At 41.5% G+C, this 106,802-nt stretch overlaps 3 protein-coding genes across 6 annotated transcripts; all 3 read left to right on the top strand.

Moving 5' to 3' along the window:
- Nucleotides 1-18,719: 18,719 nt before the first annotated feature.
- Nucleotides 18,720-43,636, top strand: ccdc9 (coiled-coil domain containing 9). Its single transcript, XM_085430831.1, has 16 exons — nt 18,720-18,833; nt 19,443-19,488; nt 20,193-20,297; nt 21,395-21,529; nt 24,343-24,762; nt 25,515-25,598; nt 26,045-26,209; nt 26,317-26,498; nt 27,316-27,374; nt 27,897-27,941; nt 30,264-30,384; nt 30,641-30,803; nt 31,048-31,570; nt 32,711-32,875; nt 34,403-34,558; nt 42,471-43,636. Exons 2-16 carry the CDS (start codon nt 19,486-19,488, stop codon nt 42,473-42,475), a joined length of 2,331 nt encoding a protein of 776 aa, XP_085286957.1. The 5' UTR covers nt 18,720-18,833; nt 19,443-19,485; the 3' UTR covers nt 42,476-43,636.
- Nucleotides 43,637-47,411: 3,775 nt separating this feature from the next.
- Nucleotides 47,412-50,081, top strand: LOC146694582 (putative transmembrane protein INAFM1). Its single transcript, XM_085430832.1, has one exon. The coding sequence runs from the start codon at nt 47,645-47,647 to the stop codon at nt 47,927-47,929; it is 285 nt and encodes a 94-aa protein (XP_085286958.1). The 5' UTR covers nt 47,412-47,644; the 3' UTR covers nt 47,930-50,081.
- A 10,671-nt stretch (nt 50,082-60,752) lies between these two features.
- pak4 (p21 protein (Cdc42/Rac)-activated kinase 4) lies at nt 60,753-106,529 on the top strand. 4 transcript variants are annotated; one of them, XM_085430834.1, is made up of 12 exons: nt 60,753-60,951; nt 68,065-68,146; nt 85,079-85,306; nt 85,487-85,692; nt 86,933-87,137; nt 87,698-87,931; nt 88,157-88,615; nt 89,511-89,644; nt 91,157-91,283; nt 97,274-97,399; nt 97,486-97,620; nt 98,808-106,529. In XM_085430834.1, the coding sequence occupies exons 3-12, from the start codon at nt 85,106-85,108 to the stop codon at nt 98,961-98,963; spliced, it is 1,983 nt and encodes a 660-aa protein (XP_085286960.1). In that variant the 5' UTR covers nt 60,753-60,951; nt 68,065-68,146; nt 85,079-85,105; the 3' UTR covers nt 98,964-106,529. The 4 variants fall into 4 exon arrangements, with proteins under 4 accessions (XP_085286960.1, XP_085286961.1, XP_085286959.1 ...); XM_085430835.1 differs by lacking the exon at nt 68,065-68,146 and adding an exon at nt 78,673-78,727; XM_085430833.1 differs by lacking the exon at nt 68,065-68,146.
- Nucleotides 106,530-106,802: the final 273 nt, after the last annotated feature.

Consider the following 106,802-nt stretch of genomic DNA (forward strand, 5'->3'; position numbering starts at 1 on the left):
ATCAAACACTCCTTCATATTTAACAGTTAATGCCCTTCTTGTGCTCTGTTTTTCTTCCCTTCCCCCTTATCTTTAACTTTTTTCATGCCACAGCCCCACACAGCGATCAACAAAACACCCCCCACCTACACACACCTCCTTTCACTCACAACCCCCCCCCCAGCTTTTTCAGACACATCCTCAGCAGCTGTAAACAAACAGGCTGTCTTCCTGTTTGGAGTGGAGCTGAGTCAGCCTTTAGCATACAGTAGTGCTGCTAACAACACATTCATTGCATAATCAGTGTGTGTGTGACCAAGACATTAGTGCTTCTGACTGTGGTGAGTTCAGGGTGCATGTGATTCATGCAAAAAAGGAACATATCTTCCGCACTGAGGTCACAACCCTGGGAATTCTGTTTGTTGCATGGGTTATCTGGCAGGCTAATCCGAGTTTAGATCCAGGAGCGTCACTGGTGCACCCATGGCTTTGTTCTGACTCAGCTCAACACCGTCAGCAATAAATTCCACCTTATCCATATCTGGATATGTCTTTGAAATGCAAAGCGAGTGTGTTGAAAGCTTCATTAAAAGTAATTTAATGGCATTCATCAGGAATTTCCTGCAGCTAAACACTAGAAATTATAATCCTGTATACTCGTGTTTCTCATACCTACAGTGCTTCCTTTATCTTGACAGATGTCTCAAATGTTTTAATGTTGTTAATTATAGTTTTCTACAAAATCAGCAAAAAAACCAACTGACATCACTTTTCATCGAAATCTTTATGCCATACTTGGCTGGTTTAGAAGGGATGTGTTGCCTGAAGCTGCACCTGCTTCTGAAAGCTACCAACTGTTCATCCACAGAGAGATCAGTAGGAGGGAGAGAGAGGGGGAGTATTTTGGTAAACGGGCTCCAAACATGGTCTAAAAATCCCTGGAAACAGCAAGTTTGTCCATGGCCTGCCTGTGTGCTCCGGTTACTTGTGTGTTAAACCTGCATGTACTTCAGGATATCTCTAAATCTGCTCTGTCAGCCATGGCTCGCTGCAGAACATTGACAGCATACAGAGATTAGAAGTGGAAACTTACAATGTCCCCTATCCTCGTGGCACAAATAGGCTAATTCCTATAAAAAATTATGAAAAGCTGAAGAAGAATTAGACTGAAACATTCTTCTGAATATTAACACGACTGAAGGTTCGCAGTTAAAGGTTATTATTCTTTTACTACCACATAGTTACCCGAGCTGAACCCTTCACCTCACAGCAATGCTCATATTTAACATATTGACATAAACCTGCAGTAAAGTTTAAAGTCACAACAACAACTCAGCTGTGCAAGCTTTTGTTCCCCCAAGTCTGAGAGCTCTGCATAACATTAGCATCCTAAATGACACCAGAAACTCCGTCATCTCGACCCCTGACCCTCAGATCATTGTTTTTTGGATGCACCCCTCAGCTGCAGGGCATGTGACAAGGGGGCTGCTCAGCTGAGCAGCGGGGTTGGAGGTTGGTTAATCGGCTGGAAATGGCAGCTCGAGTGAGGAACGCTTTCCAACTCTTCCAGCAGCAGATTGCTGCACATGCCTTTGTTTTGGTGCAGGGGGTGGGTCTCCTGTCAGGTACATGCCCGGGCGAACACCCTCTGCCAGCTTTGACACGGGCAGACTTTGCATGACATGTGGTCAACAGTTAGCTTGTAGGGGCGAGATAATGAATGGTAATCTGAGTCAAGACCATCAGGCTGCGTCTGTTACTGGTTTGATTATGAATACGATGAATTATTTTAAATATAATCAACTTTCTAATATTTGTCAGAAGAGTCTGAAATAACTGGATTATCACTGAAGGAGAATTTCCTTCAGCTTTGTCTCCCTCTTTGTTCTTCTTCTGTCGTCTTCGACCTTTCTTCTCAGGAGCAGCACATTCGGATGCACTTCTGCTTTCACCCATGCAAATTTTGTAGGAGTTTTACTGTCACACTCATAGCTTGATCACAAACAGGGTTATGAGTGGGGCTGAGGCCTGGATCACATTCAGGAAAACAGATGCTGTTTACAGACTTTCCATGTAGAAATTTATCCCGGTCATTGTTTTGGATTTTTATATTTGTGTTTGTTGTACACCTGTAGTGCATCTGAAAGCTGTGAACACACCTGTGTGGTTACTTTTCAAGGCAGTGTGATAAGCTGATTAGACTGAGTAAATCTAATCGAAATAAATGTATTTAAACATCCAGACGTTTGCACTTGTGTTTGTTCATGAATGCAAGTCCAATGTTTCCTCTTTTGTGGTCTCTACCAACTCTTGCGGATGATATCAGGCTCTGGCTGTTAAATGTTGTTGGTCTTTCTGTATAAGCAGGTCAACTATCAGAAAATAGTGCACTACTGTAGTTTTAATGGAATAACAGCCTCTCACTGCATAATATCCTCTGAGGTACTGCTGTTGTGTCCTTGACAGGGGGCTTGTGTCTTACATAAACTAGACTTGAGCCTCTGGTAAAGATTTTGTACCTTAACGCAGCATTTTATTTTTTATCCATTTATATATATGTGAAACCCATCTGCACATGTGCAGGAAGAAAAACAGCAGGTTTAAACTTAAATTCGTACTTGCCGTGAGGTGATATTGCTAACCTGTGCAGTTAAAAATCTTTCTGTTTTTTTTCCTCCTGATATCAAACCTTAAATTATAGAAGAAACGGTGCAAGCATGTTCCTTTAACAGCTCGAAAACAAAGACATACCTTTATGTTCCTTGGAAGGTTCACATAGTCACACTGAGGCCGAATAATTAGTCCCAGAAGGTTTGTGGAGATTATACCAGCTGGAAAATAGACTTTTACGACATTCCTGTTTCTAAAAGTACACAGCTGCATTTTAGACCCCTTTCTGCTTGAAGCTGCCTACTTTCTCCAAACATGAGGATGTTAGAGCAGTTAGAATAAAGGAAGTTGGAGGCAAATTGAAGGATAATGCTCTTCTGAGTCTTTATTGCCAGACCTTTGACTGATACATAACCTTTCTGATTCATAAAAAATGACTGGTTATAATATTGAGATTCCTGCAGCAGGAGAACAAGTGCAAACTGCACGGTTCAGACCCAATGCAGGGCTCCCCAAACACCTGCTGATGCCACCTGTGATCGAGTCACCTGCCAGGTTTTTGGTTCCAAACTGCATCACCAACCTTGTTTTCTGTCCTGCAAAGCATGTCTCTGTGTTGGAGGTGTTATTCGCTGTAACCCGAGGGCACTGGTGCAACAGAGAGACGGTATGACGGCACCAGATCAGGTGTACGCAAACACACTCTCTTCGCTCTCTCTGACAGGTAATCGATACCTCTGTAGCTGTGATAAGAATGTAAATGAGATCTATCACCTCGAGTCTCATCTCGTTCTTCAGTCCAACTGAAAACCTCAACCTCAACCTTCATAACGTTGCTGAATTTGGTAAGGTTTCATCTAAGGGTTATGCAGCTGATGGATCTGACCTGAAAGTTAAGAGTTTAGCTTAAATGTGTTTATTTTGTTATGTAAGTGCCAAATTTAAATGTGCTTTGTGTTTTAGATTTTAATCAAGAAAACCTTTTTGTTTACCTTTCACCTGGATGCTTTTCAAATTTCATGTAAAACGCTTTGTTTTGTTGAAGTGAGCTGAACAGACAAATCTGCTTCTTTTTCATTGGTTGTACGTTTGTTAGGAGACGTGATGAGAGCCTTTAGACAGGTCAGAGGAATCCCCATTGTGTGTGTGTGTGTGTGAGTGTGTGCATGTGCGTGTGGCTGCTGTTTGTCCTGCAGTAACCAAAGCAGAAAGCCTCAGCTTTTGTCCCCACAGCTGAAAGCTGAGCCACTGTTTGGGTTGTTACAATGACATCATCGTTTTAACCCTCACCCACTCCGCCCTTCATCCCACACCTCCTCCTCTTTCCTGCATCCAGGGCTGAGTTTGCACTCGGACACAACATTGAAAGAAAGGACGTGTTTGTAAAATGTAAAAAGACTCGATAGTGATCTTATAGTGAATTATCGGTGAATTATAAGTAAAAGGACTATTTAGATTTAACAGAGAAAGTCATGTGACTGACACTTATTATGACAGCTTACTGTTAATAAATTTCATCCTGTAGGCAGCAGGAGGTCTGACTTAAATGTTTTGGCAATAATAATTGTTATGGTATGTTTCTAAAAAAATATGTCACCCTGTTATTGACATCATCCACAGAAAAGGTCAGGAAATCACCGCCAGCATCAGAAAAGCCAGTCTGGGTATACTCATATACACATTCATCACAAACATGCACAAAATTTGATGGAAATTCATCCAAAGAGTCAGAAACACATCCATATATACTCAGCCATACCAACACATGAAGCAGGGATTAAACTCTCTGAGGTCATCCTTTCTTTCCTGATCTGCACTTCTTTCAGCCTATTTACTTTACTTTTCCTTAGTCATCCTTCAGCCCTTCCTATGTTTTCATTACCTCTGAGTCTGGGTGGCCAGTTGGCAACAAACTAATGTACTTGAACTTCAAGTGTTTCTTACACAGCATGAATGGAGAAACCCAAATGTAGGAGAAAAGCAGACAAGAAGAGTAAAAAGGTATTGAGTTTTTAATTTGAGACAGACATCCGTTAACACTCACATTCACACCTATGGGTAATTTAGAATCCCTGGTTAGCCAAAAAAAATAAAAATAAAATAAAAACATCCATCTACTTTCTGGCTTTACTTACGTAAGTTTTATTTACGTTTTTCAAAATAAAAAAATAAAAAATAAAAATCACAATAATGATGCAAAGGGCTCCAAAACCCACAAAAACTCCTGTACCAAATTTGATACTCTTGGAATTTCAAGGTGAACGTCTTAGTTATGCATCGTTATTTTAACTTTTAATTAATCCCCAGCTCCAAAATTAAAGTGATGAACAGATTAAATGTGCATATATGATTCTGCACAGTGACTACTTAAGTAGGCTCATTTCAACTTGTGCCAGCATGTTCTGTCAAGTCTGTGTGCAGCAGGGGTTAATGGTGGACCCAAAGTGCAGACTCACGGAGATGAAAATACACACTCAACACAGCTTTATTGCTAAACACGACAAAACAACTAAGCAGGATGGCGGCCAGCCCACACAGTGTTGCATGAGGGTGATCGTGACACAGACCAAGGAAAACACACGGCTTAAATACACAGAGCAGCAATCAGGGAATGCGAGACAGAAGGGAAACACAGCTGGGAAAAATCAGACCTAACGAGACAAGGAAAGCAAAATTAGAAACACTGAAGTGAGACACGGACTTTCAAAGTAAAACTGGAAACATAACACAGAGACACGGACTAGACAAGGGGATACAGCTCTAACATATAAACCAAAAGACTAGAAATTATAAATAATGACAAAATCAAAGTTTAATAAAAATGCAAAACTCAAAACACTGGGTTAACGACCCAGGCACCCTAACAGGTTTAAATAATGCTTGAAATCATGGTATATTGTACATGTTTACTTCCGTTTTAATACCACAATCACTGTTAAAACTGTTAACCCTCATTCCTGATGTTCACCTGTCTGGCAATCACCCTTTCAAATGTTTATTTTGAGGCTCCCATTGCTAACTTTTGTAAATTTGATCAGTCAAATAATCTCAAAACAATCTCAAAATGTGGAATGATGCTGTGGTCCTGCTCACAGTACTTACAGAAGGTGCAGGTTTTGAATTTTCTGTTATTCAAAACCAGGTTCTTATCTCAGTCCCCCTTATACTGTCCTTTATTATCTTCTACTCTCTTCATCTCTTGTCTTCATTTAACAAATTAGCCCTCATTGCTGTGGTGACTATCAGCTAAAGAGCCAGCAGCAGCGGGAGAAGCAGGGACCTCATCAGGTGAGCTGCAGAAAGCTACCTGTTAACAGGTAAATGTAAAGCTATCTGAACGCACTGTGGCAGACCAGAGCTCGCTGTTATCAGATGTGAGTTGTAATGTTAGCAGAGTGTGGATGGCATGATAACGATGCTTTGTGCTGGGTGTTAGCAACTGTAGATAAAATGAAAAGAAGCTCTGCTGGACCTCACATTTAAAATCTATGCTGCCCTGTGAACAACTAATGATCCAGTGGGTTGTAGAACTCCTTTTGCATGATCCCACTTCAGGCGAGCTTTAGCTGAGGGACATCTAACGATACTTTGGTTTACAGAGGAGTCCACGATCGACTCAGTGACTGCAAAGTGCCCAGGTCCTGTGGCTGCAAAACAACCCAAATCATCACCCCTCCACCACTGTGCTGACAATTGGTATGAGATCTTTGTGCTGATGTGCTGTGTTTGTTTTTTCCAAACGGTGCATTATCTTCAAACATCTCCACTTTGGTCTCATCTGTTGCTGCCAGGCTGTCTCCTGGCAACCCTTCCAAACAAGCATTGCATGAGCATTGCATAGTCCGACCTTGGGGTGGATTTACTGGAACGTCTCCCCTGAGAAGATCGTGACTGAATGCTCCAGAATGCAAACTGTCAAAACATCTGCTTTTACAGAGATGTTCACAGTTACTGATCATCAGTTAATCTTGATTATCAGCAGCCTAACTCCTATATATGGACCACATAAAGTTAATTCAATTTCACATGACTGTAAAACCTTAGAGAGGGATACGGTAAATGTCCTCTTCTGTCCCTGCAGCTACATTCTGCATAAATTGACCCATTATTGCAGATGACATGACATGATGACTGCTTAATGGTTCTGCCTCATGATGGAGCAAAACATTACCTGTTTGTCCAACGACTACCTTAACTCAGTCGACTCAGGTGCGACATCACTCGTGGCTCCACCATCAGACTGCTCGACAGCAGTCAGTAAAATTAGGAAGACAACATTACATCATTACAAGTATAATTAAAACAGACTCAAACTGAAAAGATTAGTTCTTAGTTTAGATTTGAAAACTGTGAGGCACATGAACCAGAGGGTGAGGCTGCCTCAGAGCTGCGACAGACCAATCAGCAGGAAGAGCCTGTCTGGTGTCTTAAAGTACTAACAGCTGCCAGTCAACCGCCCCAAGCATTCAGCGTGGGGTATAAAACTATAACCCGTCTAATAGAGCCTTAGTGGCAAGCCAATACAAGAACTTATAAGTGAATAAACAAATCATGAACTGTACAGGTAGCCAGTGTAACGATGCCAGCATGGGTGAAATGTTTCCATCCACTCGTCAGGAGTCTGTTTACAAGCAGCATTTTGGAGCGAGTGCATAAAAGGGATAAAAGTGCCTCGCCCAGTCTGATGTATAAAGAACTGCAGTAATCTAATCTGGAGGTGATAAAAGCATGAATCACCTTCTCAAGGTTATTTAAAAAAGCTAAAAGTGAAAAGCTTTTCTTTTTCCAAGCTAAACTCTGCAAATCCAATTTCAGAGAGTAAACCTGAGGTTCTTCACAATATGAAACCAGAGATCTGACAAATATCTCCCTCGGGATGAGTACTGCACCTGATACACCTGCGTACACATATATGTTTCATATTTCATACATATTTTGTCATTTTTGTACATTTTAGGATTAATATCAGGATAAGTAAAATGGAAAAATGCATTTTGTAAAATTTAAATCTTACATTTTTAGGTTTATTGATTAAAAAAGCCAAATAAACAGCATCTGATACATTTTGACAAGTTTCAGTCTGTATCTGTCTTTAGCGTGGTGGTGCACAGCATCTGACTTCAAACCTTCCTTTGTTCTCGAGGTCCACCTGTAGGTACAGATTTAAACCACATCTGTGAAAACAAGGATCCCTATTAAAGGTCCTACAGCAGTGTGTTAGAACTGCCACCGTGACAAGCTGTGGTACCATAAAGGTAGAATAAAGCACCTTATTTTCTCAAAGTGTGCACAATCAAATACCTCAAACTAAATCTGTGGCCACAATGAAATTTGTAACCTCTCTTAACATATTATTGTCTTCTTCTTCAGTTTGGTTTTGTTTGTTCAGATTAACAAAAAGCTCCATTAAGAACTTTTCCAGATTGCATCCATGCACAGTAAATCAGAAATATGTGTTTATGTGTCGAAACAACAGACACCCAGTGTTGTGCTTTAGGTTGTTTTTGTCCAGGGGCTGGTTTCACAAAGATACTTTAAACGGGTCTGCAGGCTTAAACCAGGCTTTGCTCATACATTCATCTAATGGAAGTTAGATTGTTTGCTACCAATGTTATGGAGAGAGTACTGAGGAGGGAAAGAGCTGTTAGAGACTGCAGTAACAGCAGGGAGGACATCGTCAGCCACTATCCAGAGGAATTCACAGAATTCATACAGGCTGAACAGGAAGTTTCCTGCACATTTTATTACCATCTTTGTCTCTTGACTGACCTTTCCAAGTAAAATCTCTTTATAACTGATGAATTTCTCCAAAAGAGAACCATTTTTATTCTTTTGGATCTAAATGGTGGGCTATTTTTTTTTCTTTGAAAAATTTGTCTTCTGCGTTTAAGTAGATAATTGATGCAGGAGGACAGGCGGCTGCTCAGATCAGCTTTTGTCACGTCTATAAGTTTTTTCTGACGTCTGAATAACTGTGAAGTTGTAACTGGGCAAGAAGGAAACTGCTCCCGTGCACTGACATGTCAAACCACTGTTTGATTTTGACAAAGACACGCGTCGTTAGCAGTAGCGGTTTCTGCATTAACAGGTAGTGACACCTACCTGTTAATGTCGTTAGTTGCATTAACAGGTAGGTGTCACTGTGTCTGAAATGCTTGTTTAAAACAGGTGTTTTAAACATGGACATTTTTTACTTTGCATGTGTTGATAAGGGAGAGGATTCCTTGTAGATTGAGAGAAATACAACCCCTTTCAGCTGAGCAGCACGGTCTGATGCCAACATGGTGTAAGTTTACAGAGATTACAGAAGGAAACAAAGAAAACAATACAGAGAGAAAAAAAAGTGCTGCTGCGTATCAGGAAGAAATCTGAGAAATCTGACAGGTTTATGAAACAAGAGAGCAGGAGGGGGGTGTCAGGCTTCTGAAGAGCAACAGCATTACATCATCCGTTTCACCTCAAACAGAGTCGGACAGATGGACCTGGTGTGTGTGCATAAGCACGTAAATGTGTGCCTGCGAGTGTCAGCCAACCAAATCCTTGTTATAATAAGTCGAACCAACACAGTGTGGAGGAATGTGCATCTGCAGCACATCATGTCTGTTCACTCATGGATTTATTTCTCCCGAAGCAACGAGGCAGAATATGAGGTTGGGGGAGATTTGAAATCATTTAAATAATGACAGACTTAAATTCAGCAAGGTCCAAAAAAGGCATCAAAAATCCGTCGTATTTTCACGTAAACCTGGAAATAATCAAAACATTTAGAAGCTGAGAATTAAAAAAACAAAACAGGGACAGTATGAATGACAAAGAAATGCTCCTGCATTGTTTTCAGGTCAGAAATCAAATGTAGGTTGATTATTGCCACTCGCTGAGTTAATGTGTTTATACAGAAGGTCAGATTTCCTTCATTTGTATCCCGTCCACTGAAGCAGGTGTTGATTGTCTGGCTCATGGCAGGTCGTGTCAAGTCGAGCTTATTAATAGAGCGCAAAACAACAAATGTCAGTTAATGTGCTGTACAACTGTTAGGGAAACACCGCGAGGTTAAAAGCAGAAAATAGACACACATATGTACACACGGCAGACACATGTTAAATGTAATAATAAGAAACCCATTGTGGCATAGTTTTGAATCTTATTAATTTTGTTTCTTGTTTTGTTTCGCTTTATTTAGACTCAGACTTTGTTTTTGGTTTCAGATTATATTGTATATCCTCAGTTTCTTTGTAGTCCCGCTTCTCTTTCTGTCCCCATGGTTGTCTGGTTTTCCTATTTGGTTGCGTCAAGTTAGTCTTGTTTTCCCAGTCAGTCATGTCCCATTGTTTAACTTTTTGTCTGTGTCAGCTTCATGTGTCTAATTCCTGGTCTTGGTGTTTGTTACTCCCAGTCTTATTTTGATAGTATCTTGTCTCGTGTACATATGTTTGCATTTGGTTCCCCTCTCTCATTAGATTCTGTTTCACCAGGTGTGTCTGCTAGTGTCCTTTGTCAAGTCCTCTCTCTCGGTTGTGTGTTTTCCTGTTCTGTGGTTTTGCCTCTAGAGTGATAGTTTCCCCCACTTATTTTTTATTTTTACTTTCACTTCCACCCACTGGTTAGAGTTACACACCTAAGACTACTATGGCTAAAAGAAGCACAGCTCTTTCACAAACTGAGTGACCAATCATCCTCAGTTAGACCCTAACCCGGTGCATCAGGGCACGCACGCCAATGGACACCTTGCTTGTAAATTAGCCACACCCAGCGACTTTGGCAAAGCGGTACTAACTCATGCACTGGGGTGAAAACAGGTTGACGAACTACATGCAGCACTTCGCCCTAAAAAGCATTTCAAAAGACATTTATTATGCACGTATGAAAATTCTGCAATGCGTGTGCACAATTTCACAACATTAGAGCGTCATTAACAGAATAATCCAAAGTGCTGACGTTACCTCACACATCTGACACGGTGGTTAACTTCTACTGTATGCGTGCATCAGAGCAACCTGGTTGGCTAATGTATGACATGTATTTTGTTGGACTTTACCACAGTCTTTAGGGAGTCTGTTAAGGACTCTTTAAGTGCTCATTACATAATGTCCATGCTGAAAGTGAACACACTATCAGACTGCAATCTGTCACAAGACGGGCTGAGGTGTCTGTTGAACCAGGACTGACTTCCAAACTCACAGCTACAAGAGTTAATACTGACACACACACACACACACACACACACACACACACACACACACCTGGTCATCGACATCAGCAAGTTTCAAGGATACACCAGAGTTCATCAGATTAGCACGCGAGCTGCTTGTGAAGCCCTCACGTCTCATAAAACCATGTTATCCCATCTGATCTGATAATGTTCCACAGAGCTCCATCTGATATCAGGCTGTTTGTGTTTCTCTGCGTTTTGGTGCACTTCTAAACAATGGAGAAGTACACTTCATTGGCAAGATGGAGCCGTGGCGGTGCAGGTGTCCAACTCCATCACTGTGGGTTTGATACACCACAGTCTCTCTGTCTCTTTCCAGTTCTTCTCCTTACGTTCACCCATCTGTTACTGCCAGAAATCTCAGATCAGCTGATAAACGCTGGCCTTTTTTTTTTCCACCCTGAGAAGTCGTTTGGAGACACTGTTCTCGTTCTCTGACACCACATCCAGTAAGTAATCCATTCTTTCTCACACAAAGCTTTAACAGTTTTCTACATGAGGAACATTACGAAATAGATTTTTATTAAAAACTTGTTAAAAATTTTAACTTTAAACAAGATGTTCGAACTCTCAGTTCTTCTGACTTTAAAATCTGATGTTGAAATATAAATGAAACTATTATAAAATGGGTATATTAATGAGTATTTCGAGCCATCACCCCAGCTCACACCCAGCATAGAGTCCAGCATAGTAGTTGATAAACTGTTTGAGTCTAAGATCATTTTCATCCCATCTCAGGATGTAATGCAGTATCAGTAACTTCCTTCCAAGCACTTTTAAACACACATCCTTATCAGTTTGTTTTTTTTATGTTGTAGCATGTTTTATTGTCATTTTTTTTATTGTTTTTTTAATAGTTTGTGCATCATTTTCAGTGTTCTTGTAATTTGTATTTTGCATTTTTGGGAAAAACACAACTTTAACTTTGTCTTGTTTTGTTTTCAGTGCCTGGCCTACTGTTTGCATTTAGGTCCCTGTTTTTGTTTCTTTGTCAAAACCTTTTCAAAACAGCTATATCAATTACATTTGTACTATTATCATCATTATGGTGAACCAGTGTCAGGCTAATTTGAGATAGTAAAGACCTCTTGTGTCATTTTGAGGTCTTTTTGACAGGGTGAGGTTTCAGTGCAAAGAGAACGAGACAAATATTATGTTTAGTGTTGCATTGCTCTGAGGACAACTGCAGGCATTTTCTAAATTTCCCAGAGGAAAGTTAACGAAAGTTAACTTCAGCAGTAACCTCTGCTTGAGTCACTGACATTGCCGTGTAAACCCCCGAGTGCCGGGTGTTTATATCAACACTAGAAACCGTCGTCACTTTCCTCTGTCCGTGATCAGAGCCTCGAGGGAGCTCGTGTTATCCCCGGGGAGGCTGTTGTTTGGCTCTCACAACAATGAGCTCATCGCTGACATTCCCCCTCCCCTCACTTGATCCATGCTCAAAGTGAAAGGGGATCCACGTCTCTGCACCGGGCCACCAGTTCAAAGATGGAGCACTTTTTAAGCTTAGATGGGTTGACACTGACCTATATGACAGGGAAATATAGCATAATGATTCCAGTTAATCAGCCAGGAACAATCAAGACTGTGTAGCATGTGTGAGCATGTGAGGTCTGATCTCCCCGGGTTATTTGGTAACACTATGGTAACACTTTAAAATACAAACAGCTGATACATGTAGATCTGAGCTATTAAAGTTTAAACTCATATTAGTTGCAATAATAAAATAATTGTCCTGACATCAGCAGACATAACACTTTCTATACTGAGTTATAGCTTAGCTATTCTTGTTTTGTAATAACACCAGCAAGCCTGTCCTCGGTCTCGGGGCCTCAGTGTTGTGAAGCATACACTTGTGTCAGGTGGGCAGGACCAGTAAAACAATTGCACAATAACCTATAATTCATAATTGCATAACAACCTGGAAAAAACACCTCCACCTTTTCCACTTCTGTTTAATGTAAAGAAGAAGTCTATTTTGAAAATGTTCACATCTAATGAGCAATATATTCATTAAACAGATGCTAAACAACAAGTTGAAATGGCTTTAAAATTTAAATTTCTGCAATATTTCCCCTTTTTTTTAACATTTAGTCAGTTTGCTGAAGGTACGAGGAAGCATTAGTGCCATGAAGCAAAGACAAGTGTCAGTATGATGTTATAGCAGGCCATAGAAAAATTGCTGTCAGTCACCTGGACCAGACAAAATTAGAGATTTGGATTTAACTCCTCTGATGATCTGATGACTTGCAGCACAATGTTTCATGGAGCAAAACACAGCACAAACACCAGAAATGGTGCCCTCCTTCTCTGCATGCGTTCAGCCTTTAAATAGCCATCCAGTGTGCCAGCTTTGGACCTTTTAACAGCTTTGGCATGAAACAGTGCAGCACAATTTCCTTTACTGCTCAAGCTGTGACATATGCTTTGGAACACTTCTAACTTAAACTTCCAACTTTAACCACAGTCTTTTCCCAAACCTCAACCAAGTATTTCTGGTGACTAAAGCGAGCCAAAGAGCTGGTAAAATACAGTAAAAATCCAGAGCAAACAAAACTAAAGAGTTCCCAGTCTTATGATTCACGCCGCCACCACTCGACCTGCCTGTTTATACCTTTTTAAAACAATCAGATACAATTTTACAGAAGTGATCCAAAACGTTTCCAGATCATCAGCTGTTTTCTGTTTCTGTCGCAACTTTCAGATAATCACAACGCTCATAAATGTTTTACCAAACAATTATTAACCAATTTGTAAACAGGTTTAATGATTTTATTGTAAAGTAGCCTCCAGATTAGATTATGTCACCTGTCAAACGACATATTTCCACACTGTATGTGCTGTCATGTGACATCATGTTACATAAAAATTGATTACACCACATCACATTGAGCTCTATCACAGGTTTGTCACAGCACATTATGTTCCATCATAACCATGATTATATAACCTGATGTTGTGTTACAGTCTCTGCTCCTCTGGGCACTTATTTATGTACCTAATGTGAAGTACTATCTAAATTAACTCCGTGGGCACTGGGTCATAAAAACTGTGCAGCGTCAGAAATTAGATATAATAAAAGCAGCTTAAAATCTTTTGTGACTTTAGTTTTGTTGGAAGGTTTTGTTGAGGCAGACTTCTTTGACTGCTCTCATAATATCTCATCTTACAGTCCACTAAGACCACTGATTCTTCTGGGGCTCTTATTGTGTAACTGATGCTGCTTGTCTGGTGTTTCCCTCCACCTGTCTCTTAGTTTGGCAGCAGGTCTCATCTGTATGTGTTCCAGGGATGGCTAGATACACTTGGTCTGGTTGCAAGATCTTATCAGGTGATTAACAAATCCTGTGTGGTCATTACTCACTCAGCCTTCTGCCTAACAACAGAGGAGCTGTTTGTTTTGACTTCATGCGCTGAAACTGGGCCACGGCAGGATACTCTGTCATATTTGTGCTCGCTAGACAGAGCGTGTGAGACGGCACATGCTTTAAACGTGTACTGCTCATATTAAATGATCTCTTTTCAAAATCCTTGAAAAATAAAGCACATAAACATGCCTGTGGTCTCCTGGGGAAACATTAAACGTAACCAACTCAGCCTTATCTCACCTGCGTTATTCTGCCCAGACTAACGAGACACAAAACAGTACGTCATCCGGGCTGGAGATCTCTGAATGTGCTTAGTCACTGTAAAGCTGGTTGATCCCATTACCTTGTGTATTATATCCAGTTGCATGCTACAGCAACTACATTGAAAATCCTGCTTTAAAAGCTCAACAAAATTTACAACATTAGAAAGGACAGTTAACCCCAAATTCAGATCCTCTGGATTTTTGCATCAGAAAATCCTCACCTTTGATAAACTGCAGGAGTGTCTCTTTAAGAAATTATGTAACTACAAAAAGTAAATAGATAAATAAATCCACAAAGCTTGTTTTGGGAAGCTTTATGGAGGAACTATTTTCTGTCTACTTTCTCCATCCACCAACCAAAACAAGGGTGCAGGTAGCCAACATCAGGGTCCTGACATCAGCTCATCAAAGGGTTAACTCTTTCATTCTCCTTCATATTCCCCACGGGTGAGAGGAAGAGCTTCTGTAGGGGTTGTCTACAGAAAAGAGTGTATTCCTGTTTAAACATTATTAATAGTTTTGGTAAATAGGTTCTTGTAGTTGGTGTCAACACATAAAATCATTAATGGGCAAAGTCAAAAAGTACTGTCCGGGTACATTCTGTAGAATTACAGGAAGTGAAAAAAACATTTCCCCGAGACTCCACATACACTTGCAGCTCCGCTGAGGGTGGATGGTATTAATGTTTACACCCTCATCACAGGTCCATGTGATGTTCTTTTGGTGGGTGTTGTTCATTATAAAGAAAACTGTTTTTACAAAAAGCTGTTTTTAAAGTAGCCTTGCAGTCACGGCTTCATGAATAAGAAGTGGCTGTTGAGTTATTTTTTCTTCAAGATATTTTTTTGGCACTTTGAGGACCACGAGATGATTTCATTCTATTATATTCAAGAGAAAAGCTGGCCCTTTTCTACAGCTGATATTTCCAAATGTGGGCAAAGCAGACCAAAATAAAACTATATGTTTAAATAGAGCTGTGGGAGAGAGGAAGAGGAGGTCAACTTGATTTTGGGGTGTACTGTCCCTTTAAGAGCTACACCTTTATCAGGACCTGTAAAGCAAATTTAAAAGGCAGATAAAGGGTGTCATTAATTTAATGTGCTTGCTGTCTGACATATTCTTGCTGATAACTGTTGTGAATGTGTGACACTGGGCTGAAACAAATACCAGATGTTTAAAAAATAAATAAATAAAAATAAAAGTGTAAAATATAAATCTTGTATCCTTTTTGTTTCACGTGATGTAATTCTATTCTCTAAGTGGTATTTGGAGATGATTAGAGTGACCATAAACTTGTGTTTTTATATTTAAAACTGCGTCTAAAATGTGTTTATTGTAGTTCTTTTAGCTCACTTCTTTTACTTTATTTTTCATATTCAGTTAAGCTTTTAGTTTTCTATTTTTTTACAACAGTAGTTTTGTTTGATATATCTGATTTTTCTGTGACGCAGAAAAATAAAGGAGATCTTATCTATTTCATCTAATTATATTTAAGAGAAATCTGAATCTGTGAAAAATAATTAGTAAGTAGAAAAAGAGTAAATGTGTAATCTTTTCTGTACAGCTGTGAGGAAAGAGCAGTCACCTTTATGCTTGAAGTAGGCAGTGCACTTTGTTCTCGGTTATTTTCCATGGATAGATCTCCTCAGGTTCAAGGTTTAATGACAAATTTTTGTGTGTTCAGGTCAGCTTACCGCTGGTTTATCAGGTCACGTTAGCTGGCTGGCTGCTGGTGCCATCTCATGGCCGGTTTATGAATTACATTTGCCAAAATTTAAGAAGGAATTACATATATATATATTGTACTTTGGAGTATGGATCAACAACAGAGAATATATTTTAAGATTATTATTGGAAAAACTAAACTGATGGTCGAGTCAGGTTTGATATAACAGAAGATTAATTCATTATTGCCCACAGTAGTCATATGTGATGAGTAATTATAATGAGTAATTATTTACACATATTAGTAAGATTGATAGTTATGCTTAACAGACTATTCACTTTAATATATGGCTCAAAAATCTTTGATTGGTCCATTTATTTATTTATTTATTGTCTATAATATAATAGATACCAGAGATGGGCAGTAACGCATTACTGTAATCTGATTACTTTTTCAAGTAACGAGTAAAGGGATTACTATTGCAAAAACGGTAATTAGATTACCGTTACTTTCCCATAGGAACGCTGCGTTACTAAAACCGTGATTTTTTGCGAGAATGTCTCACGACAGTGACGTAAGCGAGTGCACCGTTAGTGACAACAGCTGTGTGCAGATCAACAATGGATCACATATCGATTGTGGGAGAGAGTATGAGTGTGCAGCGTTTAAAGCGTGGAAGTACTGACCTTACTTTGAGTTTGATTCCATAAAAAGTGACAAAAACATTAGCGTCCATCGTGCGTGGGAAGAAAACTTCTTTTTACAGCGAAAAAAAACCCTAAACTTCCGAGCAAGCACCGAGTGCCCAACGACGTAATGGGAAATTCACAGAGAAACTCGCGGATTCTTCAACTGACCGCGGCACACCTGCACCAGGGTAAACCTCCGCCTACCCTTGTCCTGCTTTACAGGTGAAAATAGAGCAACAGGACCGCTGAGTCTTTGACTTTATTTATTTTCTGCTGTGTTTTACTTGCATCTATTTGAAAGACTGAGTGTAAACACAAAAAATATTTTATTTTATGTGCTGGAATGTGTAGAAAAAAGGTTTAAATGGTAAACTCATTTATTCAATAATTCAATTTTTGCTTGATGCATAAAGTTAAAAGATTAAAACTGATAAAGCAAGTTAAAAAAAGAGAGACTTTTCCATTTGATTACATTTTGTATGATGGATTATGTAGAAAATGTAGAATTGGGCTGAAAGATCTATCGCTTTCTCACCTCTTCAGGTTGTAAATCGTGTTTTTAAAAAGTAACTAAGTAACTAAGTAATTAATTACTTTTGAAAATAAGTAATCAGTAAAGTAACGGGATTACTTTTTTGGGGAAGTAATCAGTAATTAGTTACTGATTACTTTTTTCAAGTAACTTGACCAACACTGATAGATACTAAAGGTTGCAGATTCCTGATATGCCTGGTTCAGAACGAACAATTAGATTATGGATCTAATTGTTTGTTCTGAACCAATACAACATAAGTATTGCACTTTTGGTTCTGAAGACCACCACCACAGTGGATTATGTGGGACTTACAGTCATTTTTAAATATAATTCTTCATTTTCGGAAGCTCAATAATAATAACTGGACTGTGACATAATTTTATTTTATGAAAAGCCTTTGCAGTGACCGCCTGATTGAAGTCTGGAATCTATGGACAAAATACCGTTTCCTCCATTTAGATGCTCTGCCAGGTGTTTTGTATCTAATAGCTGAAAAGCTGTTCTGTTGCGGTGACATCAGTGCCATGGAATCTATTTGCCTTAAAAAAGCCCTCTTGTGTTGCTTTTTGTCCACTTCAGAAATCATCACACAACCATTAAACACTGGTGACCTGCTTCACCTGGCAGCCATGTGTGCCCATGCTGTTTGATTGGCTCCATGTTTGACATATAATGTGGCCTGCTTCGGACCATGTTTCTCTCCTTCTCCATACTTTTGTCTTCTGCCTCCCTGGGAGTGTTCTCATCTTGGTTAGATGTTGTCAAATTGTTTTCCTTAGCCATGAAAATAAATCTGTGATCATGCACTTTTTCAGTCTTCTGTAGTCTTTTAGACCTTTTATTCATTTTTTAAATGTCTGATTGCTGATTTGGCCACTCCTACAGTTTTTGCTCCCTCTCTCTCTATGCTGAGAGTTTTTATTTATGTTATTGTTTTGTTGTTGTTGGTTTTTTTGTTTGTTTGTTTTTTTAGCTTAATGGCAGCCTTCCTCACTTACACTGCCATCTCTTCTTCTCTCACATTTAAAAATGCAGCGAAAAGCCATAAAATACAAGTTGAACTTCAGAATATTAGGTGTGCTTGAAATAATAATAAATGGACAGGTGTCACAAATTAATTTTCAGTCAATTGTCCAATTATCTTTAAGCCTCTAAAGTTGGGGGCTCTGTATAAAAAAAATGTCTTGTTCCCAGACATTTTTTTTGTAAAGCCCGCTAAGCTAAAGCTGGAAGTCTGTACTTCAGTCACATCCTGATGGTTTGGTTTAAGATCCACTGTGGTGGTGCGCAGAGGCAGACTTTTCCAGCGAAAATCTGCTGGGATCGTTTTGAGCCGTCAGAAAGTGTACTGTCTTTTTAAGAACCGGGAGGCGGGATTTATTTGGCAGGAAGTTAGCCGCTGCTAACAGGAAGTGGAATAATGAGGACGGATTGAGGCGCAGGAATTGGCGAACAGCAGCGAGTTCAAACATTGGCCCTTATTGCCGTTGCAACAGTTCCCTCTGAAACAGGTAACGTGAACGGACTGTAACTTTAGTGCGTGTGAACGTTCATCCAGGTGTTCTTCTGCACGTCGTCTCTGTTTGCGGTGGTCTGTTTCCACGTCTCGTGGGCTCCTCGCGGCTTTGTATCGGCTCAGACAGCTCAGACATGGCTCAGTGTGCTTACATTACTGAACAGCATACCAGGGACAGACAAAAACACCAAACCAGTACTTTATTGCAGCTCAGTTGAGGCTGGATGTGCTAAAATAGCCTCAGGTATGTGTGCTGTGGTACTGTTCCTCGGGTGTCATATATACGTCTTGTCTGCAGCTCTGAGACTTTTACAGAAGCTTTTGAAATGGGTTTCACCACACACCTGGCTGTAAACTCACCTGCGATTACCTTCAATAGTGTAATCAATAGTGAGGAAGGGTGAAACAGCAGAAGGGAAAAGAGGGCGGTACCCAGTCACCGCTCAATATCTGTTACTGTGTAATCTAGGGTTTCTATTCATCCTTCTTGTTCCTGTGCTCACGGGTTAACGCAAAGAAACTCACCTTACTGAAGGTGTAGTATCTGTATAGTGGAGGTAAAGAAACGGTAGGATGCTCCTCATCCTCCTAATCTTCTTTACAGGTGGAGCCAGCCACCAGTGTGTGAAGAAGAGCCGAAGGCAGCTATGGTGAGTAAAAACACTGCAGACAGTGTCTTGATCTTCTGTGTAGGTTACCCAAAACTTTCAGGAGGACCAAAGTCTGTCTAGAAGGAAGTCTAATCATCTCACAGCCACCCTGGTAACGGTTTCAGGCTCGTATTTTGGAGAGTCATTTCAATTGCTGTTATTTTTAAGGCTGTTCTTGGTTCCTAACATCCTATATTTAAATTAAATTCATCCGAAAAGTATGCAAAGTTGTTGCCTTCTGTCTGTTGTTAAACTTGGACACAGGGCGTTCATATTTGCATCTCCCGCCTCCCGGAGAAGTCACTAAATGTTTCCCTTACCTTTAAACTATCGTTTATCGTTACGACAGAAACAATTCATGAGCATTTAAAAACATAAAGTTGAATAATAAAGTGGTAACATGAGACAGAAGTACAAAGATGAGACAAGTGTATAAAAGTATGTTCTGCTACTACTACTGCCATCTTTATTCTCGTTGATTTCAGTTTTGCGTTCTTTGAGCGCAATCTCTCGCTCTTTCTCTCTCATAGAATATTTGTATATGGGTGTCTTATGTCTTTCTCCTCTTTAATAAAAGCAAAACAATTATTTAATTAAGCTGGGACAGCTGATGTATCTTCATTGTGCTTAGTTTAGCGCTGCACATTAAAGTATTACAGGCCAAACCGGTCTTGTCACTTCTGCTTTCCTCCTCTTTGCTTCAGTCTTCAACGGTGGATCTCAAGACAAAGGAGGAGAAGGATGCAGAGCTGGACAAGCGAATTGAAGCTCTGAGGAAGAAGAATGAAGCTCTGATGAAGAGGTACCAGGTACGGAAAGATTTTACACGCTAAATGTATCTTTAATACTACCATCTTGATGTTGATAACTGTCCTCACCGAAGAATGATGACATCCCCAGAATGTCTCAAAACACAACGATTCACTTCTACATAAAAGCAGCTTGTTTTACCACATTAGTCAAAGATTATACTGCATACTTGAGACAAAAGCCAAGACAAATTAGGACTGTGGTTAAAAGATATTTCAACAACTTCTTTTTTTTCTTTTTTTTTACAAGTTTGCTTTAATGAACTCAAGCTTGAAATACCTTAAAATCTTAAGTGGCCTTTATAAACATTCAGTGGAGCCACTCATGCTGTGTGCGCCCCCAAAAGCCCTGTTTTGAATCAGGAAACCCTGAATAACTGTTTTTGTTTGTTTGTTTCAAACCATTTCTCTTCTGAATTTATTTATTCACGGCAAGCAGCCAACACTTTCAAGTTGAATTTGAACTCGCTGCGTTTTGATCTTATTTGCTGGGATGTTGAGGCGAGCTGATGTTTCAGGATTTACTGCTACTCGTTTCTATTTTTTAAGGAATTCTTCACTTCATGAAGCTGAATGAGCAACATGGTCTCATCAATAGATTTGGGAGCTGTTTAATAAGTTAAATAGTTGTCATATGTCTTATTTCATTAGACTTGTAGCCACTGAAATATGATGAGAAACGTTTAGAAAACCAAATTTTTCTTTTCAGGTCTCAGATAAGATACAACCACAGCTTCTCTTGAGCTTCACATGTACAGACTGAGAAATTTAAAAAAAAAAAAGTGTCTGAAGGATGAAACACAATATCATCAGTTCAGAGCGATTAAAATAATTTTCTTTTTAATTGGAAAATAGACACTCTTTTCCCATAAACAAACAGTTTTTGGTTTTCCCGATATTAGTGGCTGTCCTATTCCCTTTGCGCATTGCATTGTGGGAGAAAAGTGTCCATCAGCTGCACACGGATGACTACTTGACTTAATCTTCTTACTTTTGTCGTATGAACACAGAACACACCCCAGACCTGTTTGTCTTTGGTGCGTTTCTTATTAAGCATTAGTCTCACTGGGCTCCTGCATTTATTTATTTTTTAACAGGAAATAGAGGAAGATAAGAAGAAAGCAGAGCAAGAGGGCATTGCGGTGACTACACCTCGTAAGCCCCGCCCCCACGAGCCAAAGACGGAGAAAGAAAACTTCACTGTCACAGTCGACCTTTCTAAAGCAACAGGGGTGAGAAATCAAGTCGAACTGAACATCCTTTGTGTGGTGGTGCCGGTTCAGATTATGTTGTACTTCCATCACTATCATTTATTCACTTAATTTATGAAGCATTTTTAACCTACAACAACAGGGCCGACCCAAGTGCTGTACAGTCAAACAGAGTAAGAGATAAAAGCATCTGAAATAGGATATGTGCGTGAAGCATTTCAGACAGATAAAATGGAAAATAAAGGATTTTAAAATTAATCCGTAAACTGGAAGCCAGCAAAGAGAAGCGAGCTGCTTTCGCCCGCTCGCACTAGATAAAAATCAAAACAAAGTGTACTGGTGCAGATCTGGCGTCAGAACAGAAGTGTTGTGGGCAGGTGCCAGACTCTAACTGGGCCACATATGTGGGAACTTCAGTCACCATTGCACACAGCTATTTTTCTTTTTTATTGGATTTTCTGGGATTAAAAATGATTAAATATATATTTCACTTCTTTGACACAAAGTAGTGATGGGAGACGTTTATCTGTTTTTACAAATCGTGGCAGGGATTCCTACTGATTACAAATCTGTAAAGGTAATTGTCCTCTAACACTCTTCTGCTGGCACTTTGCTTTCAAAGGCCTGAAGTACTAAGCCTAGGATGGCTGGAGGGAACAGTGAAGCAGCGGGCATAAAATTAGAGCACAGCACACACTAAAAATACCCAAAGTTACCCTGTGAGAGTTCATGAGATGAGTTTTCTCTTTAACGTGTTTATCCATTCATGCAGCTCTGCTGGGCAAAAATGGGATTTTAAAAAGGCATGTTGGGTAATTGTCTTGAAACAGAGCTGAGATGATTGTACCTGCTGTACTAACATAATGTTGTTAACTGCAGATGTTTGTGCAGAATGAACTTTAGCCAGCTCATTAAAGTACCCGACCATGCTGGAGAACTATCTGTGTAATCGGTTTATCCAGCTCTTTCTGCTCGGTATGCAGATCATCTGTTTGTTAGATCTATCCTTTTCTCCTGCAGACAAACAGGATTTAAGCGTGCCTTGTGAACACAAATTGGACAAATGCCGTGGACACATTTGTCTGAAAAGGAGAAAAAACATGGATTGCATATAATGGATGGATGTAGCCATAGCGACATTGACTCTGATTTTTCTGAAGCCTGCATTTTGGCTGCCAGGATGTTGGGGGGTTTGTTGTCTGTTTGTTTTTTGCTTGTTTTTACCCCAAAGGAGGACACCTTTGGGGTAAAAACAGTGCAGTTCTAAATGATCGGCTAAGCCTGCCAAGCTGATCATGCACCAGAAAAATGCCCAATAATTAGTAACAGAGTAATAATACTTGAATTGGCCTCATGGACACATGGACAGTGAACTATCCAGAGACTAGATTTCATACCGGTCTGCAAACATGTTTGCTTTTCCTGTAAAGGCTCATTTTAACACAGGGACTCACTTTAGGGTGCAGCCTCAAGTGGTCAGTAGAGGAACTGCAGGGAACTGGGAACAATATGGCAAACCACAACAACATCATGATTCTTTTAGAGCTGCATTCATGGCCCATTGGTTAAAATCAGGGTTTTTAACGCTCTGTTTTTTGGCACAACCAGTCTCCCCCCCCCCCCCCCCCCCTTGATTAGTCGTTTAGTTTGCCACGTTTATAATTAGTCTCCTGTGGGCTGAAGAAGCCGGTAAGCAGATCCAGGGGGGATACAGGTGTAAGAGTGGAGTGAGCGCCTGCTGAGATCCAGATTGCCTCAGAAAAGACTACCGATCACTGCCGGCACCTAGATTTCAAACTGAAAAGGTCATAAGACAAAAGAAAGGCCTGGAGAACAGCAGGGGGCTGCCTGCTCCACACGAGCGCCTGTCTGACTGGTTAAAGGGTTGATCTGGGCCCATTAGTCTGTTGGACCTTTTCTGAAGAGGCCTTTGAAAACCTGATGAACGACGATGGCCTCTTTCTGTCTCATAACTCAGCCTCTCAGAGTTCATCATGTTGTAGCTCTTTGCATAATCCATAGCGCAGATTAGTCTTTAGTTCATGTGACATTCATTAGATTGACGAGTTTGTAACTGTAAGAGTTGAGCTGTTCCATTTCCTGGGTTGAAGATGATGTGTTGTTATAATCTTCACCCTGTTAGTCCCTTTATATCCTAAAAGTTACGGCGTGCTATTGCTTGCAATTTTTTGAAATGGTCTTGAAATATTAACATTCCTGACAATACTGAAAAAAGTAATTGCATAATAATAATATAATGTATTATATTATGAATTACCATTATTACATAATATTAATAATGTAATAATGGTGTTTGAAGGCAATGAAGGTCATTCTCCTTTTCCAATGAGCTGCTGTCAAGCTATCTAATTTAAAGTGTGAATAAAATACGGCTTTATCTGACTTCTTATGAGCTCTACTGCTGATAAGTACCTTTTTAACTCAGATTTTTTTGACAAAAATCTAAATGAAAAACTTCAATTTTACACCATAAATCAACCAAACCTTTATTTTCTTTTGCCATGCGCTGTAACTCTTCTAGCACCACAAAAAAATCCAAAATGTATCCAAAACAGATTTTTCCCTCACTTATAATTTATTGGTAGCCAAATATAACTAATATGATCTATAAGTTGTTATTGATCCACATTATAACAGGCTAAAATGGACACTTAGGTGTTTTGATTAGTCAAAGAATCAGGAATAAGGATGGTGTTTTTAAACTACCACATATGTCATGTTGAGCCTCCTCCAGCAGCTGACTGAAATTGTAACTAAGGTGCTGTTAAAATCACTCCGTTCACAGTGAAAGTCTGTGTGTGTGCTGCTTACAGGAGAAGAGAGTTGTGAACGAATGGAGACCGGGAACTCCTCGCGGCCGGAAGACATCAGAGGAGAGCGACAGCCACAGAGGGCAGAGTGATGGCCGCAGCCCCCCCAGGAGGACCGGGTCTGGGCGAATGAGTCGGGGAGGTCAGAGAGGAGGAGGTGGTGGAGGAGGAGGAGGAGGAGGTGGTGGTGGTGGTGGAGGACAAGTAGGACAAGGAGTAGGAGGTGGGGGCGGAGGTCGCCAAGACAGGAGAGACTGGGAACCGAGAACACCCAGAGATGGAGAGCCTGGTGAGGCAGGAGGCCATGGACGCAGAGGAGGAAGGAGAGGAGGAGGAGGAGGAAGAGGAGGAGGAGGAAGAGGAGGAGGGGGAGGAGGAGGAGGAGGAGAAGGGACACCAGGAGGAATAGACAGGAAATCCAAGGTGGGTGAGGATGAACTGTTTGAGGGAGGTTTTCACACAGGATGCAGCTGCATGATGCACGATGCAAGACACTGAAGATAATACATTTAGAGTGTGACTGTGTGGTATACATGGTAGTGCGATTACTTGAAGTCATGTATCAATGAAGTCTCATGGGGCTTAGCTTAATTTATTAACTGTTAAAGTCCATTCAGAGGTATGAGAATATGTCACATTTGTTGTCATATATTAAAAAATTCATATTAAAGTGAAATAATAAACGAAAGATGACTATCTATAATCTATAAATGATCTATAAACCGAGCTAATCCATATCCAGTTGTGTGTCTTGTTTAAATTCGAGTGCACGACCTGTGAATGTTCAAAGCTGCTTCTGTTCTTGTGCTTTTAAGCACCGAATGTTGACTTTCAGTTTAAAACAGGAGCTGGGATGATTTCAGTGTGTAGAAAAAACATGATACAAAGAATTTACATGTGTATGTAACATCTACAAAAGTATTGCTGTAGCCACGGCACGTGCTCTAACTTTGGTCCCAGCCATTTTAATCTTTTAACACAGAAGTACTAAAACTGGGATTTTTGGGAAAATACTGCAGAAAATTTTTTATTTTGGCTCAAAAATCTGCTGCAGTTACCTCCTGGTGGAGGACTTTGTAACATGGACGATGCAGTCATTTTCCAGTATTGTTAAAACGGTTGTAACACTAACATCCTGTTCAATAATAACTCGAATGTCACAAACTTCCTGACAGGAATGGGAGGAGAAGAGACGACAGAACATTGAGAAGATGAATGAAGAAATGGAGAGGATAGCAGAGTATGAGAGAGGACAGCGGGTATGGAAGTCACTGGGGTTTTTTTGGGGTTTTTTCAGCTGCCATGTGTCGTAGCGGGTTTGATTTCCAGAAATGGATTTTACAGACAAGGCTCTGAAAGACCAACATTATAATAAAACTTTTCTAACCACTTATTTTTATTGGAGTTTAATTTGCTTAATATAGCAGAGATGTGTGTAAATGCATAAATTGTTGTCCGGTGAGACAGCACAGATGGATTGTTATGACTGTACACACACCAGATGTGTTTTTTTTATCCTCTTAAATTACTATAACATAAATTTCCCATAAGATCAAGTGTTATGAAGCTAACCGTCTCTGCTTTGGTCTCACATTTAAATCGTGTGGTTCTTCTGCGCAGTATTTTTGTTTGTTTTGCTTTTTTAAAATCATTTAAAATCAGCGAGGAACTAGCCTGAGCTGAACAGAGTCGTTCCGTTTCACAGCAGGATGGAGACAAACCGACCCGTAACTTCCTGGATGACCCGAGACGTTCAGGTCCAGCCCCGGACACGGACCGCAAGGAGGGCAGCCGGAGACATGTACGAAACTGGGGGGGACTGGACTTTGACAATGTGAAGACAGGGTCTGAGCTGGAAAAAGAGTGGACCGTGAGTACTTCTTTAAAAATGGGTTTCGGGTGGTTCTGTTTATGAGCATTACCTTTGTCTTTATTTAAACTCCTGTGGCTGAATTATTTACTCTGACTTCTCTGCAGAGCCGGAGACCTGGTCCCAAAGGCTCTATGGATATGACGATGTCTATGACCGGCCGGGAAAGAGCAGAGTACCTGCGCTGGAAGAAGGAGCGTGAGCAGATAGATGAGGAGAGATTAGCACGCCATCGTAACGCCACAGGCCAGTGGAGACGAGAGTGGGACGCACAGAAGACGGACAACATGTAAGAGTCTTTCTTTTAAAAGTAAACTAAGATCCCGTAATTCAAACTGCAGAACAAAAAGATGCCAGGAAGTCTTAAGGCAGCCTCTGCACATCAATTCATCCATCGAGTCACTTTGATAGAGCATTGAGGGGGGCCTCCTTCTCCCCAGCCACCTCCTCGAGCTTATCGGAGGCCTCTGCAGAGCTCTTAGATGAAACTGTGGCAAAGAAATGGATCAAAAACCGTTCAGAGTCTGAGAGTCGGCACAGTATTGAAGTGGAAGATGCTAACAATCTCAAGAAGAGGTGACCAGAAACCTGACAGTGACTTTGATGGAGCTTCAGAAGTCATCTGCAGAGTTTAGAGACTGAGCCAGAGGGACGATCATCTCAGCAGGACTCCAGCAGAGCAGCTGGACAACCTGCTTGGACTTTATCAGATGGAATTGAAAGGAGATGCTTCTCAGTGGCAGGGGCGCAGTTCAAGGGAGAATAAATGCAGCAAAGTAGGATAGAGTGTAGTGAGCCACAGCATTCATGAGGCTTCAGGACCGGTCTGTGACTGTCTTTGGTTGGTCCCGCAAAAGTCCAGACTTAGAAACCCTCATTGAATATCTGTGTTGTGTAGTAGTAGTCTGTAGTGTCTGAAATAGTGCCGCTTATGTTGGGTTTACTAAAGCTCTGCTACAGAACTTTAGTGACTTTACAAAGATGGAGGGGGAGGAAGAGGTGAGCACGATGGAAGGCGTCTGCTGGGATAAAGATGGCGACAGACTGACGTGGCAGAGAGGGCGCTAACGTTTGATGTGTGTGTAACCCTGTGGCTGTTTTCACAGGTTCAAAGAGGACCCATATGCGGCCACTGAGGGTATCCCATCGGAGGGCGGCAGGAGAGGCAAGTACACACAGACGCACGCACACCCATCGCATGCTGTTGCACAACACAGCAGCTGACCCTCGATCCACCTCCATGCCACGGCTTCGCTCGTCTGACACGATGTCTCTCTGCTGTGTTGATGTATACACGTCAAACACCCCACTCTGTATGAGAGGCAACACAGTCGCCCTCCTGAGTAATTAAGCTCGTTATGTAAATGCTCGCCGTGTTTCCCCAGAGTCCAGATTAAGCTTGGAGTTAAGCCGCGGTCGTTCTGTTTGGAGGAGTCCGGATTTCCTTTATTGTGCTAACTGACTTTGACCAACCCGACCGAAGCTCCTGCATGTTTATTTTATTTTTCAAAGGACTGAAGACTTTATTTGACTAGGCAGAGATTTTAATGGTCTTTACTTAGTAGCAAGATAAACGATGTTTACAGAGTTGCAGTGAGTGTTTATGTCAAAACCTTATTTCACAGATAATGTTTTTGGTGTGTGTGTGGCAGACGTAGTGTAACGTGTTTGTGTGTCCTCTCTGCAGCGCGGGGGCATAACTCTCGTACAGAGCCTCGGGGCAGAGCCTCAGGTTAGACCACAGCATGGGCCTGAGTCTGAGTGTGTCTGTGTGAAGCAGCTGCACCCAAAACCAGCCTCACCCCTAACTCACATGCCCGACTCACCCTCATGATGGCGCAGCCCTTAATGGTGTTATTATGACAATCAGCTTAGTCCACTATTGATACCAGCGTTTAATTCCACTTCTTTTTAGCTCATGTTAAGACCCGGGGCCTGTAGCATTCATCTTTTTCTTATCAGGCTTCACTCCTTAAGACGAGGAAGAGCTGACTATAGTTACAGCTGCAGTATGCAGGGTCCAGTTATGTGAACAGGTCGTTGAATACAGGCATTCCTGCAGAAAGGTCGAGGCTTAGGTGCCCTGTTTAAAGATTATAGGACTGTTATAGTTGTATGTCATCGTTCAATGAACGTTTAGAAGCAATACAGTTGGATCTTAAGGATCTTTCTGTTATTGATTCACCAAGGAAAGATTATTATTATTATTTTAAACTAAAGTCTCTCATACTGCCTGAAATGGAAAAGCACAGGATCCCCTTTGGGAATGTTATTTTTCCAGAGAACTGATTGGTCAGTACAGTAGTTACTGTGTCCCACCTCCTTAACCTGGAGTTAAACCTGAAGTAAACATGCTTCATGTTACAGGCCCCAGAAAGTCCAAACCAAAGGCAAACTGTCTTCATTCAAGGCACTGAAATTAGGAAACTTGTGTATAACTGTGAGAATTAAGCAACAGTAGCAAATCATGTTTTTAATTTTAAATGCAGGTTAATCTTGAGTCTTTGGAAATATCCAAATACTCTGAATCTGTCTCAATTAAACCTTCAGAGACCCTGATGTAAATTCTGACTGCTCTCATCTCTAAAATCACAGACGTTGTGACAGCTCGGAGAGGTTTGCCTTTGTGTGAGCAGCTCTAATCTTTCTGTGGCTGGAAACGCTTCAGATGCTGCCGCCTGCACACACAGCGACCTCAGGATGTCCACCAGTGTTTGTGGATGGTCCTCAGTTTTTGAGCCTTGGCTTTGGCTGCGTTCATGTCTTCACTGTGATTTATCCTTCAGTCCTCTTCAGTCTTGTCGCCTACATCCTTTGTCTCCTCACTGATCCCTTCTTTTCGTTTGTACTTGTATCTGTCTCTTTCTGACCTTTTAATGACATCCTCTCCTCTCTCCCTGTTGAGCTCTTATCCTCCTCCCTCGTCTGAGCTTTTGGTCTCTGACCTTCTCCTCGTGTCCTCTGCTCTTCTTCCCTCTCTGACTCCATTTCCACATTTCTTTTTTCTATTGAGGTCATTCCATAAAAAAATCAGCCACATCTTAAAAATAGGGAACATGTGACCACCCCAAAAATCAGCCTTTTTTCTTTTTTTCTTCTTTCCTTTGTCTTTTAATATGCAACACATTAAAAAATTTGCCTTTAAATTGACTTTGAACATCAGCATGTGTTAATGTGCCGCTGGCCAAAAAACAAGTTAAAGCATGTGGAAAGTCTCTTTTTTTTGATACTTGGTTGATCTTCTAACTGTGATTCTTTGTGTCAAACCCGAGTCATCAGATTGGTCCCATGATGCTGATGCTGAAAGTTGGTCATAAAAAATGTTATAAAACAAACATTTTGGCTTCAGTTTGTGACACTGAAAACTCGATGTGGATTTCTCCTGAGACAAAATACTGGAAAAATAAATTTTTTCCTCCTTCATGTCTCCATTAGCTGCTCACCTAATCAACACCTTTCTTTCACCCTCTGTACAACATCTCTTTTTTCTTTCGCTCAAATTTCCAGTTGTAACTCTAAAGGAGTCCAAACGAGGTGGCTTTAAAATTTGGATGTTCTCAGTTTTACTCGTAGTATTTCCTCATCCCTCTTCTCGTCTTTATCTTAAAAATCTTTTCGTTCTCTCTTGATGCCATCAATAATAATCATAATACACATCTGGCGTCGTCCCAGAGCTCAGACGCACTCTGCAGCTGACCCAGCGGGACAGCTGCTGTCACGCAAGTTATGACGTTAACTCGCAGACCGCAGCGGAGGCGGAAGAATCGGTGGAGGCAGTTTTTATTGAAATGTTTTATTTTTAACATTATTAGATGGACTTTTACATGCCTGGATACTTTCCAACAGACAGCCAGTGGCATAAAGACATGTTAATGACACAACGTGTGCCCCCTCTCCGTTTTGAATTTTTATTTCTTACTTTAAAAAAAACACTCCTGTGCCTCACTTTTGAGCAGTGATGATGAAACATCCATCACCTGCTTTCTGCTTTTTGTAGATTAAACATCACAGCAGTTCATAGTTTGATGTATACTCACCATCGATGTCTCCTTAGATGACAGTAAGCGACCTCCGAAAGCGCCGACATTCGGCGACTTCCTGTCCCAGGGCAGGACCCAGGGGCCGAGGGGCGACCGGAGCAGAGGGAGGGGCCGAGGACAGAAGCAGAGCTACAGGTAAAACTTTTCTCACCATCAGCTGACAGATCCATTTACTTGACTTTTTAATGTAATTCTTCATCACAAAGCTGTTCTGCAGTGAAGAAACTGAAGTCTGAAACACTAAAATGACTTTTAAACTAGTTGTAATGTTCCTCATTTTCCTTTATAATAAACATTTTAACAGCTCTTGTTGAGAATTGCGATGGTTTTCGGTGTATTTCTCACGCTAATGCGATGTCCACTGAACCTTTTATTCTGAAACTTTTCACAGCATGCATGACAACCGCTGGGAGGGAGAGAAGGAAGAGGAGGAGAAGGAAAAGGAGAAGGAGGAGAAAGAGGAGAAGGAAAAGGAGGACAAGACGAAGAAGGAAGAGAAGAGTAAAAAGAAAGATAAGGAAGAAGAGAAATCTAAACCTCCCACAGTACAGAAGGTAACGGGTGCATCTGGACTTCTATGAATAATAAAGTATCTGTCATGCTGAGCTTTACTTCAGAGAAATGGATCCTTTTTCTTTTTGTGAGGTGTGAATTTTTTTTTAGTTTCTGAAATGGGACACGAGAGCCGGTGCCTTAAATGCTCCTGCCACTCCAATCAAACATCCAAATTAAAGCATTTGTTGCAGGATTTTAAATAAATAAATCGCTAACTCTTTCTTTGTTTCCATCTTTCCTTAGGTGGAGGAGAAGAATGGAGGAGGAGAGGATGATGATGAATGGGAGGATGCCAGTGACGATGGGGAATATGAGGAGGTGAGCGACTCGGAGCAAGACTCCAAAGGCGACGAGAAGAAGGACATCGGAAAGGAGAAGCAAGCAAAGAGCAAAGAGTCCTCCCCAAAAACTCCCAAACCTCGTTCTCGTCAGGCATCAGCAGGAAGCCCCAAAGATCAGCGGACTCCCAGGCCAAAGGTCCACATCCCGCCCCCAGCGGCCGCTCAGGAGTCCCCCGAGGGAGGCAAACCCCTCAGCCCCTTCTCCCCACTGGACGGCCACAAGCCAGTGTCAGACTGGGGAGAGGAGATGGAGTTGCTGTCACCCAGGAGCAGCATGGGAGGCGAGAGCCCGCCGAAACCCTCCAGCGTTGATTCCAGCCCCCCACAGAAGAAGGAAGAGGAGGAGGAGCAGCAGGAGGAAGAGATCAAGAGCCAAGCTGGCAGCTCTAGTGAAGCTGCCGAGTCACAGAGCGAGGAGCATGCAGGTAGAATAGTTACCCCACACTGAGACCATAACAGGGAATTATTGTAGCAATTTTCTGAAGCTGCTGCACATGTGCTATACCAGTGTTAACATCAAATAATATCCCAGGTGGCTTAAACTCAATAAATCTGATAAATAACGAGGATTTATCAGCTAATGATGCAATAACATTTTTTTGAAAACCATTTGTTAAAGTTAGCATTTGTGCAGGGCTATAAAGAGAAGAATCATTGATGCAATTTTACGTGTGTTAATGAGAAATCGCAGAGGAGCAATGTAGGATGAAGAGCTGTTAGCGGAGGAGAGAAACAGCACTCCAACAATCCTGAATGTAAAGCTTACGGAGCGTTTTGCATGTCCAGAAGGAGGCCCGGGACATGCTGGAGAGATCACATCTCTCGGCTGGTTTAGGAACTACTCCCTCTTCCTGGCCAGGAAGAGGGAGACAGCCTCTGGTTTACTATATAAGCGGCAGAAAATGAAGCATTTTTACTGTGTTCACAGAAGAGCCGTTGAGACACTTCAGTTAATGCAAATATTAACTTAGCGCGCTTAAACTGGGGGCTTGTAAAGCTTCAAATGCTGCAGAAGCGATTGACAACGTGTCTTTATTTCTTTGCTTCGGGCACCTTTTATGTTGTTCTGAAGGCTGAACTTTTACTTTTGTGTCAAGTTGGTGAACATTTCTCCCAGTAAGTCGGCAGAAGTGTCTCAACATAGGACTTTGTGCCCATTTAAGCTCTCTGTTCTCCTACAGGAAGCCCTGCAGCATGTCTCCCTCCTGCACAGGGAGGATGCTGCTGCACCTGTGACCCGTAGTGCTCAGCGTTTCTCAGAGACCTTTAGGGATGGTTACATAACTTTTTGTTATTTATGGAAAAAAAACGGCTCGTTAGAAATAATTGTGACATTAAGGAAGGTCACTTTCTGGTTTTAATCTGTTAAATGGACAGCCTTCATATTTTCCCTTTGTTTCTGTCAAAGATTCAGTCAGTGAGGGGAAAATATTCACACCTCTCTTATTTTCTTACCTTGTCTCTTCTGATTTCTCTTTTTCTACCTCCGCCCCAACACGTCTCTGTTCTCTCCTTTTTGTTTCCTCCCCTCATCTTCACCTCTTCTCTCCATCCTCTGTGCTCAGCCGTTGATGTTTCGTCTCCTCCGGAAAAAGCTGAAATCCAGGAGATCCAGGTGATGGTGTCAGAACCTGACTCGGCTCCTAAAGACTCACCTACTGCACTGCCATCTGACCCCGCCCCCTGTGAGGTGAAGGTGGACGAGGATACGCCTCCAGCCCCGTCACAAGGTAATAAAAAAAAATTAACCCCTCAACATAAAACGCACCAGGCTGTTTTCATCCACTGCACCCCGCACTTCTCTAGGACTCGCCCAACAGGCGTGTGTGAGAGTGTAATATCTGGACGCTGTATTAGGGCGTTAGCTGGACTTATAGGACCTCCTACATGTTCTGTCCACGCAGCCGCTTCACCAAAACTACACAGAGCTTTTCCGATGGTGTAAACACGTGTGAGAAATGACAGCTATGGAAAGTTGAGTCCTCTGTTGCAGGTGAGCCCAGACTGATTCAGAGGAGTTTGCAAACCTTCACCAGTCTGTATGAGAGTGACTGCAGCTGTCTGCAGACGGGTTTCCTCCTGTCAGCCGACCCGTGCAGTCACCTTTTGATTGAAGCTGGTCACCCAGAGGTTGAGGATGCAACATCAGTGCATCAACCAGGCTCCAGTTTTTCCCAGGCACATAAAAGTTGCAGTCTTATGTTTATTCTAGTGTGACTGAGACAAAAACAAAGACGTGCACAAATTAAAATGACTGGTTATTTCTGCTGCTTTAATTTATCCTAAATGAAGAACCAGAACATTAGAACCAGATTTATTTATGGTTTTTTTCATTAATCTTTCATTAGTATTTAGCTTTGTGGATTTTCTCATTTAAATTCAGATTTCGTTGTTTCAAAATGTTTTTGCGGTTTATTTTTTACAAGTTTCTAGGATAATATAGAGCGACTGGAAAGACGAAGTCAATTATTAATAGTTCAGTCTTAATAAATGTCAAAGAAATGTCCTTCACATGCTGGGTGTATTGGTTTATTTTATTTAGTTAATACAACATATAATTTCAGTCATTTTACATGTTTTTTTCTAAAGCTTAGTTTCTATTATATTTAACTAAAAAGTACTTTCTTTAGAGAGTAGAAACATTACACGCTGACAGTCCTGTGGTATAGTGAGGATCAGCAAACCAGCAGCAGCTCTAATCCAGCTGCATCAGGAGGATTAATCCAGGTGCTTCTAATCTCCCGCTTGAACTAACCCAGCATCTGAAATCCTCCCGCGCCGCTTTGCAGTTCAGCTCATTTTGAGCTAAATTTTAACTGATGTTAATCTCGATTCAAGTAACGCCTCCAAAACCTGGAGAATTTTTGGGTTCTCACCCAACAACAGCTGATTAGATGCAAGCTGGGTCCTGCAGTTTATTTATCTCTAATTGACGAGACTCCACATGCTGTAAGGATTTAAAGGCTGAGTCGAGAGCACTACTGGGCAGGATTTTTACTTCATCATAGCTGCAGTTATTTTATCTTTCTTGTGACAATAAAATGGAGGAATTAATATTGTGGATGCAATGAAAGTATAGGAAACAGGAAACCGTGCACACATCAAAGGAGAACGTAGCACCACGCTGAATGACACTGTGTTGCTTTTTTCTCAAGTTGCTCTGCACATGAACATCTTTATTTCCCTCCAGATTGCCTTTGAGCATAAGCTTTTATTTCATTCTGAATAGAGCCTTGTTGCCTTTTTCTCTCCGACAGCAGACAAACCCGACTCCCCGCCCGCCCCCTCCGTCCTGGAAGCTGAACCGAGCTCGCCTGAACCTTCAGTAGAAAAAGAAGATGACGCGCCGCCTGCCGAGAGCGACGCTGCTCCGACAGCAGAAACGCAGCCGTCCTCAGAGCAGCCGTCCTCAGGTGCGGTCCTTATCACTGACTTTGAGACGGTGGCTTACTGTAAATCCCCTGCGCACCTCTAACGCCTCCTCACGCTGTGCTCCTGCTTCTTCTTTTTTTTGTGCTTTTTTTTGTGATTGTGCTGGTTTTCATTTCCCTCATGGTGTGGCTCTCTCACTCTTTTTGTCTTCATTCCCTTATAAATAAATCATGACGGGAGCTGTTTGGTGGCCTGACAAACCCAAAGATAGCTTTAGACGCTGCTTTTTTAAAAATCTGACCTGCAATGCTACCTCCTCCTTCCACCGATCAGGACCCACTTCCTGTTTTGAAACTCCTCCCGGCTGTCTTCCTGCTCCTCCTCTGATGGACTGAAACTTTTAACTCCACCTCCTTTGTTGGATGCACTCCCCGTGTGCTGTTCCTCCTCCTCTTCCTGTTCTTCTCCAGCATGTAAAACCTTTTGTTTTTGTTGTTTTTATGGCTGTAATGAAATTCCTGCTGCTTGATGCTCTGCCTGCATTACCAAACCTTTTACTCTGTCTCCTCCTCTTATTTTTTTGCATTGATGTGAGCTGTTAATCATATGATATGATCAGAGTGCATTTGCTGTCTTGCCTGTTTTGCAGTTACACTCATGGCATCTGTGGAACCAGATCATTTCAGTTAAAAACACATTTTATAAGCAATCTAATTCAAAACATTCAGACTCATAAGTATCCGTTAACGTGCTCCTCTACCCATCAGCAATCTCAGGAGGGAAATCTGAATAATTCAGGCCTCAGGCGCTGAGTTGTTGGTGAACGCTGGGAACAAATCTGGACTATAGATGGTGCACAAACTAAGAGGACATCTTGTATGTGAGCAGAGCCAAATGAGCTCCATTAAACTCTTTCAGGGTCTTCTTTGGGTAGTTTTTAGTGTAATAGCTTCGCCTGATCAGGTTTGCTCCGCGGTTTTATTTTAGACTAAAATATTGTGATAATTATTAGATTATTAGATGAATTATGTGCAAACATGCAGCTAAATCGTGCGTGCTTTGACTTTTTATGTGGTGCCTCTGAGAAAGATCCACGTTTAATGAATTAGTTAAATAGCTTCCACCTGTCATACACCATCAGGTCAGGGTTTTATCTTGATTCTTGCAGTACTGTAGACTCTGTGCTGATGCTCATTTGTCTGCAGCTACACATTTGTTTCTTAAGCGATCTCCAAGGGTCTGTTTAATCTCTGTAAATAGGCAAGGGGCAAGAGTTTTGTACCTTTCTTGTTTCCGTATACAATCCATTTGCAGTATGTTGGACAATAATATTTTGCAGCCTTTGGTCACGTGCAGGCAAACGTTCAGATATATTTTTATGTATTTGCATTTGTAAACGATGCTGAAATCTTGATATTTGCTTCAAAACTCGTGGAAATTGGTGTTTTTAAAATGCTTGAAGGATGAAGAAAACAGTGGGTGTATTGACAACTGAGCAGTAATATTATAAACCACAGACATGATATTTAAATCTGAGATGTCAGCAAAGGCAAAGATGATGATGTAAGAGGGGGAAAGTGGGGTAAAAAGTTTTTTTAAATCTTATTTTAGGGCAAAGTCATCGAACGTTTTAACCAGTTTTCATCTGATTGGTCAGGTGATTCTATACATGTGTTTTTGTTTTATTTTTTTAAGTCCAAGTGTTCCCTGGAGTTAAAGTTAGGTTAGATATTGCTCTGAAATGAAAGTCCCTGGAGGCGTTTTAATTTTGAAATGAATAAACAGCCACATTTGTATTCATTTACTTTTTAAAACATCTGCATAAGCCCAGAATTACACAATCCGTGCATCCATACAACAAAGTTCCCATCAGCCTTACTTATAATTTGTGTTTGGTCCTAATTAATCTCCATGAATATACATGAGACAAACTCAAGTATTCTGCTGATGGGTCATGTTCCAATCAGCTATTTTCTGATGCCAATAAAACCTGATTAAAAAGCTGTTGTTATTAGTTTTTCTTTTTAATAATCTGCATCCATAAACCTGCCCGAGGACAGAAATGGAAATCTTTCCCCAGATATCAGCCGGCTGCACTGGAAGCCCAGAAAAATTGGCCACTAACTCCAGAGGCCCGATCATCAGACTATCTGGGTTCTCAGATTATATCCTAATTACCACATGCTTAGCAAGTCTAATCTGCCCAACACAGATTGGAAACTGGAGAGTCGGTGTGACTCTGGGGTGCAAATGTGGCTTTGACCTCTGATGGTTCCTTTTTGCCATGAGTGTAGCTGAGTGCCTGCTTCAGAACTGGTTTCTGTTTATGTTGCTCATCTCTGTTTAAACCAGCAGTTCTCAGACTGTGAGGCCGACCTTTTAATTTACTAAAACTGAATCGTGGATCTCTTTTTTTTCTGGTGTTGGACGTTGAAGAAAAAAGAGAACAACTGGTTTAAACTTGTTTTTCTTTTGTATGTGTCTCTGAACAACACTGTGCTCCTTTATGCCCCTTTCCTTCATTCGTTGTGACACCCCTCATTACTGCTGGGGTTGATGGGAGCACTGAACTATAAGGCCAACCAGCCCTTACAGTGGGGCAAAAAAGTATTTAGTCAGCCACCGATTGTGCAAGTTCCCCCACTTAAAATGATGACAGAGGTCAGTAATTTGCACCAGAGGTACACTTCAACTGTGAGAGACAGAATGTGAAAAAAAAATCCATGAATTCACATGGTAGAATTTATTCGTAAATCAGGGTGGAAAATAAGTATTTGGTCACCTCAAACAAGGAAAATCTCTGGCTCTCACAGACCTGTAACGTCCTCTGTAAGAAGCTTTTCTGTCCCCCACTCGTTACCTGTATGAATGGCACCTGTTTGAACTCATCATCTGTATAAAAGACACCTGTCCACAGCCTCAAACAGTCAGACTCCAAACTCCGCCATGGCCAAGACCAAAGAGCTTTCGAAGGACACCAGGAAAAGTATTGTAGACCTGCACCAGACTGGGAAGAGTGAATCTACAATAGGCAAGCAGCTTGGTGTGAAAAAATCAACTGTGGGAGCAATCATCAGAAAATGGAAGACATACAAGACCACTGATAATCTCCCTCGATCTGGGGCTCCACGCAAGATCTCATCCCGTGGGGTCAAAATGATCATGAGAACGGTGAGCAAAGATCCCAGAACCACACGGGGGGACCTGGTGAATGACCTGCAGAGAGCTGGGACCAAAGTAACAAAGGTCACCATCAGTAACACACTACAACGGCAGGGAATCAAATCCCGCAGTGCCAGACGTGTTCCGCTGCTGAAGCCAGTGCATGTCCAGGCCCGTCTGAAGTTTGCCAGAGAGCACATGGATGATACAGCAGAGGATTGGGAGAATGTCATGTGGTCAGATGAAACCAAAGTAGAACTTTTTGGTATAAACTCAACTCGTCGTGTTTGGAGGAAGAAGAATACTGAGTTGCATCCCAAGAACACCATACCTACTGTGAAGCATGGGGGTGGAAACATCATGCTATGGGGCTGTTTTTCTGCCAAGGGGACAGGACGACTGATCCGTGTTAAGGACAGAATGAATGGGGCCATGTATCGTGAGATTTTGAGCCAAAACCTCCTTCCATCAGTGAGAACTTTGAAGATGAAACGAGGCTGGGTCTTCCAACATGATAATGATCCAAAACACACCGCCCGGGCAACAAAGGAGTGGCTCCGTAAGAAGCATTTGAAAGTCCTGGAGTGGCCTAGCCAGTCTCCAGACCTCAACCCCATAGAAAATCTGTGGCGGGAGTTGAAAGTCCGTGTTGCTCGGCGACAGCCCCAAAACATCACTGCTCTCGAGAAGATCTGCATGGAGGAATGGGCCAAAATACCAGCTACTGTGTGTGCAAACCTGGTAAAGACCTATAGTAAACGTTTGACCTCTGTTATTGCCAACAAAGGTTATGTTACAAAGTATTGAGTTGTATTTTTGTTATTGACCAAATACTTATTTTCCACCCTGATTTACGAATAAATTCTTTACAAATCCTACCATGTGGATTCATGGATTTTTTTTCCACATTCTGTCTCTCACAGTTGAAGTGTACCTCTGGTGCAAATTACTGACCTCTGTCATCATTTTAGGTGGGGGAACTTGCACAGTCTGTGGCTGACTAAATACTTTTTTGCCCCACTGTATATAGGTGATAGCCCATAATATTACCGCTTCATGGTGCCGTGAGTCATGCACCGCTGGGAAGAGGAGTCACTCACCGTGGTCTGAATCAATGTTTTTCACATTTCCGTCCGTTCGTCTGTTTTTCTGCACGCTGTGGTTTAAAAGTGAGCTAAGTGGATAAACCACAGGCTGGAGGAAGTCCAGTCATTAGCACTCTCCCTGTACCCATTTATCATGTGACTGGGGTGTTATCACTTTGGCAAATGGCAAAGCTTTAAATAATAAATATTTCCTTTTCTCTGGAACTGTAATAATATGGAAACAGTTTGAAGTCAGCGTGAGTTGGGCTTAAATTCAGATGGCGTGATAAAAGCTAGAAAGGCGATCTGTGGGCAGTTAATTGATTAATCTCATAAAGTAAAACCAGAGGAGAACCGAATAAAATGGTTCAAACTGAAGGAGGCCTGTTATGCTTTTCCTGCCGCATGTATCCTGATACGATCCGTTAATCTTAAAAATGGTCAAAGTTTCAAAAATTGAGTTGCTTTTTCAGGTGTCATGTGACACCATAGAAAGTATATGATCATGCTAGTCACAGAAGCTCCACCCATTTTTCTTATGCAGGCCGGCCAATCAGAAGAAAATTTCTTTAAAGGTGGTAGAAGCTAAACAGGTAAAATTAAAGCGCGAGTCATACTAAGCTTCTTTATTAAAGTCCAGAAATAAACATGGAGCTGCAAATGAGAATAGTTCCACTTGATGGAACCAAGATACCAAGGCTTTAAAATAATAATAATATGTGAACACACATTCAACAACTTTTAATTAATCTACTCTTAATGTATAAATTAGGTTGTTGCCGCAAAGGATGATAAAAACGGCGGCCATAAAAAAAACAAAAACAAAGGTGAACTGAGGTTGTTTGGACTTTTGCTGGAGCAAATTTTGACTTTTATTCTTTTATTTTCATAATTTTCTTTTTTCAAGTGAAGATTTGTTGCTTTTCTCTGTCATTTAATACGAATAAACCATACGTTTTTGGCATTTGCAACAATTTTGACATTTGAATTTGAATTCCTCGATTCTTTTAAAATTAAATCGAAATGATTAACACAGAATATTAGTTGATAACAGCTGCTTGTGTGTTATCTTTATCCAATTAGATCTGGGCCGTTTAAAAACAGACTCCAGTAAAATTTTTACCATTTGGACTGAGTACAGCAGTTTTAAAGGATCGCTGCTTTCCTTTTGTTCTGATATAAAAATCCACAGTAGCTGCATTTACACCTCTGATGACTCATTCGTGATAAACGGCACAAGTCAGATGTGTGTGTGTGTGTGTGTGTGTGTGTGTGTGTGTGTGTGTGTGTTGGCGTTAGGGTGGAGATCAGGAAACCAGGGAAATTAGAGGCACAATTAAGCTTTTAAAGGCTTTTCAGAGGAAATGAGCTACAGCCTGCTGGACAGATGATAGGGCTGATACAGTGGAGTCCGTTTAAAGTCTGATTGAATTAAATCGTGTGATGTTTCTGAGGCTCCAGTGTGGAGAGGCTGAATTGCGTGAATCACTCAAGTATTGGCAAACGCCAACATCAAAACACAAAGATATTGTTGTAGCAATGTTTGCAGAACAAGTCACGGACACAACATTAAGAGGCTGTTTTGCACTCTTGGTAATGTTTATGGATTGTTGGAAAGAGTCACATGGCCGAGTGAAACCTCCTGTCTTCTAAAATTCTCCATCCTTTAAAACCTTTTTATCTGTTTTACCTTTTAATAACATTAATAGTCTAATGTCAGGAGGTTTTAAAGTTCTGAACCAAATGTGAAGAAACGACTGCTCTGACTTTATGGAAACATCGGTGTGTATTGTGTTGAAGAGATATCAACTGAAGTCGAGCTGTGTTTGAGCTGTACTTTTGTGCAGTGCCATCGTGCACCACAAGGTGATGCAGTAGGTCAGTGTAACCTTTTATTAAATTAAAATTTTAATATTTAAAGTTTAATAAAACCTCGTTAGGGAATGAAAAGATATATCAGAAGTTCAACCTGCAGCCTTCAAACCTCGCTGCTCATGAGAGGAAACTATAGCAAAAATAAATATTGGCTCTTTAGCTTGCAGATACTTTAGCTGCCTTTACGTTAGTACCAACTCGGATCGACTCGACTTGGATCGACTGGTTTTCCATTGCAATTGAGTACCTCCTAATATGCTTGGCCATTGTCATAGCAACGCGTCAAAGCGTCCCACAATGTAATTAATATGTGACGCGAATGCTACAGCAACGGTGGACGTCCAGGCAAGTATATACCTGCTGCTCAGTCTGGCTGTTCGTTTGACTCGGGGACCACGGCGTTGTTTTTTTTGTAGCTGTTTCCCTCGTTGCCCGGTTTTAAAAGTGGCGGTTTTGATTTTCGTGAACGAGACGCTTTCATGACTCATTGAGCGACGCTGCTGACCAGACAATCAGTAGCATGCAGTCTGATGATGTCACATTTTAGCACCTGCTCGGATTGTTTGGAACCCGGGAGTAGGTACTAAATTGTACCAGGTGCTATGACCTAATGGAAAACCCTGAAAAGCGTGAACCATGGCGAGTCGTGCTGAGTAGGTACTAATGGAAAAGGGGCTTTTGTGTGGTTCAAAATTTGTGTTAGATGATATATGTTGATATCTTTAAAGCTAGTTTCCATTGTGACCACAACTTTATTGGCATCTGCAGCATGGGAGGGTGGTGCAGGACAGTGGCGAGGTGTGTGGTGGGAGTGACAGGTGGGCAATCATTCTCTCCGAGCCCCTCTTTGTTTGCAGTGGCAATGGATAGGCTGACAGGTGGGAGCCTCTGCAGGGTATGATGTTTGCAGATGACTTTATGACAGTAGGGAGCAGGTGGCGGTATGCACAGGAGAGAAGAGGAATCAAAGTCAGAGGCAGGACAGAATAAATGTGTGCAGATGACAGTGAGACAGATGCAACGAGGAGAACACGTAGTGAAGGTAGGTTAGTTTAAATACCTGTGGTCAATCATCCACATCACAGGAGAGGTGAAAAAGAGTGCTGGCCAGGTGGAGTGGGTGGAGATGCTTTGGATATGTGCAGAGGAGGGATGGGAGCTGCCAGGCTGGAGGAAGAGCTCAGAGAAGACTAATGGCTGTAGTGAAGGAGGTCATGCAGAGGGTTGGTGTGACAGGAGGATGGTAGAGAGCGATGATCTGCTGTGGTGACCCTGAAAGAAGAAGAGGAGCATGAACTCATGACAGGAATGAGAAACGAGGAGGAAAAAGAGGTTTTACCGACTGTGTCTGTGCGGTGACATCATTTCCCGAGTGGTCGTTCCTCCATGGCATCAGCTGGAAGCAACATGAAAAATGAACTCGCTCGATATTAAAATGTATTAAACTGCCTCTCAGATTTAATTACACATTAACTGAAAGCACCAGGACGCCGTTCCAGATCTTTCCAGGCTACTTTAACCCCTTCCCTTATCTTTCCATCTTAGAGGGAAAGTGCCACGCCGGGGACGTGAAATACAACTGCTGTTTGTGACTCGGGGATCAGGATGCGTTCTGATCTGCTCTGAGAGGCTTTCTGCAGCTGCGAGAGTTCATATTGATCACCAGCTTCTGTGCATGTGATAATTTCTCTCATTGAGCCGCAGAGTGGCTGAATGCGCTCGTGATGGCTGCAAATGTTCAGCCTTTATGGTAGTCTGAAGTGCGTTGGGTGAAAGGCACATTCTCTAGGCCACACACTTTTAAACATCCTCCTTTTGTTTGTATCAACAGACTGAAGCTGCAGCACGTTTGAGGATGGATGGATGGATGGAGGAGTTGGATGCATCACACTACTCATCCGTGACCACTGCATATCTAAATTTGTTTTAAAAAAACAGGAAAAAAATGACTTCATCCATGATGAGGAGGTGGAGGACGAGGAAGTGTGCATTGCCTCCACGGACCAACCTCTCCTTAGCGCTCTGAGCTGTGATCAAACACCCCCTCCCTTTGCTTCACCTCCCCTCTCTCTGTAGTACTGAGACATCAAAAGTAAAATGTCCATCAGTGTCTTGGTTTAAAAATGGCGACTTCTCTCTACAGACTCGTTGTCTCTGCTGCGAGAGAACATCTGTGTTCGTGTGAAAAAGTCATTCTAACACTGCCCTGAGAGCCTCACAGAGGTCGTTTCTGCCTCAGAGGTTCTGCTGAAGTTACAGACAGTAACCTGGATTACTTCACTGCCTGGATTACTTCACTGCATCCTTTTTGTCCAGCAGGCTCTCATCCCCATTGATCGCCCAGCCTGTATAAGGTCGACGTGGTCTCTCCGTTCAGGACCAGGAACCAGAATTTCTCCACGGGAAACAGACAATCATTAACTTCCAACTTCCCCAGTGATTGATTGGATTCATCTTATTAGCCGATCGTCTGCAAAATGAGGCGATCGCCGTCCTGTTCTAACATAGTTACAGGAAACAAGAAAATGGTGATTGACACAGATATTGACCACGCTTAAACTGATATCCTGTAAGAGGATCTCAAGCACATTAATCAATGAAAAACAAATCTGCCTTTTCCTCAATTTTATTTTCTTGATGCTGTTGAAATTAAAAAGGCAGGATTACAGCTGCCAGACCCAGTTAATGTTGAGCTTTAAGCAGAGGTGACAGCTGTTTGCTAAGCTCGCTTCTTTCCGATCAGTTTCCGTCTTTTCCATCAGGTCACGCTGTAGTTTCACCGCTTCATTTTTTAAGGTGGCGGCACAGATGACGCAGATATAATTAAATTTTAATTGATGATGTGATTCTAATTCAGCTCAGATTCAAACTCTGCTGTTCATCGGCTCATTTTGTGTCGAACAATATCGAACGTAATAATATCATGTAATGAGTTATTGTTTGTAGTAGATGGTGGCAGTAAAACGGCGCCCTTTTTACTCCGAGGACAGCAACTGTTTAGGCTTTTTAACTCTACTGCACACATAGTTACACCATTTGGGCGAAATGTTGGCGTTTTCCATCCATCCGTCCGTTTTCTGCCACTTATCTGGGTTCGGGTCACAGGGGCAGCAGTCTGAGTAGACTTCCCTCATCCCGACCATCTTCTCCAACTCATCCATGTTGACACAGTCATTCCCAAGCCAGCCAGTAGATTTGATCAAGTTTTTATCACTAAATATAACTTTTAATCAACACTTAAGCAAAGATTTGTTCTTTGAACTGCACAGACTCGCTGTGCAACAACATAAACTGTGTCTTTGAATTATTGGGGAAGTGCAGCATGAAATTCAGACACTTTTCATAAAGATTAATTTATTATGTGGATTCATTTTTGATCAAATCTGAAAACACAAAAATATTGCTTCAGAATTCTGTGAAAATCACATTTTTGTGATATTTTTATCCTAAAGCTGAAGTTTGCTTGTCCTCAGAGGCAGCAGCCATCAGCAGTCTCTCTTCAGTCGTGTCACTATGTTGAGCCTAACACAGTGCATTTGATCTGATCTGAGTTACAAAGAGATTCACATATTTGCAACACAGGAATCCACCGACTGCATAGTTGCGGTGTTGGTGCAGGCGTAAAGCAGAGGGGTGTTTTAAAAGGCACAGCATCGAGCCGCCACGTCTTCATCTGCATTAAGCAGGAGTTTAGGGTTCTTTGTGCAAATCAGGAGCGTTCGCTCCAACAGGAAGTCTCTGGGAAGTTGTGGAAAATTGTGAAATTAACCCCTGTGAGTCTGTAATGAAGACAGATTCAGCAGGCATCGTCCTCCCAGACGACCCGCTGTGTTGATTTTGGTTTTAAACCAGGACTGTGGGAGAAAACCCACGCGAGATGTTCATCCCCGCAGGTCACACATCCCTTTTCTCTTTATCGTTCCATTGAAAGGCCATCGGTGAGTTTAAATATCAGGAGGTAAGGCCTGCAGTAGAGGGTTAAAGAAGAAACTCCCAACAAGTCCTCAAACCTCAGTTTCACCCATTTCTGAACTGCAGCACGTTTGACGTGTCCAGATTAAAATCAGTGAAACTGAGGTTTGTCCGCGTGTTCCTGACGTTTTCTTCCTTTTTAATCAGCTGCTGTTCACCTGCTTTACCTGAAAGAATCATGTGACCTACTCGGGTCTTCTCTTTATTTCAAATCTATCAAAATCAATTATGTACACAGAAAAAAAAGTCACTCCAGTTGATGATTTGATTATGTAATTCTCTCTGATGTTGCTTTACATTTAGGCGACTACACTTTCCCGGCCCTCTTAGGACTCGCTGCCTCCATCATATGAAGTTTGTTTTGTTTTTTGGGATTAAATGCAAATGTTTTAAACTGTCGTTTGTGAATGAAACTGTCTCTTTTTTTTTTTTTTTTGTTCTGATGGTTTATTTTGGAGTGAAACCGCTCTCTCATACCTCAGCGGGCCAAGAGCTTCAGAGTGAGTCTGTTTTCTCAGCTCGCATCAGCCGGAGCGTTGAAACTGTGGCGTTTAAACACACGTGGATGAGTGGGGATGCTTTGGTTTTTGTATTCTGTATCCAAGGAATAAAAGTGATGCCTCTGGGTTGAAAGAAAACTGCAGTATGTACAGTTTTATAAAAGGAATTGAAGTTTTTGTTCCAGCATTGAATGTCTGTGCGAAATGCAGCCTGTGATCTCTGAAGTTTCCTCATCTTCCTCTTCTCTCCGGTTTGAGCAGGGCGTGGTTGTGTGTGTTAGTCCGGTGTCCATCACAGTCCAGTCCTTTTATCGGCTGTTCAGCTTGCTGCATCCTAGCACGTATGTTTAGGTGAAGCCACTTTGATTGGTTCACCTCCTGAGCCCAGCAGGCAGCTGATATCTAATCAAGTTTTACTGTCCAGCGTTCTCGGTCTTCGCCCACCTGCTGATTCTCCTCCAGCAGCCTGTGCAGCAGGGGCGTCTCCGGGCAGGTTTTCTCCTTCTCCAGGACGACCGACAGGAAATCAGAATGATCAGAGACGCTGTAGGGAACTAATGGAGAGTAAGCTGCATGTTCCTCAGCTCAGGATCTGCTTTGGCAGAGGAGGTGATTGCCTCTTCCATCCAAAATCTGAGTGTGACTCTGAGGGCAAGTTTCACCTCATTTCTCTGACCCCAAGTTCATCAAGTTTCTCTGAAAACACAAATGTAGAAGGCATACAAAGAGATGTAGCTTCTGTTTTTTTATGTTATGAAAGACCTCGATGAGAAATGTCCACGTCAGAGAGGGAAGGAGCATCTAGACGCTTGTACAGCTTTTAAAAAATATATTCAATGAAATGAAAAGCAAACTTTTGCTTTATGTTTGTGTTTTATTCATTCAGCCAATAAATGTTTTCTCTCTCTCTCTCTCTGAAGTCTAACGTGTTTGTTCTCCACGTGAGGAAATGATTTAAAATGCTGGTAATATTTAACAGAATCTGGATCACCGACACCGTCTCTGCTCCGTTTGTCCGCCACCAAGACGCGTGAATTCAGGTCCTGCTCGCAGACACAGTCCCGGACTGAGAAGCCGATCTGCGTCTGCACACACGAGCATCGCAGCTCCTGTTTGAACATTGTGACCTTGCTCGCTGCAGGACAGGAAGACAAACGGTTCCTCCTCATCCTCAGTTAACACTACATAACGGGGGCTAGTAATCCCCCCTCCTTCCGCTGCCTGTGACTCATCTGTGCAGAGAGGGTTTATTTATTTATTTTTATTTTATTTTGAGGTTTCTGATGTCTCGGTGGGTTTTTTTTTACAGTCTCTGTACAGATTTGTTTTGGCTGGAGGAGAAAATCTGAGGCGGTGATGATTTGTGGATGGAGATGGCTCTGCGCCTTCTGCTGCGGGACGTTTCTCCCAAACTATGACCCAATCGTCAGGTGTTGCGTACTTTGAGCTCCTCCTCGTCCACAGTTTCGTAAAGACTGTCAGGAAAAACTCGGAAGGCCGCCGGAAACGTGGCAAAAATTCCTTCACAATAAGAGGATTTCTGTTTTCTTTTGGCCTTGAGAGTAACTGACGACAAAAGAGCATCTCAACATCTCGACTTCGAATGATTGTGATGGGTCAACACTGAAGGACGCAGAGATAAGACACCAGAGTTAGGTTAGGGTACCAAAGCTTACAAATAACTCAGCAGGGACTCCAGTACAGCCAGTAGTTTGGCTGTACTGGAGCAGTCCGTGCGCAAGTGTGCCATGAATGAAGGAAGAAGTAAGTCCCGTGTTAACTGGTGTGTTAGCTTCAGGTTGTTTATCTATTTACTTACAGTTTTTCAGACTTTGTTTCCATTTTAGAGCCGCTTCCTTTAATCCGTCACATTTATCATTTTGCTCTTCAAATCCGAGAGAAATTATTCCCACTTTTCCAAACTCAACATTTTTACTTCCCCAAAATTTGATTTTGTAGATCTGGAAACGCTACGTCCAGATTCAGCTGAACAGAATCTACTTTTGGGGATTTACTTACCTGGATGATTGAGCATGCATCAAGACTTTGTTTGGATATTTAATGTTCATTATTTTCTTCTCTGTTTTTGCCTGGGAGAAAAATATCTTTCAGTCGTTTTAAATTCAGCATGTAACTTTCTTCTAATTATTTTAGTTAGCAAAAATGTTTTTTCACATCTAGTTTTATTTTTAGTTCACTATAATAACCTTGATTCTCGAGCTATGTACGTTTATCACTCGTTTTACTTTGAAAAGACACGCCGGAAATGACTTCTTTAATTCAGAGCAGCTTACTAGCGGTCCCATCCAGCTGATAGCGGAGCAAACCTTCCTGAGTTCAGTTTGCCCTGTGCGCACGGAGAGCTCAGGGAGCTCCAGCATCCCGCGGAGACGCACCAGAGAACCTGAAGCGTCTGCGTCCTGATCCGGGCCCGGAGGAGCGCAGCGGGGCGGCAGCGTCTGCAGACTCCGATGAACGCACAACAGTCAGTTGGGGAGCAATCTTTGAGTAAGACTTCAGCGCTGATACCGAGATGAAGGCGGCCAGCAGACAGGGCAACATGACCGTGGAGAAGCTGAACGGGGACATGAACCGGAGGCCGAGCTACCCCGGAGAGCTTCGGGCCAAACACGCTAACATGTCAACTAAGATCTGGGTGAAAGTGGCGATGGCGATCGCCTATTTCCTCTGCGTGTCCGTGGCCGCGTTCATCCTGGTCATTTACTACGTGTTCTTCTGGACGCCGGGCAAAGCGGACAACATCACCGCGACACCGAACCAGAACCCGAACCAGAACGTGTGCCTGGCGAAGCCTTGATGACTTTTACAGCACGCACGCACGCATTAAATAAGTGACTGCACACACCTGACACAACGCTGCGGCGGCGGATGGATGGATGGATGGATGAGAGATGACGGCACACAGACAGACATGACTGCATCCAGAGTTTGGGATGCTGACTGAGGACCTGAGGGAGGACAGAGGGGGGCAGGTGCTGCCGGGATGCATCAGTGTTCCGCATGCAGGATGCAGGTGGAGAGGAGGAGGAGGAGGGGGTTTTTCTTTCCAGCTTCACCCCAACACCCAGTCCTGAGGGGGTTTATGGTTTTTTGTTTTTCATTTCACTGAACTCGTCTGTCCAATGAGAGAAAGCCTTAGGAACACACACCTGGCATCTTTTAGGGCTGCTTCCCTCTGATTTGTGGCTGTGTGCCTGTAAATGTTGGTTATTCTGAGAGTCATGCTTACATCCTTTAAATCATGGATGGATTAGGTGAAGCAGGACTCCTGGGTGCAGACATGTAAAAGGTCCCGCACTCCTCTGGGACTCCCCGTGAGGTGTCGCAGGTAAACGAGTGCTGCAGTTAAATTTCAGTAATCACTTCTCAGGCTGAGTCCTGACCACTGAGAGCAGATATCACACTACAAAATGACAGATTGAAGAAGGTCCTGCATCTGAATGCCGCATCCTCAGCAGAGGTCACATTATTTCTTTATCGAACGCTGTCTGCTGAAGCTTTTAATGTTCCAGGACCTGGTGATTTTTCTCTCTTATGTGACTCTTCATTGAATGTGTTTGAGTTTTAGGTGGATGACGGGAAAAACCCTCTGGGTTCTGAGAGCATACAGTATGTTGCATGCTTTCATTTCTTCCATCATATTCTAAGCAAAACAAATAACAGAAAAATTAAGTCTCTAGATCACTCGTTATGATGTGCAGCTAACCAGAAACAGGGATTCTTTTTCTGCTGCTCCTTCTATAAGTGAGATCACAGATGCTACTTCTTTAGATTACCCACCATACATTCAGACCATTCAGTCTGAGATTTCGGTGTCTTTTTCACACTTGTCCTAGCCTCTTAGTGTAAATCTAACCAATGTCTGTGCCCAGTTGGTCGCTCATTAGTCCATCCGTGCTTTAACTCTTTCACGTTCCTGTGAAAATTGGACCTCTCCTGCTCACTTCCAGCTCTGTATTTTACACTCTGGCAACCTGCTAGAGTAGCTTTGCATGATCAGCAGTTCAAAATAATCTTTATTTTTCCCACATGGCCTTGTTGAAGCCCCTCAGCTCATCAATTCTCTTCTAATTGGCTGCCCAATGCAAACAGCAGGTGGATGGGACCTGTACCTGAGAGCTCTCTCTCGCTCTCTATGACATCACAAAGAGCTGAGGGGGAAAAAACCGCCTGAACATGCACTGACCTCCTTATTTGAAACTTTGTCCGTGTTAAATATGAGCATCCAGCACTGGAACAGGAGATATATGCCAAAAAACCAGGAAAACCATAAGAGGTCCCCTTTGAAAATTCACTTTATACACCAATGCTCCACCTTATGGAAGCTTAGAAACCATGAGTGTGCCCTGATCCTTTAAACATCCTGGAGAACATCCCAGCAGACCCCTCAACCCCCGAAGCTGATCCCCGAGAAACCTCATTAGAAAACCCCACCAAAGAACTCTTAAACCCCCCACAAGAGTGCTTGAGCCCTAAACCCCAGCCTACAAACCCCTTCAGGAACCCCTGCAACTCCTCAAGGACCCTGCTCTGCACTAATGGAGACTTCTTTTTTTTTCATGCCTATAGAGGACTTTCTGGTTTTTCTCTTTTTTCACAGCAGAATGCTGTTTTTATTCAGGTATCTAGAGGAACTTAAAGCGATACTGTACTGTAGCAGAAGTAGCCTAAATTGTGATCTTCGGTAGCTCGTAGCCGTACGAAATGCAAGGTGATCACTCTCAGTAGTTGCAGCAGTTTTACCTTTTTAGAGCCATCTTTGTTGTCTTGCACAGAATGACCGTTAATTCTCAATGCAGTGTCACGTTTGTACCTCTTCTTCTCGATGACACGTTTTGTTCACCTCACTTCCTTCTTCAGAATTTAGGCTAAATCTACTAGACTGTTTTATTAACAATGTAGCCTTGAGAATTTATTGTTATGATATGATAAACTATGCATTTATTCCAGTGTGGGTGTGTTGTCTTTCTGTCAGCAGTTGAGCAAAAACAGGCGACGGGGCGGGCAGCTTGGTGTCGTCCTGTGCTGAAATAACGCAGGGACATTTTACTGAAAAGGCCAAGCTGACGTCAGGGGAGTGCTGGCCTGCATCTGAAACAACACAGCCTCCACTTTCACTATAAATCAGAGCCGTTAGATACTCCAGATTACCTGGAAATAACACTTGTGTGAGGACATCTGGCCTCTTCAGTGTGAAAGCTGCTTGGCCCTCTCCTCACTGACCTTTCTCATGTTTATCTAAGTAGAGTGCTTTGGTAACCGAAGACTGTCGGTGGATGCTTCTCTGATGATTAAAAAGGTTGTCACAGAACAGGAGCAGGATGCAGTGACACGTCCTGTTTAATGTGCATCGTTTTTTTCTTTTTGGATAAACAGCATGTAGAGATCAGTAGGAGTAGGCCGTGCCGACATCAACCTGTGCTTTAACCTGTCAGACTTATAGACTGTATGTAAAAGTTGGATATAAACCACCGTGAGGTCATCCACCGATTTAGGATTCCATGTTTGGAAACCTAAAAATGTTATTTTTTCCTAACCATGTGCAGAAACAGAGATACCTGCTGATTATTTCTAAGCAACAGACTAAAATTAACTATTGACGTTCACTCACTTAAAGTGCAGCCCAAACTTCTTGCCTGGGCTGATTCACAGTCGACCATATACTTAGTCATATATTTGCATTAAAAATGCTCCATTAGGCATCAGCAGCACAAACACGGTGACGAAGTCCAGTTCAGTGACTGAGTGATTTAGTGAATGTGAGGCCCAACAGGACAGAGCAACTACAGCTCCCTGTTAATCAAAGTGGCCACACCCCTAATTTTAACCCTTAACAGTGTCCAGATAGAGGAGTTATAGAGTAATTCACCCACTGTACAGATGTTATGAGAGGCCAAAACTATTTGAACCAGACTATATGTATAATTGTTACCACTTTAAAGCCCGCCTCAAGTGGCCGTTAGAGGAACTGCATTTTTTTGCACCTCCGTGTTTTGCATTTTTATTATTTTTATTATATTCCCAGAGTTTGCAGAGTTGAAATGACTGCGTACCTTTCAGTTGGATGCTTTGCGGCGCAGGTGGCTCTTATTAATGCTGGAAATGTTCCCTCAGCGTTCTCTCCCACTATAACAGCTAGTAGAGTAGTAACAGCCAAAAAGATCACAGGTTGGATTTTCTATGGAAAACGAACTGTCCAGGAGTTAATGTACAGTAAGTGGACAGATTTTTCTGCCTAATAATGCCAAAATAATATTATTTATCACAGCTTTTCAAATAAAAATGGTTAAAATCGATATGGAGGAAAGCAGGAAGAGCACAGAGGAGATTTGTGGAAGCAGAGGATTGGCGTGACAGATGCTAAGAATAGATGTGGTGACCTCTAGAGCGAGCAGCCAGAAGGACAAGAAGAACTACCGAGCTATTATGCTGTGCTGTTTGAGATCACAGTGACTTCCAGCCATGATGCACCATTATGCACGCACATTAAAGAGAGATGGTTGCCATTCTAAAACATTAACATCTTTCTGCAGCTATTACCGTAAAATGTTAGTTATGACAGTTGTAAATCACATTTTACTGCAAAGCTGTAGAGAAACGGTGGCAAAGTTTTTAATGCTGAGGCAGCAGGATCAGTCAGGGTCGCAGCTCCTTTCCCTCCTCCTGTCACGTGCCCCTGAGAAACGGGACTGAACTGCAGGCTGCTGCTGCAGTGTGACTGCACAATGGGCTGCGCTTAAACACTAAAACTTTACTGAGCACCTAGCAGAGCCATCCTCTGAAACCATCAACCCCCTAAATAAAAGTAAAACTGCAATTAATGGGAGTCGCAGAGCTAGACTTTTTTTTTCTTTCGGGAAAATAATAAGCTCTGCTGTGTGGTGCAGACCGTTAGAGTTAGTTCTGGAGTCTTTTTCCAGTGTGATGAGCATCAGCAAACCTCTTTCTAACAAAAGCCTTTATTGGCTGATCAATAGTCCAAATAAACAAAATCACACGGTAGCACAAAGTAGAATCCGATGGAAACGCATATAATTCAGACAGGGATAAAGGCCAGTTGAAGGCAATCAGGGAACAGAAGAAGCACAAAGACAGGAATTAAAAACACAACACAGCAGAAAACCAACCTAAAATAACCTCAAGACAAATAACTGACAGCATGATAACAGAGACAGGAGAGGCACTGAAACGCTGACAGACTGGGACACAGTGGGCAAACTGGGGACTGCAGGACAAACCGAAAATATCAACAAAGTCAAAGCAGGAAATAAAAATCAATTAAGCGTGAAACCTGCACAGCTGTCATGGTGAACACATTCAGAGGACTTTTTTTTTCTTTTTTCCTGCAACTGTGTGTCAATAAAAGCTAAAGTGTGACATTTTTCTGATGCTGCAAAGCATCCTTTTATATTTACGGTCTCATGCTGAATTATAATCAGGTGAAACACAGGATGGGCTCTCAGAACTAAAAAATGTCAGCGTGCGCTTCATCCCACCCATACAGCTCTTGTTAACCCGCGTTTTCCCCTGGATTAGGAATAAAAGAGAAACACATGAGGCCAATAAGCAGCTGTGCTCGAGCCAGCTCGCTCTCATCACCGTTTACGCACACACAAAATCTCATCAGAGTGGGCTCCAGGGAGTTTCCTCTATCTATTATTTGTAGCGGCTCAGGGCAGAGCGTGTGACAGTGCGCGGGTCGCCGTGCCTCCCTCGATCAATAATTAAATTAACAGCTGAGGTTGTCAGCGCTTGTTCCTTCTCACAAGCTGCAGACGAGCCTCGCATGACTCAGCAGAGCTCGCCATCCTGTCCGAACCGCAGCAGCAACAAGCAGCAAAGGCCGTGCTGCATGCAGCCTGAGCCAGCTGTTCGCACATCTGCATCAGCCTCTGGGTTCAGTGATTCCTCCCTTTCTCCTGTCGTCTTTGCTCTCCATGCTCCCGAAACAGCAGCCCACATGGAAAAATGTAAGAGTCGACATTCATCATTCATTTATGGCAGTTTTAATCCGCAGGAACTGTGCACTTCATAATATTCTCCAAAATAGACTCAAAGCAGTTGGCTGATCGGTTTCTGTCATCGTTCTTAAACTTTCTAAGTGCAGAAAAGGCCGTTTTAGGAAGTGAAACATGAGATAACAGAATAGTTTTCATCATTACACTGATAAACACATAGGTCAGCTATTTCACTTCAACAGTATTTCACAGGATACAGCAAACATCACACTCTTTTCATGTTATTTCTAAATCCGGAGCTTCTAACTACACTTTATTACCAAAAGTATTCACTCATCCATCCAAACCACTGACTTCAGGTGTTCCAACCACTCCCAGGGCCACAAGTGTATAAAATCAAGCACCGAGGCATGCAGACTGCTTCTACAAACATTTGAATGAGTTGCTCTCAGGAGCTCGGCGAATTCCACCGTGTGACTGTGAGAAGATCCCACTTGTGGAACAAGTTCAGTCGTGAACTTTCCTCGCTACTAAATATTCCACAGTCAGCTGTTAGTGGTATGAATGCCGACGCTTCACTGGCTGATGAGCTGAACACGTTTTATGCTCGCTGCGCACATGGAGTGCACCAGTGAAGACAATGCATTCATCATCACAGAGCATGCCGTGAGGAACACCTTCAGGAGGGTGAACACCAGGAGGGCAGCAGAACCAGATGCAATCCCTGGCCGGGTTCTGAGAGCCTGCGCTGACCAGCTAGCACCGGTGTTCACAGAGATCTTCAACCTCTCCCTGGCCCAAGCTGTGGTTCCTATGTGCTTCAAAGAGTCCATCATTGTCCCTGTCCCAATGCCACAATGATTGCCGCCCAGTAGCACTGATTTCAATTGTGATGAAGTGTTTTGAAAGACTGATGAAAGATCACATTACTTCTTCACTTCCTGCCACCATTGACTCACTTCAGTTTGCTTACCGGACTAATCGTTCCACAGACGACGCCATATCTCACCTGCTCCACACATCCCTGAGTCACCTGGACACTGGCAGAGGGAATTATGTTAGGATGCTGTTCGTGGACGTTCAGCGTTCAGCACAATAATTCAATCTAAGCTTTTCACGAAGTTGACGGATCTAGGACTCAGCTCATCACTGTGTCAGTGGATCCTCAACTTCCTCACAGATAGACCTCAATCAGTGAGGGTAGGAAAACAAGTCTCCCCCTCCATCTCACTCAGCACTGGAGTGCCTCAGGGCTGTGTTTTAAGCCCCCTGCTGTACTCACTGTACACTTATGACTGTGTAGCCACATCAGACACCACCTCCATTGTCAAGTTTGCTGACGACACTGCTGTTGTGGGCCTGATCTCCAACAACATCGAGACGGCCTACCTGGAGGAGATTAGGAACCTGGAGACCTGGTGCCAGGAGAATAACCTCCTCCTAAACATCAGCAACACTAAGGAGCTGATCGTGGACTTCACTACAAAGCAGGTGAGGAATTACAAGCTCCTCATCATCAGTGGCACGCCAGTGGAGAGAGTGGACAGTTTCCGATACCTGGGTGTCCACATTGCTCAGGACCTGTCATGGTCCTGTCACATCAACACCCTGGTTAAGAACGCCCGTCAGCGTCTCTTCTTCCTCAGAAGACTTAGAGACTTCCATCTGCCACTGAGGGTGCTAAAGAACTTGGTGCAAGTCCAAAGCTAGGAAGATTATGATGGACCTCTCCCATCCCAACAATGGACTCTTCTGACTGTTGAGGTCTGGGAAGCACTTCTGCTCCCTTAAGACCAAAACAGAGAGAATGAGGAGGAGCTTCTTCCCCCAGGCTATTCGGGCCCTGAACCAGGTGTAGGACTGGACTCTCCCACACACATCACATCACCACACGCACTCTGGTTTTTCTTCTTGCACACTTCCTATAATATATAATTTCTTTTGACTAATAACATCTTGCGTAAACTGTTATTTGCACATTTTTATTGTAAATTTCTAAGTTGAAGCTGTAAATTTTTGTAGTAACCTGTAAATTTTTTCTGTAAATCTTACTGTAAACCTACTGTCATTTAATGGTCACAGCTACAAGCGTTTCACCTCATGTCATACTGTGTATGGTTGTGTGTGTGACAAATACAATTTGAGTTATTATAATACATTGGAAGCAACTGGGAATGACAGCAGCTCAGCCATGAAGTGGGAGGCCACAGAAAATTACAGAGTGGGGTCAGTGGATGCTGGGAGCGCATGGTCCGCAGAGGTCGCCGACTTTCTACAGAGTCAGTTGCTAACGAACTCCAAACTTCATGTGGCTTCAGATCAGCTCAAGAACAGTACATAGTCATGTGATGAGCAGCTGCATCCAAGCCTTACATCATATGCTGACTGCCACTGGACTCTAGAGCAGTAGAGACGGATTATGGTGTGGAGTCGTTTCTCAGGAGTTGGTTCCATACAACTTCATGCTCCCAGCTTTGTGGCAACAGACTGTGCACCAGTGCACCAAGCAAGGTCCATAAAGACATAGACAAGCGAGTTTGGTGTGGAAGAACTTGCCTGCAAAGTCCGGATCTCAACCTGATAGAAGGCTTTTGGATGAATTAGGGTGAATACTGACAGCCAGGCCTTCTCCTCCAGCATCAGTGTCATAAATACGCTTCTGGAAGAATGGTCAGAATTCCCATAAACACTTCTCAACCTTGTGGAAAGACTTCCCAGAAGTGTTAAAGTTGTTATAGCTGTAAATGGTATGCTGATATCATATGAAACCCTGTGGATTAATAATGGGATGTCACTGAAGCTCATACGCGTGTGTAGGCAAAACATTTAACAAATGCATCCTTCACAGTTTCAGTTGTGTTTCTTAATTGTGCTTCACTGGGGCATACTTTCTATTTATTTAAATATTTAGCAATATCACCTCAAAATATTTCATTAGTGTCAGAAATAAAATTTTCTGCTCTTTGTTTTGATATATATGCTGTGGGTACAGTATTGTGTTCATTCATCATTTCTTTATATTTTGCCTCCAAGTAGCCAGACTTTCTTGAGGAACAGATCTCCAGGCAACAACAACAACAACAACAACAAAAAACAACAACAACAACACCAACAACAACAACAACATTTGAAAAGGTCTGAAGATGCTTTTTGAACTCAATACAAGGTTTGGAGTTTAAAGAAATATTTCAGGAGCATTCTGAATGTTTTATCTTTTGCAGTATTTATTTTGGATGTATGTGGATTAGCATTTTTTTGCCGAGTTTTTGTTCCTTGTTTGCTTTTAGTGCGTGTTTCATGCTACATTTTTCTTTTGATTGTTTCTTTTCTTACCTTGAAAAATCTTTTGAGCTTTTACACCATGACTATTTCTGTTTTACTGCACAGGCATTTTTCACAGTACAAATGACAACAATAAATGTCTGACTTTATGGTTTTGCATTTACAGTCTACAGGCAGCAAAACCTGGAATTTGTGACGTCTTATGAAACAGGCCAGACTACATTTTACATTTCACCTTTGTCCAATATATATTTGACCCCCTGTTAAAGTAATTAGATGCCCAGTGAACACTGGAAGGATTGATGATGAAGTCCTGCTTTGTACCATCCATTCAGGGCTTTCATTACCTCATAAGAGGATGTAAACCAGCGAGGCGGCTCGACAAACTGCTGACCTGTGGATTCATTTAAGAAAGCTGTTTGAGCAGCTTCACATTTTAATCACAGAGTCCAACCTGTAGTCCCTCAGATGTTGGTGCCTTTACTTTCCTCCACACTTCTTTAATGCAGTGAAACATGAGAAAACCATCTGTTCTCAGTTTATAAAACACAGCTGAGATCTGGTTAACTATATCTTTTCCCTAAGAGTTAGAAACCACAATGAGAGGAAAAGCAGGAATTTTAAAGGACAAATGTGATTTCGCTGTATAAAGGAAATTAGTAAATATAGATTTATCTATACATGCAGAAGCAAAGCTGGAAAAGAGGAGCATGCTCAGCAAACACACACGTTTCCCAGGACAAACAAAGCCTGTAAATAAGCTGGAGAGACACCAGAAAATGAGCAAAGTATTGATCCAAATCTGCAATGGGACACAAAAAAAGCTGCTACTTAAAATGTAACAAATTTGCTTCCACTGCAGAAATAAATGATCAAACTCTCGCTGAAAGAAACCTCTAGTTATATAAATTTCTGCTAAGGCTGCAAGTGAAGTTATAATCAGCTGATTGTCATTAGAGGTTAGCAGGTTAAGAGATTAATGTAGGTTTTTCCTCAACATATTAATACAGTAAGCAAGACTATCTAAATGGGAAGATGTTTCCACCGAGAGAAACTCTCAAAGGTGACCTTTCCTGCTCATTTCCAGCTCCGTGTGTTTAGGTTTCAGGGACATTTAATATGATCACCAACTACTGTAACAGTAAATATATGACAGAAAATAAGGGTGACGTGATAGTTTCATCTCCAGACAATGAAACCGGGAACAGAAGAGGTGTATGCACTTAGTATTGGCAGAAGAAATCTGGTAAATGCATCATATGAAAATTTGCTGTTCAATAATAAAACATTCACAGAAACGTACGTCTTTGAGAGTAAAATAAAACTTCACAGTTTAGTTCACAAATTTCATTATTATTTTTATCATTTCTGAAACTAATAATGACATGACTCTATTAGTGTGTGGGGAACAAAAAGAAAACTGTTCCCTCTCTCATCAGGCCTTTTTGAAAGCCCCTCCCCATGATGAGGACGCCACAGAGCAAAGCTTGACAGAGCAGTGTGTGCATTTGATCACTAGGGGTCAGTGTTGTGCAGATGAAACTGCAAAGAGACTGAGGTAATATCCTGGCTTTTACAGTGATGAGGGGAATGTGGTTAATGACGTAATGGTGTCGTTTACTTGTTTTTAAACAAGATTACAAATGTTTTTAAAAGTTGCAATTAATTCTCAATGTTAAGTAAAAATTTACATAATTATAGATTTACATTTTTCTTTAGTAGCTAAAGTTGAAAAGTGATACTGCAGAAAAATATGTTCATCCATCCATCCATTCATTCATTCATTCATTCATTCTAATCCAGATCAGCCTGATGCTGGAGCCTGTCACAGGGTGAGAGGCGGAGTACACCCTGGACAGCTGGCCAGTCTATCACAGGACTATTATACATTATTTAATCATTTTTATTGAATTCTGCTTCACTGATGTTGCTGGTTGAGGTCAAGCTATCATAATGTAATTTACCCTGTTGTGTAGTTAAATCTGTAGCAGCACAGGAAATTCTGATGAGATCATCATATACATGGAAACTAATAACTTGCTGCTGAACCATGAGTTTACATGGTTCATGGAATATTTCACTCTTATCATATCAACTAAATAGACATGATTTTACGTGGAATCAAATATGATCAATCAGTATATACTAGAAAAGATCTGTAATTGACAGTATGTTGCATTTACATTTTCTGAAGTAAAACCATTAACTTTATGTTTGTATAGTCAAAAATGTTAGATTTTTTTTTATATATAAACCCAGTTACTAGTTTAACAAACTGGTTTATTTGCGTAGTAAATAATTTTTTCACATTATGAATGGACTGAAAATACAAAATATTGCATAAATTACAAAGTAAAATTCAACAGTACTTTTCTCTTATTTTAATTGGATTAATTAGTTGGACAGTATTTGAACTTATTATTGGGTAACATTGTTGTTTATACAGATTTAAACATCTTTATTAAATATAAAAAGAAATCTGTAAAAACAGACATTTTTCATGTAACTTAAAAATATCTGTATTTTAATTTACATGATTTTATTTTTTTTAAATACAACAAAAAATTGATTATTATTGTACATTTCGGGGGATTAATTATTCTTTGATTAATACAAAGAGCTTTTTTTGTATCACAGATGTGATATAGAAGCTTAATTTGTTTTTTAAAAGTCTCTGTCTTCAGATGGCAACATAGCAAAATCAGGGCTTTCAGTGGCAGATTAATGAATATGGTTGTTTATACAGTTCTAATTCATCTTAATGCCAAACAGAGACACTTTCTCTGGGTCGTTCTCGCTGCACTGCAGTGCTGCTTGGCATCACTGGGGTGTTTTTTTCTGGACGGTAAGCATACTGTTGCAGTCCCCTTTAACAAACTCGTGAGCAGCTCTGAACCAGCTGTGATGGAAATGGTGAATTCACAGATCCCCAGAGTATGCAGATGTGTTATTCTGGGATAAGGTGAGGATGTTCTGTTTCAGACACAGCTTGTCTGGGCTGTTCTCACTGCAATGCGGTGCTGAAGCTCAGCAGAGAAAAACAGTTCTTCTTTGTGAATGTTTAGCAAACATTTGCTTTAGCTGCTCTAAATTACCCTGAACTATCCCTCTGTTGCCCTGAAGCTTCTTATGGATGATCACCTCCACCTGCAGACTGTCACATATCTGCACTCCTCACTGTGCAGCTAGCTCTCTCCTATCTCTCCGCCCACCTTCCTCGCTTTCCTCATCTCCTACAGCAGCAACAGCTGCAACGCGATGACTTGTCCCTGAACTTATACTGAGGAATGATGTCGCTCCAACTTTGCCTGGCACAGAAAGTCAAATTGCATCCAAGTATCTGTTCTCAAGGCTGTAGTCCCACCTATCCATCACCACCTCTGCATCACACAGGGCCCAATAGGAGCCTGGCGCTGTATCAGCAAGTTTTGTTCCCGTCTCTCCTGGTGAATCATCAACCAACCCCATTTGCCACAGTTTTATTTACTAAAGTTAAGATAAAACCTACCATATGAGCTCATAGTGAGGTTGTTTGTCCCTGTTATTGATTGAATTGTCTCTGTTTTATCAGAATTTACTGCATATTCTACATATTAATGCATGTACGTATGTGTGCCTGCATTGCTTGGACATGGTAGATTAAAAAAACAAAACAAAACAAAACTAGCCACCCCCCAAAAATATATTTGACAACATGGTAAAACTGGAATTTCTGTTTTTGGTGTGGGACCCCAGTATTTTTAGTGGCCCTCTATGAAAAAATTCTGGAGGTGCCTCTGCATGAGACTCCATCAGTCCCGCAAATATGACGATTGGCTACATTTGTAAAACAGACTGTTTTGTACCACTGTGTTTAGTCACTGTAACATTAAAACACACTCTACTGCCATGAGATCAATACATTTCTTCTAAAAATTGTATTTTTTTGTTTGTTTCTCTTGTTGTAACCTTACATTAACTCTCAAGATATAAACTTAGACAATTCTCTTATGGAAAGCATCTTGAAGTGGTTAGCAAAGGGGTTTACTGAAAGGTTCAAATTCCCAGGTTGGCTGAGACCTTTCTGGAGGTTTGGAGTTTAGATGTTCTCCCTGTGCCCTCGTGGGATCTCTTCTGTTACTCCAGCTTCCTCAAACAGTCCAAAGACATGCATGTTAGGTTAGCTGGTGATTTTAAAGCAGCTGGATGTAAGGTATATGGAGAGTGCAGAGCAAATCTTTGTCATGCCAAGAAGAAGCCATATGTGAACATATCATTGTGTTACAGCAGCGGGATAAAGAATCAAAATAGTGCAGTCTACCGGTGGGCGGTAATGTTTACCAACCACAAAGAAGAAAAAAAAAAAGCCGAAGAAGAGTCGTCTCCCGGTAGCCCGTCGCTAACTCGGTTTCCATGGAGATTGGTTTCAGTTTCCCGGATGTTCCAGTTTCCTCTGTTCAACATGGCGTCGGGAAAGTAAGACTTCGGCTAATATCACACAGTTTGCCCTGAAGTTAGTCCGCTCCCGCCCTTCTGATTTTTGGAGAGTTTCCAAGTACGTCGCGGGGTCGGCAGAAAAAGTTTTCCTGGGACATCCCTGGTGAGTATCCCCGCGTGGCTCTGACTTCGGTTACCGGACCGTGCTGTGGGTTAGCTTGTGGCGCGTCTCCGCTCCCCGCTGAGCCGCTAACGGAGGCTAGCGTTAGCTGCGCTCTGGTCGGTCCGGCCAGTCCGGGTGTGAGGATACCGGAGCAGCCTCCTTGAGTCTGCTCTCCTTGTGTTTGTGTGTTAGCTGATGAATCACTCAAAGCGTAGACTAAAGCGAATCGTGTCTGAGCTGTGGAAAAAAAATCTGAGGGCCACTTGTGAAAGTTGTTAAACAATTAAAATGTGAAGCTAACTTTAGGTTCAAACTGTCTTTCTTTGCTAAGATCTCATAAGCTCACAGGATGGCTCATTTGCACACCCAGGAGACAAACGGGTTCTGGTAACTCTGAGTCTGCTAGTCTGCTTTCCGATAAGTTCAGCTGGTTCCTGATAATCAGGATCACGGTGAACTTCCGTTTTCACCTGTGAAGGAGGACTAAGTTGTTTGTGTGGGCAGGCTAAAGCAGGAAAATAGGATATTAAGCTGCTCCCTCTCTCTCTCTCGTGCATGAATGAATTCTCCTTTTTAGTCTCTTTTTCCCCTCCCGCTTCTTTTCCTCTTGGCTGGCGGATGTCATGTTATGGATTGCATTTGTGTTGTGCTTCATGAGTGTGCAGTAAGAGGAAAGGGGGGTTTGTGTTTGTAAGGTCGTGCGGTTGGTGCTGGGCACACCATACATTCCTGGGATGCCAGAGAAGCTGTATGAAAGGGTCATTCCTCTCTCTCACATATGCACCATTCCCAAACAGCAGCGGGAGCATCTACATCATATATGGCAAAATATTCATCAGGAATATTCACGTGTTAAGTTGCGAGATGGGATGCAGCTGCAAGACAGCTGATATCCATCTACTAGTAAGTGAGATAAACAGTTAAGTTTATCTGCTGGAGAGTTCAAAGGCAGTGTAATGAAAAGGTGAAAGTCTTTTAAAAAGATGTTAGTGTTTATAGCACAGAAGTGGGAACAGATAACAAGAAAAGTACATTTAAATAAACTGTGGGTACATGAGGATAGGATTTAGGCCAAAGTCTTTTAACAGTATCAGCTCAGAATTTCACAATCAGTACAGCCATATTGAAAAGTTATATTTTTGTTAGATAGTAGCTAACTGACTAATATCTGTAATTACGACAACTACTACAACTATTGTAATTACAACTAATATCTAAATTACAGCCTCAACTGAATCTGAAAGAAACAAATGGCAAGTTTACTGGAAAAAATTGGACATGTGTGTGTTTTCTTTGAGTGATTGTTCATTGTGAACAAAAACACAGCATATGTGCTGAATATGAATCTAACAGTGTTGAGATAACATGGTTTTAAAATACCTTGTTAGGTCCCTGATAATTTTAAAATTATACAAACCAAAGCCCAAAGGGACAGGTGAAAGGAAGTAATTAGCTTTTCTAGCAGAAAATGTTTAAGTTGTGTTTACTTTTTCGGGTTTCCAGAACAGCTTTAATAAAAAGCATCTTCTTCTGTCTGCTGCTAGTTGTAGAAACATTGGAATTGTCTGCTCTGTGGTGAAAAACGAGGAGCCAACTGAGGTAATCAAACAGGAAAAACAGGCTGGCAGGTTAAACAGTCATCCTCACTGACATGATATGTGGACCAGATAAACCAAATCCACGCAGGCCATAGAAGCAGCAGACAATCAACAAGTGGAAAAATAAACGACTTTGTGTGGCAGACAAGGGGCATATAGAGAGTCTGTTGGGAAAGGAGCATAAAGTGTATGCTGCTGTTTGTTTTTTGTTTGTTTTTCCTTAAAGTAGGATATCAGTATTATACTTTATTATCATCCTGAAAGGAGGCTCCAGTTGGCTCTCCCTGCAGGGTAAAAGAGGGGGTTTTGTGGTACCCTGGAGGTTTCTCAAAAAGCCTTCATCCCAGTATAAATAATCAAAACTGGTCCCAAAAGATACCGCTTAGTGTTTATTCTGCTTGCTGGCAGGAAACTTATAATACTACCTGGCAGGATAAATACATTTAACAACACTTTTTTACTTAAATTTTACTACTTCATAATAATTTCCTTTGGCTAACACAACAATAAACTACAATGTCTGCGGGTAGAAGTCTGTTGGGAACCATTGCTGCATCCATCTCTCCTTCATTTCCTGCCTTCAGTGCCTGCTGGCACTATGTAACAGGGCCAAACCTAAGAGAGCCCTGCCAGTTTCAGTCACTGACTAGCAGTTTCACTGGCTGAAATGAAACCTGTTCCTGAATTTATTCCCAAGACCATATGATTTATCGAAGTGCTGTGACTCATTACTGATGATGATTGAAATGATGACACAGATCTTTGGGGGGACAAAACAAAACTAGAACTTTTGGCCTATGGGTTAGAAATGTGTCTGGAGAAGGAAGAATAAACCGACGTATAGTAAAGCATGATCATGGCTCAATGATGTCAGAGACTTCTTTGATTCCTCAGGTAATGCAAAAGCCTACAAAGTATAACAGGCAACATGTAGTAAGTAAAATATCAGAAATCCTGGAAGAAAATGTAATGCTGTCAGTGAGGAATCATTGATGGACCTTTCAGTAGTAGTACAGTGACCCAAGCATACCTCAGAATATTGGCTTTGGGTTTCAGAAGAAGATAGATAGTGTCTGTCTGAACCATTAATATGGAGAAGCTGTGGTGGGACTTGACTAAGGTAGTTAGAAAGAAGTGTACTTATAGTTACACACTTTGAGGTGCTGTTTTATGCAAAGTTTACTGGACAAAGCTAGACAAACTTCTTCGATAATAAAGGCCCATTTGGCAGCTATTTCAGTGTGCAATGTAGGCTTTGGTGATAAACCTGCTGGACATTGAATTTATGCCAACAAACCTAATACACAATGGGGCTAAAGAGTTTTTGCTTGTAACTGTATTTAGCAGTAAAGAAGAGGCATTCAAAAATATGTCTGATCACTCACTATATGCTACTTTTTTCAAATTCCTCTGCAGTTTCTGTATTTCCTTTGCTCATATTTATAATGCAAGCTGCAGTACCTAAAATCTACTGAGTCTGAAGGATTCACTCCAAGCAGATTTAAGAGTTTTTCTTGATTCCTGGCCAGTTTTTAGGTGAATCACAGCAGAGGAGTCGAGCCATAAAGGTGGAAATGATCAGAAATCACAGATGACTGTTGACAGATGTGTCCAGCAGGAGACAGAGCTGCTGGCAGGAGGGATGTTGTCATTGCTTTGATGCGAACTGACCAGAAGGGCCCGAATGCAGCTGCTGTTCAGGCTTCTTCTGTGAAGTCCAAACAGCTTTCACAGCGATGTACAAGGTGATGGCTGGAGGCAAAAGGGCAATAACATGCAGGAGCATGAGGTGTGTGGGGGATTTGTTATTGAGTAAGAAAATGATGGTATTGGGGGGCAAAAAAAAATAAAGAAACAATTTTCTGGTGTGGTCTGAGTAAAGGGCAACAGGGTGTCTATTTCAAAAAAGAGATCAGAAAGTTGCAGCCACTATGTTTCCAGGTATGAAACTTTGAAGACATGACGGCTGTCTGGCACATTTGATTACATTTGACTAGTCTGCGATGCACGGTTTTCCTTTTTCACTTAGTTCTGATCTTGTGTGATGACTTGAGGTGGAAAAATGAACTTCTGAGCCTTTGAATAGTTGAATTGTAATCAATTCAAATTTTTAAAATGTAGGAAATTAATTTCCTTCATTTATAAATAACCGTGAAGTTCATTAGTCACCACCACCAACAGCAATTAAAGCCTCTACAACCCCACATTTTAGTTTGTAATATATAGAATAATGTGTTAATAAAAAACAACAGTTTTGACCTTTAGTCAACAGAGATAAAAAAAAAAATAGGATACACTCCTCTTATCTTATAACTAATACTATGGCTCAAGCTCAAATTAGCAGAAGAAATGGTTGCCTAAATGTTTAATTGGGTTAAAATCTTTACCCGATGAAATGTACCATTATAGGCTGAGCTTTATAAGGCCATTGCGGAATATAGTAAGTGGAGTAAGTTCCCCCTATGAAACCAGAAGCCTATGAGAGTGGGAGGTCTTGACTATTTAGAAGTTCTTTGTTTGTATCCACATGTGAAGTTGCAATTACCTCCATTTTCTTTCTGTCCTGTTTGTGTCGTTGCTTGTTGAGTTGATGCTGTAGTGGAAACATTAAAATCTGACTTTTCTCATGGGGCCTGATCGCACAGATAAAACTGTGTGTGAGAGAGGAATCAGAGTTTAGTGAGTAAAAAGAGGGAGAAAAGGGGGGGGGGGGGGGGTGTTTGTGGAGAGGTGAGCTGCAGAGGTAACGGTAAAACAGATTTAGCTGCAGGCTAACAGCCAAAGATCTGCCCATACTGAGAAAAAAAACCCAAGACTTTAAAACAAGATCGTTTTAATTCATTAATTTCTCCTTTATAAGCTCTGTTTTTTTGCAAGTATATTTTATAGATCAGTGTTTAACAACCACATGTAAAATTTCTGAAACCAAGCTTGAAATCGTGACATCAAGCTGCCAAAAAAAGCTTTGGAACAAAAACCTACTTGTCTTACTTTTTCTCCCTAAACATAAGTTAATTTTTTATTAAAAATCTGCTCTGTGTATAGGGCTGCCACGATTAGTCGACTAGTCACGATTACGTCAACTATCAAAATCGTCGACGACTAATTTAATAGTCGACGCGTCGTTTGAAGCTTTGTAAGATCACAAAAGACGCAGGAATAAGTAGCAGGATTTAAGAGTGTAATAACGGACTGAAACAGAAGATGGCAGCACATATTTTTAAAAGCGCTCCGACGTTTTCAGAGACGTCTGTTACCCACTAGCTCGTTAGCTAGCCGGGGGCAAGGCTCATTAGAGCCCGTGAGAACACCGGACTCCCGGCTAATCGTTTTCAAACCCACCGCCGTCTTTCGCTACTCAGGTTAAATATATATGAGTCACTTAGATAACTTAAAAATGTTATTGTTTGGCTTTTTTTTAGTATTTTATTTGTTCCTGAGTAAATCGGTTTGGCTGAGATTAAAGTTATAGTTTTTACACAGCTGAATAAACGTCAAGCAGACAGCTGATTATCAGAAGTGTGAGATGCTCGAGAATAGAGCAGGGCGAAATGGCCAAAAATATTTATCACGATATATATTTGAAAATTTGCGATAACGATATAACCGACGATATAATTGATGTGAGACAAAATACAACTCCACAACATTACTAGCGCAAAAAGACAACCTTCCATTTATTTTCACTTAAACAAGAAGCTGGTTTTTATGTACATTAAAGCTTTATAAAAATGTAACAGTGCAAATGCAAATTCCTTGCTGAAAGTTTAACCAAAAGGCATTTCCAGTAGAAATGGGCTGACATATCCTGAGCATAAACATGTATAATATCCACTGAAGTTAAAAAAAGGTGCTTTGCAACATTAAACTGCAGTGTGCAGTACGCATTTTTCGGACCATAAGGTGCACGGGATTATAAGGCACATTAAGCGAAACAAAGCAGTCAGATAAATCAAACTTTATTAAACTCCTTCTTGCTTCCTCCACTTCTGTACCATTGATTCATTAATGTTGAATTCTCTGGCAGCTGCTCTATTCCCATGTTGTTGCAGTATATTAATGACTAACCTCGTATTGTGGATGGATTGTCTCAGTTGTTCTCCTGACTGAAGTTTGGTCCGTTTACAGCATCCTGCCATGCGATTGCATTTGTCTCTAACCATGAAGAACCTTCACGTTAACTTTTATAAGTGGAAAAGTGTTAGTGTTCGTCCTCCAGCTTCACTGTTTATGTTATGCTAACATAGCTGTGTCGCTAGCGATCACGTAGCACATCATTATATACCAGCTAGCCCAACTTCAGTAACCCTACAAACGTCACTGCTGTTTAGTTTCCTGTCTTCATTTATGTTGGAAGTGATAGCAGAGCTGTACGTTTGATTTTTTTCAGAAATCTCTCAGTCAGAACATGCAATATCATGCTTAGGTAACTAGCGAAACTAGCGAGCTAACTTCCGCTAGCTTCCTGCTAACTTCTAACTCCGTTAAATGTAATAACTTTTGTTTTCATGGATGCCTGGAAGTTAAACTTTATAGTTACACCTGGTAAAGCAGCAATGCTGATCGTTTTATTAAAGATGAAAGAATTTAGACAGTTTTTAACTCTTAAGTGATGCTGCAGTGTTGTTTGACCTGAAGATTACGGAGTTTAGGACCCAGATTACTCCCAGATTTAAGAGCATCTTAGTCCGACAAATATGACAAATATGACAATAACAACGGCCGCTTGCATGTTCTGCAAAAAAATGTGCTTTGTTGTGTATCTGACGGACAAACACCAAACCAGTTCCACATCACGGAAGTTGCACCATTTTTACAAACCAATTCTGGTTCATCTGTTTCACTCAACAATCGGCCATGTGCGTATGAAAACAAAGGCACTGCGCATGCGCGTTTTACTCCCATTCTATCACGATATTTCATTTTCCTATCGTTGCCTAACATTATACCGGTATTACCGTGAACGGTATAATATGGCCCAGCCCTACTCGAGAATATACTCCGGTGTCCTGTTATATTTTAGATAGCAAGGAGTTTATTAAACTTCACCGAAACAATCTGCAAATTTCATTAAAATGTAATAAACTATCATCTTGTCTTTATTTTTAGTTAGCACCTTAAACATTCAAAGCTGTAAGCTAATGATAGTTATATAAGAGCAGATGCTGCTGGTGCAATAAGGTGTACGTTTTACATCCAATGGATGATGATCTGATTAGTCGACTAATCGCAAAATTAATCGGTGACTAGTCGACTATCAAAATAATCGTTTGTGGCAGCCCTATCTGTGTAGGACTCGATTAGCTGTTTGTGGTGTGCTCCACATCCAACTTCAACCACCAAATGCAAATTATCATCTTTAAAAGTGGAAGATGTGGACATTATCAGTACATATGACAAGATTTAGGTGAAAAATCATGTTCAGGGGGTGGAAAAAAAGGAAGGGAAGATGAGGGATAGGGGAAAAACAGAAATGATACACTTACATCAGATATTGTGATTCTCACTGTAACAGGGAAAGAGGTCCAGGCTTATTGCATTAGAGGGGGGAAAATCCTCTGTGGAATGACTGAAGGAGCCAAGATCAACAGAGCCCTGTAAGTGCTCAGGAACAGAGGCAAGAACACACGAATAACATGAATAATAATAATTGTCATCATCATAATAACGCAAAAAAAAAAAATCAGTATTAAAAAAAAGGAGCTCATTTTTGACAGTTTTTGGTGTTCTGTGTCTGTGTCTGGAAAAATTGAAATACTTTACAGTGAGTTTGTTTTGCAATTGATATCATCATTTTATCTTTTACACTGAGTGAAGCTTGAAATCTGCATTCTTAGCCACAGTTGAAGACAAAATAGGACTTTAGAGCTTCTTATATCGAGTCTTTTAACGATGGTCAAGCAAAGCAAGTCAGTTTCAGCACCATGGGGCATCATTTTCTGACATTTTGTTGATTAAATTGAATTGAATCCCAGCATGCACTTATGTTTGCTCGCACAGTTGTCCTACTTTAAGCTGATAAGGCAAGCTTGCTCATATAGAGATTTTACAAACGATATCGATATTTGTGGATTTTGGCTGTTTTTTTTACCTGAGTTGTGCTGGTGTATGGCAGAAGTGCGAGGGCAGACACAAGGGAAAAGCAGATTTTTTTGTTTTTTCACTTGCATAACTTTAGATACTTGGGTGTGTAACATGTTACCTTTGCCATATATGTGATGAAAAATAAGGATAAGCCTGTTAAATCCCATCAAGATGAGAAAACTACATTAGAAATTTAAAATTTGATATTTTTTAATACAAAGTTTTGAGTTTTTCATAATCCCTTCAGTGGGATTTCTGAGGAAACCACTGAATGTAACTGGAATGCTTTTTTGGCATGGAAATGTCCAAGCTGTCCAAACGTATTAATGTGAGCCTTTGCTTGATTACGGACTACACAGTGGTAACTGCCTGTATTTTCACAGCTAGCGTTAGAAGGATATTTGCCAGCTTCTGATTGCAGTTTCTTACCTCTGCTGAGTTTGGCGGGCAGCTCTCTCCGGTAGACCGTAATTCTTGGATCAGATGAAAGCCGGCCTCGCTAAAGAAAGAGCAGACTGGCATGAAGTTTGGCTTCTTCAGCACACCATCATCTCATTGCCTCTGTTTTCCACAACATGTCGTCATTATGTAATGATGGTGCTGTTCTGAGTCACATGCTTTACACTATACCTCAATGTTTAACACAGCTCTAACACTGAAACAACGCTTTTGTTGATAGGACTGTAGCAAATTATGATGAGAGTAGTTGAAGCAGAACTATCGTGCTTGCTGAGTCTCAAAGAAAAACACAACGTTCTTAAAAAACTTAAGAAGCCACTCCAGGTTGTCAGACTAGTTGTTAGTAAGCAGTGTTTTTGTGTGTGGCGATCTCTTATCTCTCAGCTAGTCCTGCAGCTTAAGTCAACAAACATCAGTGCTGTCTGTACTGCAGGTGCTCGATAGTTTGGGCTCTCAGGAGTTTGCAGCGTGGTTCAACCCTGCAGGCTCTTTGTCACGTCCTGCTGCAATTGGGGAGAAGAGTTAGTGTAAGGCCCTCTGCAACAAAGTTTTAGGCAGCTGGTACATAATCAGGATTGACCTGTTGGGGGACGACTACAAACATGAGCATGATTGGTGCAGTAAAGGCAATAAGTCGTTAACTTAATTTACATCATTCATTTAATTTTTCTGTTATTTCTGATAATTCGATAAACAAAAAATAATACTAATAAAATAATAGTAATAATGCATAAGTAAATAAAATGTCAACATAACTAGTGAAAAAATAATCTAATATTGATTGGTGATGATAAGTGTGGTTGGTTGTTTATTAGGATTACTCAAAAGGTTTGGATTAGTGTTTTTTGCTTGGAGGGTCTTGGCTGAACTGGATTAAGTTTCATAGTTGATCGGGATTCCGGAATTTTTTAGTCTTCTTCACCACGATGAGATGAGGCTAAATTGGACATTTTGTGTCATATCTTCACAAATGCAGATGAGATGTGAATAGAGATCATCTTAATGTTAAAAAGAAAATACCACAGACTAATCCCGATCCAGCTATCCTTCTGAATCCAGAAGGATCCTGGATTCATTTTTTCTTTTCTTTTTTTTATCTGGTGGTCTTAATGAAAAATTTTCATGACGTTGGAACGAGGTTAAATTTTCCTAAACTAAGCTTCCATAAACCTCAGTACTTCTGCATTTGTCAGTATGTGCTTAATGAGCAAAGGTCCTTCAGGTGAGTTCACAGCCAAACTAGCTCGTGTTCACAGTGTGTGTGTGCTGGGAGCTAGCTGGTGTGCTCCATGTAGCGCTCTATCTCTTTATCATTGACCTTTCCACATTCCACAACCTGCCTCTGGAAGTCAGCCCTCATTGGCTGCCACACTGCATGCTTTGTTTGAAGTTGCCGTCGGGATTGGCAGGTTTGTATGTTCCTGGATCTGATACGTTGAGTGGACTAGTTCCTGCTGTATTTTTACTCTCTGAGGAATGTGCCTTATCCTTATGGAGGCTGACACTTTGTAGTCTGTTGGAAAGCTGATAAAGCGTTGGCTTCACAGCACTCTGAGAAACTCCTGATATAAACTGATCTTGTATTCTGATGGATAAATGGGTCATATTATTATGAACCAGCCAACGGACTATTGTCTTGATGCATGCTAAATCATCCAGGTAAGTAAATCCCAAAAGGTTGATTGTGTTGATCTGGACATAGTGTGTTCAGTGGGAGAAACGCTTCGTCACTCATCCAAGTGACTTCTTCAGTCTCAGCTGACTGCAGGTTTCCCTGTGATCAGTGGTTGTTGATCAATGGTCATGACAATTTGCATTTTAATGATCAAGGAACTGACCTCACAGCCCGTTGTTCCTTCAGTGGGCTAGTTTCAGTTACTGTGCAAATGTACTGTTTATAAGACTGGGGAAACCTGCAGTCAGCTGAGACTGAAGAAGTCACTTGGATGAGTGACGAAGCGTTTCTCCCACTGAACATGCTGCGTCCAGATCAACGGAATCAACCTTTTGGCATCGAGTATTTATTAAACTACACACCTTATAATTTTATGATTTAATTGTTCTTAGCTCTGCACTGATACTACAGAATGCACAAAATAATCTACTTCCAAACTATCTAAATTAGAGTTACATTGTGAAGTCATGGAGGAAAAAACTGTTTAAAAAAGTAAACTGTGTACCTGTCAAGGGCATAAACCTGTAGAATAGTTGTGACTAGAAACTCCAAAAACATATACATAAAAGAAATAACATGATAAACAATGAGGTGGGCCTCTCAGTGTTCATGACAAACTTGTCTTTATCTTTTTACTCTTTCAATGTCAAAGATTTGCCCATTTGTGTTCTCGCCCTGAAATCTGTTTATTTCCCTCTTTTGAAACTAAGTAACCATATCACAATTTTTCTATGAGCAGCTTTTAAACATGTTTTTAAGCAGCGATGTTAACACAATACATTGGCAAGATTTTTGAGTCTAAGATAATGTGTTTCATCATGTAGTCTTGACATACTCGGCCTCCGCGAGTCCTCCATGTGTTGATGGTTCTGTTGACATTAGCAGGCAGACGTGGTATTTCATAGCAGGCTGGACAGCACTAATTTGAGCCGTACTGGCAGGTCCTGCCATGCCAGAGTGACTCATATTGTCATGTGACAACAAACAACAACAGAAAGACCTAAAAATGTTTCAGCCAGGAAATAGCTCATCATTCATCCTTTGTTTTAACTTTACTTGGTATTTCAGAGTAAATGAATCCATTTTAGGGCTCAAACATCATTCAAACTATAGATTTACAATAAACACAACTAATACCTTATTGATTAGTTGAGTAAATAAACAGATTAGTTGTGACTGTATGTTGTGTTGACACCAAACACAAGGCCAAGTTTTCACACAGCACATCTGCACACAGTAGCTTTGCAATGAGGCAGACTGAGGTGAACTTCAGCTTCATGTGATGTGAACATGGGCGAATCTGTTTGCCTGAGTTAAAAATATAATGCTAAAAAACAGTTAAAGGAACACTTGAACAATTTTAACCCTGAGGGCTGGACTCAAAATCCCACCAAAAGGATTGATGATTTTGGTTTCTTGGTGGCTGTTTTTTTTTTTAATTGAATAGTTCATTCATCAAATCCAATCTGAGATTTAAACGTTTCCTTTTTTTTCACAAGTATAGTTCAGCTTTGAATATTTTACTTCATTTTGATTCTTTTTGAACCACTTTTGTGGGAAGATGGAGCTGTGTAGTTCAACCTCACTTTTAAATAGAGAGGATGAGAAAGGAGAGGGCCTGGAGAAAAGTAAGTGAAATTGTAGAACTTCATGATAAGGTCTTCAAATTATGTTACTGTAACTTGATTCCAGCTCTTCTTCGTCCCATTAACTGTTAGGGGGTTTTATGATTTGATTTTATGGAGCCAAACAGTAGTTCATTTTAATCCATTATACTCAGAAAGGCTGGCAAAAGCAGGTAATACTCACTGACCAATGATTTGTGATTTTACAGGTCCTTAGCATAAAGATATGGCACACAAAGTATCCTCAATAGAAATCCTGTCATCCTTTCTGTCACACTTCAGGAATCTCCCGCCACAGGCATATCGTTACCTGTGCTGTCACATGATGTCACTCTGATTATGACAGCACTTGCCCAGTTTCAGCTCTAACCGGTATGACTGCGGTTAAAGGAATCCAGTAATAAAGGCAAACCAATTACCAACATTTAATCTATGGTTTCACTAATAAATACCACATAGTTTACTATTTGAAACTGTTGGTATTTTAAATGATGAACAATAAAGGTGGACAAAAGAAGATATTTGTTACAGATTAAACTTTGAAGTGTTTATGGGTAAAAAACAAAATACTTAAAGTTGGAAAAAAAATCCTCGATGTTTCAGTTCAGGGTTCCTTGAATGACAGGGCTTCTGCATCACGTGACAACTCAGGTAACAACACCTGTGACAGCAGATTCCGTGTGTGTGACAGGAAGGAAAGCGTGGGAGTGGAAGAAAAAAGGGACATTAACGGCTTTTATTTAAAAGCAGGCAGGACATAAAGTTGTGAATAGATTCGAGCTTACCCGTGCTAATCTCGCCCTCCCTCTCTCCGTCTCTCTCCCCGTGACGTCATGATACTGGGCCGGGTTTGCGACGCATTTTGAGTTTTTACGGCCGGGAGCTACAGCGTTCCTGTGTTTGTCTGTGTTTTCACGCTGGCGCTGAGTGTCTTCACTCGTGTCCACTTCGCTGTGTCTTTAAGTAAAGACACAGAGGCGCTCCGCGGAGCTGAGCTGGATTTCTCCGCGGAAGTAACTTTGCGGCTGCTGCAGGGATCCTCTCCGTGTGCTTTCCCTTCGTCCTCCGCTGCGTTTCCGACATGAGATCAGGTGGATAGTGTTTCCTGCTGGATAAACGGAGTACCTGTGCTTTAAAGTGAGTATCCTCCGCTATGAACGGCGTGTGAATTTTACGTGTATCGCGTGGAAAGCCACTGAATAAGCGCGCAGCTCCTCGCTGGGTTGTTTGCGCTGGAAAGTTAATCCGAACAACGAAACTCTGTTGTTGAAATCTCCCCGCGTGGATTAACTGTGAGTCAGGAAAAAAGCATAATAACTTTATTGTTTGCCTAGTGAGGAGGGGAGGGGGGCAGTGAGAAAGCAAGCAGCAAGGGATGATTCCCCCCCCCCCCCCCCCCACACACACCACCCGCTGCTCCCATTCAAACCTGTTGCTCACCGCTCATGTTTGCGGCTGTCAGGACAGCTGCTGGACCCCGCTGTCCCACTCATGTGTCTTTCTCTGCACAAGTGTTGGTGACACATGGAGATAAGAGGGGGAGGATGGCGATTCATTGTGAACCTGTGTTTGTGGTAAGAGTTGTGAGGAAGCTTGGTTTAGCGGGACCTGAACACAAAACGTGAGGTGCAAGTATAATTTTAGCACTGTTTTATTTTTATTTTTAAAAAAAATATTAGGCTCCTTCACAAGGGGTAAAATAATGAGTAATAAAACTGTAACTGTAATAAAATTTAGGTTGAAGGTTCAGGATAAGCAGTTTTTCCCACATGTAAACCATTTAGGCCTTCCACTGCAGGAAGCTCAGTGGGACTGTGATTTTTAAGGCTTTTTTTCAAGTGGGGTTTATATTTAAGTTTAAAATGCTTCTTTCTCTATCACATAGCCAAAAATATCAGGGAAGTGCGGGATTTCTGGTGAGAAAGGTAACCCAGCTGCCTGTGCATTTTTCAACTGGAATTATAATTTATTTATTTTCTTTCTTTCTTTTTAAAATTTGTCCAGGACTCAGAGCCTGATCTTACTTCTCTGAAAGAGAAGCATGAAAAGCCTTAATAATAGTTGTATTAACCTGTTTCAGTCATGGTCTCAGGGTTGTATGGAGTTTTGTGCATTTCAGCCACTTATTCTGCTTTCTGGAGGGCAAAAAGTGCTACAATAATAGGTGCATGTTCAACACCTCTGTTGGCCCCTGCGGTGATGCTGAAGTTTAGACTGTCGTATATAAACTCCGTGTTATGAACAGACTGACGCTGTGAGAGCAGTCAGGAGCTCCAAGGTCACAGAGTGTGCTGTGTCTCTGCACTGCATTTGTAAATCTGAGAAACTTTGGCAGAGAAGTACTGTCCTCTCTCTATCTGTGTGCGTGTGTGTGTGCAGTAGTGAGAGTACAGGCTATTAGTTATCAGCCCTGATTCTGCAGAAGAAAGCTAATGAAAGCACACCACAACAACAGTGACAACTACCAGCAAACAGCAGAGGTAATCAGAACCCTGCAGTTCGCTTTCTGGTGCTTCACTCTTTAAACCCCCCTCTGTTTTCCATCTCACTCCAGAGTTGTTACCTGTGTATTCAGCTTTGGTGATACAAGGCGTGAGAAATTACCGCCTGACAAACATTCGGGTGAGTTTTTTGTTCTTGCCTGGCAACTCTGTACTCCACCATTTGCATTGGCAGGTTACCAGGTATCATTTAGAGATAATTTAATACCTCAGCCCTAGAAAATGTGCCTGGCTGTTAAATTTAAAGCGTTTATCAGTCATTGTGGCTTCATGTAAACATGAGAGTTCCTGTGCTTTAATTAAACATATTCCCACGGTCCAACAGCTTTAAGATAGGTCAGCAATATTTGAAGGGGCCTTCAAACTTGTGAAAACCAAATAAAAATGTACAGAACTGATCTGATATCTAATTATTTGTAAGTTTTTTTTGTTTGAGGGGTTTTTTGTTATAGATTGAGGGACTTTTTTACTCCACATTAGCAAAACTGAATGGTCTTACTTGCAAATGTAACTTTCATATTTTCAGAATTTATTAACTGCGGCACTTTTTCCTTCTTTGGTAAAGCCAGCGAGATTGTGACATTGTTATACATCATTATATCTGAATTTCTGCTTATTTTTAAGTGTTTTATTAATGAAAATAGATATTAGTCTTTAGTTGGTGAAAATGACAATACTGGTTTCTTTGCAGGAAGGTCACTGACTAACAAGTTACTACATGGGGTGATGAACATCTGTGCTACTTGGCATAATAGTCTAATTTATAATGCTGCCTTAAAGATATAGTTTGACTTTCTGAAGTTTATCAACACCTGAGTGCCGTAAGTGCATCCTTAGAAAGTTAGCTATGTGAGGTATGCCTGAATGGAGAAAAACAATTAGCTTGGAGGGGAAAAAACTGTAATGCATGCAGAGCAGGTGTCCTTAACTAATTATGCCAATAAAATATAACATCCACTGGCGGGTGGCAGTGTTTTACCTGTAGTTCTGGTGATGTTTCCAGATATGTGTTGCTGGGTTGTTGTTGTTTTTTTTTTTTTATACTTCTGTTTTCATCTCAGGGAGGCTTTGCATTTTCTTAAATAGAATGATGTGTTAATGATTTGACTGCTTAAATAATGATGGCATTACCTTGTTTCACTATCTTGTGGTGCAAATTGGTATTGCATCAAAGTGCAGCAAAGTGCTAGTGCGTGGTTGTACTTGATATCTGTTCTTGATATCTCCTCAAGTCATAGTGGCTGTTTCTTCACACCCTGTTGATAGCTTTAGTTAAATTTAGAGGGGAAAAGAATAATACTAATAAAAATTAACTTTATAGTATCTTTCCAACTGAAAATGGTACGAATGTTTCACATATAGGCAAAGAGTCGCTGCTACCTGATTTAAAAGGAAAATAGACATTTCTGTGTTATTTATGATGAAAAGAAATGCATTTTATACTCAGTAACTTCTTAAAAATCAAAGTCCTTGTGATTTTCCTTTGATCAGGAAGACTTGAACCTAAAATCTGTTTCAGGTGCTATTTAAGATTTTGCTTTATCTTAAATAACCACTGAAAAATCAGGCTTTTCATACTGCTCCATCATAAATGGACTGTGACTGCCATTTAGCCAACTGATGCTGTTTATAGAAAGAGAGAAGAAGAGAGACATTTGTAAGTTAAATAGAGCCACATCAAACGTATGTCTGCAGTACAATCAGAGGGATCATTCCTAACAAATCCCTCTGTGTACTGTATATTTGGATCTGGTGCCAGTTCAGAAGCAGCCTTTCATAGTGCGGTCCCCGTCATTACACCGCCTCTCGATGTCTCTCAGAGTGCAGACCACCCATAATGTACAATACGTGAAACAGGCCGGAGGACAGCAGCTTCGTCCAGAGCTCATCAGCCCGGCTCTGCCCCACTGACCAGACAGGCTTTCTCACGGTTCAGCCAGGCATACAGCAGAGGAGGTTAAATTAAGGAGGGGGAGGAGATGGAAAACGCTTAAAGGGAAAAGGAGAACAGGGAGATGGAGATATTGAAGGGAATTTTGGGAGCAGATTGAGAGCTAAATGGCGGGTGGTGGGGTGAGAGGATGGTGAGAGATGGATTTTTTTTTTTTTTGTTTGCAGTAGGAGGGAGGGGAAAATACAGGGGAGCTGTAACTACACTGATTGTTGTGTTTAGGGAGGGATGTGCTTGTTTTGCTCAGAGAGGACAAATTATAGATGTTTGAGGGGGTGATGCAGTGCAGTCCTGTCCCATTTTGCCTATTTGTGACAACCAAACAATCAAGAGCTCAACCAAGCAGGACACTTCCTGTCCAGCCCAGCTGTGCCAGCCACAGTCAGGTCCAGAAATACTGGGCCTGTGTAATTCCTAAACAGTTGATGCAGAAAGTCTGGACTTTGTTTTAAAGTCAACTGTGGAGGTGGACAAATATTTATGACCGCACCATGTGCTGCCTAGATGTTAGTTGTCCAGTTTATTTAATCCATTTGCACATGTGAGATTGTTTTGGAGTGATTCAGATCTCTGATCAAATAGGGCTGTGCGATTTGACCAAAATCTCATATCCCGATATAAGACATCGATAACGATATAAATCACAAAAATTTAAAATTTTCTGTAAATTCTGTGAATCTCGGGCAGCTCCACTTGCGTGAAGTGTTTCCAGCTGGGCGTCATGTAGCTGGAGTCGAATGTTTTAACCGATGCATGAAACTATACATGCCGTTTTCTTTGTAAGCATTTATTACACGGCGTGCTGCGGGGAAAAGCCTGTTCCAACGTTTGAGTGTATGGTTTATTTTTTTAGCACCTGGCGGCTCTTTTTGGCTTCTCATCTGTAAACACCCTTCATACTCTTTCATGTGATTCAATTTATTTTGAAAAGTCTCAAAAGGATCTTGAACTTTATTGTGAAAGGTTTATGTGTAAACTAAACCAGCGGACACGCGATGGTTTTACCGTCGTTGTTGCTAACGACAACGCATAAAAACAGGCGCTTGTCCGTCAGTAGTGTGGTTATATTAAATATAAAAGAAAGAGAGAACTTTAAGAAATTAAAATAGCCACTACAGTGACCATCAAAACGATGAAAAAATATTGCCGTAAACGTTTATTTTGCGACGCCACGAAACAAGCGATAGCGTAAAATGAAACGATAGATGTTTTTATATCGTCATCCGATATATATCGTTATATCGAAAAGCTTGTTAGGCAGATTTTACTTGCATACAATGAAATTGCTTTTCAAACTAAGCTCAGTTAAAACTTTTACTCACTTCTGCAAAAAAACCCCGCTTGGCTGCTAAATTATGCAGAGCATTCAGTCACTTAGTTACGTTAACCTCTGGTTGAAGTTCATATCTGTTATATATTTTCTGTATTCTCTATTTCAACTTTTTTTTAAACAGTAAAAGCTAGAAGAGTGGTGTCTGGTTTGGTCTCCAAACACATTAATTTATGTGTTTGTTTTGAGATCAGTGGGCTTTTATAGGCCAAGATGTTAAAGAAATATGCAAAGAAAAATGCAACTTCAGCAAAATGTTTTTTTTACTAACAAGCATACTTATTTTTGTGCCAATAGTTTGAGACCTTTTATGAATAGTATAACAAAAATTTTTAATTGTCACTTATGACTTTGTCTTCCAGCATTCATGAAAAAAGGATAAACAGTCTTTTTTTTCATTAATTATATTTATGTTGTTGTTGTTGTTGTTGTTGTTATTTTGACCCCTTTCTTAAAGCTGAAACTTGCAGTTTAATTCAGATCGTGTCTCTGTGACAGGAGGAGATCCTTCCATCAACAAAATCTGTCAAGAGGAAGTTAAAGATTTCAAAAGGTGAAGATGAGGAACAATCTTTCATGGTTTCACCTTCGTCTTTGGAGTTTTCTCCTTTGGTCTGATTTTGGCAGCGCGTAGCTAAGGTGTTGGCAGGCTGTCAGCTGTCTGTCTTGTAATTTAGTTTAAGTTCAGATCCAGTCAAATCAGCTGTTCACTGATCATATATAACAGAAAGTGTGGGTTAAGGCAGTGAGCCTGTATCCCCTTACATAACAGTAGTAGTATTTTTCCATCAATTTTGGCTGTTTGATAAACAAAAATGTACCTGGTTATTCTTCAGGTTAGTGCACTTGAATGGACCGTTTTTAACACGCTCATTCTGTGTTGTGTGCTGGGATGAATGAGTTACTGACTCATCTCTGTTGTTATTTTGCCCTGACAGGCTTGTGCAGTTATCATCTCCTGATTGAACTGCATGCCTGGACTCACTTGTCCTTTCATGTAAACTTTGTCTTTGCGCCCACACACTTAGGTTTGTTCATGCAACAGTGAAGCAACCTGTGAGAGAAGAAGGTTTGCTCTCAAATCAAACGGGGTCTCTGAGGTCAGAGCTCCATAATCTGTTTACTGTTTGCCACTCGGCCTTTGTTACTTATGAATCTTATCATTTCTTGGCTCTTGAAGGCCGCAGTAAAATCTTGTTTTTTACCCACAGCCATTTGGCTCAGAGCTCCGCATATTTCCAAATGCAAGAGAAAGAAAAAGCAGAGGATTTGAAAGCCGCAGGGCTCTTTGATTCAAGGCCAGACCGCCACAAATATGAGATGCTCAATGTCATTATCAGCCCTCACATGTGTTTTTTGTACTGATTTCCTGTATGTAACAGGCCCCTGTGCTTTGTTGTATATTACAACTTAATCAGTCAGATAACTGTTTGTATTTAAATGTAGGAGTATAAGGTTTGTGTTACTGTAGTGTAGTAATCCTCAGTCTTTTGTCATAACTTTTTATCCTTCCTTTAGGCAGTGCTTTCTTTCAGTTCCTTTCAGTTCAGATGCATTGACTGACTGTTTTGGTGTCTCAGCCCAAACACTAATGATAGGCCTCTGTGGTGATTTATTCTCCTCTCCCTGTTGTCACCAGACTCATTATAACTGGAAAGAGGCATTTATCATCCATGTTGTAACTGTGCTGTTGCAAGTCAGCTGCGAGTCAGTTCTGCTAATGGGAATTAAATCCAGAGTTGGGAGCTGGGTGGGGATTCCAGGGAAAAAACTGAATATGTGTTCAAGTGTGAAGCTAAATTTTTTGATCTGGTCAAAAAAAAGTCTGCATGCTTCAGCTTTGCTCACTAAACCTAAAGCAATAAGAGTGGCTGTTGTCACACATGACTTCCAGATGCTGTTGTTTGTTTTTTAGCATTATTAGCATTAGCACCAGTGTTAGCTTTCCCTGTCTGCTTGTGAAATGCTGACTTGTTGACTCTGTTTCTCGTATTTTAAGGTTCTGCAGTTCTTCATGTCATGTTATTTGAACAGAGGCGAGCTCCCAAAAACTGTTACTCGGCCCCTCAAAAGTTTTGTGATCAGTATGCATGCGTAGTAGGTCTCACAGTTTTCAGTGTGGACAATAAGCTTCCGAGTAAAACAAACCACACAGCAACATATTAATGACAGCATTTGTCCATCAGGGACCCTCAACAGGAACTTTTATTGAGGACAGTTTAACCCTCATCCCACTTTCCTGTTCTGATGTGTTGATATTAGCCTAACCACAGCTCTGTAGTTAGCTAGTCCAACATCACTAACTCCTGAAGTGATCATTTTATTGGAGCTGAAGAAATTTGGACCATTTTGTATTTGTTTACTTTTAGGAACTGAATCAGCGTTTGGAAATGGTGATAGCGACAGACTTCTAATCTAATTCCTCCTGACCTTCTCCAGTCATTCATACAGAGACATAAACATAACAAGCGCTTCTTGTACAGATGTCACTAAAATTCGTAGAAGAGAATAAAAAAAATAGGTTAATGACCTTTGAAAATAGATCTCTCTTTACAGTTTACATTTTTATAGTTGTCCTGTAACTTCAATGGTTGTTGATATAAGAGATGATGAAGGAAAAATACTTGAATTTAAAGCAAGGAAATATTGACTAAATATAGAAAAACTTAAATTATTTGATTATTTGTGAGATTTCACTGAGCACTGAAAATTATTTCATAGAAATACAGAACAGAGTTTAATTTAAAATTTTTTTTTTTTTTTACTTTTCTCTAAAGCTTGGTTCTTATTTACAGTATGAACTGGTAATGAGTCTGTATCTCTTTCTGTTTTCATCTTAGTTCATCTCTTTTCCAATGGAATCTGTCTTTGATAATCCTGTTTAGAAAACTGAGAGAACAGCTTTGCATATATAAATCACAGCTGATCTGTCTACCATTCATTTCATTAGATTTTTTATCCTATCAAGAGGAAATAGCCTTTTTCAGACACGTTCATATTACTGGAAATACTTGGTTTGTTTTAAGGGGAAGCTTCCTGGATAGAGTGCAAGGGAGGCAAAACACATGACGCTCGTTTACTAACCGTTCTCATATGCACCACATGTGAGGAGCTGTCGGCTTTAAGATCTGCTGCATCCCATCTGACTGTGTTGGGAATTCACCTACCTCAACCTCTCTTAAATAACTGCATACTTGTCATAGACTTGTGACTTAATAATAATGATAGTAATGGATTGCATTTATATAGCACTTTTCGGGGCCCTCAAAGCGCTTTACAATTCCACTATTCATTCACTCTCACATTCACACACTGGTGGAGGCAAGCTTGCTCGGAGTTCCCACTCAAATTCATTGAAGTTTATATTTGTCATGAGTTGCATACATGGCTTTTTGATGGTTGTAATCATCTCTTGTCTTTCATGTTTCTCTTGTTTCCTGCTTCACTTGTCTGACCTCTGGTAGCTAGTATCATGCTGTTCTTGACAGATATCCTAGAGGTTATTCTGCAGGTGTCGAAGGGAGGGGGAAACGGACAATAGTTTCCAGTTCCTTTATAGCTGTGCTTCCAGTCCAGATGATATATAATCTCTTCAGCAAGTTTGGGATTTACCTCAGGGTCTCTCCTAGTTAGACCTCCCCGGGACCTCGTTAGCTTGTTTCTTCTGACACAAAGGAGCAGTGTCTCTACTGCGAGCTCCTCACCCGATCTCTGAGGATTAACCCAGCAGACTCGTTTTTGGGTAACTAAATGGAGCTCATGACTTTTTCCAGTTGAAATGTGATACCAATACCTTGGTTTTGATTATCTGCTGGTACTGACTTCTGATCCAGTGTTAATGTTGAATTAATAAACTTTCTTCCTCACTAGGAGGAAGAGACTGTGAGTCTTTCCCTAGGGTGTAAGGAAGCATCAAGCTAAGGTTAAAATTTATTTTCGTAAGTAGGTAAAATAAAAGGTATTTATTAATAAAATATTGTAGTAACAACAGGACCAAGAGGAAGCTGCACCGGTTTCTCACACTCCATCTTCCCATCAGTTGTGAATATGATGCTGAGATACCTGAACCTCCTGTGTTTACAGCACCCGCTCATCCCCGGCACACAGGGAACAGTCAACAAGAAATAAATGTTCAATCAACTTAATGATTGAACATTTGAAGATCATGAGCATTTCTACTTTGATCCATCATTTAACATTTGCCTGCGCCATTCATCGGCTGCTTTCGCACATCTGGCATATCGAGTGAGGTTTTAAGATTTGACTGGAATACTTTTTTTTTTTTTTTAGTCCTTGGGTCTTCCTTTAGTTCTTGATTATTTCTATTTTCATTTTGTGTGCTCATTAAAATGCTTAGAGTACTTGTAGGTACAGTTAGTTTTTTCTTTGCCGACGTTGATCCTGATTTATTTTTCTGTACTGATGTCCTCTGTCTGTGCTGCGTCGTTGGCTCTGAACCTCTCATTTCTCAGTGTGTTTCTAGGCGGGTCTCACTTCACTTCAAACGCTCCTGCTGTGAAAGACTTTATTACCACAGCAGCCTGTGAGCTCAGCAACATGACTCATGCTCTGTTAACTTGTGACCCGCCCAGATCGCCCTCTGAATTGCCTCATCACGCCCTCTATCCCCCCCATCCTTACATCCCAGCATTTTTTTCATCACTTTGTTTTCGACTTTCTCCTGTTTTTTGTTCTTTTCATGAGCAAATGGAGCGAATGGGCACAGTATTTTGTAGAAAGCAGCTGTTTTTAACAAGCCAGCTGAGTCATTACATCCTCAGAATCCTTCTTGTGCAATGAAGCCGTGTAAGATTTTACTGTCCTACTATAAATATACTACAACTGAATTTTTTCTTAGTCATAGACTCTCGGAGTGGTGATGGTACACAAACCAGCCACACAATGATGGTTGTTGGATTGTTGTTGGATTCAGACTTTTCCCTATCACTTAAACTGTTCAACTAAACTAATAATGAACACGACTAATAATGAATAACCAGAACTGCAAAAGACAGTGAGGAGTAATGCCAGTGCTGAGAGGGACCCATCAGGCTCTACCTTCTGTCTTTATATGCAAGCAGAGGATCGTTTGCAGCAAATCACAACGACTGATGCTGAATGTTGTTCGCAGAAACAAAAATCACACAGAAGAAAATAAGATTTAGCCTTTTAGATTGTGATATTTGGAGTGGGTATAAAATTGATTTGGTTCAGCACATCTGTGTAGTTCAGAAAACATTTACTGTGATTTTAACATTTTTTGCACCGCTTCATTAAGTACATCAAAAAAAATCATCAGGTGATTTCGCTGAGGTGGGAACTTTTCAGATTTGACTTTTTTAAATATGTAATGAGCACGCCGCTCCACCTCACCTGTCAGTCACCTGCTTTACCTGATTCCCCTGCTTGACTACAGGGAGTGGCTCTTTTCATACTGGATCCAGACTGCTGTTTTCTAACATATGCTGGTTTTTGTTTCAGTCAACCACAACAGCAGGTGATTTTATTAAGGTCACTAGCTAAGTGTGGACATCTGTCAAACATGAGAAAACATCATTGGCGGGACAGACTGCCAGTTTATTACATGGCTTTTTTTTCCACTTGCACGATCTGTTGAGCCTCACGTGGGCCTGTGTTCATGTTGTCAAGTATCAGGGACACGTGGAGGCTTTTTCTGGGAGCAGGATGGCAGAACCCTCAGCTGAAGTAAAAAGCGAGTGTCAATCCTGAGTCGGGCCTCACAGTCCTTCCAACAAGTTAAATATCGAAAATATTAAAACCACTTCTTTATTTCGTCGTCTTATGGCCATCTAATATGAGTCCTCAAAGGAAAATGTTGCAGGATGAGATAAAGGGCGTTCTGAGACATCCTCCCACTTGCACACGGTGATAAGTTGAAATCACAATTATTTTTAAGTGATAAGTGCAGAATCGTGTATTTGTCTGTTTTATCTGGCAAAATGTGAGCTGTTAATGACTCACTACAGAGTATGTACGTGACACGCCGCGAGTGCTGCCAAAACTGGCCAAAAATCACATTTGATTAATGGTTAAAAAGAAACAGGATTTTGAATAATTTGACTCTCGATTAACGTCTGCGAGAGGCCAAAGCAGTACAACAAAAGATGACTCGATTAGTATGTTTGTTTCAGCCTAATCGTGTTTTTAAAAACGAATTGAGTCTGTCTCTCCAAAAACACACAAATTTACACTGACAAGCAAAGCAAAGATTTAAATACTTTTTTACGAATAAAAATATCTGCTAAGAAAAAAGCACGAGGGCTCTCAGAGTTGACTGAAAGTACTTTTGCTTTGTCTTAATAGTAACATTGGTAGGAAACACCCGGTTATCACCTGCAGATTTCTTGAAACTGTTTGATATTTGAGTTTACTTCTGCCGAGCTTGAAGCTCCAGCAATTCTTACTGTGTAGAACACCTTTATTTGACTGACCGGTTTCAGTTTGTGGACTTCATCAGGTTCATCATAAAACAGAGAGCCACATGGGGGAGAGAGAGAAGCGCTTTAAATATGATAAATGAAAAAAGAAAACTTAAAATAAACAAATGGTATAACTGAGTGTTTAAAGAACAGGTAAAACAGAACACATGATAAAAGGAGCTTAATCAAACATACGATGCAAATTAAACCCGAGGCATTTTAAAACCATGACAAGAAAATTGAGACTTTTAGAAAGTGATTCATTGAGAAGACTTCATCCACAGCCTCTAAAACCCTTAAATGAGATGTGACTTTCAAAGCTTGACAGCAGTTGTTTTCGAGCGTCGCTGCCTGTGAGCATGCATGTGTGTTTGACATATTTTACTTGGGAGTTTTACATTTGCATTTTCTCCTTACTGTTACTTTTTGTTAGCCTTCATCCCTTTCCACCTTCCTCCACACAGGTCTGATGCTCGGCCACAGCTGCCATCATGTTTGCCAAAAAGAAGAAGTCTCGTATCCAGATCTCAGCTCCGTCCAACTTTGAGCACCGTGTGCACACGGACTTTGACGAGCAGGAGCAGAAGTTTGTCGGGCTGCCGCGGCAATGGCAGTCACTCATCGAAGACACGGCGCAGAGGCCCAAACCCTTTATCGACGCGACCATCATCACTACTGTAGAACCGCGAAAGGTGAGCGAAAATCAGAGATTGAGTTTATCATACTGATTCTTTAGTGATAGACGATCTAAAATATTCTCGTGATTGTAGTTTTCAGTCATTTTTATACAAAAACAACACACGCTGCCAGCCCTGTAACCTGCTAACTTTACAGATTGTAATGCATCCTCCTTTTTTCTTTTAAATCTCCAGACCATCGTACGCGGCAGCAGGATGGGAACAGAGTCTCTAACATGGCTGCTGGATGAGTTCGACACCATGTCCGTCACTCGCTCCAACTCCCTGCGGCGAGGGAGTCCTCCAACACACCCTCGCAGGGACTCGAGCTCTTCAGGAGGAGGTGGAGGGCAGGAGAACGGAGATCCTCAACACAGACACTACTCAGACAGACAAGACAGGTGAGACGATGAACTACAGCTCCCCGTGGAGTGATAATCGTGCACATTTGCCTCGTTCCAGATTCCTCGGACGTTGGATGCCGGAACTGTTGAGTGCGAAAAAATGGAAAAGCAGGGTTTGTTTTGCTTCTTAGCAAGGTAGAGCAATTCGTCCATTGCTACCAATACAGCATAAAACAAAACACCACTGCAGCACGTTCATGGATGCATCCTAATCTCTGGACTATCCATAGCTTATTTAGTGAGTCACAAATGCACAACAGTGGCAGTACAGATTACAAGTTTTACATATTTTAATACTGTTTACGTTCACTGCCACCATTTTGGATTGTTAACTCGGGTTGATGAGGCTGAGATAATTCTGACTTCCTCTGGAAGGCACCATTACTCCCTACACACCAAATGTTTTCAGGACCAGCTAAAAAAAGCTTACTCATGAGTATTGGATTACTTAAGTAGGAGTGAAGAAACTTAGTAAATTGTCATGAAATCTAAACTATACTGAAATGATATTGTGTACTTACCATAAATGTTCTTTTATATTTTAAGTAGTTTTTGTGTTAAGTTTCAGTTTTTGATTACTCTGTTTGTTTATCTTTTGTTTTGTTTTATTACGTGGCATTTTTTCAGGTTGTCAGCACAGTCATGTGGACATCCCAGTCTCAATAAACATCTGCAGCAAAGGAAAAAAATAAAGATATTGTCTGTGTTTTTTTATTTTGTGTTATTTTATTTTTGTATTTTATTTAAGTGCAAGATCTTCTTTCGGATAATTGCTTTTCCATCTTTGTTGGTGGGATAACTAAAATGTATACCACACCCCTTTATAGTTTTTTTTCACTTAACTGAAATGACCTCCGTTTACAAAAAATAATTAAACAGAAAGAAAACTGTACGGGAAATGTCTTTGCTTTCGTTCTTCTTGACACAACCTGCCTAATGAGGCTTCAGTCCTTTTGTTCATTCAGATTTGGCATGTCAACATGACCGTGAGTCATCTGTCTTCACTGCAAGCTATGTTTATATCATAAAATCTATTTTGAACTGACAAACACCCTCTGTAATAAACTGTAATAAGTAAAAATACTAAAACTCAACATTTTCAAACAGTAAAAACTCAACTGGAAACAACTTGAAAATAAATAAAATGCAAAATAAAAGAGAAATGCAAATTAATGAAATAATATAAAGTTATTATAAATCTGTTCTGTATTTACATTTGTGTCGATGTGATTTTCAGAGACCGACTCAGACAAGACCAGCAGAGCGGAGGTGACCCCGGCCACCAAGGTCAGCGCGGAGTCCGTCCTCCTCAGACAGATGAGGTGATCCAGGGCCGCCCCCAACAGCAGCCCCGGGGTCAAGAGCCCAACAGAGCCCAGAGGGACAGACAAGGCCCCCCTCCTCCCCCTCACAGAGACAGACGGCCTCGGGACAGAGACCAGGTAGATACCGAAGAACCTGGATTCACATTCACAGCTGTATTATTATTTTTAAGGCTGTTTGATGCTCAGTTCTTGCCCAGTTTTCTTCTGATTGACTCCCCCCTCACAAACAGAAGGCGTCATCACATTTATCCAAAATTAGGGGGAAAAATGTTGAAACTGAGTAATCTGAAGCCTTTTGCTTCACACTGATATCATGATTGGAAATTTGGGCATGTTTGACATGAACATTATAACAAAAGGTTGATTGTGGTTCAGTTTGACCCCTTGCTCCTTTAGCCCACATACTCTCGCAAAATAGTGATTCTTATAGAAGTTGCTTAGCCACAGAATTAAACGCTGTATGAATGTGTGTGAGTGGGTGAATGAGGCTTGTAGTACAAAGTGCTTTAAGTGCTCAGAGTAGAGAAGCACTATGTAAGTGCAATTCCATTCACCATTTATATTAAATATTACAGAAAATAAAAGCGTAACAGGCAGTACAAGCACCTCCTCTCTGTCGGTCTCTCCGTGAGTACTTCCCATTAATTTACTTTCTCTGGATTTTTCCCTCTCCTCAGGATCATGGGGCTCAGCGGGATCAGCCTGGTGACCACAGGCCAAAGTCCAGCTATGTGGCACGGGACAGCAGTCCTCAGTCTCCCAGAGACAAGAGGCCTCTCTCAGGACCCAACATACGCACCCCAAATCTGCCAATGTCTGAGGGAGTGATGAAAACTGCTCAACAAGCCACTCGGCCGTTTAACACATACCCGCGGACAGAGAGCGATGGCGGGCGCAGCCCCACTGGACAGGTAGGGGTGGGAACCCTCAGGGAACCAGTGATAAAATCACAGACGTGTCTAAACTGAGCCTGCTGGCAGATCTCCAGATCAGATTTAGCTGCTTTCTTTGTGACGGTTACCATAGCTCCATAATAATCCTGACACTCGTGCACCTCACGAGATGTTGGAAGATGTTGTGACAGAAAAGCTTCATTTAGATTTAAGTTTGTGCTTAAGTTTGGCTCTCTTTTCCAGGTGGGTCGACACCATGAGTCCTCACCTCAGAACGGCCCCTCTAGCGGCTCCGTCCGAGGTTCCTCTGGCTCCAAACCCCCTATAAGCCACCCACACCCTCATCACTCTTCGCACCCCATCCTGGCCCCCGAGTCCTCCCAGCTCCCGCACACCCCTCACCCCAACGTTCCAGCCCCACGACCCCCTGTACCCTCTGGGCCCGCTGCATCGGGTGCTCCTCCTCAGGGCCGCTCACCACAGAGGGAACCCCAGAGAGTTTCCCATGAGCAGTTCAGGGCGGCACTGCAGATGGTGGTCGATCCGGGCGATCCGCGGACCTACTTGGATCACTACATTAAGATCGGTGAGGGCTCCACAGGGATTGTGTGTATCGCTACGATGAAAACCACAGGAAAACTGGTCGCCGTGAAGAAGATGGACCTGAGGAAACAACAGCGCAGAGAACTCCTCTTCAACGAGGTAAAAGATCTGTTTGGCAACTTAAAAAGGTCAGAGTTAACATGCCAGATTATGGCAAAAAGTACACAGAAGTAGGGAATGTAGAGCGTTTGGTTATTCCAGTTGGCTCGTTTCCTCTGCACTTTTTACTGCACTGATGGCCATTGCCTTAACCAGCTGTGAGGTCACTGATCTCTGGAGATCTGTAATTGATATACTTTTAAAAATTTACACAAGGCAGTGTATGAGGTTTTAGGTGGCTTTTATTTTGAAAAGGGTCCATGGTAAACGTACAAACCCAGAAAAGTTAGGACACTGTGTTAAATCTAAATAAAACCAAAATGCATCCTCAGTCAGATTCAATTATGTTTTTGTATATTTAAAATTTATGAAGTTTGATATGTTTTTAACACAATAAACAATCAAAATTTAACCCAGTTTAATCAGCACGGTAAAACATTGTCAATACAAATGTTGCATTTGTATTTCAGAGGCATTCAGAAAGCTGGCTGAACCAGAGAGGAGACGAGATCTTTCTCTGTTCATACAGATCTGTTTTTTTTAATAGTCTCAAATCTAAAAATAATATTTGATGCTTTCCTGACACCAGCGCATTTTTCCAAACACAGATTTTTATGTTAATACATCAGAGTGGTAGGAAATGCGTGAAATCTCTCCCCACACTCGAGTCAAGATAAAACCAATACAGTAAGTAAGAAGTCGCCTTTAGACACATCTCAGCAGCCTGCGCTGCCGCCTGAAGCGTTGTGGGGTTCACGCTCCATCTCGTCTTCACCTCAGTTGCAGATTTCCGCCTTGGATTTTAAACACTGGACTCCCTTCATGAGTGACGAGGCAGGGCTTCAGTGCGATCAAAGTAATGTGATGATCCTTCCTCTCTGTGTGGTAACTGCAGGTGGTGATCATGCGGGACTATCACCATGAGAACGTGGTGGAGATGTATAACAGCTACCTGGTGGGGGATGAGCTCTGGGTCGTCATGGAGTTCATGGAGGGAGGAGCGCTCACTGACATCGTGACACACACAAGGTGAGAGAGAAACTTTATACATCAGTCATTTATGCAGCACCTCGCAGTATTAAATGGCTATAATAATAACAATAATAAGAGTAAAAATCCACCTGTCTATTCATTTTTCTAATCACTGAGCCATTTCAGGGTTTACTGAGTTCTCCCAGCTGCAATAGTGATATTAATTACCAATATATACACACGCTAAACCTTAATTTATGCGTATGCAGTGAATAAACGTAGAGCCTATGTAAGTGTCTGGCACTGATGCAAGCATGTGTGCACATGTTGATCTCCATGTTTGCTGTATGACCAGTAGCGAGGCCGTTCAAGGCTTTATGAGTGATTTAATAAAGTCTCAAAATGAATACAAACTTTAGCTGTAAGGCGGTGAAGTAAAGCAAGAAAAAAGGTGATGTCAGCTAGTTTCTGTTAGCTTAGCTCCAGTGTTCAAGCTAATGAGGACTGAATGCTGGAATTTAAGGAGGAGAAAATTAGTTCCAATTTTTTTACTGTATAGATTTGTTTTTTTGCAATGTTTGCTAGTTGAAGGAAACCAAAATACTTTAGTCATTGTACCCATTATATTCCTTTTTCATATGCTTTAAGCCATTTACGTCTGCCCCTTATTAAGCTGTTTGTTCACCAGATATGATTTCCGCCATAAGGGGGCGCTGTCTCCTATCTATTCAGCACAGAAACGTACTGCATTACATCTATGTCTGTGTCATTTTACATTGTTTTCCACGCAACAGGAGTGAGAGTGTTTGGCAGACTGAATCATCTAAGTCTAAAACGCATAGGGGCTTTTTTTTTTTTCTATAAATGTCATAAAGTAAATTTGGATTGGTGTGATGGGAATATTTTAGTCATGTCACGTAATAATTTCTGTCCCTCTGAAAACATTTAGGTAATACATCATGATGGATGTGCTAGTTTCACCACCCTCATCTTGCTGTTTTTATATACGGAAATGTTTAACAGTAAAAGACCGATAACCTGCATGAGCTAATGAAACAGTTCTAGGTCTTATTTACCAAAGTCACTGAAATCTTGCCCAGGCAGGTGGTTATTTTAGGCCTGGAGACTTGCAGTACACTGATAGAAATGATGACGATGAAGAGGAAGCCAATTTGCTCGTTAGTTTACAGAAGTAGGAACATTCAAATTTATTAACATATGACCAGAGAATAGTGAATAGGGTTTAAGCCCCACTTGTGAAAATGCTAACAAACTGTGCTGATTGTTGGAGGTCAGAAAATGTGATGTTGTTTAAGTAAACAATGATTTGTTTGCTAATTTTGTCAATTTTCTTAAATTTAATCAGATAATTTAATTTCATGTTATTTGGAACTGACTGTGTTTTAGCTTTAATATCTTAAGTTTGTACTAAAAGAGGTCTTGAAGTCTTAAATTGCATTTGTGTTTACATGTAGACACCCTGTGTGATGCGTATTATTGTAGCTCAAGAACTTTTCACTCCTGACTGTGAACTGAATCACAAAAACTGGTGTCTCTATTCGTCTGCAGGATGAATGAGGAGCAGATCGCCACAGTGTGTCTGTCCGTCCTGAAGGCGTTGTCTGTCCTTCACACACAGGGTGTGATCCATAGAGACATAAAGAGCGACTCCATCCTCCTCACTCATGACGGACGGGTATGTACTACACTTCTGTAAGAATCAGTTTAAGTTCCTGTTTTGCAGCGTAACACTCAATAAAACTTCTCCGGAAGGAACAAGCGTTCAGATGTTGTCAACATTTTCCACAGAATTAATTTGTATTTCTCTGCCATTGCTCTGGCATGTGCATCTGTAAATGCAAAAAGACAAAGTCATAGTACTGCATACGCTTTGTGACAATAAATATCAGCGATAATCAGCTGACTTTCATGTCAGTTCCTCTCATGAAAAGAACTTTACGATGATAACCTCGCCCAGCTCTGCAGCCTCAGTGAGCTCCGCACATCAGCGTGTGAACTGGTTCTCCAAATGCTCTGGTTTCTGGTTAGAGCGACCCTCAGCTCACAGCGGATTTCCAGAGCAGAACAAAAACTGTCTTCTGAAGGAATGTGGGATTTGAGTCACTGAATAAGAGAGCAGCTAAATGCCACTTGGTCATCCTGCCGGTGGGGTCGCGATTGGCAATTGTTAGCTGGTTTGCAGGGACTCACCTTTCAAAATAATTTTGAGGAAATTAAAACCTAAACAACGAAGAACTGCTTTAAATTATGTACGAATGTCTGACATGTTTTTTCCATAGAACCGAACAGTTTTTTTTAAATGTTGGAGCAACACAAGAGAAACCCCAGCCAGCTGATCGGTCAAAGTTTCACAGGAAGGTGAATCATATAGTTCTGTTTTTAAAACAACGGCCTCACACTTGTGGTTTTATGTCAGACCACAACGTAGTTGCTGAGAAAGCACTTTTTTAGCAAAAGACTGTAACAGACCTTTTATCACCGAGCGTCTTCTATTAGTCATACGAAGAAGAGCACAAATATCATAAATCGCAATGTTGTGCATGTCTAAATATAGACTTGCACATGACCGTTGAAGTATCACCAAAGGAGATTCGTTTCCCCTCAGACCCTCGTATGCCTCGGCGGTGCTTGCAGAGGGCAGGAGAGCCCATCGATAGACAGAACTCGCTGATCTCCTGAGCGTTACTGGGGCTGGGACGGCTTGAATTAAAACTTGTCCTCCACTCGATTATGTGGGTCACAGTGACAGAGCCTTCTATGACAGGGGTGTTGTTTCTCTGGTCCTATGATCACTGAGCTCTCCACCCCCACCCTCAGTTCCCTTACTGGAGTTTGCACAGTGTTTTTTTTTTTTAAATTTTTTATAATGTGGTGCACTTTCAGTTTAGCAAGTGTAACCCAGGGGTTTTTTTTTTACTATTCAGAAAAGAGCTCACAGCTGCTGAATGTGCTTGTGTAAATGTGTCTGGTCAGTATGGGGCTGTACATAATGGGCAACTTGTGGGCTGCAGTTTTTTGGGGGGAGTTTTTTTGTTTACTCATTTGCATGTTGAGTGTCGGATTAATCTGTCACAGGAAACCATTTTAAACTAAATAAAACACGTTAAGCGTGAGACTGTCAATTGATGAGGTAGAGCTTTGTGGCTGGCTCACCTCTCCATAGGTCTCTTTAAGGATTAAGACTTTTAGGACTTTGGGCTTATGCTTGACGTTGAGGTGAAGGCGTTTGGTACTTACTCATGATGGTTAAACTTCATGATTAAGAGATGTGAAAAAGCCTTGATGTCAAAGCTAGCCAAATAAACATGCCCGCGTATGTACTGCACACGGAGTGGAGCAGGCAGCAGTCACTCAAACGGAGAAAAAGTGTTTTGGTAAAATATAAGAAAACATTCATCCAAATACTGTCAAACTTGTCACTGCCTTTAATCCAGCCTGCACCAGTATACCTGCCACGTTGAAAGTGTACTAGATATAGAGAAAGGGCAGAACAGTCAGATGTAGAGACATTCAGAGTAGAGATGAGCCTGAAATGTCAAATACGAGGAGTTTTCAAACACTTCAAACAAGGGAAGAGAAGAAATTTCAACCCAGGCCTGTGTTCATATCCATGTAAAACACTTTTATGTAATAATTTCATTCCCTTTAACAAAAAGGCTGTCTCTCCTTTCTTTTTATTCTTAGTTTTAATTTAAAAATTATTAATTATTAGCTAGTTATACAGTGAGCACAGTTGAAGTATGACTCTTTTCTATTTAAATGTGAGGGTGGGGGTTTCCCAGTAAACCATTACTTAAGCAGAATGCACTAACCACTAATATTAATAGCATTATCAGAGTTGTTTTCTGCTGTAGCGCATCACGCTGTCTGCTGTGAGAAAGGACTATGGAATGCGCCCGTAGTGGTGCAGCTTTATCCCTTCTAGTTAAATTTAGTCTCTTGAGGTGCACAAACTCTGCAGGATGCACTGCAGCCACTGACAAAACCAAGCCCACTTCTTGCATGAGTTAAAATAAAATGGCAGCTAGAAAAAGGAACCAGATGCCTCTTAACCACTACTGCATCTGAGACAGATGCCCAATCGCTTCCTGCCTGGTGACAAGCAAGTTTCTACTTTCTACAGAAAATGAAACCACAGTTAAACCAATAAAAAAAGGAACTCATCCTCTGGTGTGTCATAGTGCACACACACACACACACACACACACACACAAACGAACTGTGCCTCTAAAACTGAAGAACTCTGCAGGTCTTGCTGACTTAATGTTTTAATATCACTGCTGCCAGAATTTTCTCACATAGGATAAGTTGATGTAACCGTGACGCTGAATGCGTTCACTGTGTGTGTTGTAGCTCTCTCATCACATCATGAAATCAAAATTCTGCAGAAATCCACACACATTTCTTCATAGAAGACGAGGCTCTATATCGTGTACGATGAAATGCCCAAAAATCAGTTCCTCATTAGAAAAGTTTTGTGCTGTTCCTGTAGAGAAGCGGCTGCCGTGTATTTCTGGCGTCGTTACACCTGCAGTTTCTCCTGGCATTGTGATCATCGTCGTTTGGTGGTTTTGTTTGTAATTCTGTTCACATCTCAGTTAATAGCTCATCAGCACAGAACAACCATTTGCCTTATTATACAGTAAATTATTAAACTGGAGCTCAGCAGTTTGCCACCTTTCCTTTTTTTCATAACCTCATAATCATCTTTGATCTGGATTCACACCCCTTTAGTCAGAAAGTGCAGATTCAGATCACGGATGCTAGGCTGTCTGTAACAGCTGTTAAAGCTGCAATCAAGACCACACGTTTCACTGTAACTCTTCAGCCCTGCAGGGCCGAGTTGGCCCACCACTTCTTAATTCACGTTTAATAATTAGAATAAATTCCAATGAGAGGAAGCCTGCTTATACAGTGTAGTGCGTATACATTATACACAGACGGAGGTCTTTGCTGAGCCTCTTCTGAGAGCGCACTTGCTGTGCAAGTCACACATTTGATGCTTCTGCATAAACCACTTTGCGCTTGATCGCATCTGATGAATGCTTGTGGGTTGATGTCTTTATGAGCTGTGGTTTCGCCATCCCCTCGGCCTCCAGATCTATGCATGACCAAGCGTTTGTCTGCAGTGACACCAAAGCGCTTTGTCTACTCTGTCGTGAGACAGATAAAGCACCTGCCAGCTCTGTTTAATCTTCCTGTGAGACTCTGTGTCCACAGTTTGCTGCAGTAGAATATAATGAGTAAACGAGCGTTAACATGGCAGAAATGTTTCTATTGTAATGTCTCCAGTAGTGTTTTGGTAGCTCTAATGACCTTCAGATTGTTTCATTTATTTATTGTATGTTGTGTTGGCTACTTTTTCAAACACTGCAGATTCTACAAACACAAAGTGTTAGCTTATTATTATTATTATTATTATTATTATTTAAATTTCATCTTTGGAGGGAAAAGGGCTCTAAGGGAGGGATTATATTTGCTTACTGACACAGATGGACACCACAGATGAGTCATTCCTGTTCTCCTTTTTTCCAAGTAGACTTGGAGTCCATCTGTAGGGTTTGTGTTGGTTCGCTGTAGTTCTGTTGGAGAAGTCCTCATGGTCCCAAAATACTGGTGGGCACGCAGATGTTTGCTTGCAGCCTTGTGCTCAATGGCTGATGAGGAAATTTACATCACTTGAATGCAAAACTTTTAACACCCACACAAATCATCATCACCATCTGACAAATCTTATTAGTCTAAATACGGAATGCTGTTGAAACTCAACTATATAAAATACTCACCCATACAGCACTAAAACTGAAAGCACAACTTCCGTACATGTCTAAAGACTGCAAATGTATGAAGGGTGGCAGGTCCTCTAAATGATTTTCTACGAATATTTTTCTTTACCAGTGTAATAATAAACAGTATAAACCCCCCACAACCTTCTTAGAAGAAACAAGTTTAAGCGTATAACCAAAAATAAATAAATTCTCACCGTTTTATTGCCTGTAAACCAGCCTCATAGTTAAAAACATGGCTCAGGTTAACATGAGTCTAAAGTGGCATGTCTAAGGAGTACACTTCCCAGAATAAATTGTTTCCCCGTTGTAAGCAGAGGATGTCTTGCTCCATCCTAGCGATTAGCTATGCAGTCATTTTATTTCCAGTATCTGTATTAGTAGTTAAAGTTTCAGTAAATTAAAAAAATCAAGTCAGAGTGTCATCTGTTAGCACCCTGAATGAACCTAAACGGGTTACAATAAAACATGAAGCACTGACGTGCATGCAGGCTCTGGGGGAAGTAGCGGTCTGCTTATTTGAAAACCGTAGTTTGAAGTTCTCTGGGTGGTCTCGTTCTCTCACGGAGCGCTTCCTGTTGGCAGCTGTGGTGTTTTGGTGCTGGGCTGGGTTTTACTTGCTGCTTGTGGTTTGGCCTGGCAGGGGAAGCAGAATCAGCCAAGCAAGAAGCGTTTCTCGGCAGAGGGGCGAGAGTGTTCGTTGCGTCTAAATGCACCTGCGTGCTGAGCGCTGCATTTGTGTGATGGTTTCATCCTCCTACGGTAAGGTCAGGCAGTGGGTTTTTGTTCTGGGTTGTGCTGTATCGTCTGCTGGAGCTCAGTGACCATCGTGTTCATGTTTGTGTATGGTGGTGTTCACACATGTGCAGTGTGAACCACTTCTCCTAACAGGCCGTTTCATTTCTCTTTGTGAGTAATCTGAACCCAGCAGCCAGCACTGTGGCAGACACTTAGCACAAGGCTCAGTGTCTGAGTGTGCAGCCATGCAAAAACGTTCTCAGAAAGAGGTGTGGATGGCAGCGATGCCTGACTGACATGAGGTCATGTGTGGTTCATCAGATAAACTGTGTGAATATTTATTTTTATGCGGCTGAAACAGTAAACCGATAACCATTCTGGCTCTGTTACCAGGAGTCTATTATCTAGTATCCAAGTGGTGTTTTACACAGAATCAGATTGTATATGTGTGCATCATGCAGGCAGGAAAGTACACCCACACTTATCTAAACAAATGAATGAATAATTGCACACACACACTTGGGGAACTTCAGATCAGCTGAGCTTAAAGTCACTTTCAAATTCAGTCCACTAACTCCACCATCTTAATCTGAAGGTAGCTGCAGTCTTAGCCTTTGGCGTCTATCTGACCCATAACTGAACCGTAAAAGATGTTTGTAACTTCCAGGTATGAAAGGTGCCCAGCTGGGATCACCTTGACTCTATAGAGGTTTTGGGGAAAACATGCCTCAGCTCTCTGTCTCTGTAAACTCTTATTTGTTAGTTTTTATTGAACTGAGTGAACATGAGGGATGAACCAGGGCATCATCATTGGCTCAGTATCATCCCTTCTTTGGTCAGATTGTGTGGAGAACATCAGACTTCATTCATCTTTTATATACAGCTTACACTCTGACTGTAGGGTGAGTGAATGATATCAAGTCACTAGGTGGGGAAACATGACACAGGAAGTGCTGGAACCAGCTGTTTAGCAACAACAGAGCGTTCAAGATAAGAGCTATGGGGACTGCCCACAAATGAGACTCAAAATGAGCACGAGCTGCTCGCTCAAGTAAAGTCTGTTTGAGAAAAGCTGTTTGATGTTAACAATAATGTTCCTGTTTCTTCTTGTCTTCTTCTCCTCCTTCCTCTCCATCTGCAGGTGAAGCTGTCCGACTTTGGTTTCTGTGCACAGGTGTCTAAGGAAGTTCAGAGAAGGAAGTCTCTGGTTGGAACTCCATACTGGATGGCACCAGAGCTCATATCCAGATTACCTTACGGACCAGAGGTAACACTCTGGCTGTGTTGTCTGTCAGGATAAACCTGTATTTTTGTCTCCACCCCTCACTGGTGGTCTCTCCTCTCTGTGTCCAGGTGGATATCTGGTCTCTGGGTATCATGGTCATAGAGATGGTGGATGGGGAGCCACCGTACTTCAATGAGCCGCCACTCAAAGCCATGAAAATGATTCGAGACAACCTGCCACCCAAACTGAAGAATCTGCACAAGGTAGAGCAACAGAAGAAAGGGCAATAAGCTGAAAACACCAGAAATAAACCAGACAGATCAGCTTTTAATAAAACCAGCCTTTGTATGAAACACAGTTGAGTTGGCAGAATTTAGTGTTGCAGTTTCACCTTAGTGACAGAAACACAATCAAAAGCACAGAAAGTTTAGTTTTATATGAAAGCAGAACTTCTGCTTCCACAAGAGGAAGAATGGAGTGGTGGTGTTTATGGCCACTGCTAACACAGGTGTGATTATAATTTGTCCTTATTTTAATGTTGCATGAGCGAAATGACATGCAAGGTGAAAGGAGTGTTCAGTAATCTGCAACTTTGATTTCTACTTTGTGTCATCAAGCAACAATGACAGAAGTTATCTGTGGCCTGGCTCAGGTCCTGGTGCTGATGCCACCTGAACTAAAGAGTCCCCAAAAGTTGCTTCTGTTCGTCTGGATGTAGCGTTTTCAGTGGGAGAAACGTTTCATCACTCATCCAAGTGACTTCTTCAGTCAGTCCAAGTTACTTGGATGAGTGATGAAACGTTTCTCCCACTGAAAACACGACTCACCAGATGAACAGAAGCAACTTCTGGAGATTTACCTACCTGGATGATTGAGAATGCATCAAAACGAGCTAAAGAGTATCACATCCATCAGGGCAGTACGCTTTCAGATTAAAAGCAGTGTTCAAAGGGAGCTAAGACTCTCATTTCCTTCTCGATATTTTTAATTCTGGGCACTCCCAGAGTAACTCTACATGATTCACAATTCAAAATAATACTACTTTTATTTATTCTGGATCCCTCGGTGCACACGGTCTGAAAAAAGCTGCTTCTGTGCAGCTTCCATGTGCCTGAGATGACCGTATCAGGCATGTCTGCTCTCAGGGACATAAAAACAGTTTGAGACTGTTTTTGAACTAAAATATTTGAGTCTTTGGCTTGTAACAGTGTTTTTCCTGCCTTTGGGGCTTGTAACTTCATCAGCATCTAAACACAATCGGTAAACATTAAAGTACAAGCTTCAACTTTTATTCATGTTTTAACAAAACAAGTAAACTGTGAGTAACTAACCAATGTGGTTAAATGAAGCATCTGATTGGTTGTTAGATTAACAGCTGGATGTTTTGGCATCAAGCAATTAAAATCTTAACTCTAGCATCAGTAACACCTGGATGTCTCTTTTCTCCCAGGTCTCCCCTCTGCTCAAAAGCTTCCTGGACCGGATGTTAGTGCGAGACCCGGCTCAGAGGGCCACCGCCAGCGAGCTTCTCAAGCACCCGTTCCTGTCGAAGGGGGGGCCGCCGTCCTGCATCGTGCCTTTGATGCGGCAGAACAGGATGAAGTGAGATAATACGCGCCACTAAGACGCCTGGACTCTGGAGATGGTGTTACAGGATACTCCTGCACACACAGGAGTGACCCTCAGAGGTCACAGACAGGAGACGTGAAAACAGGGTGTGCAGGAGTATCCTCTGTGAGTCACTGAACTGCGAGAGTGAATTCCATAAAACAAACAGAGGCAATAAGGTGGAGTGTGTGTGTTTGTGTGTTTCATACATGTGTGTGTGAGCAGCAGAGGAGCCTCCTGTAAACACTTTTACCTGAAGAGCCTCAATTGGAAAGATTAAGAACTGTGGATCTTTTTTTCCTCCTATCTGTGGCCCTTACCTGGATTCGAGGTGTGAAGGTGAGGTTTTGCACACCAGTCTGATGCTTTGAAGGAGCCGAGAGCCCATTGGCTGATTTTTAACATCACTATTGGACAATCTGTAAGCCGATTTTCTTTCTTTCGTTTTTTTTTTTTTTCCTGCATTCGGAGACTGTCCTCATCACAGCCAGAACTTACTACTGAGAGAGGAAATCTTGTGGCTCCGACTTTATTCTGTAGCCTTAAAAACACTAATTTCCTGTCGTAAACAAGCAAACGTACACTAAGTGAAAAAGTAAACACTGGAGTCGTGGTTTCAGATGAATTTTCTTCTTCTTTTTCTCCTGAAGTACAATGAACATAGAGAGCTATATCACTTGTGATGTTATACTATCTGTTTTGTGATTGTTTTGTTGTTGTTGTAAAGTGTTTCCTGGTTTATTTTAGAGTGAGATGTGGTGATTTTTTTTCTTAAGCACTGTTGATGAGAGATAGAAGCTGCATTCCCAGTTTGATTTTGTTTTGTAGAGAAAGACCACATACAGCACACACAGCCCCTTAAACCTGGGTCTGAGTGTCTGAGTCACCCCCTGGGTTTGGTTGATTTTCACTCGTGTTTTTAGAACAGTAGGGTTTAAACACTCAACGCTCACTCGACAAACTAGAAAACGAGCCTGACTTGCTGCTCGTTGGCCCGTCACTGAGCTGTTTTTATTCTGTGGTCCTTTCATGTCTTTGTCCAAAGTTTCCAGCTGCTGACATTGTTCCTCTGCTCGTTTCGTGTTTGATTGCCACTTTGAGTCCACTCTGAAATAAGATAATACCAGGTCTCTGTCACGCAGAGGCTTTTATTTATAGGACGATGTTAACACTACTCCACCTCACAAACAGAAGTGTCAGCCATGATTAAGAAAAGCAGCTTCGTTGTCGATGAGCTGTGCTGCTCACGCTCCAGCGGAGAGTGTGTCTGTTGGAGATGTAACACTCGTGTGAAAATCTGCTTCCAGCTGCTAATAATGTAGAGATGTTTAAAAACTAAAGGAAGCACGAGACCTGAGGCACAGATCTACCCTTTAAGGGACAGGTTACCAAAATCAGGCTTGTTCATTTTTCCTCTGGACTGTTTTGCTACTTATGCATCTGGATCATTTTGGTGCGAGTCGTGCTGTTTTGGAGATATCAGCCTTTGCTTTAATATAATTCAACTAAATGGTTATTAAAGTGCTGCAGAGCTTGCCATCATTTTACCCGGTTACTCAAACGAACAGTTTGTTTCATGGGGGAACTGTTTTTTTTCCAGTGAATAGAAGCATGTGGCCTGCTATCGTTACAGCTCAGCCGAGAGGGAGGACATTAATGTTGTGGTGCAGCGTCTGTTTATTCAGCTCTTTGGCTGCACAGAGAGAGGAACTGTGCAAATTCAACCAGCACACATGCTTTGGAGTGTTTGCGGCCCTCTAAAAAGCCAACGGGGTTGGGTCAGATGCTGATTGGTTGATAATCTGACACAGCAAGAGAAGAGAACAGCAATAAAGTTCCTCGCAAAGAGGAAGAAATGCAACCAAAAGAAACTGACGAAAGTGGAAAGTTTTCATTCTTTTTAACACTCGGTTTAGCGACAGAGAAGAAAGAGAGAGGGTGTGTATTTTGACTTCTGTCACCTAAAAACAGTCAGCTGCTGGAGCAACAACAGCACAGAGTTTACCATATTTTTTGGCACCACTCCCTGGTAACAGTACAAGTTTCAATATGTAAATGTGGACCTGCAAGCTCTGCTGGTGCACGACCATTAGCCTCTCGACACGGGCCGCTTACGCTTCCTCCTGGAGAATGATACGCTTTCAGATGTGGTTTGGTTGAGAGAAAATAGTTCCTGCATGAAAATTCTTGGTTTTTGTATAAGGGCACTTTTGTTGAGCTTATCGTGCTTTCAGGACTATTTAGTTCCACAATTTTCTAAATCCATGTTCTCCAAACCTGCACAACTCGCACCAAAACAATCTAAATGGGTAAAGAGCTCTGATGGGTAGAAGAAGAATATGGAAATGTGATTTTTTTTTTTTTTTTTCGGCCTGCCCTTCCTCTTTTAATTTTCTTGCAGCTCATAGAAATCATAACCGTTACCAAATGATGACGACTCAAGTCCCAAATTCCTCCTTAGGCGGCTGAAATCGACTGACAGTATCACAGTTTGGTAAAAATAAACTAAAACCTAAATATGAAAAAAAAATCGAGATCTCTTTAGTTTCAGTGAAATATCAAAGTAACCCGAGGATTGGGCTGTCTACACAACCACATTACAGCAAACTGAAACATGAAGACCACTCAGGAAACTGATTTTAAATGAAGAATTTTTAAATAAATAAACATATAAACTAATAAATGAAAACTACTTATAATAGTTCAGTTTGATTTATTTTTTGGGGGGGGTATGCTTCTGCCCTGGCAATCCTAAGATCAGTAAACAGAAGTCATTCCATGAAAACTTCCGTTCTTCCCGCCTGACCTGCTCAGAATCAGCTGATTTTTCTTCATGTACAATAACTTTAGTATATTTCATGAAGCCGTGCATAATTTTGCCTTCATGCTGTGAAAGCTTTTTCGTCGCAGACCATCAAGAGTACAAAACGTTGCACTTTTAATGAAGAGCAAGCCTCTGTTAGGGGCTGTAACTCTGAAAGTATGAAGGTAAAATGTTGCACAGCTTCATTCCATAAACTGAAGTTGGTGTAAAAAAAAGCAGTCAGCTGATTCTGAGGGGGTCAGGCTGACATTTTCAGACTTAACTACCCATCTGAGATCTGTGCAGTGTGTGACTGTGAGCAGTCGTTCTTAGAACGATGGAAGGAAAGCTGCTTCTGCTGTGTTCCAGCGCCCTGCAGGGAGACGGAGATAAACAACCTGCAGACGCATTCCTATCTCGGCCTGTTTCCATTCCTTCTTTGTCTTCCAGTTCAGCCTCCACATCCGACCAGAACTCGGTCAGGTGGCTTTTTATAAACTGCCAACCCAGAATACTTCCAATCGATGGACACAGGGAAACATGTAGCACACTTACAGGTGCCTTCTGCTTTTTGGAAACACTCCTGGAGGTGTATGATTGGGTGGCCTTTAGCACATTTACTGTACTTGACATAAATGTATTGTTAACCATGCTGACGCAGCAGCTGTCTAACTGACATATTTGAAGCTTTGTACAAAGAGCAGCAGCACAGAGTAGAAGCACGTCGAAGCAGGAAGTAGGTTTTAGTTCAAGCTCATTGTTTCCTAACATTGTTTATCATTTCTGCAAAGCACAGCTAGCTGCGGTTTGAAGATGGTTAAAATGACACCCTCTTTTCCAGCTGCGCAGGACTGCTGGAGTATTTTGCAAGTCCAAAATAACACAGGGTGCAGTTCATCCTCCATCTGAGAAGAGCTGTTTTAGCTCCACCCCCTGTAACCCAACTAACTTCTGATTAAGAATAATTTTTTAACCAATCATTTCATTCACTATCCAGCTCAGTGTTCGAGGCTGTCCCACTTTAATAGGGTGAGAAACGGGGAACAGATGTGACAGTTTGGATGACTATTTGACTGCTCAGTGAAAAAATAGTTTTAAATTATTCACGCCTTCCCTTTTTTTAGCGATAGACTGTATATAAAAGATGTCTGACTGTGCATAAACTGGATAATCGGCATCTGACTCTAAAAATGAAATCTTTACAAAAAAGACCTCTATACAGAGTAGCTGCCCCCTTTTGGACATTTAGAAGAACGCAGGTGTAAAGCTTTGTTTTTGACACTGGATTGCTTCTGTGGTTTTTATCAGATGTGACATCAGTGAGCCTTTATTCTGTTTGCCAATAACAACAATAAAAGAAGACAACCTGCTCCTGGTGTCCAGGCGGCAGACCAGTAGAGCCTCCGCACTGATGCTGACGTGTCCAACTCCTTAATGAGGTCCTCTAATCTTTAACAAACCCCAGCTTTAAAAAAAACAAACAAAAACAACAGCTTATACAACCCTGGTGATTTTCCTTTGGTTGGAGGCCAAAACGTGTTTGGAAGCAGCTGCTCGATATTTGAAACTTTGGCCTTGTTTTCAGGGATTTTTCCAGTCTTAAAACGAGCGTTTACGCACGTGAGAACATGTCAGCAGGGTCTGCGTTACCTTCACTGGTAGAAATGTGTGATTTCAGCTTACTTAAGACCATTTCATAAACAAAAACCGTACGCCTGTGTTAATGATACCCTGGTTTTCTTTGGCACAGGCTAAAACCTGGAATTTCTGCAGGTTTAACATCCACTGCCCTGACAGCACAGATGTGGTAGTATATAAGGAAAGCAGAACCGACCCTGCTTTCATGATGCAGGCTGAAGGATTTCTCAGTGAGAGCAGCATCACCCCGCACAGTTTCACGGTTTTTCTTCTGTGGTTACATTGAAGATGCAGACTCCGTTAGGCGGCACCTTAACCTCGGGGAAAAGCTTTCTTTCAGCCGCTTTAACCTCTGATCATATAATAATGTGTTGAATTTTTAGCTTCAGGCGCTCAGCACTGATGTGCCCATGCCTTCCTGCAGTTTTTCATAAAAGTGGAGGCGGAAAAAGAATAATTTCCACCCCATGAAAACGTGCGTTACGATATTTTCCATGCCCGGGTTTCAATCTGCATGTTTTTGTGCCACCACAGGATGAACGTAGGTTAATTGTAAACCTCGTCCCTGCCGCTCTTTTTTTTTTTTTTTTCCTTCCTCTTCAGAAGCATCCGCTCAGTTGAAACGTCTCGCAGGCGTTTTGTACTTTGTCTTCTTGGCAGCTTCCCAGGCTGTAAATTATCATCTGGATGTTCTGTGGTGAAAAGTGGAGCAGGCTGGTAATGAGTCACCGAGCGCAAAAGAGGAATGAAATGCCGGACTGGATGACAATCTTTATTTAGTGATTGAAACACTCTGAACTTCGCTGTTCTCTGTTTTGTGTATCGATCCCAGATCAGCCTCTAAATTCAGCTTTAAACTGCACGTTTTCACACTGATTAACACGAAGACTGGCCTCCTGCTAATGCCGCTGATTCTTGTTGGGTTTTTATTGGCTGTGTTTCCTGCTGAACTTTGTTAATCTGTTATAAGTTGCTGGTTAAAATGACTGGATCATACTGGGGGCACTGGAAAAGCAGAATAAGAGTCCAACTCTTAATTGTTTGTTTTGAAGCCACATCAGCCCCAACATTAAAACCACTTAAACCTCGTCCCTCATCCTGGGCAGCTCTGGTCTGTCTGGGCAGGAGGCTTTTTTTTCAGATAGCCAGTGGAAATAGAACCTTTTATACGATTTAGAGTAGGACTGCATGTCTGGCAGCAGTTCTTTGGGGTCTCTGTGGATCAGGCACCGGGCCGGCTCAGCTTTTAACACATCAGAAGGTCATGGGTTTAAACCCTGGCTGTTTGCTTGCTCTTCCAATGCCTCCTAGGGTTTCTCTGGAAGAACAGTGTAGGCTATCATCTTCCACATAGAGACAGGGGAGGACATCCAGGAGGCTTCCCCAGCAGGAGAGCCTCGTTCACCTGTTCAGCCAAAACCCGTGACCAAGCGTGGATCCGCTGAACCACAAAAGCTGCACACGGTCGTAGCTTCTGCCCTCATTTCTCCTTCTCCTTAACTCCTCCAGTCTGGTTTTCTGTGTAAAATGTCTCACCTGCCTGTCCTCCACGCTTCATCGTGCCTTTCACACACTTTCATCAATGATAAAAAACTGAAAAACAATAGCAGCAGTCAGAATCGCTCTCGTTTCATGGATGAGTCGCTGCTCCACACGTGCACTCATTCCAGCGAGTGCAGGAGGCGACATCAGCATCAAACTGTATTGAAGAAGATTAAATGTAAATATTAATTTAAAAATATTGATTAAATGAATTGATGCAAGAACAAGATTCTCCCAACACTGAGAAACGTGTTTGTTTAACACAACCAAAAGAAATTCTTCAGCTCAACAAGAAGTCTGTGTCCAGCTGTGAGAGACGGCAGCTGTCGGGGAGCGCTGCCAGGAGCAGAACGTGTTCAGGTCACCTGTGAGAGGTTTGAATTTTGTGGCTCACTGACACCTTAACCTAGATTTGCTTTAGTTCGTGCTTTCCGGTTTAATCGGTCACTTCACTGCCCTCAAAACTGCGATGCACAGAGAAACTGGCACGCACGAGACCAACGGCTTCAGTCTCGTAATTTTTAACTTTGTTCTGCAAACGTTTCACGTGTTTTTCTTGCAGTAGAAACGTCTGGTTCGTGAGTCGAACAGAAACATGTCCACGATGAAGGTCTAATATGAAACATTGCAAGTAAATTAAATATGTTTTTGGATGTTAGTGCGCAGGAGTCTGTTCATAGCTGTTTTTAAGTTTTTCTTTCTGTTGTGTGTGGAGTTTTTGTTTTGTTTTTTTAATTGTCCCAAACAGCGGCCCTGATCCCGGGTCAGATAGAGTCCCTTTTAGTCTGGTGACAGTTTTTTGTCATGTTGTAAAGACGCTCTGTTTTTTGTATCACCCCCGTTTGATCAGCTGTCCTTTATCAATGTGAATCTTGTTCATCTGGTGTGCCAGATGTTGCTTAAGTAGCCGTAACTACGTGTCCGTGGACCAGATTGTACTGCTGTGTGTGCAGACACGTCGCAATTTCATGCCTTAACATTTACAGCCACTACTTGACAGACAACTAACTGACTCTGACGCTTGGACCGCTGGTGATGGGGGAGAAAGACACTTCCATGATGCTTTATCCTCTTCTCATCTCACATATCTGAGGGGTCTTCATCATTTAAACATGCTTAAAATGACAGCTCTCACTGACATTCCTCACAGACATCTGATTGATTGATGGGGCCAGGGAAGAGGTCCGGTCCAAAAGGATTTTTTTTCAGGAAGCAGGGCTGCTAACTTTCAATTTTCCTACAGATCTGTCAGAGGCGTCCTGTGGATCATTTTGTTAACAGAGTTCAGGGTTCAGTGCCTTTCTTTGAGGCATCGTTTTTAAAAGTTTTCCTGCTTCTTAGGAAAACTCCTGCAGGACCTTCCTCTGGTTTCCACAGCGAACGAGTAACTGACTGGAATACAACAAACGGCCTGTTCAGATTTCCACTGACTTGTTGAATATCTGATTTTGTTGATGTGTTGTTTTGTCAGACATGCGAGCGACTACCTGCACCGTTTTTGTAAATGTCACTGGTGTTGTAAAAACATAGATTTTACTCTGCAAATTTTACTTTTTTGCAAATACAGTTTTTGTAAAAGATCCACAGAGTCTGTGTGTTTCTTATTTCCTTTTCTTCGTGTGCCTGGTGTGTTTGAAATGTTGGTCGTGCATAAATGTGTTTACATGGTGGAAAACAAACACGACTCAAAGAGCTTGGCCCAGTTACAGATCAGAGGTTATTACAGAGACACGGACCAGAATTCATTTTAAAGATGGCGTCTTCATGCTTTGGTATGTGGCTCAGTGCAGCTTAACCCTTCCTCTATGACAGCAGCTTGCGGCTCTTCTGGCCACGTCTGAGGTCTCGATGACC

The sequence above is a fragment of the Copadichromis virginalis genome, linkage group LG14 (assembly GCF_057382275.1).
Source record: "Copadichromis virginalis isolate Kocher_CV1m ecotype Utaka linkage group LG14, C_Virginalis_male_GT1.1, whole genome shotgun sequence".
Lineage (NCBI taxonomy): Eukaryota > Metazoa > Chordata > Actinopteri > Cichliformes > Cichlidae > Copadichromis > Copadichromis virginalis.

Bases quoted from the DNA above. Each gene is read 5' to 3' on its own strand.
- LOC146694582 (XM_085430832.1), top strand. From the start codon at position 47,645: ATGAAGGCGGCCAGCAGACAGGGCAACATGACCGTGGAGAAGCTGAAC.
- ccdc9 (XM_085430831.1), top strand. The intron at 25,599-26,044 runs GTATGGAAGTCA...TCCGTTTCACAG, and splicing joins AGTATGAGAGAGGACAGCGG to CAGGATGGAGACAAACCGAC. The intron at 26,499-27,315 runs GTAAGAGTCTTT...CTGTTTTCACAG, and splicing joins GCACAGAAGACGGACAACAT to GTTCAAAGAGGACCCATATG.
- pak4 (XM_085430834.1), top strand. From the start codon at position 85,106: ATGTTTGCCAAAAAGAAGAAGTCTCGTATCCAGATCTCAGCTCCGTCC. The intron at 85,307-85,486 runs GTGAGCGAAAAT...TTAAATCTCCAG, and splicing joins CTACTGTAGAACCGCGAAAG to ACCATCGTACGCGGCAGCAG. The intron at 87,932-88,156 runs GTAGGGGTGGGA...TCTCTTTTCCAG, and splicing joins GGCGCAGCCCCACTGGACAG to GTGGGTCGACACCATGAGTC.